Here is a 144,179-nt window from a genome sequence, read left to right as displayed (position 1 = left end):
AAAGCCTGCCATCCATGGATTCTGTCAGTGTTTTGATCTGTTCACCATCAACATTGCGTGCAGCAGCAACCACAGCCTCCCAGACACTGTTCAGAGAGGTGTACTGTTTTCCCTCCTTGTAAATCTCACATTTGATGATGGACCACAGGTTCTCAATGGGGTTCAGATCAGGTGAACAAGGAGGCCATGTCATTAGATTTTCTTCTTTTATACCCTTTCTTGCCAGCCACGCTGTGGAGTACTTGGACGCGTGTGATGGAGCATTGTCCTGCATGAAAATCATGTTTTTCTTGAAGGATGCAGACTTCTTCCTGTACCACTGCTTGAAGAAGGTGTCTTCCAGAAACTGGGAGTTGAGCTTGACTCCATCCTCAACCCGAAAAGGCCCCATAAGCTCATCTTTGATGATACCAGCCCAAACCAGTACTCCACCTCCACCTTGCTGGCGTCTGAGTCGGACTGGAGCTCTCTGCCCTTTACCAATCCATCCATCTGGCCCATCAAGACTCACTCTCATTTCATCAGTCCATAAAACCTTAGAAAAATCAGTCTTGAGATATTTCTTGGCCCAGTCTTGACGTTTCAGCTTGTGTGTCTTGTTCAGTGGTGGTCGTCTTTCAGCCTTTCTTACCTTGGCCATGTCTCTGAGTATTGCACACCTTGTGCTTTCGGGCACTCCAGTGATGTTGCAGCTCTGAAATATGGCCAAACTGGTGGCAAGTGGCATCTTGGCAGCTGCACGCTTGACTTTTCTCAGTTCATGGGCAGTTATTTTGCGCCTTGGTTTCTCCACACGCTTCTTGCGACCCTGTTGACTATTTTGAATGAAACGCTTGATTGTTCGATGATCACGCTTCAGAAGCTTTGCAATTTTAAGAGTGCTGCATCCCTCTGCAAGATATCTCACTATTTTGGACTTTTCTGAGCCTGTCAAGTCCTTCTTTTGACCCATTTTGCCAAAGGAAAGGAAGTTGCCTAATAATTATGGACACCTGATATAGGGTGTTGATGTCATTAGACCACACCCCTTCTCATTACAGAGATGCACATCACCTAATATGCTTAATTGGTAGTAGGCTTTCGAGCCTATACAGCTTGGAGTAAGACAACATGCATAAAGAGGATGATGTGGTCAAAATACTCATTTGCCTAATAATTCTGCACACAGTGTATATAGATAAATACATATAATTACATAAAAGATTACATTAGTATACATGTAGAATTTAAATACCTATAAATGCATATATATTAAAATTCTACGTGTATATTTAAGTAATCTTTTAACATAATTAGGTGATTTGATTAATTAAAATTTGATTGACATACCTGACAACACAGGGAGAAAGTGCTGAGAATTTAATTCGCAAGAACTATATTTGACCCTGTAACTCTCCAAGACAACATAAAACCTGTACATGGGGGGTACTGTTTTACTCGGGAGACTTCGCTGAACTCAAATATTAGTGTTTCAAATTGGTAAATTGTATTACAACGATGATATTTTAAGTAAAAGTGTCGTTTTACAAACAAACTGCACTTTTATGGACAATATTGTTGTTGTAATATGTTTTACTGTTTTAAAACACTAATATTTGTGTTTAGTGAAGTCTCCCAAGAATAACAGTACCCCCCATGTACAGGTTTCATGGTGTTTTGGAAAGTTAGAGAGTCACATATAAGGCTTGCATTTCATTTTTTTGACATTGAAATTTGTCAGATTGGTTATGTTGCCTTTGAGAGCGTATGGTAGCCCAGGAATGAGAATTACCCCCATGATGGCAAACCATTTGCAAAAGTAGACAACCCAATGTATTGCAAGTGGGGTATGTCCAGTCTTTCTTAGTAGCCACTTAGTCACAAACACTAGCCAAATATTCTTTTTTTGCTTTTTTCACACAAAAACAAATATGAATGCTAACTTTGGCCAGTGTTTGTGACTAAGTGGCTACTAAAAAAGACTAAACATACCCCACTTTCAATACCTTGGGTTGTCTACTTTTTCAAATGGTATGCCATTATGGGGGTAATTCTCATTGCTGGGCTACCACACCGTCTCAAAGGTAACATTACCAATCTGGCAAATTTCTATTTGAAAATGGAAAGTTCTATATTTGACCCTGTAACGTTCCAAAACACCATAAAACCTGTTAATGGGGGGTACTGTTGTACTCGTGAGACATCGCTGATTACAAATATGTGCATTTTTGTGCAGTAAAACCTAACAGCATTATGACATTCACAGCTAAAATGTCAGACGGAAATACAAATTTAAAAAAAAATCTTATTTTCTCACATTTTTTTAAATTTTATTCATAATGAATTATGTTCCATATATGAATAGTTAATGATAAATTAAAGCCCTGTTTCTCCTGAACAAAATGATATATAATAAGTGTGGGTGCATATAATTTGAAAGAGGGGAACTACGGGTGAACAGACATATAGCGCAAATTCTAGTTTTTGTTTACGTTTTGTTTTGATCAGAACGTGCACTATTGACTCCGTCCTGAAGGGGTTAAGCAGTCGTGTTAGTGGTTTGCATTCCCTCTTGAGGGTAGCTGATCTGGGAGTGTTGGGCTGCACCGTGGTGTCTCATCTGGGGTCAAGTATGTGGTATAAGTCGCCGCAAATGATTGTGACGCCCCTCTGGACTGGTAGAAGTAGCGTGATTACTTTGTGTCGAAAATTCCTCTGATTTGTGTTTGGAGCGTATATGTTGACTATTGTGTGTTCTAGGTTATTGAATTCACATACTAGTTTAATGTACCCTTCCTCTTTATCTATGGATTCGTATAGCAGTTTAAAGGACACATCTTTGCTAATGAGAATGGAGACCCCCTTGGTTTTGGACGTAGAGGTACTGTGGAACTGTGTTGTGTATTGCGTCTGTGCTATGGTGATTGCTTTCTTGAGGTGGGTTTCCTGCAAACACACCACGTCAGGATGTTCTTTGCGCAGGTCTCTCGTGAGGCAGTACCTTTTCACCGGTGTGTTCAGTCCTTTTACATTATGGCAGTATATTTTCATATTCTATACTGGGGGTTGTTCGAGCTTTAAGACTAGTGTGTCGTTACTGTTATCTCTGGGTCCCGGTTTGTTGCCCACCTGCCCCTTTGCAGTGTGTCCCTTGCATTTGTGAGCTGGATTTCCGCTTAGCGGTACTGGGATGTGTGGTAGATCCCAGTGTGATCTCCCCTGATGATGCGCTACTTCACCCTGACTCCTATGTTGTGGTTTGGTACCTGTCTGGTGGTGTGGGTTAGGGTAAGAGGGTATACGGGTAAAGAAACAGTAATGCAACCATTATGCATAACATTTGAAGTAAACATTGTAACATAAATAACAAACATTAGTTCAATAACACGTATGAACATTTCCCACTGAAGGGTGAGGCACCAGTTATGTGGTGCCGGTGGGTGTGTGGTTTACGCTTAAGATGAAAAAATGAAGTGTTACTAGGTGAGCACGCTATGCCCAGTGCTCGCTATTGTTTAACTTGCGTGCGGCCGCTAGCTGAAGTGCAAGAGATATGGTGAGTGGAGGTTCGTACATGAGTGGAGTGTACAGGATAATCGAGATTTCCCCCCTCTTTCTTTTTTTTTTTTTTTTTTTTATTCTTGTTAGTGTCTCGGTGAGTTCTTTTTAGGGATGCTAGGCATAGCGGTATGCCATTTTAATGGTACAACTATTTGCATTATGAAGTGATTGTGAAACTACATATATGTGTAGCGTGTGTGTGTCGGGTATACTTGCAACTCGGTGTCTGTTCCACTCCATCTAGTGTCACTATTATTCCGCATCTCATGCAGTAAGTCCGCATTTCAGTTCATTTTTTGGGCCTTTTCCACTCCGGAGACAGTCTGTTTTGGACTGCATAGGTCTTCCCCTCTTGGGTTGGTGTCATGCCCCAGCTGCGTAGTAGACTGCGGCCTTCCTCTGGGGTGTTCACCGTAGTCACCGTGCCGTTTCTCCTAATCAGCAGGTGGATCGGGTATCCCCATCAGTACTGGATGTTATTATTGCGTAGGGTTTCCATAGTGTCCTTAAATTCTTTCCTTTTCTGTAGTGTAGCTGCTGTTCCGGAATTTTTGTGGCAGATCCCTGCCCGCTCTTGTGGCCCGCTCCCCAGGCACCTCATGGCAAAGAACCTATTGAGGATCTGAAAAAAAGACAGTTTCTCTACATAAAGATGGCTTAGGCTATAAGAAGATTGCCAAGACCCTAAAAACTGAGCTGCCACCACGGTGGGCAAGACCATACAGCGGTTTCACAGGACAGGTTCCACTCAGAACAGGCCTCGCCATGGTCAACTTTACATTGTAGCATGTCATTTCTTCAGTATTGTCACATGACAGGATATAATAAAATATTTACAAAAATGTGAGGGTTGTACTCACTTTTGTGAGATACTGTATAATTTATTTAATGAATATTTATATTTTTACATACCCACTGCTTGGAAAATAAAAATTCTAATGTTTTACATTTTAATTGAAATGTGTCTGTATTGTGGCTATGCTATCATTTGTATTGGACTTGCTGTTTGCAAAAAAGACTGAGTATTTGCAACAATTAACTTGCGAAGTATGCTGCTATATATAATTAAACAGAGAAGTAACTCATTATACGCTTGAGGGAAAGTCCCGAGAGGTGAGGTGAAACACGTTCTGTCACTGGCCGACCCGGAAAGAAGTATATTGAAGTGGTGTTTGCAGGAAAGATTCCCGAAGGCGGCATGGGCAAACAAGCACCTGTTTAAAGTCAGGGAGATCGTTGTATCCTGGATATCTTCAGGTTTTAAAAATTTTTGAAGTTAATAAAGGTTTTCAAGATCAGGATTTGCTGGTGGTGGTGAGTCCCAATTAAGTGTTTTGGATCCTTCATTTTCAAGGGATTGATCCTCCCTTGGACAAAGAGTAGTGATGTCGCGGACGCAAAATTTTCAGTTCACGAACCGCGAATGCGAATTTCGGCAAATGTTCGCGAACCGGCGAACCGCCATAGACTTCAATGGGCAGGCGAATTTTAAAACCCACATTCTGGCCACAATAGTGATTGAAGGGGGGGGAGACTACTCTCCTCCCCCCCACCCCCCGGCCCCCACCCCTGGGCGGCGGGTGGGGGCCATAAAGATAATGAGGGGGGGACCTACTGTCCTCCCCCCAGGCCCCCATCCCTGTGCGGCGGGTGGGGGCCAAGAAGATAATGAGGGGGGACCTACTGTCCTCCCCTTCTCCGACCCCCACCACTGAGCTGTGGGTGGGGGCCCTTAAAAACCACTAATGGGGGGACCTACTGTCCCCCCACAGCCCCCACCCCTGAGCGGTGGGTGGGGGCCCTAAAAAAACAATAAGGGGGGGACCTACTTACCATTCGATGTTTTCTTTCTTCTAAAATCTTATTTTTGTAGCCCCAAAAAAGGCCATATAAAAAAACCATAACCCCTCTTATTAGTATTTATGGCCCCCACCCACCGTGCAGGGGGTGGGGCCGGGGGGGAGGACAGTAGGTCCCCCCCTCATTATATTTATGGCCCCCACGCACTGCGCAGGGGTGGGGGTGGGCAGGGAGGACAGTAGGTCCCCCCTCATTATTTTTATGGCCCCCACCCACCGCGCAGGGGTGGGGGCGGGGGGAGGAGGACAGTAGGTCCCCCCTCATTATTTTTATGGCCCCCACCCACTGCGCAGGGATGGGGGCCGGGGGGAGGACAGTAGATCCCCCTCATTATTTTTATGGCCCCCACCTACCGCGCAGGGGTGGGGGCGGGGGGGGGAGGACAGTAGGTCCCCCAATTGTGATTTATGGCCCCCACCCACCGCGCAGGGGTGGGGGCCGGGGGGGAGGACAGTAGGTCGTCCCCCTCATTATTTTTATTCCCCTATATAACAATGTTTGGTATTTAGTGAATATTCCCCTGTATAACAATGTTTGGCATTAAGTGAATATCCCCCTATATAACAATGTTTGGCATTTAGTGAATATAGGGGAATATTCACTAAATGCCAAACATTGTTATATAGGGGAATATAACAATGTTTGGCATTTAGTGAATATTGCCGTATATAACAATGTTTGGCATTTAGTGAATATTCCCCTGTATAACAATGTTTGGCATTTAGTGAATATTCCCCTATATAACAATGTTTGGCATTTAGTGAATATAGGGGAATATTCACTAAATAGTGAGGATAGGTGTCAATCCATATCTGCCAAGTGACCCTATGTAGGAGGAACAGTCCCTATTCTGCTCTGTGTCAGTGTGTATCAGGGTCCCTGAGGACAGGTGTCAATCCATATCTGCCAAGTGACTCTTTGTAGGAGGAACAGTCCCTATTCTGCTCTGTGTCAGTGTGTATCAGGGTCCCTGAGGATAGGTGTCAATCGATATCTGCCAAGTGACCCTATGTAGGAGGAACAGTCCCTATTCTGCTCTGTGACAGTGTGTATCAGGGTCCCTGAGGACAGGTGTCAATCCATATCTGCCAAGTGACCCTATGTAGAAGGAACAGTCCCTATTCTGCTCTGTGTCAGTGTGTATCAGGGTCCCTGAGGATAGGTGTCAATCCATATCTGCCAAGTGACCCTATGTAGGAGGAACAGTCCCTATTCTGCTCTGTGTCAGTGTGTATCAGGGTCCCTGAGGATAGGTGTCAATACATTTCTGCCAAGTGACCCTATGTAGGACGAACAGTCCCTATTCTGCTCTGTGTCAGTGTGCATCAGGGTCCCTGAGGACAGGTGTCAATACATATCTGCCAAGTGTAGGGGGAACAGTCCCTATTCTGCTCTGTGTCAGTGTGTATCAGGGTCCCTGAGGACAGGTGTCAATCCATACCTGCCAAGTGACTCTATGTAGAAGGAACAGTACCTATTTTGCTCTGTGTCAGTGTGTATCAGGGTCCCTGAGGACAGGTTGTGGCGGAACCAACATCGCCACTGGCCACTGGAGGAGCCTGGTCGCCCGCCTCCTGCCGCTGGACTATGGCCCCATATTTAACACTGTTCTTTTTCCCTGCAGAAAGGCTGGCTTGTGCCTTTCTGCAGACTGTTAAAGCCATGCTACCCCAGATAGCTATGCCATGGAGCCCAGCCGTATACTGAAAGACTGTATGAAAGACTTTGGCTCCATGGCAATTGAACTGTATGTATGTGATCTGAGCGCTATCCGGTAATAATGTGCGCTCAGATCTAAGCTATCTGGGGATAGGTAGAATGTGTATGTTCTATGTGATAAATGTAACAGTATGTAATTTTATGTCTTTTATTGTCCTTTGTCTGCCATGTGGTTAATAGAGTTTTGCCTCTGTCCTGGGAGATAATTGGATTACTTCCCAATTATCTCCAGGACAGAGAGGAGGGATTGTGATGCATTGTGGGATTGTAAGCTTGTGATTGGTCAATGTCCAATATGTTTCCCATCTGGTCCCCCAGGGGAGTGTCCACCAGGTAGGAGACCTGCATAAAAGCCAGGCAGGTAGCCCCAGTAAATCAATTTCTGCTTAACCCTCAAAACGAAGTGTCGTCTCGTTATTGGGGGAATTGGATTGTATGCTGACTGCCAGGAGTGTAACCCTTTCATATGGTTTTCCTGTTCGGCTGCTTCCTGTGTTTGTGTGTTTCCTATTCGGGAGTTGGTGACTTCGTGCAGGTTGCAGTTCGGGAGATTGGTGATTGCAGTAGCTGCTTGTCTATCTGGAAGGGGATTATCGCCTAGACGGTTTTTAACCTCTGGTGAGCAAAACGGTCCGTTACACAGGTGTCAATCCATACCTGCCAAGTGACTCTATGTAGAAGGAACAGTCCCTATTCTGCTCTGTGTCAGTGTGTATCAGGGAATATTCCCCTATGTAACAATGTTTGGCATTTAGAATTAAAAAAAATAAAATTAAATTAAAAAAAAATGGTTGCAGCTTCCGAATGAATCTAAAATGGATGCTGTCCAGTAGGTGGGAGGGTCTGCTAGGGAGGGTGTGCTCCTGATTGGCTGGAATGTGTCTGCTGACTGTGAGGTACTGGGTCAAAGTTTACTCAATGATAAAGAATAGGGGGCGGACCGAACAGCGCATGTGTTCGCCTGCGGTGGCGAACGCGAACAAACTATGTTCGCCGGGAACTATTTGGCGGCGAACCGTCCGGGACATCACTAACAAAGAGTTTTAAGTGGTACGTTATTCATTCTACCTTTGGGAGTTAATGTCCATTTGTCTTTTCTTTTTTTTTTTCATAAGCTTTACAGTGTTGCACTGTCTGTCTTATATTCTTTATTTATAGGTCATCAATAATTACATTTGTTATACTAAGCAAGTATTGTTTGCACAGCGCACTTTTCCAAAATATTTTTTGATTATTTTGTGGCTACTTTATATAGTTTAAAAATATTTTTGTAGCACTCTTTTGTAATTTACTTTATACAGATTGTTGTCACACATCTTTTTTTGAATTTATGCTTGTGTGCATGATACACACTTTTTTATACATTGTTTTATATATATATTGTAACGGATCGCCTGGCACCCCGACTTGGTACCTCCGTTAATGGATGCTCCTAGCGCTTCCTGAGGACTCCAAGCACTCTGGCAGACACCATAATCACCGAATCCGAGAAACCTTTAAATTCTCCCAAGCGTATGAATGCTGTAGACCATTGAATAGGAACCATACGAATAGGCTTGTACTCCTAGCAGTCAACTGGAACAGCATACATTAAATCCTTCCCCCAATAATGAGACGACACATCACTTTGAGGGTAAAACAGGAACTCTCGACTGGCTCATCCAGCCTGGCTTTTATTTCCAACTCACACATACAGGCCACACCCAGGGGGAGGCATAAAAGAACCAATGACATAGATGTTACCTCCCACACATCCCCTCCCCTTAGTGTGACACATAATCCCATTATGCATACAGTGTAAAATATACTTTTACACAACTTTCATAACTTTAAAACCATACATCACATTCACATAAAAATACATATCCACAATCAATCCATTCAGGGGAACAACATATTAAAAAATGGCATGAATCCGACCAGGGGTTCAAAAGTTACTAAAAGTATCTTTTGTTCCTTTCTAGCTGGCAGAAAAACATCCCCACAATGCACCCTGGTTTCCTCCCTTCTGCTCTGGAGTTAATTGGAGAAGTAATCCAATTACCCAGGACTAAAGGCAGACTCCATTAACCACATGGTTGCAAAACAACATAAAACACTTTAAAATACATAAAGTCACATTTACACATAACACACAGACATTTCACCTATCCCCAGATAGCTGGGATCTGCACGCACAAAACTACCGAATAGCGCGCAGATCCTATTCACACAGTACAATTGCCATGGAGCTAAAGTCTTTCCCATAGTCTTTCATTATATGAATAGGCTCCATGGTATGGCTATCTGGGGTATCACATTCCCATAAAGTCTGGTCCATAGTCCAAAGGCAAGAGGCGGGCAATCAGCCCCCTCCAAGGACACGTGGCGAGGTCGGTTTCGCCACATATATAGGTAGGAATAACACTATTGTTTTATTTGGTACTCCCTTAGATATATATTGAAAGTGTTGTTTTGTGCACCATTTCCTTATAGTTTTTGCTTTATGTGAATTTTTGCCAGTGTTCAGAATGGTTGCTACACTTGTGATATTTTGAAGGAGATCAAATATTACTGTTCTTATAAATATGTATTTATTATGTTATTTATAGTGACACTTGCCCTTTACAACTTTATTTTGCCATTTTTTCACTTACTCATTTCGTTTTAGGTATTCAGTTAAGTTTTGGCTTAATGCTGCTGGTGATTTGGTGGAAGCAAGTGAACCAGCTGAAAGAAGTGTATTGTCTCTAAAATAGTGCTTACCTGTGTGAATATATTTTGCCTCCCACCAAAGATGCTCTGAGCTACTGAGGTGAAAAGAAAAGTATGTGGCCTGCTCCGTGTTTTATGCCTTGCATCTATTGACATGTCAAACTACTGTCCAAAGTGATAGTTTTCTCTGTTACAGGAACATTTTAAATCCCCAACAATCACAAATGTTCAGTCTTCCAACTTGGGTTACCTTGCTCTTCAGTTTAATACTTAAGATGTCATCACCTGTTAGCAGATGTCCAATTGACCACTCGCCTCTCAAATAAAATTTGAAAAAAATAATTAATTACATTTCTCTTAATACTGCTGTTGCCCTTTTATTAAATGACTGTCATGTTTCAGACTTCATACTGCATTTCTGCACATACCCTCAGTACTTTGGAAATAAAAACCTCAGTGATCAGAAACCAACCATGGAGTGCCATTTAGAGAAATCATGTATCTTTCTTAGCTACATGCTATCAGAGAGACTTCAACATCCACACCAGAACCAGTGATATGCTGATGAGACCCACACTGTTCAAAACAGTGTTTATTGCTAAGGGTATCTGCAGAAATGTAGTATAAAGTCTGAAACACAATGTCTGCCTATGCTCCTTTGCATGTCATGCTGGGAATTTTGGGTTTGTTGTGAAAGTATTATTTTTCAAGTTTCTATGCCCAAGAAGGACCCTTTAAAGTCCCGCTTGAGATATGCAGAAAATAGATAACAGCATTTTTTAGGTATTTGCACTGTGGGGAGTTGTATAATTTCAACGCAATCTCTTTGGTACCTAGTTATATATTTAAAAGATATATTTAAACATTTATTTACTACTTTATTTATTTACGGATATTCTTCTTTTTTCCTCTGTTGGTTCATTTTTCTGACTTGAGCTGTGAACAAAATTACAGAAAATTTGGGTCACACAATATATACATATTATTTATATTGTGTGTATTGTTTGCAGTAAACTGGTTGGGCCATTTTCACACCTTTTTCATTTGTCTGATTTGTTTTCCTTAATCTTTATTGGTGGATTAAATTCTGACAAGTGAAACCACCACGTGCACAAAATTCTCAAACATTGTTTTAAGAAGAAGTGGTTCAGCAGAAATTAAATTCTCCACCATTAACAGGTCTACTCATAGTCATCGATACTTTGAATATGAATTAATAAAAATAAAATGTTTCTGTCTCATTGTGCAATCTGCTTGATGGGAAGTGTGAAGGTTCAATTCTATTGATGTGCTACAATCTAAATGTTATCAGTACACAATGTCATTCTTTCAATGTTTCTACTAAACTTTATTACAAACCATCTACAAGGGTAATTACATGAAAACGAACATTTTTACAAAGTGGAGTCATTAGAAAATCACAGTATAAATGTAGACTTGGGCATTCGTATTCGTACGAATGGATTTTCGTACGAAAATATGCATTTTCGGTCATTCTTCCGAATACCGAATTACGAAAGGCTATACAAACTAAAGAACGAACAAACGAATAGCCGTTTGCCGAAAATCTTTCGTTTGTTCGTTCATTCGGCATTTTGAATTATACTCTGGGTGAATTTACATTTTAGCACCTCTGTGTAATGTATTGCAATGCAAACTACCGAACGAGAGCATACTACCGAATTCAAACTACCGAATTCAAACTACCGAATTCAAACTACCGAACGCACAAACCATTCGTGCTTTTTCATTGCTTTACATGGGGATGGTAGAAAAACGAATGAACTAATGAACTAATGAATGAACTGATTTGCCTCAATTCGTGTATTAGTTCATTCGGATGCCTTCTTGTATGAATCAAAAAGGAGGGGTATGGGAGTGAGCTGATTTTCATTTATCTAATCAGCTCACTCCTTTGACATGATGCTGTAGGGGCTTATCCAATGGTGAGTGCTTTATCGTGGATTTAAAAAATAACTAAACAGCAGTATAAAAGCAGGCAGTGGATCTTTCTATGCCCTTCTTTGACTGAGTTTTGTTGTTGACACACTGTGCTTCTGTGCTGTGTTAGCCTCATTGCTTGTCTTAGAGATTTTCTGTGAGTGAGTCTTGGTGTGCCTACCAGTTCTCACTTGTTGAATTTGAGTCTATTGCTGAGAATTTTTTATTTTATTTTAGTGCTTTTTGAGAGCTGTGCTGCTGTCAGTGTGCCACACGGTGCCTGGCTGGCACTGCCAGTGCCTGCCTTCCCCCCCGCTTGCTTACTGCCTACAGCAACCAGGTATTACTTTTTAAATCTTTTTAAATCTGTTTATTTTTATTTAATCAAAATTAATTAGCTTAAATTGATTTAGATTTAGAGTAAAGGTAGAATCAGTCCAGTACTTTAGCGTAGTGGGCCTGAGGGCTTCTGCCCTAGGGGTAGACTAGCTTGTTAGCCTAGAAGAAAAGAAATCTAGTTTATCTGTTAATTATTTTTAGCAGCAAAGTGGATTTTTGTTAAATTGATTTTACAGAGGTGCTGCGTCATTTTGCAGGCAGTCAGTATAAAAGTTAAGTAATATTTTTTTATTCAGTTAATAGAATTAGCTTCAGTTTTAATTAAAACATTTTATTAAGTTGATAGAATTATCTTCAGTTTAGACTATATATTTGTTGTAGTACAGTCTCTTTGTGCTTTGTTAGAACAGAAAACACACTAGTCAATCAAACAGTCTATTTTTGTTTTACATTTTTCACACTTTTAGTGTCATTTTCTTTTTGTGCTCACATCAGCATCAGCAGTGAAGTTAACTGTTCTGACTGCTGTTGTGAAGAAATTCCTTTTTTCATTAACTGATTTTTATTAGTTCAGTTAGTGTGTTTGTTTAACAGCAATCAGTGAAGCTAACTGGTTGCTGTTTTTATTTGGTTCATTTTAGTTTCTGATTGACTGTGTGACTGTCCTAACCTAAGCTTCAAGGTAGCTGTAGTAAACCTTTTATTATTTTATTTTTCTAATATTAGTAAATTTTTTCATACGCTGTTTTTTGCAGTAGTCGAGCAGGGAGCACTTGTTGTTGGCAGACAGTGCAGTTTTGTATAGTTCCTCAGAAAGCACTAGAGTGAAGAAATCTGCCTCAGTACTAGTGTCTCTATTTTTTTTTTTTTTATCTGTGTTGATCTGTATATTAGCATAGCACCAAACTTCAAATAATCCTTTTTAATAAAAATATAAACGTTATTTTAAAAACACCACATAGTACATACATTACATTATCTCTTTCTTTTCTTTTCTTCAACTTCTTTTCTTTTCTTTTCTTACTATTTTAAAATTCTAAATGGATCCTCTTAAACGTTCATCCACTAGTAAAGTGAGGGAGGGTCAGTCAGCCACCACCACCACCAATACCACCGCCACCACCACAAGTAGTGGTAGTTTGAGTACGCAGCCTATGCGTCAGCCTAAGCGGTCAAGGAGTGCTGCTATGTCAGACTCACCACCTAGGAGGCCAAAGTCTGGTCAAGGAAAGGCAGTGGCACCAATAGCAGGCAGCAGTGCAGCAAGGCCCAGAATTGCAAGTCTTTTCTATGGCAAAGGGAAACCAGCAGGGCTTTTAAGGGTGAGCACTATGGCTACTAATACTAAAAACACAACTGGTAGTAGGAGTAGCCCAATAAGTAAGAGGAAGCGTGTTTTTCCCCAAGCATCTTCCAATACCACAAGCAGGCCTGTGAGTCGTGCTGCTAAGAAGCGTCCTTCTTGTACACGGAGGCTGTTTCCTAATCCCCCTCTCAAGACCACCACTTCCACCACCACCAGTGCTGCGCCTGCTTCTACCACTGACAGCGGCACCTCAGCACAGGAGTTGTTGCCATTGCCAATGCTACCCAGTGCTCCTAGTCCTATTATTCCTGGAGGTGATATCAGTCTTACCCCCAACCTTGCAGGAATTGCATTTAGTCTGGCTGATGAAGAGCTTGACTATGAGCCTGAGAATGAGGATGAGATAGTAGAGGAAAGTCAGAATTCTTCAGGGAGCAGTCCAACCTTTTCTCCTGCTACAAGTGCACATTTTTCCCCTTCCTCTCCACTTTCTCCAATAGTAGCACCTGCTACTTCAACCATTAGCAGACCACCACCACCACCACCACCACCACCACCACCACCACCACCACCACCACCCCCACCACCCCCACCACCAATTATTACACCACCATTAGCAGCAGAATCCCGAAGGGCAAGTGCCAATGTTTTGCGCCGCAGCAAAGTTTGGGATCACTTTGAAAGTGTTGGAGATGGGCGCTTTGCAAAGTGCAAACTTTGTGGGAAGGAAGTTAGCAGGGGGAGAGTGTTGGGTCATCTCACCAGTGCAGGGATGAACCATCACCTTCGCAGCCATCACAAGGCTGTGTTATTGAGGGAAGAGGCAGAAAGTACTAGGGCAGGCAGCATAGCTTCTACTATTACAGTGTCCAGTACCATGGCAGCTAGGAGTGACATGGGAGGTGTTGCAGAGCCAAGAGCTACTGGTGCTGCCAGCCAACAACCAAGACTGGTTGGAGCATCACAATGCGTCCAGCCCACCCTGGAACAATTTGGGGGATTCCACTCCAGGGCTATGTCTAAACAGCAGGCCAATAAAATTACGCGACTTATTGGCCAGTTAATTGCTGTTGGGGGTGCTTCATTTTCTATGATAGAAGGGCAGCCTTTCAAACAGTTGATGGAGGCTGTGGCTCCACAATATCATCTTCCCTCACGCTCCACTTTCAGCAGGAGGATAGTCCCTTCACTTTACCGGTCCTGTGTTGGAGTAGTTAAAAGGGAGCTTTCGAAGGCTGCTGGTCAGTCTGTGCATTTTACCACAGATTTGTGGAGTGCACCAAGTGGCCAGCATGCCTTCCTTTCCCTGACAGCACACTGGTGGGAGCCTGGTGTGTCTCAGGAAGCTGCTGCTGCAACTTCAGCAGCAGTGTCTAGCAGAAAGGGAGGTGTATCTGATCAGCTGGGCTATCGCTCTTTCCTTCTCCATGCTGAAGTGATGGATGAAAAACACACTTCAGATAACATTCTGCAGGCAGTAAGGAGGATGGTGTCTCTTTGGGTTGGAGCGGAGGCAGGCACCAATGTAGAAGTGGGCTTTGTGGTTACTGATGGAGCTACAAATATGGTGAAAGCTCTGCGTGATGGCAACCTTGTTGGTGTGCGCTGTGCAGCGCACATTATCCATCTAGTAGTAAAGTCAGCAATCCCAGAAGGTAATAACAGAGTTTCCAGTGTGATTGAAAGGTGCAGGAGGATTGCTGGGCACTTCCACCGCAGTGTGAAGGCTAGCCAACTGTTGAGGCAGGAACAAGAGAAGGCAGGTCTTCCCACACACTGTCTACGACAAGATGTCAGTACACGGTGGAACTCTACTGTAGAGATGCTGGAGAGGATTTTAGAGCAGCAGAGGGCAATCCATAGTCTGTCATCAGACCAGTACATTGGTATTGGTTCTCCACTAGGTAGAGACGATTGGACAGTGATTGCTCAGCTAGTGGCAGTCCTGAAACCCTTCAGGGATGCCACTGAAAATTTAAGCTTGAACACTGCCAATCTGGGACAGGTAATCCCTGTTTTCACCCATCTAGGGAGCAAGATGGGTGTCTTCCTTGAACGCCAAGAGGTTGTTCAAGGTGATCCTTTACATCCTGATGTAGTAACTCTGGTCAGGAGGCTGAAGGATCAGCTTAAAGTTCGCCTACGTGAGCGATTGGATAATTCTCCTGAACTGATGCTAGCTTGCCTGTGTGATCCAAGGATTAAGGGAAAGCTTGCACTCAGATCCAATAACTTAACAAATTGGAGGGAGAAACTGATCCAGAGGGTGTGTGACTGGCAGCAAAAGAGGGGAATGCTGTATGAGGGAGTAGTTCAGCAGGAGGCTGAGATGTCGGCCACTTCTTGCAGAAGCAGTGGCACTACCACCACCACCACACAACTGAGTGGAGCAGCTGCATTTTGGGAAGAGTTGCTTGAGGATATAGTTGGACCCACTGAGAGTGCTAGCAGCAGACAGGAGAGCACTGCCTCAGAAATGGTCAGAGCGTACCTCTCTGAACCTCCTTTGCCCCATAATGTCGACCCTCTTAGCTATTGGGATGAGAAGAAGAGTGTGTGGCCTGCACTCTCATTGGTTGCGCAGGAGCTGCTTTCATGTCCGCCAACCACTGTCCCAAGTGAGCGTGTGTTTTCGGTAACCGGTAATATACTGAATCCACAGCGCTCACAAATGTCACCTCATCTCATGGAGCAGATTGCCTTTCTTAAATTTAATCTGCCTAAATTGGGGTACCCTGCTCTACACTTTGACTGTAATTGAGCTTAGGGTTTCTCAAATTTCTTTCTAGTTATATGGTTGTGTAGTGGATGATGTGTATGGTTGTGTAGTGGATGATGTGTATGGTTGTGTAGTGGATGATGTGTGTGTGGTTGTGTAGTGGATGATGTGTGTGGTTGTGTAGTGGATGATGTGTGTGGTTGTGTAGTGGATGATGTGTATGGTTGTGTAGTGGATGATGTGTGTGGTTGTGTAGTGGATGATGTGTATGGTTGTGTAGTGGATGATGTGTGTGGTTGTGTAGTGGATGATGTGTATGGTTGTGTAGTGGATGATGTGTATGGTTGTTTAGTGGATGATGTGTATGGTTGTGTAGTGGATGATGTGTGTGGTTGTGTAGTGGATGATGTGTGTTGTTGTGTAGTGGATGCTGTTTGTCTGTTTGATGTGTGTGTGTGTGTGTGTGTGTGTGTGTGTGTTGGATGTGTGACAAATGCTGCTGGGATTATTTTTTTTAATGTAGAATTTGTATAATTAAAAAAAAAAAAGTATTTCCCCCTCCTTGCCTCTTAACTGTAGCCTGTAGTTGGGGCAGCAAAGAGGAGCCCAGCAGACTCCCTCCACGTTCTCCCTCCTGCCAGCCACTGCTCTATGCGAGCCCAGCATGCTCTGCGTACTCCCTTAGCTACTGAGCTCTTGTTCCTGATCCTGCTTCCCTCTACAGAAGGAAGAGGTTCACCCACTAGAACCTGGTCATAAGTCCAGGGTGGATAGCAGACAGAGTGATTCCAGCCCAGCAGCGGCGGTTCATGAAGTCAGCGGTACTCATGGTGTCTACGGTGTTGATGGTCCTTTGGTGAGCGCTAGGAGCAACGTTTTTGGGGAGGGGGGCAGTAATGTATTGTGGAGGGGACAGTAATGTATTGGGGAGGGGGGCAGTAATGTATTTGGGGAAGGGGGCAGTAATGTATTGGGGAGGGGAGTAATGTATTTGGGGAGGGGGGCAGTAATGTATTGGGGAGGGTGCAGTTATGTATTGGGGAGGGGGGGCAGTAATGTATTTGGGGAAGGGGGCAGTAATGTATTGGGGAGGGGAGTAATGTATTGGGGAGGGTGCAGTAATGTATTGGGGAGGGGGGGCAGTAATGTATTTGGGGAAGGGGGCAGTAATGTATTGGGGAGGGGAGTAATGTATTTGGGGAGGGGGGCAGTAATGTATTGGGGAGGGGAGTAATGTATTTGGGGAGGGGGGCAGTAATGTATTGGGGAGGGTGCAGTTATGTATTTGGGGAGGGGCAGTAATGTATTGGGGAGGGTGCAGTAATGTATTGGGGAGGGTGCAGTAATGTATTGGGGAGGGGGGGCAGTAATGTATTTGGGGAAGGGGGCAGTAATGTATTGGGGAGGGGAGTAATGTATTTGGGGAGGGGGGCAGTAATGTATTGGGGAGGGGAGTAATGTATTTGGGGAGGGGGGCAGTAATGTATTGGGGAGGGGAGTAATGTATTTTGGGAGGGGGGGCAGTAATGTATTGGGGAGGGGGCAGTAATGTATTGGGGAGGGGGCAGTAATGTATTGGGGAGGGGGGGCAGTAATGTATTTGGGGAAGGGGGCAGTAATGTATTGGGGAGGGGGCAGTAATGTATTGGGGAGGGGGGGCAGTAATGTATTTGGGGAAGGGGGCAGTAATGTATTGGGGAGGGGAGTAATGTATTTGGGGAGGGGGGCAGTAATGTATTGGGGAGGGGAGTAATGTATTTGGGGAGGGGGGCAGTAATGTATTGGGGAGGGGAGTAATGTATTTTGGGAGGGGGGGCAGTAATGTATTGGGGAGGGGGCAGTAATGTATTGGGGAGGGGGCAGTAATGTATTGGGGAGGGGGGGCAGTAATGTATTTGGGGAAGGGGGCAGTAATGTATTGGGGAGGGGGCAGTAATGTATTGGGGAGGGGGGGCAGTAATGTATTTGGGGAAGGGGGCAGTAATGTATTGGGGAGGGGAGTAATGTATTTGGGGAGGGGGGCAGTAATGTATTGGGGAGGGGAGTAATGTATTTGGGGAGGGGGGCAGTAATGTATTGGGGAGGGTGCAGTTATGTATTTGGGGAGGGGCAGTAATGTATTGGGGAGGGTGCAGTAATGTATTGGGGAGGGTGCAGTAATGTATTGGGGAGGGGGGGCAGTAATGTATTTGGGGAAGGGGGCAGTAATGTATTGGGGAGGGGAGTAATGTATTTGGGGAGGGGGGCAGTAATGTATTGGGGAGGGGAGTAATGTATTTGGGGAGGGGGGCAGTAATGTATTGGGGAGGGGAGTAATGTATTTTGGGAGGGGGGGCAGTAATGTATTGGGGAGGGGGCAGTAATGTATTGGGGAGGGGGCAGTAATGTATTGGGGAGGGGGGGCAGTAATGTATTTGGGGAAGGGGGCAGTAATGTATTGGGGAGGGGGCAGTAATGTATTGGGGAGGGGGGGCAGTAATGTATTTGGGGAAGGGGGCAGTAATGTATTGGGGAGGGGAGTAATGTATTTGGGGAGGGGGGCAGTAATGTATTGGGGAGGGGAGTAATGTATTTGGGGAGGGGGGCAGTAATGTATTGGGGAGGGGAGTAATGTATTTTGGGAGGGGGGGCAGTAATGTATTGGGGAGGGGGCAGTAATGTATTGGGGAGGGGGCAGTAATGTATTGGGGAGGGGGGGCAGTAATGTATTTGGGGAAGGGGGCAGTAATGTATTGGGGAGGGGGCAGTAATGTATTGGGGAGGGGGGGCAGTAATGTATTTGGGGAAGGGGGCAGTAATGTATTGGGGAGGGGAGTAATGTATTTGGGGAGGGGGGCAGTAATGTATTGGGGAGGGGAGTAATGTATTTGGGGAGGGGGGCAGTAATGTATTGGGGAGGGGAGTAATGTATTTTGGGAGGGGGGGCAGTAATGTATTGGGGAGGGGGCAGTAATGTATTGGGGAGGGGGCAGTAATGTATTGGGGAGGGGGGGCAGTAATGTATTTGGGGAAGGGGGCAGTAATGTATTGGGGAGGGGGCAGTAATGTATTGGGGAGGGGGGGCAGTAATGTATTTGGGGAAGGGGGCAGTAATGTATTGGGGAGGGGAGTAATGTATTTGGGGAGGGGGGCAGTAATGTATTGGGGAGGGGAGTAATGTATTTGGGGAGGGGGGCAGTAATGTATTGGGGAGGGGAGTAATGTATTTTGGGAGGGGGGGCAGTAATGTATTGGGGAGGGGGCAGTAATGTATTGGGGAGGGGGCAGTAATGTATTGGGGAGGGGGGGCAGTAATGTATTTGGGGAAGGGGGCAGTAATGTATTGGGGAGGGGGCAGTAATGTATTGGGGAGGGGGGGCAGTAATGTATTTGGGGAAGGGGGCAGTAATGTATTGGGGAGGGGAGTAATGTATTTGGGGAGGGGGGCAGTAATGTATTGGGGAGGGGAGTAATGTATTTGGGGAGGGGGGCAGTAATGTATTGGGGAGGGGAGTAATGTATTTTGGGAGGGGGGGCAGTAATGTATTGGGGAGGGGGCAGTAATGTATTGGGGAGGGGGCAGTAATGTATTGGGGAGGGGGGGCAGTAATGTATTTGGGGAAGGGGGCAGTAATGTATTGGGGAGGGGGCAGTAATGTATTGGGGAGGGGGGGCAGTAATGTATTTGGGGAAGGGGGCAGTAATGTATTGGGGAGGGGAGTAATGTATTTGGGGAGGGGGGCAGTAATGTATTGGGGAGGGTGCAGTTATGTATTTGGGGAGGGGCAGTAATGTATTGGGGAGGGTGCAGTAATGTATTGGGGAGGGGAGTAATGTATTGGGGAGGGGGCAGTAATGTATTGGGGAGGGGAGTAATGTATTGGGGAGGGGGCAGTAATGTATTGGGGAGGGGGGGCAGTAATGTATTTGGGGAAGGGGGCAGTAATGTATTGGGGAGGGGAGTAATGTATTTTGGGAGGGGGGGCAGTAATGTATTGGGGAGGGGGGGCAGTAATGTATTGGGGAGGGCAGTAATGTATTTGGTGAGGGGCAGTAATGTATTTGGGGAGGGGGGCAGTAATGTATTGGGGAGGGGGGGCAGTAATGTATTTGGGGAAGGGGGCAGTAATGTATTGGGGAGGGGAGTAATGTATTTGGGGAGGGGGGCAGTAATGTATTGGGGAGGGGAGTAATGTATTTGGGGAGGGGGGCAGTAATGTATTGGGGAGGGTGCAGTTATGTATTTGGGGAGGGGCAGTAATGTATTGGGGAGGGTGCAGTAATGTATTGGGGAGGGTGCAGTAATGTATTGGGGAGGGGGGGCAGTAATGTATTTGGGGAAGGGGGCAGTAATGTATTGGGGAGGGGGCAGTAATGTATTGGGGAGGGGGGGCAGTAATGTATTGGGGAGGGCAGTAATGTATTTGGTGAGGGGCAGTAATGTATTTGGGGAGGGGGGCAGTAATGTATTGGGGAGGGGGCAGTAATGTATTGGGGAGGGTGCAGTTATGTATTTGGGGAGGGGCAGTAATGTATTGGGGAGGGTGCAGTAATGTATTGGGGAGGGGGCAGTAATGTATTGGGGAGGGAGGGCAGTAATATATTGGGGGGCAGTAATGTATTGGGGAGGGGAACAAGGGGGTCAGCAATGTATTAGGGGAGGGGGGTCAGCAGTATATTAGAGCAGGGGGGTGACAGCAGTATATTAGGGGGAGGGGGGCCAGCAGTGTATTGGATAGGGGGAGGGGGGATGAGAAAGATCTGACTTGGGAATTTGAGATGAGGCAATGATTACATTTTTTACATTGATATTTGTGGCCCAATTAATATTTTATATCTATGGGTTAATCTCATAAGAGCAGACATTAGACTGTGAGAGTAGGACCTGCCAAAGATTGGGTACATTGACGTTGTGGCAGGCTTATGCAATGTATGATCATATAATGTAACTAAATCCCCATTATTTTTATTTGCCTAGATTAGGTGTTTTTAAAAAAACTTTTAAAAACTAATAAAATCTGTCAACATTGAAGTTGCTGTTTAGTAGATAGGAGAGTGCGCTGGATCTTGTGTATTGTTTATTGTATAATATGGCCCCCAGCAGCACTCCATTTAAGCATGTTCAGGTGAGTGCAACCGTCCCCCATGTTTCATATATATATATATATATTTGGGAGTCTAGCCAACTCCTTGGTTTTGCACCCCTCCCTGTTACAGGTGCCTCATCTCATGTCCCTATTTAGCCTTGTACTGCAGGGAGTCTCAGATGGAATTTTTTCCCAAGTTAGTTTGTTAATCTCATTAGAGCAGACATTAGACTGTTAGAGTAGGACCTGCCAAAGATGGGGTACATTGACGTTGTGGCAGGCTTATGCAATGTATGATCATATAATGTAACTAAACCACCATTATTTTTATTTGCCTAGATTAGGTGTTTTTAAAAAAAACTTTTACAAACTAATAAAATCTGTCAACATTGAAGTTCCTGTTTAGTGGATAGGAGAGTGCGCTGGATCTTGTGTATTGTTTATTGTATGTATTGTAATGTGCACACTTCCTTTAAGTCCCGCCGGAAACTGGAACCTGAAATTGAAGTTCCAGTACCGCGTTGCGCGCTGAACACCGGCCCGCGCTTCAAGACAGGTAAGTAAATATGGTATATCGGCGTATAACACGCACACATCATTTCCCACCTATATTCAGGGAGAAAAAGTGCGTGTTATATGCCGATAAATACGGTATATTTTTCGTTCAAGTTTGTTTGTGTGTGTGTATATGTAATGTATATGTATATGTATATGTATATATATATATATATATATATATATATATATACACCCACACACACACACCATTAAAGAAAAGAGGAGTCAGAAGTTGTAATCTAATATTTTTTTTTATTAGAAAAGCAAGTGGGAGAAGCAACGAAGCAGAGAAAGCCCAGGTTGTTAGGAGCAGTCCTGGGAGGATATAGTGCAGAGGAGAATAACCAATGTATATTCAGGGGAAGGATAGGGAAAACCAGGAGAAAATTGAGAATATAACAACCTATAATGAACAGCGTCAGTTGTGTTCACATTGTGGATGATAATGAGAAATAAACATCTGAGTGCATTATTCCCGCAGATATCTATTCATCATCATCATCCCTTCTGGGAAGACCCTGCGCACGTTGTTCACGAACTAGGCTATCTACATCAGCAAGGGTTATGCCCAAATTATGGGCAGCTTGCGCGCGCATTAAAATGCACTCTTCCTCCCTCATTTCCATGAAGCGCTGACCATTTTGCTGCAAGCAAACCATTGCTGATGTAAATTGCCTAACGCCCTCATTCAAAATGCTTGACATGGAGCGTACCTCGGTTACCACATTCTGCAAAAGTTCTCGCAGATATTCCCTATCCTGCTGTATGGACGTGTCCGGTTCAGCTTGACGAGCCGGGCTCGTCGCATACAGCGCAGCCATCGTTGGAGGAAGTTGCGGCAACTGTTCTTCGGCCACTGATGTCTCTGAATCAGGATCCACTGCTGTTAGGGTAATGGTACCCTCCTCTTGCAGGGGGAGAGTACCATCAGAACCTATAAGGGAAAACAGAGAAAGAACATTGTTAGCATGTGTCATATGTTGCAATGCTTACTATTATCTGTACAACAATATTATTTAAACTTGGAAATAAGATATATGCAGTCATGCTATTAATTTAATATTATGTCTATGTATAGTTATGCATCTTTGTCCCCCCTAGCCCTTTTTCAGTCTATTTGTGGCCTCTCAACGCATTTCTTTGTGCCCACCTCCCTTTCCTTCGAATCTCACTACATGTATCGTGTCCGAGCGTCCCCAGGTAGAGAATCTCCTGTTTCTTCTGCATGACAGGAAGTTGAGTGCAACAATCAGCTTCCTGTCATGCAAAAGAAACAGGAGATTCTCTACCTGGGGACACTCGGACACGATACATGTAGTGAGATTAGAAGGAAAGGGAGGTGGGCACAAAGAAATGCGTTGAGAGGCCAAGTAGATGGTACAGAAGATCATCCACGTGGTACACTCAGCCACAGTACATAAAGTTAACAGAAGGAGAGGAGCGATGTGCGCCCCCCCACCCCTGCTGGTCACCCAGACATTGAGCCCCCTGGCCAGTGCGCCCTAGGTAGACGGCTAGTTTGCCTAGCGGTCGACCCGGCCCTGATTGTTACATAAACTAGTATGCATGTAAAGAAAATGTGTACAGTTAAAGCATTTTTTACTTACGCTCAGCAGTGGATCCCTGTTCCTGGACACCAGTGGCCGGCTGTTGGAGGGAAACCACACTCATACGTGGTGAAGGAACATCGACAAGTTGCGGATGGTCTGAAATACATGTATGTGATAAATTAACTTCATATACAGTAAAATCATACGTGTGTGTGTATGTTTAAATGCACGCACACACACACACATATATAACATTCATCTTACAATGCTATGCAAATACTTACCAGAGGAAAGTGAAGCCAGGCGCATTTCCAGGGAGACAGGAGGTGAACCTGCTGCCCTGCTCTCCATGGAGACCACATCTCCTGCAGTTCCTGGTGCCTCTTCAGGGGATTGAGGGGCTTGCACTGATGGCATAGAAAACACAAATTGGAGGGTTAACACAAGAAAACTGATATATGTACATTTTGACTGACAAATATGAATTTAAAGGAGCACTATAGGCACCCAGACCACTTCAGCTCAATGAAGTGGTCTGGATGCCAGGTCCCTCTAGTTTAAAGCCTGCAGCTGAAAACATAGCAGTTCTAGAGAAACTGCTGTTTCACTGAGGGTTAATCCAGCCTCTAGTGCCTGTCTCACTGACAGCCACTAGAGGCGTTTCTGCGATTCTCACTGTGAAAATTACAGTGAGAAGATGCTGGAAGTCCATAGGATAGCATTGAGTAATGCTTTCCTGTGGGCGGTTTGAATGCGTGCACGGCTCTTGCTGCGCATTCGGAGCTGACGTCGGCAGAGAGAGGAGTGTTCCCCAGCGCCGAGGGAGCCCGGTGCTGGAGAAAGGTAAGTGGCTGAAGTGGGAAGGGCACCACGAGAGTGGGGGGGACCTAATTACCCTATAGTGCCAGGAAAACGAGTTTCTTTTATTGGCACTATAGTGGTCCTTTAACAACATACCTTCAGATGTTTCAGTGCCAGTTGTCCCCTCAATCCCAAGGATGTTGTCTCTTCCCAGGAACTGCAGGAGCTCCTCTTCATAGGGCAGCAGGTTCGGTTCTTTGTCTTGTGAACCACCTCCTGTCTTCCTGGAGGCGGCTGCTGCCTTCACCTTCCTCTTCACCATCCGCCTGATGTCGTAGTAACTGCAATGACATGTGTGATTGATTAATTACTTTAATATGTTTCTATATATATGTATACCGACATGTTTAAAGGGATACTATAGGCACCCAGAACAATTCTGCACATTGAAGTGGTCTGGGTTCAGTGTCCCAATTATTGCAACTGCAATAATTATCTTTAGGGGTTAACTCCACCTCTTGTGGATGTCTGATGGATGTGTCGCGCGCATGCACAGTACACCCATCCGATTGCTATATCTGAATGGTAGTACTTTGTGTGCTGTCATTCTCATTATCCCTGCACTGACTGAGTACTACCATTTTCATTATCCATGCACTGACTGTCAGTGCAGGGATAATGAGAATGGTAGTACTTGGTCAGTGCAGGGATAATGATAATGGTAGTACTTAGTCAGTGCAGGGATAATGAGAATGTTAGTACTTTGTGTGCTGCAATTCTCATTATCCCTGCACTGACTAAGTACTACCATTCCCATTATCCCTGCACTGACTAAGTACTACCATTCCCATTATCCCTGCACTGACTAAGTACTACCATTCCCATTATCCCTGCACTGACTGAGTGAGTACTACCATTTTCATTATCCCTGCACTGACTGTCAGTACTACCATCCTCATTATCCCTGCACTGACTAAGTACTACCATCCTCATTATCCCTGCACTGACAGTCAGTGCAGGAATAAATGAGAATGACAGAACGCAGTCAGTGCAGGGATAATGGGAATGGTAGTACTTAGTCAGTGCAGGGATAATGAGAATGGCAGCACACAAAGTACTACCATTCTCATTATCCCTACACTGACTGAGTACTACCATTCTCATTATCCCTACACTGACTGAGTACTACCATTCTCATTATCCCTGCACTGACTGAGTACTACCATCCTCATTATCCCTGCACTGACTGAGTACTACCATCCTCATTATCCCTGCACTGACAGTCAGTGCAGGAATAAATGAGAATGACAGAACGCAGTCAGTGCAGGGATAATGAGAATGGTAGTACTTTGTGTGCTGTAATTCTCATTATCCCTGCACTGACTAAGTACTACCATTCCCATTATCCCTGCACTGACTGAGTGAGTACTACCATTTTCATTATCCCTGCACTGACTGTCAGTGCAGGGATAATGAGAATGTTAGTACTTTGTGTGCTGTCATTCTCATTATCCCTGCACTAAGTCATACTGTTACAAATTGCTATTTGTAACTGGCCCTTTAAATGATAAATTGCCCTGCTTCCCTGGATTGTGTAGAAGCCTATTTGCCAGCCTCCTTCCTCATGACTATGGCCCCTGGAAGATTGTGCCCCTGAAAACTTATGGACTTTTATTGGGTGTGTATGGCCCTTTAAGAACCGTCTGGGGGACATATTGTGACTTTGCTGAACAATGTCCCTTTAAGACTATGTCCCCAGACCTGTAAAATAACTTGCCCCTGGCTTTCCCCCACTTGGTTCAGTAAATATGGCTTACTGAACCAAGTATTACACAGGCAGACCACCCAGAAGCTAAAGTGTGCAGGCAATTTACCTCCCAGGCTGTGAGGTTACTGCAGGTTAATTGCACGTGGCGGCGGCCATCTTGGTTTCCTCGAATGCGGTCAGCGGTGTATGCTAAAGATTCTGTGGAACTGAAATCGGCTACACATTTTGCCGAACACCGCTGACCCTTACCTTCTCCCATACTGAACTTGCAGCTCCAGAGACTAAGTCCCGTTCGAAATGGGACTTAGTCGTTTTTTCGCATGAAATTGACCGACCGCACAGCCCAAATCTATGGAACTGTTTTGGGCAGGAAATTGTGCTTGCGGTCGGTCATAAAGGACTTCCAGCTAACTTTTGATCCACTGGGGGGATTTGGCTGATTTTTGGAAGTGTTTATGTTTGATGTATGCTGAGTCTGACTGTCAGTGCAGGGATAATGAGAATGGTAGTACTTTGTGTGCTGTCATTCTCATTATCCCTGCACTGACTTAAGTACTACCATTCCCATTATCCCTGCACTGACTAAGTACTACCATTCCCATTATCCCTGCACTGACTGAGTGAGTACTACCATTTTCATTATCCCTGCACTGACTGTCAGTACTACCATTCTCATTATCCCTGCACTGACTAAGTACTACCATCCTCATTATCCCTGCACTGACTAAGTACTACCATCCTCATTATCCCTGCACTGACAGTCAGTGCAGGAATAAATGAGAATGACAGAACGCAGTCAGTGCAGGGATAATGAGAATGGTAGTACTTAAGTCAGTGCAGGGATAATGAGAATGACAGCACACAAAGTACTACCATTCTCATTATCCCTGCACTGACAGTCAGTGCATGGATAATGAGAATGAAGGAACACAAAGTACTATCATTCTCATTATCCCTGCACTGACAGTCAGTGCATGGATAATGAAAATGGTAGTACTCAGTCAGTGCAGGGATAATGGGAATGGTAGTACTTAGTCAGTGCAGGGATAATGAGAATGGCAGCACACAAAGTACTACCATTCTCATTATCCCTACACTGACTGAGTACTACCATTCTCATTATCCCTACACTGACTGAGTACTACCATTCTCATTATCCCTGCACTGACTGAGTACTACCATCCTCATTATCCCTGCACTGACTGAGTACTACCATCCTCATTATCCCTGCACTGACAGTCAGTGCAGGAATAAATGAGAATGACAGAACGCAGTCAGTGCAGGGATAATGAGAATGGTAGTACTTTGTGTGCTGTAATTCTCATTATCCCTGCACTGACTAAGTACTACCATTCCCATTATCCCTGCACTGACTGAGTGAGTACTACCATTTTCATTATCCCTGCACTGACAGTCAGATAATGAGAATGGTAGTACTTTGTGTGCTGTCATTCTCATTATCCCTGCACTGACTGCGTTCTGTCATTCTCATTTATTCCTGCACTGACTGTCAGTGCAGGGATAATGAGGATGGTAGTACTCAGTCAGTGCAGGGATATTGACGATGGTAGTACTCAGTCAGTGCAGGGATAATGAGAATGTTAGTACTTTGTGTGCTGTCATTCTCATTATCCCTGCACTAAGTCATACTGTTACAAATCGCTATTTGTAACTGGCCCTTTAAATGATAAATTGCCCTGCTTCCCTGGATTGTGTAGAAGCCTATTTGCCAGCCTCCTTCCTCATGACTATGGCCCCTGGAAGATTGTGCCCCTGAAAACTTATGGACTTTTATTGGGTGTGTATGGCCCTTTAAGAACCGTCTGGGGGACATATTGTGACTTTGCTGAACAATGTCCCTTTAAGACTATGTCCCCAGACCTGTAAAATAACTTGCCCCTGGCTTTCTCCCACTTGGTTCAGTAAATAGGGCTTACTGAACCAAGTACCACACAGGCAGACCACCCAGAAGTTAAAGTGTGCAGGCAATTTACCTCCCAGGCTGTGAGGTTACTGCAGGTTAATTGCACGTGGCGGCGGCCATCTTGGTTTCCTCAAATGCGGTCAGCGGTGTATGCTAAAGATTCTGTGGAACTAAAATCGGCTACACATTCTGCCGAACACCGCTGACCCTTACCTTCTCCCATACGGAACTTGCAGCTCCAGAGACTAAGTCCCGTTCGAAATGGGACTTAGTCGTTTTTTCGCATGAAATTGACCGACCGCACAGCCCAAATCTATGGAACTGTTTTGGGCAGGAAATTGTGCTTGCGGTCGGTCATAAAGGACTTCCAGCTAACTTTTGATCCACTGGGGGGATTTGGCTGATTTTTGGAAGGGTTTATGTTTGATGTATGCTGAGTCTGACTGTCAGTGCAGGGATAATGAGAATGGTAGTACTTTGTGTGCTGTCATTCTCATTATCCCTGCACTGACTTAAGTACTACCATTCCCATTATCCCTGCACTGACTAAGTACTACCATTCCCATTATCCCTGCACTGACTGAGTACTAACATTTTCATGTTTTTTTCCCTCTATGTGCTTAAGTGACCCAACCCTCACTTTTAAAAGACTTAAAAGCATAGCTGCCACTGGTGGGGGTGGGGGTGTAGCAAAAGCACATGGAGGAAAAAAAAAGTTTTAAAAAACATGGCACAAAGAAAATTATTTTTTAGGAATATAAGTGCACTTACCGTTTCTTCACCACGTATTCAGTGCGGTTGTTCCCTCCAACAGTGTTCACCGCTGCCGCAATCTTCCTCCACATTTTGTTTTTTCTTGCTCTAGAAGTATTTTTGGCTGCTCCCCCAAATATACATTGGTAGTACTGGCAAAGCTTGTTTACCAGTACTTTATTCTCCTCTGCACCAAAGCTGTGAGCATATTTACTCTTCCTCCCAGGACATGCTACTTTTAAAATTCTTGGCTCTCTCTGCTTCTTCTTGCTTCTCCCACTTGCTTCTCCTTGATCTTGGCCAGAAGGGCCAATGCCCCCCTCCACTATATCCATAGCTGAATCACTAGAGGAGCTGGAGGAGGACATGACCACTTCTGGCAAGGTCCCAATAAAAATGACTAAAATGGCTGACACAGGGTAGTGGGCTGGCTGAGCTCCAAAATGGCTGAATGGCTGGCCTATAGAAAATCTGGATAGATTTTGCATTGAAGTTGATACTTTTATTTTTTACAGTTTTGTCTGGCAGTATGTAAAAGCCCATTTAATTGGCTCCTACTTTCCCACTCTCTGCTAAAATGATACTGTGTTGCCAGTACCACCTGTCAGGGAAGCATGACTCATGTCTGAAGCCAAAAAAAACCTAGACACTAGACAGTACACCCCTATAGTTGAACTAGATGACCTATTGACACAGTAAGATGTAGGTATCCCTATGCTAAGCAATGAAGCATTACTGATGCAGGTTATTAACAATCATTAACAATCAATATTGAAAGAATATAATATAACCAACGACACAGAGTTAGTAGAGCTTAATTCAGTAACTTAACTCAGTATATGCCGTAGTGTTGATGACGGCAAACACCAGAATATCATCCCCGGCCGTTACCGGTCTCTATTTCCTGAACGCATAACGCTTCCAAAAATTTTACTAATCTTCGTCCACCCATCTCACCACCTAACCACATAATCCTCTGATCATCTAAATGTCTATGGTGTCCTCCATGGTATATATATGTAGTCAGTCACTCATGTTGTGTAACTAATCTATAATCTGTAACCATTACAAAGTTGACAGGGTAGGATCTTGTGAACCTAAAGCCGTAAACTTATGTTTTTGTGAATATGTTTCCTTGCGCAATCACACTGGATGTATATGCTGTACTGGATTATATATTTGATGTATGTTCCCCTTTTTTCCTCCTTCTTCCCTTCTGTACCCCCCTACTGAAAATCTAGATAAAATACAAGTTGAAAAAAAAAACTAAGCAAAAGCAAAGCAATGCATTGCATTTGCAATGTCATTCGCCATGCGAATGACTATAGTAAGTGGGGTTCGGTAGTTTACTAATAGAGCCAATTCATTTTCATGCGAATGGCAGCGTTCGTACATTTGAACATTCGGGAGTTTTAGGCGTAAATTAAACGAAATTACGAAATACACTACAGCATTCAATGCCATGTTGTTAGAGAAATGTATGTTCCCCTTTTTTCCTCCTTCTTCCCTTCTGTACCCCCCTACTGAAAATCTCAATAAAATACACGTTGAAAAGAAAAACTAAGCAAAAGCAAAGCAATGCATTGCATTTGCAATGTCATTCGCCATGCGAATGACTATAGTAAGTGGTGTTCGGTAGTTTACTAATAGAGCCAATTCATTTTCATGCGAATGGCAGCGTTCGTACATTTGAACATTCGGGAGTTTTAGGCGTAAATTAAACGAAATAACGAAATACACTACAGCATTCAATGCCATGTTGTTAGAGAAATGTATGTTCCCCTTTTTTCCTCCTTCTTCCCTTCTGTACCCCCCTACTGAAAATCTCAATAAAATACACGTTGAAAAGAAAAACTAAGCAAAAGCAAAGCAATGCATTGCATTTGCAATGTCATTCGCCATGCGAATGACTATAGTAAGTGGTGTTCGGTAGTTTACTAATAGAGCCAATTCATTTTCATGCGAATGGCAGCGTTCGTACATTTGAACATTCGGGAGTTTTAGGCGTAAATTAAACGAAATTACGAAATACAGCATTCAATGCCATGTTGTTAGAGAAATGTTCAACATTTGAAACGAATGGTTTTACTGAGTTCGGTTGAAGCTATTCGGTATTTAGGGATTAGGGAACATAGTGTTATGAATATGAATGAATTCATTTGGTTCAATTAAATGAACAAGCCGAATGAACGAACGAGTTTATCCGAAACGAAAATACTAACGAATATCGTACGAAAACGAATGAAAGAATTGACGAATTTCGGTTCTGACTAAACTACTTTATTTTTCGTACGAATACATTCGTACGAAACGAAAAGTTCTGAAATGCCCAAGTCTATATAAATGATATTTATTAAAACTAATGCATAGTTCTGAAATCATGGAATATGGACATTGACTTAAAATGTGCTTTGTTTATTTACTTGCTGTTACTGTGTAGTCCAAGATGCATTTTTTCCTCTCAATACTAACCATGTCTCTGCATTGTGGTATTAATATTGGTCTTATGCATTTTGTTCATCAGGAAGGCACAAATATAATGTCTTTCCAAGAGACAATCTTACATTGCTCATATTTATGAGCAAATTTGATTTCAAAACTTCTAACTCAAACTATGGCTCTCTAGTAAAAGGATACAGTATTTCACTAGCTAGGGGTCATTATGCTAGCAAGAGGGCTAACTGACTTACCATCTGCCAGTTTACAAGATAAATAAGCATTTTAAAGTCCCATTATGCATCGTTTACTATGTCAATATGACATTTTACTGATCAATGTCCATCACCTGCACAAAAATAAAGGCAACAACAATTTAGTGACCTATCAAAAGTGTCAGGTGATGTACCTTTCCATAATGGAAATACACTACTGTTTTGACAACAGTAGAAACTTTATCATCACCCTGATTACAGGGTGACTAGAAAACATATGCATTAGATTGGTTAGAGCAGCACTGAAACTGGTGTCTTTGCCATAGAATAGGCTCAGAAATAAGCATTTCCTGGGTTCCTCTTGGAACCATCAGGATGTTATTCATGTGTATCTATCTTGCACCATGTTATCAAGAGATAATTTTATGTTAAATATACATCATGCTCCTATGGCACCAGCTATTGGACATTTTTGTATCCCTGAGTATGCAAGGAGACCAGTGAAACAACTTATTAACCATGTGTTTTACATTTTGTTTCCTCAGCATTAGTATCTAACCAAACTGTAACCAGGCGTGTTTCAAACATACAAAGTTCTGCATGTTCTCTAAATGCTTCATACAGTTACGAACATTGAAATATTGGCAACATGTAACCATTATATAAATTTAGTATAAATATATTTTACAATACTGTGGCCTCCTAAAATATTCCTCAACTTTGGCCTTGATATAATAAGCTTTCCAAATTATTCAATACTGTTAGAATTCATTTCCAAATGACTTATTTACATAAGACACCATTAAAGTCTATGGGAATTACTGTAGATACAATTTGGAAAGTTTTCCAACAGTATTGAATCGTTTTAAAAGCGTATTAAATCAAGGCCTTTATGTCATCTATAATACAACTGCATGATTCTCCTCAGAGCCATCTTTAAAGTTAAGCTGTAGTGTCACTTTCGGTGATGCCATTGGGGTGGTTTTTTTCATTGAGTTGAATAGCAGCAGGGTCCTTATTTTGTTTCTCTCCATCTTGAAGGTGGATTAGGCGGCGCCGGTAAAAAAGTAGGTATCCAGGAAGAATAAATCCAGTGAAAGAAAAAATTAGCAAAGTCAAATTCACCTGCAAGATAAATAAAATACCCAATACTTAGTTGACAAGAGCTATACTGTTAATATAAACAAAATACAATGTGAAATAAAACTTATAATACATACAGAAACAATTGCGCAACCATCATTACAATATCTGTCTTAATGCATTTTCCATCATAAACTGCCTATCTTGAAGTTTTCAAAAATGGTAATTGCTATGAGAGCTGTACTTTGTCCAGAAAATCGCATCAAATTATTCACTTCAAAGCGAAAACAACAAAATTATATCTTAACTTTTTAGAGACATAGTAATTTATGTTGAATAAAAGTCTGTCAAGTTTAACCTTTCCCATTCCAGTCACTTTTAAAATGTATTTTAAGGTAAAATATACAACGCAAAATAACTACTTTTTAAACCAGCTATCACATAGCCAGAACTAGTTTTACAGATATATTTTAGTTATTGCATGAAATTTGACCTGTATGAAAAATGCCAAGTTTGGCTGACATATTGTCTGATTGATGGTTTATGTAAAAAGGATTGAAAAATGTAGTAAAAAATGGCAGTGATATACAATATGTATATATACCATATACGGAAAGTAAAAAAATAAGCACACATCTACTATGATTAATCCCTGTAATCCTACAGCATGGTGTATACTGCTATAACCTGAGTTGGAATCCTACAGCATGGTGTATACTGCTATAACCTGAGTTGGTTTTTTGCAGTGAGCAGTGATTTACTTGAGCTGTGCTTTTATGACTTTTTCTTTTTTTTTTTTTATTCTTTATTTTTGTTGTGCAAAGGTGGTTACAGGTATAAAGAAAGTGCCACAACAGCACGCAAAAATTGGGTAACAAGATTATCACAGTGACATTGCATAAAAAGGTGCACTTTTTTTGTTTATGTGTTGAGACAAGCTAGAGATGGCAGTAATTTCAACCAAGTTAGAGATCGTGTGGCATATGCTAGGAAAAACATTATGATAATAACATGTTCTGGGAATATAACTATAACGAAGTGAGAGTTAAGCTGGCATAGCTGATATGGGGGTACCAGTTGTCTGTATGGTCTTAGGTGATCAGGGCTGGGGGTTTAAAGCCGGGTGGTTGTAGTGTATCTTCTTACGCTGGGGCCGAGCTACGTTGGGGTAGTATTTCCCATCCTCCCTGTGTGTAGCGCTAGTGAGTGGTCTGGTGTCCCCATCTACCGTCGTCGAAATGGCCCCTATTACCCTGGGGAGGGGGGGGGGGGGGTCTCAAGGGAGCTATATGTGGGTGGCCATATGGCTAGTGTGTCTATGGCTATGTGTACACGTGTTCAATAGCTAAAAGCTGCAAAGAAATATGCTTAGAACAAAACAAACAATTAACGATTAAAGGTTCAACAGGTGTTCAAGTTCAGCAGATATAGCAATTAGTGTTGCTGAGGTATGTTGGCTGGTAGGCCAGATAATTTTTGGGGTGCCTCAGGTTTTGGCTGCTGCTTTGGTTGCTATCGCGGCTCTTCTGGGTACAAACGGTACCACTGTTGCGGGGTTCCAGGTGGTGCCTTGTGTCTGCGCGGAGCTGGACTCCATGGGGAGATGAGGGATCGGTGGGATTCCCAGTGTCGGCAGCAGTTCATTGGCCTCATGTACGCCTCTGATGGTGTGGGCCTTATTCCCGTGATTGATTAGTAGCGTGCGCGAACCTCTCCAGTGATAGCTGATCTGATGCTGGCGTAGGAGGGTTGTAAAGGGTTGGAGCGTGCGCCGCCATGCCAGAGTGGATCCCGATAGATCCGCGTAGAAAGATAACTGCATGCTTTCAAATGGGTATGTTGAGTGGTTACGTGTGGCCTGCATTATTGCCCTCTTGTCTCCGTGGGTTTGAAAACGCACCAGGAGATCCCGTGGAGCTGTTTGCGGGGCCTTGGCAGCTCGTGGCAGGCGGAACATGTGGTCTATAGGCACCATCTTGGCCTGCTTGGGCGGCAGAAGCGTCTGGATCAGTCTCCGCAGTGTGTGTGGGAGCTCAGACTCTGGTATCTCCTCACTGATACCTCGGATTTTAATGTTTTTACCACGGCTCTGGTCTTCTAGCGTTGCTATGCGTTGTTCAAAGGTAAGGTGCTGGTGTTTGAGGTCCTGGACCGTTTGCTGTAGGCATTGTGTGTGATGCTTGGTGTTCTGGGAGTCTGCCTCCAGTGTGCCCAAGTGGCCCGTCAGGCCCTGCAGGTCCGTTCGCAGTTGGGCCATGTCTGCCTGTATAGATAACCGGAGCTCTGCCAGGAGGTCTTTCATGACCGTTACGGTCACTGGTGAGGAGTCTGGTTTCGGGGGGAACTGGTGGGGCGGCTTCCCCGCTAGTGGATGTTCCATCTCCCCCTCTGTAGTGAAGTAATCGGACACTTCAGAGCTGTAGCCGTCGTAGGTGGCCATGTTTGGGCCTTGGGCGCTGAGCGCTCGCTTCCACATGTCCCCAATGCTTTGGTGTTGCCGTGGGTTGTCCGGCTTTGGCTTTTTGGATTTGCGGCCCATGTCGTTTGCGGGCGTCCGCGGGTCGGTTTGATGCCGGTTTTGTTGGGTTAAGGTTCTGTTAGTGGGCCCAAAAAGTTTGTTCGCTGCGGAGCTCGCTTAACGTGCGGCCATTCAGGTCGGCTGCTTGGCTCCGCCCCTCGCTTTTATGACTTTTTCAAGTCCACTTTTTTTTTTTTTAAAGTGAATCTATTTACTTTTATAAATACCTCCTAACTTCTTCCAAGTGCTGTGTTGAACTCCAGCATTGATTGTATCGGGAGCTCCTTGACAAACCCAGCATTGATGGAGTCAAACACAGTTATCTTATAAACTCACTCAGTGCTTACTGAAGTCTTAAACACTCTTGCTAAGACTGGAACAGGATAATCATGTTCCATGGACTGTCATCGATTTCAAGAGGCCATCATCAAGCACCAGAGGAACCAAAAGGACACTCTAAGCTACAAAGCAACTTTAGCTTAATTAAGTGGTTTTGTAGTCTACTCCTCAGTTCTCAGCCATTTAGAAATTAAATCAATTTGTTTATGCTACCATAGCCACACCTCCCCTGGCTGTGAGTAACCCTTTAAAAGCTAAGTAAGATTGTATTATTATTGTTGCTTGACAAAGACCACTTAGCAGGTAGAAACATTGCTGCTCTTTCACTTTTGAACCTGTGGCTTGAACACCATGAGTGCCTGGAGATTTTCCTTTTTATTGTAGTGATTTCCCATGTAAACTGTAAATCAGGAAAGACTGACCAATGCTCTGTTTGCAGCATTCTTTAAATCTCCATTACTACAATGCGGTGTGAGCAGAGTTAAATCCCTGCTCACACCATTGAGTCCCAGGTATCAATACCTGTTGTTCCCCTCTGTCACCTTTTGCCGTATTTAGTGGAACCGGATTGATTGATGAGCTCCAAGTAGCACTGAAAGTTAGCACTACATATAGCTCTTTAACTCAACAGGAAACACTGGGATGAGTGGGATTAGATTTGGGATTAGGATTTGGTTTAGAACTAGGGTTTGCTTTAGTGATTTAGATTGGGATTAAGATTACTTTGCAAAGGTATACATATGGGGTATTGTACGCAGGAGATGTTTCTGAGTACAATTAAGTAAAAAAAAATGTATTCCTGACACTATATTTTTACATTTATGGGGTAATTTGAACTTTTAAATGGTACAATGCCCCAAAATGCAGAACAGACCCATCAAATTCAACTATCAAAAACTAAGATTGACACAAAAAGTGTCATAATATCCTTAGGTAAATAGTCTGTGATGTTTATTTCATATACACTGATCAGCCACAACATTAAAACCACCTGCCTATTATTGTGTAGGTCCCCCTCGTGCTGCTAAAATAGCTCTGATGCGTCAAAGCACGGACTCCACAAGACATCTGAGCGTGTCCTATGGTATATGGCACCAAGACATTATCAGCAGATCCTGTAAGTCCTGCAAGTTGTGAGGTGGGGCCTCTATAGATCAGATTTGTTGTTCCAGGACATCCCACAGATGCTCGATTGGATTGAGATGCACATCAAACAGGTGCTCAATTTGATTGAGATCAGTGGAAACTGGCGGCCAAGGCAACTCTCTTTGTCATGTTCCTCAAACCATTCCTGAACAATTTTTGCAGCATGGCAGGGTGCATTATCCTGCTGAAATAGGCCACTGCCATCAGCGAACACCATTGCCATGAAATGGTCTATGTGGTCTGCAACAATCTCTAGGTAGGTGGTACATGTAAAGTAGAATGCACATGAATACCAGGACCCAAGGTCTTCCAGCAGAACATTGTCCAGAAAATAACACTGCCTCTGCCAGCCTACCATCTTCCCCTTAATGCATGCTGCTGTCATCTCTTACCCAGGTAAAAGACACACACACACAGTCATCCACTGGATCTAAAAGAAAAAGTGATTCATCAGAACAGGCAACCTTCTTTGTTGCTCCTTGGTCCAGTTCCGATGCTCACGTGCCCATTGAAGGTGCTTTCAGTAATGGACATGAGCACTCAGACATGCAGCTACACAGCCCCATATACAGCAAACTGCGATGCACTGTGTGTTCTGACAGTAGCTCTTATATATGACCAGACCAGACGAGCTGGCCTTTACTCCTCACGTGCATCAATGAGTTTTGGGCACCCATGACCCATGATGCACTGTGTGTTCTGACAGTAGCTCTTATATATGACCAGACCAGACGAGCTGGCCTTTACTCCTCACGTGCATCAATGAGTTTCGGGCACCCATGACCCATGATGCACTGTGTGTTCTGACAGTAGCTCTTATATATGACCAGACCAGACGAGCTGGCCTTTACTCCTCAGGTGCATCAATGAGTTTCGGGCACCCATGACCTTGACTGTGGTTCATTGGTTGACCTTCCTTGCACCACTTTTGGTAGGTGCTAACAACTGCATACCGGGGAAAACCAACATGACATGTTGTTTTGGAGATGCTCTGATCCAGAAGTCTTACCACCATATTTATCAATTCTCAAAGTCACTCAGATATTTTCACTTGCCGATTTTTCCTGCTTCCAACATATGAAATTCAAAAACTGACTGTTTACTTGGTGCCTCATTTATCCCACTAATTGACAGGTGGCATTGTAACAATATAATCAACGTTATTCACTTCACCTGTCAGTGGTTTTAGTGTTGTGGCTGATCAGTGTAAATGTATACTATTGTGTGGCAATGTTGTTTTCTCTGATGGCTAAGCTTACAAGACAAGCATACCAAATTTTAAGCTTGCTCTGCATTGATATTTTATTTTACTCCTTGTAACCTATAACAACTAAAAATCAACTGAATTCATAGACACATTAGGTACTCTGCAAATCAAGACAGATACATTAATATATTTTGAATTACTTTTCTGAAAGGGAAACTAAAGGCCCACTCGCTCGTACCCCCCTCACCCCCTCTTCACACCCGCAGAGCAGAAAGGGTTAAAAATTATTTTGTCACATACCTGAATTTGGCTCTAGGTCAGGCTCCGCTTTTCGCTTTTCCTTCCCCAACATCGGTTGACGTTGGGGGACCTAATGCACATGCATGGTGAGTACCGCAAGCGCATTAGGACTAACCCATAGGAAAGTATTGAATCATTGGGGGTTAAGCTGATGCTAGATGTCCTCATGCAGAGCGTGAGGATATCCAGCGTCAGTTAGGCAACCAAAAGTCGCCTAACAACTTTTAAGCGTCTTTAGTGGGTGTCTGGTCACTAGAAGTGGAGTTAACCCTGCAATGTAATTATTGCAGTTTATCAATAACTGCAATAATTACCATTGCATGGTTAAACTGACAGGGGCACTGCACCCAGACCACTTCAATGAGCTAAAGTGGTCTGGGTGTCTATAGTGTCCCCTTAAGCTGCACCAAGTATGTATGCATTATTATTGCCATAACAGTGAAAAAAATATGCATTTATATATGTATAAGTTGTAGCAGAGTCCTAGTCCTAGCAGGGACTCTTCTCTGATGGATCTACCATAAGATAATTGCGTGAGAAAAACCCTCTAATTTAATTCTCTCTCAGATACAGAAAATCCAACAAAATCCACTAAGATCCGTTCGGTGAAACGGAAATGCCATTGAGCTAAAGTTTTGACCGGCCCGGCACGTGGCGCTAGCCCCAGTGGTGTATTTTGTTTTTTTGCTGCCCTAGGCATGACTAAACACTGACACCTTTAATCTAAATATGGCCAACCCCTTCCTGGCAAGACCGCACCCATTCCTGTTTAAGAACCACCCCTTCTTCTATTGATTTTTACTGCTTCTATCCTGGTTGATTTTTACCGAAGGAGGTGGATCGGCGGCAGAGTCAGCTCCGGCAGCCCGACACGGTGCTGGAATAAAGGTAAGTTTCTTACCTGTTTAAGGGAGGCAAGTGGGGGCCGGCAAACTTTAATAGTGCTTTTAGAACTATAGGGTCAGGAATACATGTTTGTATTACTGACTCTATAGTGTTCTTTTAAATTCCCTATTAAGGGTTAATAATGTATAGGGGTGTAAATAAAAAATACACCTTTCTGTCTCAGTAGAGATTTTTGCCAGAGGCTCAAGGAAGCAAGGTGAATGGTTAGAGTTAGGACCCACCTAGGGGGGTCTGCCTTGACATTGGCAGGTGGGCTTACCCTCTCATGGCCATTGGAGGTAACTAAAAAAACTCAATTTGTTTAAAAATATATAAGGATTAAGGAGAGAGCGCAGGTAACTTCTTTTTCTTTGGTTTTTACTATATATTGGGGCTGATGTGTACTGTAGTCATTTGCAGCCACCCAGTGATGGGAGTGAGCGCAGGACTTATCTTTCTGCATTTGTGTTCTTTTAAATGTTGCAGTGTTACTTTTGTTCTAATAAATGTGCCTGAAGCTACTATTATCTATTATCTACATTTCCATTTGCTGGGATTGTGCTGGCTATGGTCTGGTTTATTACCCTTATCTTTTGTGGATTGAGTGCGGTTCCTACTTGCTACCTTCTAGTTACCTTTTAACAAAGTCTATTTAAGGCAATACTTTAAAATAATTAGATTTCATACCCAGAATGGATTCCCGTCAAGTTGTCCAAGCATTACTCTGTAAAGAGGCTCCTGCAGTAAAGCAAACACTGCACTAAGAAGGGACTGCAGCCCTGTTAACGTGCCAAAATGACCTGATGGGAACCTGTAAGACAATAAATTGAAGAGTCAAAATCACAGATCTGATAAATGATAGGCAATATAGGTGTCTACGCATGTGGATAATAGTTTGGCAAGGTTTTCAAGGTTCTATAGACCACTGGCCCCCAACCCAGTCCTCATGGACCACCAACAGTCCAGGATTTATGTATTTCCCTTTTTTATTCAAATGGAGATACTGACAAAACCTGGGCTGTTGGTAGTCCATGAGGACTGGGTTGAGGACCACTGGTATAGACAAAGGTGAAGGAGAAAATCCTTAAGGTTACATTGAAAGGTACATAATACTCTTATGAGCAGCACTGTAAGGCAGCAACATAGCAATTATTTGCCAAAAAAATCTAGGTAGACTATGTGAAAGAAGTATTGGGAAAGTCGGGAGATGAGACTTATAGAAAGCTGTTTCACAACCCTACAGAAATGTTGAAAATTAGAGTAAGTAAGTCTATACTGGTAAAGGCATGGGAACAGGAAATCATTGACAAAGAACTGATAAAGTTTTTGACAGTGCAAACTCTATCATTTCATTCCTTTACATACTATATATATTCAAATATTCAGAAATAGCAAGTTGTTCCCTGGGTAGGCTATTGTCACCGGGAAAGGTTTTCTACTTCCCCATTAACACAATTTAGTACTTAGATAGGTACTGTCAAAATATCATCCAATTGCCCTGAGCTTTTAAATCTCCCTATAGCTGCGTTAAAAAAAATTGCATGTTTGAAAGATGAAAACAGATATGTCTACTGTTAAAAACCCTCCTATATACAATAGGTCCAGCAAAAAAAAAAATGTTCCCTGTGTCTGTCTGAGCTGTAAATCTATGAACAATGGTAGAAAATACAGCATGAAAGATTACATTACGTGTAACGCGGCTTTTTGTGTATATTTTAAATGCTGATGTGATTTGGTAATTTGTTCATAAATGGCACATGCTCTTTAATGTGGGTGAGACAACGCAGAAAATGAGAGATAGATTCATCAAACATAAGTCAACAATACGCTCGGGATTGACAGATCTCTCCATTCTGGCTCACTTTGTGCATATTTTTAGCACATACCAGAACCCAGATAAGTAGTTGATAGGATCAAAAAACTTAAAGGGACACCATAGTCATCAGAATATACAGCTTAATGTGGTTGTTCTGGTGTCTATAGCCTATCCATTTAGGTTTTTTGCTGCAAACACTGCATTTTCAGAGAACACCTACGAAAATCTCTAGTGGTCACTCCTCAGATGCAAACTCAGGCATCCCAACATGCAAAAACTCATTTCCTAGAGGTGGCTTCACCAGCAACTGTGAATCCCCCCTAATGTTTTGCCTGTGCACACCAATATTTCAGAATAAAACTGATGTATTGCAATATAAAGGTTTCTGTATAATCTCTACAATAGTTGTCCTCCCAATATATCTTGTAATGGTAAACATATGAATGGAAAAATAAAAGTGAGTGGCCATTTGTCCACTTATTACATTTACCGCTTCTCTTGGATACTACACTATAAGATTTTTCTGTGTTGCGTTTATGTCTTTTGGGTTTCACATCCACTCCTGTTCCCTGAAGGACTGCACCTAGGACTGTCAATCTACCATTAAGGTGAGGATCATCCTTTCCTTGATCCTTGATTCGCCTTGATCCTCTACATAGAGACTGTTGTATATTTTTACCACATTTTATTTATTTGCGCAAATACCACACTTTATCTACTGTAGTTATCATAATGTATATATGCAAGTATAATGCATAAGCAAATATAATGCATTTGCATTCTCTCCTCCAAACATGCAGCTGGCCATAGTCAAAGTCACTTAAGATAATTGCTATAGAGCTAACAATTACTATGTGTGTCGTACAAGCACGGTAGTAGATATGCAGAGATCACAAGGACTATTAAACATCATCACATGCATGCACATCTTGACAGTGCTATGTCAAGCATCTATGACAGTGCATACTTACACAGCAGCATATAATCCTCCACAGGCTGAGTGGATAAAACCTCTGACCATTGTATGAAGAACAAATGAAATAAACTGAAAAAGACACAATATAAACAATAAAATAAACTGTTTGTGGTGAGATTATGGCAATACACATGTTGGAGATTAAAGGAACATTTAAAATGCATAAGGGTAGAGTGCTTTACGGCTGAAGAGTGTGTCCTTTTTTTTCATTTCATTTCAATCTGTAGGTTATGTTTTCAAACCCCACATTCCGTGGTGGATGACACCATCCAAGCATTATTTTGCACCTAGGAGCTCGTTTCCAAACTTAGCCTTAAATTAATGTTATCGGATATAGGTTTCAAATGATTTTTTTTTTTTTAATATTATGATTTTAAAAATATATATCTAAAATATATAGCAATGTATAAAAAAAATCACAATATTCAGATATTTTTCAAAATATTAAATAATTTGAAAAGCTTACCCAAAAATATTAGAACAAAGTCTTTGTCAGCAAATAGCTGCCATAAACTATCCCCATTTACAGCCTTTAGCTAGAAGAAGTCATTAATTACTGTTTTTCAATCTTTTTACTATTTGTTATCAGGTTACCAAACAACAAAAAGAATAAATGTGGTCAGATTCAAGAAATCAATTGAAACTAACCGCATCTCTGGAAATTACTATAGCGGTAGTGTCTAAAATTGCAATGCTGGCAGTAGGTAACAGTTGTTACTGTGAACCACTAAGGGTATCACTATAGACCCATGAACAGAAAAAATGCTGTTAAGTATTTTTTACCTTTGCATTTAGCAACATTTTTATGTATATACTTCATTTTGATACTTAACAGCATTTTTTCTGTTCATGGGTCTATAGTGATACCCTTAGTGGTTCACAGTAACAACTGTTACCTACAGCCAGCATTGCAATTTTAGACACTACCGCTATAGTAATTTCCAGAGATGCGGTTAGTTTCAATTGATTTCTTGAATCTGACCACATTTATTCTTTTTGTTGTTTGATTTTGTATATTTGGGGTTATGCCCCTTCTTGAGACATCTGGAGTCTCAAATTGGTACACTAGTCTCTGAGTAGACACTTGGCATCACTTCCTCGGGTTACCCGGGGTTGTCTGCACAGGTGTACATCCAGAGATATTGAACTTTTTGTTCTCTGTCTTTTTTATCAGGTTACCAGCAATACAATCTGCTTGTCAAGATATGTAGATTATCCACTCAATGGTAATGCACAGAGACACACGCTGTACAAGTTGTGATCATGGTATCCACACCTTTCTTGCTCACCCTGAGCATGCATACTTCACCCCGTGATTGACTTTAGCAGGAGATAGTGAAAGTGTATATAATGTATGAAACCGTATGGTATTCCAGATACATATCTATTAACTTGTGAGGTTCATTTCTTTGATATTATTTGTTAATTTAAATGGCACATGCTCTTTACTTACATAAAGAATAATTTAATGATTTATGTGTTTAGCCTTTTATTACATTTTACTGCTGTTTGGCATGGCTTCATATGCTTTGATATATGTTTTATGGTTTCATTGTAATGCCATAAAGTTAAAGGAACACTATCAGTGTACTCACTAAAGTGAGAATGCATACTGAATTCAAAGTGAATGTCAAATTTAAGGTGAAAATAGCTGAACTGGAATAATTCTATGTCGGCATATTTTCAGTTTCGTTGCTCTGTCCTTAAATTTAAAAATATCATTTTGAATTCACTCTGAATTCTCACTTTAGTTAATAACCCTGTATAGATTTAGGAACACAAACCTGTATTCATAACGCTGTAGTGTCAGTGTCCCTTGTAATTTTCAGCGTCCACCCAGTTTGCTATGAAATATTTTTTAAAAGCTTTTTACGTTTTTCCTGACAACTCCACTTCCCGCGATGTCATCGAAGAGGAGTCACTTCCTACATCACTGGTCCAATCCAATGCTTCTCATAGAGGGGACCTGATATACGTGAGTGGTGAATGACATGCACATCCAATGCTTCAACCTCACTTGACTACGTTTTACTTGGTTCTTGCAGTAAAGGGATCTCTCGAGGTTGTCTTGAAGACAACCACCAGAGGTGTATATAACAAACCTGCAGTTCTAGGGTTCAAACTAAAGGACCACTGCACCCAGACCACTTCATTGAGATAAAGTGGATTGGTTGATTTTAGTGCTCCTTTAACATGTATTTTTATTTGTATGGGAAATTAGCATTTTTTAACTTCCATGCAACAGGCATATTAGCAGCATCTGTTAAATAGTAGCGATAGGGTTGTAAACCAAACCAGAATCAAGATGCTAACATAGAATGGTAGATAAGAACAATTCGGGCCATCTAATCTGCCCAATTTTCTAAGCAGCAGTTACAAGCTCCCATAGATAATAATTGAAGTTGCTAGCCATGACTTAGAGACAGTTTTAATTTGCAGCAGCAATAACTCCCAGCTGACTGAAGAAGCTCTATTTTGAGAGTGAAACGCGTATTGGCCATTTTTAAAGGACTTTTATTGAGGACTTTTTATAGACACATTTATTTTATTTATTATATATCAATACATTTGTTACTGTTTTTATCCTATCCAAGTCCTTTTTTGGAGCCTCCAAGGAATCTTCATAGGGGTAGTGCCATCCCCATTTGAATTGGCATTAAACCGATATACCTAGAGCCGGGACTCATAGGCTCAGGACCAGGTGAGCACCACATTTATTAACACATATCTGTGTTCTTCCATTGCCAAAATCTACACATTGGTCCATTCTCTTTTATGTCTTTGAGAATTACTCCAAGCCGAAGTAGAAGGGTGGTGCTACCATAACAAGCACACAAGCCTCAATACGGAGCCAGTGTTTCTATATACAGGCTCCTTGAAATGTGAGTGTACAAGTTCACTACGATATTACTATGATTATTGCACTGCCACTTTATATACCATCTGCACTATATTGTATCTTTTTCTATTTTTTTGACATGTACTTTACACTGCATCATTGAACGGAATAACGTTTGGTAAGCTGTATATGTGTTTGAGCGCTCCACTTATAGGTGTAGGTCTCTGACACTTACACCGCACTATAATCAGCAATAACTCCCTTGCCTGGCAAATAGTGGTTCAATTTTGCAGTCGGTAAACAACAGCTACTCACTAACAGTAGTGACAGGCACTTTAGCGATTAGTAGCTGGCAGGTATAAAGTAGCAAGATTAGAAACAAACCCTAAGAGTGCAACTCCCACTTATCTGAGGCAGATCAGAACTTGTGCCACCATAAGATTACTCTATAACCCCAAAGGGCTATTATTCACCATTGTGTATCATATAGTTTCATAAATAGCCTCAATAATCATGCAAATATAAATCATTGGCATCTCGGTGTTGTAGTTGATGACTCCTTATTGTAAATGAAGGCTAAGGTATGAAGGCATTATTTAGGTACGAGCATGATCCAATACTTAAAAAGAAATGGTTTCAGAATAAAAATAAATGATTATCTCACTCATTCCTGGTGAACAAAACATCTAGAATAATATTGCAAATGAATAATACCTGCACTTGTAGGTTATAAATTAGACAGGTAATTCCAAATCCAATAAGCAAAATGTTGGTAAAAATGAAAGCCCGGGTTGCATTGGTGAGTTTCTGAATGGTTTTAGACCTTAAAAAAAAATTAAAAATACAAATATTATGCTACATAAGCAGTTTAGACTTTTCCTATTAGCCGTGAAAATTAGGTGTGGGTCAAGAGCGAAGCGTACAATGGGACAGTATGTTGTGCTTTTTAAAAAAAAAAAAAAAAAAAGAGGGATAAGCAATGGAAAAAATGAAGAATATCAAAGAAAAAATGGGATATAAACAATGTAACTTTGTAATTGAAACAAAAAATAGTATGAGACTAGAAAATGTTGAACATGAAAATATATAACATAATAATGTATAACAGTAAATGAGCTCACATTTTACTCTATGTTCAAATAGTCAGTATTTGTGGTATAAATAACATTTACATCAGGATTTTAGTCCCTATATTAAAATAGGGGAACCAATAGGTAACACATGCAACTCCCACACAAATTGTGGAAGCATTTCAATTTGTTTGATAATCCAGCCAAATGTGTGTGCTTAGCTATAGAAATTGCCCATCTTTTTGATAAGCAAATGGGTTTAAATTAAACAGACACTATAGGCACCAAACCAACTATAGCTTAATGAAGCAGTTTAGGTGTAAAGCTCAATTCTTCTGCACGTGACTTGCACAGTCTTCCTTAAGACTTCCAGAAAAATAACCTAGACATTTTAGGTTCCTGTATTGCACAGTCTGTTTATGTTATTTTCTTTTTTTTATCTCCTGCTTTGTTAATAGCCTCCTAGACCCCGCATGAGTGTGATTAAAGTTCAGTTTACAGAGCAGGAGATAAAAATGTTTATTGTCACTGTGACAAGACCAATCTCGCCACTGTGCATTAGAGGAGCCTGGTTGCCCACCTGCTGCCTTTAGACTATGGCCCCATGTTGAAACACTTGATTTTTTTCCTCTGCAAAGACATGAAAGCCGGGTCATTCGGTGCTTGCCCTGTTTGAGCAGCGATACCCCAGATAGCTATGCCATGGAGCCCATTCATATAATGAAAGACTATGGGAAAGACTGTGGCTCCATGGCAATTGAACTGTATGTGTGTAGTCTGAGCGCCATTCAGTAATAATGTGTGCTCAGACCTAAGCTTTCTCGGGATATGTTGCATGTCTGTATTTTATGTAATAAATGTAACCTTGTGTATTTTATTGTATTTTACCGTCTTTTTACTGCCATGTGCTTGATGGAGTTTTGCCTCTGTCCTTGGAGATAATTGGATTACTTCTCAATTATCTCCAGGATAGAAGACTCTGTGGAACTGGTTTTGGGCAGAAAGGCCATGCTTCCTTTGGTCACAAAGGACTTCGATCTATCTTGTGAACCAAATACTTTTTAATGTATAAAACCCAGCTGATGAATAAAACGTCAGAGAGGCTTATTTTGAATACCAACAGGTGTCTGGTGTCTAATTCTCGCTTCTCCAAGTGCACTTGTAACAACAATTTGGGCTTCCTCTGAATATAACAAAGATCATTATTTGGATCCACAACACTTTTCACTCTTACCTTTCATCACCTTCTTTCATCTTCCAGTCCATTACAAAGCCAATGAAAGGGCAGGTGAAAAGGCACAGGAGCTGCATCACTCCAAAAACTGAAGAGTATAGTCCAACTGCAAAATAAAGCATTATCAGTATTAGTATTCATAAAGCAATCACATTATGAAATACCTTGACAGGACATGTTTATATTTCTACCCAGTTATCGAATGTCAAAATATGGCTACTTTGAACATAGTATTCGTAATTGCTCCAGGTGCTATACGGAAAGTGTTTTGTAGTTATGCTTATAGTTGGAAAAATTCAGTTGTGTGTACATCCCCCGCCACCCTCCTGTCCCAATGACCTTCCATCAAGTCTTTATGCCATTGTTTTAAGAGAATGTGTTCAGATTGGTTCAAATAAGCTCACAGCCTGAAAATGAACCTGAGAGGAGACTGCATTTTCTGTGCCCTTCTCATTGTGTAAACATTATCATGTACATAAACCATGTGATCCCTCCAATTAATCAGTATATGTTTCACTTCACTAAGCTGTGTATAATGTCAGCTGGATATGGGGAAAACTGCTGCTACTTGTACATAATAATTCCGCTGAAAGTTTGGCTAGAAGCATTGAAGATGTGGCTCCTGGTATTGAGAAGGAACAAACAGCATCTCAAGACACTGTTTGGATCCCAAGCCAGGCACCAACTTTTCTGTTCCTGTTACGTCCTGGTTCTGTTTCACGGACAGACAGGACAGCCAGAACAAAGTGCAAGCAATTAGAGGAGAAGGTAGCAAGACCAGAAACCACTAGACAGAACAAGAACAATCCATTTTAAAGGATTTGGTATAGCAGCAAGAATACAGTCATTAACTAAAAACTGAGGATAAATACATTCAAATGAATATAGTAAGGGGACAAGAGAAATTTGCAGATCTGGTTTGCAGGGAGCTGGTAGCATGGGGTTTCTCTATGATGGCCAAAATCATTCTCAAATATGTTTTTCAAGGAGGAGAGAGAGAGGGAAGGTATATAAAAAAAAAACAGGTAGAGAGAGATCCTCTAACTTTGGGGATTTTGTTTGAAAAATGGGAATCATTTTCTGATGCAGTTATTATGGAAGAAGATGTGAAAGTGTATGTTGTTAAAGTGTAAATAGTTGACCGGGGAAGGGAACATGGAGGTAAATTTTAGTAGGTTATTTTACTGACGCCTAGAAATGTAGAGTATTGATTGAGATAGGGACAGAAAGTTGCTATTGTGGATGGTGATCGAGAGGACTTGTTCACAAAAACATAGCAAGTGACAAAGGCCTCATTTTAGTTCTTACAACTAAAACAGTTACTAAATATTGACTGTTTTTGTTGCTTTGTTTTTTTAAATTCTGGATGGATTGGATCCTAGACAGTTTGGGAGGGGGGTATTCCTCTTGTTCCAAGCCCTATCAGGCAAAGCAGTATGTTCTGGACATAGGTCCTTGGCTTATATGCTTACTGGCCTAATGGAAGCTTCTAGGAGGCTTGCCAAACAAGTCTCTAGGGGAGCTCTAGATTTTTTTATGTTTATGAGTGTTAAGGAGGAAAGGGAATGCAGACAGCTGGATATCCGTAGAAGGTGCACGGAACAAGGGCTATATCTGCTTCAACAAATCGGATATTACAATGAATAAACATAACATTAACCCTCAGTGAACCATACCACACACAATACATAATAACTTTTTATGGGTCATTTAGAGTCATGCAGAGTATACTAAAACAGAAAAGGACATAAAATAAAGTTTCACAAATGGTAAATCACCAGAGTTCTATAGGTGAGTTAACCCATACATGACTAGCTATGTGGGAAAATAAGTCTGTATGATTACAGTTATGGGCACACCAACTAAACAGTTCTTAAACAATCTATTAACATTTTAATTCTGGATAAAAATCTGAGCATGTTAATTGCAGGTACAAAACCTTTGTGTATAATATTAATCCCACTGTTGACCTGTGTTAACCTTTTCATGCTGAGGTGAGGTTACTCCTAGTTAGTTCATATTGCGTAAGTTTGTTCCTTGGGTTGCCAGATGATGTGGCTACATATAATAATTAGGGGTTGGTTGGAGAATAAAGAGATCTGGACTCTAACAGATAAAAGACAGGATAAAAAGCTGATTTGAGTCTAGGAGCAAGATGTATGAAGGGAAATCCCACATTCAAATCCAGACAGACTTGGAGTGATAATAGTTCAGATGGAGTAAGATGGTTATGGTACCTCTTCCTCATAGTAAACACATGCTGTGGAAAACTGTCACAAATTTTTATCATATATCCCTATATATTTGGCACTTAAAGGAACACTCAAAGCACCAAGGTTAATGCCTTTGATGGATTTTGGCCCCGTTTATATACTGTATTTTTTACATGCTCAAACCTTTATAGTAACTCCACACAAGAACTAATAAACCCGAATTCTGCACCATAAGCCTGCCTCCTTGGACACGTCCCTCATGCCAGAAAGATTTCCTTATCAAAAGTATGCACACAGTCGTAGTCCCAATAGCACTTAATGAGCCGCTTTTATTTTCAAAACCAAAAACAATTAAATGCATTAATTGGGAATGAAGAATTTAAACTTTATGCTTTTGAGTAACATTACAAGAATACAATACTAAATGATTAATATAGTTCTCTTACCTGTAGAAGTTATTTCTACCCTTATGTCTTTATCAGCTGTAAAGTAGAAAAAAACCCCACAATATTAATGTTCATTATGACTACTGAGCACAGTTTGCAGATGTCTGCATTTCCTCAAAATCTGCAGACCTAGTACATTTCTTAATCAGTTCTTCAATTATGTAGTGCCCGAATGACTTGACACACTTAGACTATGCCAATGCATAGAGGGCATATGGATGACATAGCTCACAGAATGGTGCTTGGCAGACCCCAGGTAAGATGTCAAACCATTACTAAATGTTTGAAGTACTTACATGAGGGGGTTGCCAGGGCATTCCTGGCATCTTAACCACTAGAGCAGATTGCATTGCATTGACTACACAGATCATGCATTTAACATGTCAGTAACACTCACAAAATATAATGAAAAATGAGCAGGTTCTAATTTTTAGGAAGTTAAAACAATCCGATGTGCTTTTGCAGCAAAATAAACAAAAATTTCTCTCCTCCAAATAAACCCCACTTACAATTGTCTTGATGCTCTGTCACCAAGTACTCAAGCATCTTATTCATAGATGCCATGAAGAAAATAATGCGGAGTTGGGTCATCATCATGGTAATCAGAGAGAACAAAAAGATCGGGGAGCGTACACTTTGCAGGAAAGTAGGTGAAGGAGCTGTGAAATAAAGAAGAGAGATTATTAAACCCTGTTTCATAAGTAAAATAGTAAAGGGAACATCTCACAGGTAATGCAGGTGTTCAGATCATATAAGTAATAGATGTCCTTAATCACTTGAATGCACATTGGGGAATATTGTCCTCACCGTTGCTTTTCTCTGACTTAGTCAGATCTTCACTGGATAAGTGCTCTTGTTCAGATTGTCCTATCCGACTTAACCTTTGACCAACAGAGGTGACATGGGTGTACGCCTGGTCTCCTGTGACTTTGTGGTCTAAAGCGGTAGTATGCACGGTGACCTTCTTCCTGTGAGATACAGATAAATACGTTTATGTTGGAAGCAGGGAATACTTTTGAAACAACTACATTTATATAAAGTTTGGGAGTTTGGTATTTTCGCTCATGTTCAGAAATTTTTTGGCGTAAAGCTACAGCTCACAGCTTACAGCTGTGCATTTTGAAAGATGAATTAACAACCATGAACTATACTAAATTATATCACTAAGGATCAGTAAAGTAAATCAGAATATCAAAATATATGCTTTATTTCAAGTCATGTAAAAATCTATATATTGTTAATTTGATGAGATAATATTCCAAAGCTTTAAAATAATATATATTATATATATATAATAATCTGGTTTATTATCTATTATCTATTTTAAGAGTTACCACCTAAGGTCCCATTTTAGGTCATTTTAGAATTATCTTCTCTTATTTTAGATGCTTCAATTTAGATGGGTACTTGTGTTATTTTATTAAAAAATAGTAACAATTCTTCTGCAATAGGTTACTCACTTATAGGCAGTCTCTTCAGGTGATGGGATGGATTCTTTGGGCCAGTTGATAAGACAGTTGAGAAAAATAAGACAGGCTAAAGCAGACCAGCCTAACATAATTCCCACAAATGAGACACCTGCTTCATATATCAACTGCAGAAACAAACAAAAGGTTTAAAGTTTAATGTAACATTGATGGTACAGTTTCAAGCATAAGTGGGACGGCAGTATAAATGTAATATATACTTTAGATGGAGAAAACACCTTGGCTGATAATTGGCTGATAATTAATATAGACTGCAGGCTGTACATGATACACAAATGTGTTTTTTTTTTTTTTTAAACCCTTAAGGACCAAACTTCGGGAATAACAGGGAATCATGACATGTCACACATGTCATGTGTCCTTAAGGGGTTAAATCAGTAAGCATTTTATATATAAACCAATAAGGGAAAGCAAATATTATAGACCTATTTGTAGAATAAAGAAGTAAGGGTTGTTATAAGTCTGTGAGCATTACCTTGGGATTCAAGTTGTTTATGTATTTAGCACTAGGTATTTTATTTTGTGTAATCATTAGGCCAACTGTGTCTACATCTCTATGACCTATTAAGGATGGAGGCAATTATCAACATTCTGCACTAAAACAAAACTTTGATTTTGTTTCTACACATTTGTGTTTATAATAATTTTAACACATCCAGTGCAATTAATTAAAAAACTAACACTATACCAACCATATCCCTTAACCAATGCTTACAATAATGCTAACCATGTCTATCCAAATCTAACCATTAACCTTACACTATCCCTTACCATACCCAATTTGCATGAAGAGCCTAACCCTAACAGGCGCCTACACTTACCCCTAAATCTGAAACTAATTCTAACATAATTCTAACCCTACCACCAGCCCCAAAACTAATCCTACGGTAATCCAGTGCTAATATCAATTCTGACGTCAGCCGGCGGGGAAGATCTAATGCGCATGTGCGCCAATTCCTTATCTTACCACCAGCTGCTGAACTTTGACATCGGCATATCCCATACCCAAATCTCACCACCCTCAACTCTCCAATCTCGCAGAAACCTCCACAGCCTTGATCTCCAGTATTTCTCCACCAAACTCCAAACTCTCCTTTTACCCAACTCAAATCTCACTTGCCCTAACTCTGCAACCTCACTCTACAACTCCACTCTCTCCTCTCAACTAGACATCATGGCACCTCCTACATTTAAATGCAGCAGGCATTCCCAATTACAACCCCGGCACCAAGCTGACCCGATATCTCCAAAAATGTTCCAGAACTGCTGAACGCTGTTGGAGAAAGTCTCACTCTGCACCTGACTTCATCCACTATAAATTTATGCTGCGCTCCTACACTCTGGCTCTTTCCTCTGCAAAAGTAAATTACTTTAACACCCTCATAAGCACACTGTCCCATCAACCCAAATGCCCATTTCACACTTTTAATGCTCTCCTTCGCCTTGTTGCTCCCCCCTCCTCCTACCACCCTGTCCGCCTCAAACTTTGCAACTCACTTCACTGAGAAGATTTCTACAATCAGGGAAGAGATCTCTAATCTCTCTCCCTCCCCTTCGTATACATCTTCCAATACATCACCCAACCCCACTCACTCCACTGTTCTATGTTCATTTGCACCAACTACAACAGAAGAGGTTTCCGCTCTGCTCCGGTCCTCCCCCTCCACCACCTGTTTCCTCGATCCTATTCCCTCATATCTCTTCCACACTCTGTGTCCCTCTCTTGCTCTTCCTCTCACTAAAGTTTTCAATCTCTCTCTTTCCTCCGGCACATTTTTTTCACTCTTCAAGCATGCAACCATAACGTCAATTCTGAAAAAGCCCAACCCCAACCCCAACTCCTCATCCAACTACTGCCCTATATTGCTACTGCCTCCAAGATTCTTGAGAGAGTTGTGTATGCGAGATTGACAGACTTCCTCGAATCTAACTCTCTGCTTGACCAGCTCCAGTCTGGATTCTGCGCTTGTCACTCTGTTGAAACAGCTGTGACCAAAGTATCCAATGATTTAATTGCTGCTAAATCTCACGGCCATTACTATATCCTAATTCTCCTTGATCTTTCTGCTGCCTTTGACACTGTTGATCTCGGTCTACGTGATACTGCTCTCTCCTGGTGCTCCTCCTACCTCTCCCAGCACTTTTTTAGTGTTTCTTTATCTAGCTCTGCCTCTTTTCCCCAACCCCTCTCTGTTGGTGTCCCCCAAGGTTCAGTCCTTAATCCCCTACTGTTCTCCACCTATACTGCTTCCCTTGGTAAATTCATCCGCTCCTTTGGCTCCCATTATTATTTATATGCAGATGACACGCAAATCTACCTGTCCTCTCCTGATCTCTCTCCGCCCATCTTGACTCGTGTCTCTGACTGCCTCTCTGCGATTACCAATTGGATGGCTGCTCACTTCCTTAAACTCAACTTGTTTCCTCCCTCAAGTGTTGCTTCTCCCGTGTCTGTCTCTCTCCAAGTCTACGGCGGCACCGTCACCTCTACCACGCAGGCTTGCTGCCTAGGTGTTCTCTTTGACTCAGACCTCTCCTTCACCCCTCATGTCCAGTCAGTTGCCAAATCTTGCCGCTTCCGTCTATTTTATTACCCCTACTTATACCCTTTGTGTAACTATACCCCACTCCCTCTAGCATGGGCCCTCAACTACTCTGTTCCTGTGCGTCCATTTGTCTGGTTACAATTACGTGTCTGTTAGTCCATCCATTGTACAGTGCTACGGAACTTTGCTGGCGCTATATAAATAATTAATAATAATAATAATATTTAGACCTCCCCATAGGAAAGCATTGCATCAATGCTTACCTATGGGGAAAAATCTGATGCTGGAAGTCATCATGCAGAGCGTGAGGACGTCCAGCATCATATACCAGACCAAAGGTCTGTTTCAATTCAGTAAGCCCTCTAGTGGCTGTCTAGCAGACAGACAATTTGGGCAGACTTAGAGTGCAAAAGGGACACACCACCCAAACCACTTCAAATAGCTGAAGTGGTCAGGGTGCCTACAGTGTCCCTTTAACACAGTATATAGTGGTCTATGACCACCATCTACTGGCCATTTGTCAAAATTACACTTAGTGTAATTATCAATGAAGCCTGGTTGTCAGCCAATGATACTGAGATCGATGTGGGGCAGCTGTAAAGACCAGCACCAGTCACAGTCGGCTGGGGACAGGCTGGGAGACCCTGCTATGGTCTATTCAGACAATGTAGGGTCTCACTGAGCAGCCTGGAGCCCATAAAAACCTCAGCTGAGCGCAATCACTCAGCCATAGATTTATAAATGCGTTTGAAGTGCTCTGTACAGCTCTGACTTCCGGTGCTGCGCAGAGCTCATTGGTCAGTCTGTGGCCACTAAAAAATTACCAAGGCTTACTAACTGGAGTCCCAGGTATCTATTATCCATTATATAATATCTGTGTTTAGTGGTGTGAACGGGGATTTAACCATGCTCACAACGTAATCGCTACGTAGGCATTCGAATGGCTATTTAAAGAGTTATTTGCAGCTCTGGCAGTCTTTGAGTGCTGCAAACAGCTCATTAGAAAGTCTGGATCCACTAAATATGGTCCCAGCAGATAGAAGGAGCCTGGGGCTCTGTGTTGTGAGCAAATATTTAACATTGCTCACACCAAATCTGCAGGACATGTCATTATGCCCCAAAGGCTTTAAAGTGTAGTATAGCTAGGATGTAATAAAATGTCTTAACGTTGTTAACTGGCTAATCAGGGAAAGTTATGAAATTCACATCCTCACACTAGCAAGAGAGAAAGTGAGAGTAGAATAAATCTGATTTACAGTTTATCTACTGGTGCTGTGGTTTGTCATATATTTATATTGCGAATTCTGACATTGCATGTAAAGGGTTTAAATTATATTTTCTTTTCATCTGGAAAAGCAATTGCAACACAGATTCGTCTTACTGCTCAGTGAGCACAGTTTACTGGGGGCACATTGAGGACAGGGTGGAGGGAGGAGGAAGAGTGTGGCCAGTCTGGCTTCTGGCATCAAACCACGAGTAGGAAGGGAAACAGAAGGATAAATGTGACAGATAGTACTGTTCCTTTTATGCTACTATCTCAAACTCTGCTATGAAGAGAACTTGTTTTACTACTATCATTTTTACTTCTTTAACCCCTTAAGGGGCATGTCATGATTCCCTTTTATTCCAGAATTTTGGTCCTTAAGGAGTTAAAGGGACACTATAGTCACACAGGCCACTTCAGCTCAATGAAGTGGTCTGGGTGCCAGGTCCCTTAGGTTTTAACCCTTCAGATGCAAACATTCAGAGAAACGGGAGGGGGACCCTGAGGGTGGGTGCACCCTCAGGGCACTATAGTGTCAGGAAAACTGTTTTGTTTTCCTGACACTATAGTGATCCTTTAATGTTACAGTTTTATTCTTATGGCTACAATGTTTCCACTACAGTAGATGAACTGAACAGTAATTACATGGACTCATGCATGTTTATTCTTATTTTTAGTTGCACGTTATTTGTTTTGAGATTGTTTTAATATGATGTAATATATATTTCTCTATAGTGCCATCTGCTTGATTCAGCTTTATAGGGGTAGATCTTTTATTGTGAGTTGAGTGGATGTTTTTTTGCCGTTCTTTGCTGTAATTGTCTGACATTATTTAGGTAGTCTTTAACTATAAGTGCAATGGTGAGATTTCTAGCGCTTGTTAGAGCCATGTATGGCAGCTGGTACTTCCCAAACCAAAGTCTCTTCTCTCTGGTAATAACTAGGTATAGGTCAGGAAAGGGTACAGGGAAGCAGCACTTTCTGGGCGTCCTCAAACTTGTATGGTGGTGAGTCAATACGAAAATATGAAGATAGAAAACAGAATATAGTGTAGTATATTCAGGGGTCAAGTCCTGGGTAAAAAAAGTGCAGGAACCCACCCAAGACCCACTCCCCGCCCCCTTCCCCCTGCCCCCCCCTCACACCACAAAAAAATGATACGCTTGTATGCAGGGGCTGAGTAAGGGCACGGGGCTGAGGAGGGGGACAGGAGCTGAGGCAGAGGGACAGGAGCTTAGGAGGGGTGGGGGCATGGGCTGAGGAAGGGGACATGGGCTGAGGGGCTGAGGAAAGGGACAGGAACTGAGGGGCTGAGGAAAGGGACAGGAACTGAGGGGCTGAGGAAAGGGACAGGAACTGAGGGGCTGAGGAGGGGGACAGGGGCTGACGAAGGGGGCAGGGGCTGAGGAGGGGGGCAGGGTCTGAGAAGAGGGAAAGGGGCTGAGGAAGGGGGACAGGGGCTGAGGAAGGGGGACAGGGGCTGAGGAAGGGGGACAGGGGCTGAGGAAGGGGGGCAGGGGCTGAGGAAGGGGGACAGGGGCTGAGGAAGGGGGACAGGGGCTGAGGAAGGGGGAGAGGGGCTGAGGAAAAGGGAGAGGGGCTGAGGAAAAGGGACAGGGGCTGAGGAAAAGGGACAGGGGCTGAGGAAAAGGGACAGGGGCTGAGGAGGGGGGCAGGGGCTGAGGAGGTGGACAGGGGCTGAGGAGGGGGACAGGGGCTGAGGAGGGGGACAGGGGCTGAGGAGGGGGACAGGGGCTGAGGCTCGTATGCAGGGGCTGAGTAAGAGCACTGGGCTGAGTAAGGTGGACAGGGGCTGAGTAAGGTGGACAGGGGCTGAGTAAGGTGGACAGGGGCTGAGGAGGGGGATAGGGGCTAAGGAGGGGGACAGGGGCTAAGTAAGGTGACAGTGCTGTGGAAAAGGGACAGGAGCTTAGGAGGAGGGGGGGCATGGGTTGAAGAAGGGGCCATGGGCTGAGTAAGGTGGCAGGGCTGAGGAAGAGGGACAGGAGCTTAGGAGGAGGGGGCCATGGGCTGAGGAGGGGGACAGAGGCTGAGGAGGGGGACAGAGGCAGAGGAGGGGCGCAGGGGCTGATGAAGGGAGCAGGGGCTGAGTAAGAAGACAGGAACTGAGGAGGGAGACAGGGACTGAGTAAGGGGACAGGGCTTGAGGAGGGGGACAGAGACTGAGGAAAGGGACAGGGACTGAGGAGGGGGGCAAGGACTGAGGAGGGAGGCAGGGCTTGAGGAGGGGGGCAGGGTCTGAGAAGAGGGAAAGGGGCTGAGGAAGGGGGACAGGGGCTGAGGAAGGGGGACAGGGGCTGAGGAAGGGGGACAGGGGCTGAGGAAGGGGGGCAGGGGCTGAGGAAGGGGGACAGGAACTGAGGGGCTGAGGAAAGGGACAGGAACTGAGGGGCTGAGGAGGGGGACAGGGGCTGACGAAGGGGGCAGGGGCTGAGGAGGGGGGCAGGGTCTGAGAAGAGGGAAAGGGGCTGAGGAAGGGGGACAGGGGCTGAGGAAGGGGGACAGGGGCTGAGGAAGGGGGGCAGGGGCTGAGGAAGGGGGACAGGGGCTGAGGAAGGGGGACAGGGGCTGAGGAAGGGGGAGAGGGGCTGAGGAAAAGGGAGAGGGGCTGAGGAAAAGGGACAGGGGCTGAGGAAAAGGGACAGGGGCTGAGGAAAAGGGACAGGGGCTGAGGAGGGGGGCAGGGGCTGAGGAGGTGGACAGGGGCTGAGGAGGGGGACAGGGGCTGAGGAGGGGGACAGGGGCTGAGGAGGGGGACAGGGGCTGAGGCTCGTATGCAGGGGCTGAGTAAGAGCACTGGGCTGAGTAAGGTGGACAGGGGCTGAGTAAGGTGGACAGGGGCTGAGTAAGGTGGACAGGGGCTGAGGAGGGGGATAGGGGCTAAGGAGGGGGACAGGGGCTAAGTAAGGTGACAGTGCTGTGGAAAAGGGACAGGAGCTTAGGAGGAGGGGGGGCATGGGTTGAGGAAGGGGCCATGGGCTGAGTAAGGTGGCAGGGCTGAGGAAGAGGGACAGGAGCTTAGGAGGAGGGGGCCATGGGCTGAGGAGGGGGACAGAGGCTGAGGAGGGGGACAGAGGCAGAGGAGGGGCGCAGGGGCTGATGAAGGGAGCAGGGGCTGAGTAAGAAGACAGGAACTGAGGAGGGAGACAGGGACTGAGTAAGGGGACAGGGCTTGAGGAGGGGGACAGAGACTGAGGAAAGGGACAGGGACTGAGGAGGGGGGCAAGGACTGAGGAGGGAGGCAGGGCTTGAGGAGGGGGGCAGGGACTGAGGAGGGAGACAGGGACTGAGTAAGGGGACAGGGCTTGAGGAGGGGGGCAGGGACTGAGGAGGGGGGCAGGCACTGAGTAAGGGGACATGACTTGAGGAGGGGGGCATGGACTGAGGAAAGGGACAGGGACTGAGGAGGGAGACAGGGACTGAGGAGGGAGACAGGGACTGAGGAGGGAGACAGGGACTGAGGAGGGAGACAGGGACTGAGGAGGGAGACAGGGCCTTAAATAGGGGGACAGGGACTCGAGAAAGGGACTTAGGAGGGGGACAGGGACTGAGGAGGGGGACAGGAACTGAGATGGGGGGACAGGGAATGAGGAGGGGGGACAGGGCCTTAAATATGGGGACAGGGACTGAGGAGGGGGGACAGGGCCTTAAATAGGGGGACAGGGACTGAGGAGGGGGGACAGGGCCTTAAATAGGGGGACAGGGACTGAGGAGGGGGACAGGGACAGGCCTGAGGAAGGGGGACAGGGCCTTAAATAGGGGGACAGGGACTGAGGAGGGGGACAGGGACAGGCCTGAGGAAGGGGGACAGGGCCTTAAATAGGGGGACAGGCCTGAGGAGGGGGACAGGGACTGAGGAGGGGGACAGGGACTGAGGAGGGGGACAGGGACTGGGGAAAGGGACTAAGGAGGGGGGCAGGAACTGAGGAGGGAGACAGGGACTGAGGAGGGGGACAAGGCCTTAAATAGGGAGACAGGGACTGGGGAGGGGGACAGGGACTGAGGAGGAGGACAGGGACTGAGGAGGGAGACAGGGACTGGGGAGGGGGACAGGGACTGAGGAGGGAGGCAGGGACTGAGGAGGGAGGCAGGGACTGGGGAGGGAGACAGGGACTGAGGAGGGGGGGCAGGGACTGAGGAAAGGGATTAAAAAAAAACCTAAAGTGCCTTCCCCCCTCCCTGAGGCTTACCTTGGGCCAGGAGGGGTGGGACAGGACCTGGAACCTGCAGCCTGCAGCCTGTGGAGTAAGCCGGCCTCTCCTGATGATGTCAGGAGTAGGGGGCGTGACTTCCTCTGCTCCCCAGCGGTCCTGTGAGAAGAGCAGAGGAAGCCACGCCCCCTCCTACTGACATCATTAGGAGAGGCCGGACGACTCCACTGACTGCAGGGGGAGAGGTGAGTTTAAAAATCCGAGTCCCCAGTCAGAGGCAGGGGATTCGGATTTGTGCTCCCCCTGCTCTGGCAGCCGCTTGTGTCAGCCCTGGGTCCTGCAGGATTAGTAATGGGAACGGCGTTCCTGCTGTGGAAAAAGTGCAGGAACGCCGTTCCCACGCGTTCCTGCAGGACTCGAGCCCTGAGTATATTCTATAGGTGGTGATGTCAAATCAGAGAAATGCCACTTACAATTTCCTGGAACTTATGTTCAGCTCCAGATATATGCACCTGTGTTTTATTGAAATCAAAGATAATAAAACCAATGACATAAAAACACTAACGCGTTTCACCCAAAGGGTCTAGTGTTAATTGTTACGTTTTAAAATTAACTAGATTTTTTTTACCTTACCTGGACGTTCTCGACTTTTTTCCTGAAGATTTTATTTGGAGGAGCCACACTTTTTACCTCCTTGGTGGGGAGAAAACCACCTATGCTACACAGGATTGAGCAAAAACCTAATTTTGTGCTCTCCTTATGTGAGTAAACCTCTTTTTATTTTACTTCTACACCAGCAAAACAGAGAACACTATTTTTCTGTTTTTATTCTCATTTTATGTAATTGGTGAATATCTGTGACATTGCAATTTGGAGGGAAACACTTCAACCAGCCCTTAACCCTGATCTACCATCTACAAGGAATCAAGCTGAGCAACATAGCCACAGGTGCGTATACTGCCCAGGTGCATATATCTGAAGCTGAACATAAGCTCCAGAAAATTGTATGTGGCATTTCTCTCATTTTACCTTATTGAATATACTACACTATTTCTGTCTTCATATTTTTTATATTGACTCACCACTAGGCATGTGCATGGGAAAAAAAATTTGGTTCGGTTCGGCATTCCGAAATTTGGGATTTTCGCAATTCGGGACTTCGGCAATTCAAGACTTCGGAACTTCGGCACTTCGACACTTCGGAAATTCGGCAACTTCGGAACTTCGGGACTTCAGCACCTCGGGACTTCTCTTGTAGCCGCCAGGTAGATAACTCCCTAATTCCCACGGTATCAGGGAGTTATGTACCAAAAGGCTAATACTAAGTAAAAATTATTTAGTATTAGTAAATTTTGCCCCTACTCGTAGGGGTAGGGGCATGTCTAGTAAACAGTGAGCAGTCTGTGAAAAAAATGCCCCCCCAGGTGACTAGGGGTCCCCAAACCCCTAGTCACCCCCTCCCCCCCAATAAAACGTATCCCCCTACCTACCCCCCTCACCCTAAAAATGAATGAGGGGGGGACCTTTAACTAAGTACCTATAAAAAAAAAAAACTTACCATTCGATGTTTTCATTCTTCTAAAATCTTCTTTTTTTCAGCCCCAAAAAAGGCCAAATAAAAAACCATAATAACCGACGCAATTATATAAAAAAAAAAAAACCAGTGCAAAAAATAATAATCCTTCTTCACCCATGGAGGGCTCCGCGCAGACTGAGCTCTGCAGGGCGGGGCAAGGCTTATAAAGCCTTGCCCCGCCCTGCAATTAGGTTCAGAGCACTCTGATTGGTGGGTTTAAGCCATCCAATCAGAGTGCTCTGACAGGTAAATGAAGAGACTGACAGGTAAGTCTCTAGATTTACCTGTCACAGCACTCTGATTGGTTGGTTTGAAATCCACCAATCAGAGTGCTCTGTGTCATTTTACACAGCGTGGGGAAGTTCTTTGTAATTTTCCCACGCTGTGTAATTTGACTCATATCTCTCTGATTGGTTACTTAATCCAGCAATGCTCACTGTTTAATAGACATGCCCCTACTCGCGGTTTAGCGAGTAGGGGCATAATTTACTAATACTAAGTAATCTTTACTTAGTATTAGTAAATTTGTCTGAAAGACCAATTTAGGTCTTTCAGCCTTTTAGTAGATAGCTCCCTAATACCGTGGGAATTAGGGAGTTATCTACTTATTCATTCCTGTCATTACATTGACTGGCCAAGTAACTTACATTTTATATTAATGCATGTTACTTGATTGTTGTAAGTGTTGCAAATGCTTACAGCTGAATCCTGGCTATGTTTGTATACTTTTTATTTAAAATTGTATACAATGTAACATTCTTCTTCTTTCACTGGATAAGAATATTAGTACTTAGGCAATACTGTGCTTCGGCACTTTGACACTTCGGAACTTCGGAAATTCTACACTTCGGAAATTCGGCAATTCGGCACTTCGGGACCTCGGCAAATCGGACATTCGGAAGTACCCGAATGTCCGAATTGTCAGAAATTCGTCCGAATTCCGATTCGGACCAAAACGAATTGCACATGTCTACTCTTGCAGTACAATTTACATTATTATTGTAAACATCAACATTTTTTTTTTTTACTCTTCTGCTGCTCCCTAAAACGTAAGTACCTTAAAACATCACTACAAGTGTGTGTACACAACCATTGGGTTATTTAACTTTGCATTACAGAAAAAACAGGTTTTATAGTTAGTTATGCCTACTTAATGATATGAAAGAACATGTACCTTCAATGCAGGAAAAGTGATTGCAGAGGAAGCATAGGATCCAATCATTAAGGACATCATGGTGGAACGCAAACTTCCAAACATATTGGGTAGCTGAAAAAATATCAGAAGGAGAAGTTTAGTAAGATAATTTTAACAAACACGTGTGTGGCAGAGTTTATAAGATATTAATAATTCAGGAATATTGTTCAGTTGAGCTAAAAAAAAATAATTTCTTATTAGGGTAATGGCTACAAGCAAAGTATTAATTGTCATGTGCATAAAAACGTATTTATTTTCTTGTATGCGCCTTACCTATTAAATATCACAATCCTGCTTTAGGAATCTTACCTATATTCACAAACAAGCTCTCACTTCCATCTCAATATTATTATACATTCCTTCCAATGTTTATTCTTCTCATACATACACTAAATGTAGTATACACATTATCATCTTATCAATACCATACCAACTAGATAACCCACACTATTAGCCTATGTATCCTTCCCAGAGCATTTTCCTTGCATTCATTTGAAAACCATCCATAATTGTAAATATCTTACAAGTTTTCTCTTTTCCCGAGCTTCTTCCTATATTGTATTTGATTATGCTTAGAGGGATGCTATAGGCACCAAAACAAATTTAGCTTAAAGGACCACTATAGGCACCCAGACCACTTCAGCTCAATGAAGTGGTCTGGGTGCCAGGTCCATCTAGGATTAACCCTGCCTGCTGTAAACATAGCAGTGCCAGGTCCATCAGTGCCAGACCTGCTGTAAACTGCTATGTTTCAGAGAAACTGCTATGTTTACAATAGGGTTAATCCAGCCTCTAGTGGCGGTCTCATTGACAGCCGCTGGACTCGAGCTCTTGTATGTCATGCCTCAGGGTGTTGAACGAGGATTGCCAGCTTATTTTATAATAATAATATTATTGTAAATATATTATATTATAAATAAAAGTATTCCATAATGGCATCTCATTGGATCAACATTTGTTACCAACAGTGTTACCAACTACATTAAAGGTTTTCTCCATCGTACATGACCATTTTTTACTTTTTGAAGTGATCATGGAGGAAAGAACTTGTATGTGCAGCATTTCTGCTTGAAAAGCTGCAAATCCAGAGATAATGACACTTTAGTGCCAGGGGTTTGTTGCATCCTCGGCACACGTGACTTGGGCAGCTCAAAACTTTCTTTCGTCATCACACACAGCTGGGTGAGCCCCTGAAAAGAGAAAAATCTATGTCACCTCCACCTAGCCTACCTCTCTTGTTTTATCCCTCACTCTGTGTCCACCTGCCTATAGTTTAAAACTGATTTTAAAAAAATGTTTTTAACCCCCTCCCTTTGTCCAAACCCACTCCCTCCTTCATTCTTTGGTCCAGCTTTAGAGCATTCACATGTATTCTCTGTGGGAATTTGATTGGACCATGGAGACAAAGGCTTTGACATCAGATAAGGCATGGAATCCAGAAAGGGAAGTTTTGCCCTGTGCTGGATTCCAGGTAAATCATTGATTTAATATTTGTTTAATTGTTGCATTGTAAATTAAAAAAACAACAAACCGAATATGTCTCACCACAAGGGCAGAAAGGGCACCGTAAAAGCGGAGAAGCTCAATTCTTTCGGCCAATAACTCTTTGGCACTGGCCTCACAGGCCAAAATCCAAGATGGTGACGACGGCTCCAAAGCGGGCAGCTCTACGCTGGACATAGACGGCCACTTGGTTACTGAACCAGTGACTCAAGGCTATCTAACACAGGCCCTGGGGGTATTATCCAACAAGCTAATCACAAGCTGGCAATCCTCGTTCAACACCCTGAGGCATGACATACAAGAGCTCGGGTCCAGAACATCCCACATGGAAAGCAAGCTAGACGAATTTGCCACGGCACATAACGATCTAGCGAACCACGTGGAAGACATAGAACAAAAACTATCATGCAATCTAAACTCATGGACAACGAAGACAGAGCCCTCAGGAACAATCTAAGGCTCCGAGGGGTCCCTGAGAACATACAATCTGCTGATCTACCATGTTACAGATCCTGTAACAAGGAAAAAACACCCATGCCTCTAAATATCTGGAAGAAAGAACTGAATATTAATATAGACACTAAAAACTGGGGCTCTTCAATGTTAATGTTAAAAGTTTAAAAAATTACACATTCGTTAAATCGAATCTCACTTTAAAGTAGAACAGATTAATAGCCAATTTTAATGTGCATAGTGTCACTATAGATTTTTATCATATAGTTCATGACTATGAACAAAAGCAAATTTTCTTTTCTCTTTGGCATTTTTTCTTCTTTTTATTACTATTTTTGCATTGTCTCATATTTGAAAGAAAATGTATTGTCTATGTTTGTAAGTACATATGTGAATACAAGATAGCTTATTCCCTCTTCATACTAAAACAACATTTTCGGCATTATTTGGCAGTGTTTTGTCTGTCAAATTCAATTATTCTAATAGCCAATATGGATGTACATAAGGGAAAGCTATTTCTTGTAAATTTGTGTTGTGTCCTTCTTTGTTTTATTGTTAGTAAATCAAAATATTTAATAAAGAATATATAAAAAAAAATATTTTTTTTAAAAAATGGGGGGGGGGGATATCCTGGTCGGAGCATGCGCTTACGACCCCACACACCACAGTCCGTGGAGATTAAACGAGTTTCTCCTGAAACGCCTCATTCGCAAGAGAACCAGAGGCACAGATGAGACTGTTCTTCTCGGAGAATGGCTCTGACAAGACCACCCAGGCGAACCTCTGGCAAACACACAATGAAGTTATCCGAGGCTTATTAATAAGGACTGCTTTATACCTTCGTAAACAATCACAGGCACAACTAGCGGGTTGGCAAAGGGACCTCCAGGAACTAATGAGACAAAACCAAATCTCCCGATCTAAAGCTCTGGCGGCCCAAATCCAAACTATAATTAGACTAATTAACCAACAAGCCCTAGAGAAAACGGGGTATAAACTACATAGACTTAAAGCCTCACGCTACTCACAGGGTAACAAAGCAGGCAAATTGTTAGCAACCAGATTACGGAACCAACAAGCCAACCAAAAAATCGCCCACCTGGTATCCCAAAACGGGAAAATAAAATTATAGCACCAAAAGATATAAACAATGAATTCGCCAGATACTATGCCTCACTGTACAATTAAAAAAATGACACCTCCCTCCACCAACCAACGATCACAGACATAGAACGATATTTAAACCCCCTCCCTTTACCTAAAATAACGGACGAACAAAGTCAATCACTGTCTTCCCCAATATCAGAAACCGAAGTTAGCAAATCAATCCTCGTTCTGCCCAACAACAAGGCCCCAGGCTGAGATGGTTTTGCCAATTGCTATTCAAAAAATTCAGTACCACTGTAGTCCCACATTTGACAGAAACTTTTAACAAAGCCATTGGCCTCCGAAAACACTGCCACGGGAAAACCTGCTAGCACACATGGTGACACTCCTCAAACCTGGCAAACCACCCACTCACCCCCAAAACGTTCCCCCAATCTCACTTCTGAACACAGACATTAAACTATTCGCTAAAGTTCTGGCGGCCAGGATGAGCACAGTCCTCCCAAGCATAATAGACTCAGACCAAGTGGGATTTGTCAAAGGGCGTCAAGACAGCGATAATACGTGCAAGGTCCTAGACATAATCCACGGCTTACAGCACACACAGGAGGGTATTGTCCCTCGACGTGGAAAAGGCCTTTGACTGCCTGCACTGGGATTTTATTGGAGGGGTGATGAACAAATGTAACATTCCCCAGAGATTCATGTCGGTGGTCAAGGCCCTATACTCCAAATCCCTGCAAAGGTGTTAAACGCAGGTTTTTTATCTGACCCTTTCCCCATAACGAACATCTCTAGTCAGGGATGCCCACTTTCTTCACTGCTTTATGTCATGGCTTTAGAGCCACTAGCACTCCAAATCAGACAACACAAACACATACACGGAGTGCAGATAGGACACAAGGAATATACAGCCAATTTATTTGCGGACGATATACTCCTCACCTTGACAGAACTGTGCACGTCATTAACACACCGCCCAGGCCCCCCCAGCTTCAGAGTCTCCTTTAGAGGTGGCCACAGGTGTGTATATTAAGGAGGAGTTTATCATTAGTCTGCATTAGTGAGTATACTCATTTTCAGCACATTATTTAGTTTTAACACTGCTTTTAATTGCTTTCATCACTTTTGTTTGTATACTCACTATGCTCTTACTAGTATTTAACACTATTTTATTTATAACACTATTACTATTTATTTGTCTCCCACATTGTAGTGTAGGACCCACCGATAATGGGGTACTTTGAAAGTAGTGGTGGGCTTAACAACATATGGCCATATGGTGGAACCAAATCCCCATATTTATACTTAGTTAGGCATTTTAATTTTTTTATTTTTTTTATTCTTTATTTATTCCAGTACAAGACATCTCAAGCAATTCACATACATCAACTTTGCGATCAGCATAAACAAGCCCATACACTGAGATTAGAACACTTTACATTTGCAAAATAAATTAACAAAAAAGTTCAGTTATCAGAGATCGCTAAGTATCAGCATGTCCCCGATCTCCAGAGTAAACATCAGTCCAAAGGAGGCTTGGACATCCCGTCTGGGTTTTTTCAATATATAAAACAGTAAACTGATAACAGACATTAACGAAAGATCGTGTTTATAATGCAAAAAGAATATTAGGGACATTACACCCAATCCCCGTGCAGAAAACACAACGTGTCCACGTATCTTTTTCCGGGTGTTCCCTACGTATTAGCCGCATGTGCGATCTTGATCAACCAATAAAGATTGTAGAGGTAAAGAAGAAGGCGCCTCGGAGGATCGAGGACTTAGAGAAAGAGGACATAGGGGTAGGAAAGGGGGGGGGGATGGGGGGGTAGGCCGAGGAATAGGTCCCAGGAATAAGGTGCCTGAAAATTTTCTTTCTTTTTTTTTTTTTATTATTTCTTTTTTTTTCCCGTTTTGTCCCCACTGTCTCCCTCAGTAGGTAACGTGAGCTTTCCCTGTGGCCAGATCAAGGTACTATATTCCACTCCCTTCATTTACTACCCTGCACGCAAGTGGGATCCCTAAGTTTCCCGACCCAACTCAAGCGTTCGCAGTGCTATTTATCCAGGGGTCCCAGATTTGATCAAATTTCCTCTGTGTCCCCCTGACCTGAGCAGTCAGCTTATCCATCAGGAAAGTATCTCTAATTTTTTGTTTGACCATCGCAATAGTAGGCGAACTCTTCTGCAGCTACACCTGCGCCAGCGCTCTCCTAGCAGCTAGGTTTATTTTATGGACATGGTCTTGTTCCGTTTTCGTCCAACCATCTATGGGTCTGGATAGCAGATACACCCATGGATCTAACTTAACCTCCCTTCCACAAACTTCTTGCTGCAGAGTCGCAATCCGACTCCAATAGGCCTGAGCCTCTACGCAGTCCCACCACATGTGAATATAAGTTCCCTTAAGACCGCAGCCCCTCCAGCAAAGGTCCGTTGGGTTTACCCCCATACGGCACAGTTTCACTGGGGTGGTGTACCACCGAAACATCGTCTTGTAAGATTGTTCCTGCAGAGAGACACAAACCGAAGACTTTGCAGCCATCTCCCAAATATCTTGCCATTCTGCACCCTCTAATATCTCATTGAGGTCTGCCTCCCACTGGTCTGTATACACAAGATCCCCCCATTCCAGAGTGCGTGAGCTTAAATGAGAGTATAAACAGGATATGAGGCCTGTTGGGAACTGTTCCCCTTTGCACATCTTTTCAAAGAAAGTCAACGGAGTCAGCGCTGCCGTTTTGATCCGGGGATCACTAGCAAAGTCTCTGAGCTGAAGATACCTAAAATAGTCAAATGGACGCAGCGTAACTCTGCTCCGCAACGCATCGAATGTAATAAAGGATCCATTTTCAAACAATTCACAAAACCTTTGCAACCCCGCGTTCTCAATACCCTTGAAATTTCGGGGATACAATCCTGGCGAAAAAGCCTTGTTTCTCAAGAAAGGGGTCATGGGCGATAGGGCAGAGGTCAGGCCATATTTGACGGCGGCAGAGTCCCAAATCTTAAGGGAGCCGTGTATCGCCGGGCACGCCACTTGATCAATTGGTCTTTGTTCTTTAGGGGTCCACATAAGGAATTGAGGTAGGTCCTGGCCCATCATAGAGGACTCCAAATCTACCCACCTCCTTTCCTCTGGGGGTGAGTGCCACAAAGCTATTTGAGCCAATTGGGCCGCCACGTAATAATAGTAAAGGTTCGGAAGGCCAAGGCCTCCCCTATCCTTTGCTCTATATAGAACGTTGCGAGAGATTCCATGGCGCCTATTTTGCCAAACAAACTTGCCTATGGCCTGTTGAAGCGGCCCCAAGTTAGATTTTGTCACGTGGACCGGAAGAGCCTGGAACAAGAAAAGTATCCGAGGCAGTACATTCATTTTCACTGTGTGTATCCTTCCGATCCACGAGATCGGCTTATCAATCCAATTTTCCATGTCGGTGATCAACTGTCTTATCAGCGGAATATAATTCTGCTGATATAGTTGGGAGGGGTCCGCCGTCAACCAAATGCCTAAGTATTTGATCTGACGTTTCTCCATTCGGATATGGTAAGTCTCCGCTATAAACAAAACCTCGGCTTCTGGCACACCTATAGGAATCGCACTTGATTTTCCCAAATCGACTTTATAGCCAGCAACTTCGCCGTACACCGTTAATATCTCAGTAAGAGCCGCCATGGAAGCTTTCGAGTCAGTGAGCGTCAGCAATACATCGTCCGCGAATCCCGAGACCACATATTGCGAATTCCCTACAGTAACTCCTTTGATACCCGGGGCCCCCCGTATAGCGTGTAAGAGGGGTTCCAGCGAGAAGACAAACAGCAGTGCGAAAGTGGGCATCCCTGTCTCGTGCCGTTGCTCAAGCGAAACGGAGCGACTCGCGCTCCCGAGATCTGTATCTGCGCCTTAACGTTGGAGTACATAGCCTGAACAGCAGTCACAAATCTGCCCGGCAAGCCGAAGTGGTATAATACTTCGAATAAATAATCCCACTTGACCCTGTCGAACGCCTTCTCGGCATCTAGTGACAGCATCAGTGTCGGGGTGCCCCTCGCAACCTGTCTCCCTATTAGGTCAATATTACGCCTCGTGTTTTCAAAAAGCTGTCGACCTGGAACAAAGCCAACCTGGTCCGGATGTATCAGGCCTGTAAGGAGCGGGTTCAATCTGCCTGCCAAAACTTTAGCTAGAATTTTAGAGTCGTGATTTATTAGAGATATCGGGCGAAAATTTTCCGGAGCCGAGTCGTCCTTCCCTGGTTTAGGCAACAGAACAATATTGGCTAAAGACATCTCCCTATCAGGTGTCCCTCCATCCATCAAGTCATTGAGCCAAGTGGGGCAGAAGCTCTTCACGGAAGGTCTTATAGTAGCTGCCATCAAAACCATCAGGACCCGGCGCTTTGTTGCTCTTCAAGGCGGAAATTGCTGCATCAATTTCGTCAGCTGTAATAGGATTCTCCAAGGCCGCCAAGGCGACCATATCCAGCTTTGGAAGGTGTGACCGAGAGAGGAAAGCCCGTATCTTATCCAGGGCCCGACCTGAGTCCGCGCCATCCTCCGCAGAGTGATTATAGAGCTTAGTGAAAAAATCCGTTAACACTTTGGCTATCTCTGTGGGGTTCGTCTGATATTTTCCCGCTGCATTTTTGATCCTCGTGATATGAGTACCCCGTTGCCGTGGACGAAGGGAACTCGCCAACAAAGTATCCATCTTGTTCGCCTTTTCATAGTAGTTGCGTTTGGACCATACGATAGCTCTCGCGGTGTCGTCTAGAAGCAGTTCCCTGATCGAGTGCCGTACGTCTTGTACCAATAATAAGTTAGGAGGCGTAGGGTCCGACTTATGCCGTTGTTCTGCCGTTCTTAAAGTTGCCAGCAAGGACGTTAATAGTTGAGACTTCCGCCTTTTCTTCAGCGTCGCTTCCCTAATTAGAATACCCCTAATAACAGACTTATGAGCCGCCCACACCGTGGTTTTCGAAACCCCCGACTCCGCTTCTCTGGTGAAGTAATCCTTGAGTTCTCTACGGACGCCGTTGACGACTCCTGGGTCCTGAAGTAAGGATCTATTTAGCTTCCAGGACCAAGGGGATGCCACACTCAGTTTATCCAAGGTAAGGGAGACATCAGCATGATCCGACCACGTTATGGAACCCACCGTGGATTCCGAGACCTTGGGAATAGCTAGTGAGTTCACCAAAAAGAGGTCTATCCTAGAATACGTACCGTGAGGTGACGAATAAAACGTATAGTCAATATCGTCAGTATGTTGTGCCCTCCAAATGTCTACCAAACCTGTTTGCTGCATGAACGTGTGCAGTAATTTGTCCTGCCCCCCCCCCTCCTGTGAGACCGCGGAGCTCCCCTACACGGCCCCCTATCCATTGCTGGGGTCGGAGCAGCGTTAAAGTCGCCCCCTACCACAACAATACCGTGTGGCAGCGTGAGCACCATGTGCGTCAGTGCCGCCCAGAAATCACTGGCTGGCTCATTAGGGGCATAGACATTAAGGAAATGTACAGCCTGGGAATGTAAGGACCCCGAGACCAGAACGTAGCGTCCACCCGGGTCCGTACTAACCTTGCTAACCCTGAACGGGCATCTATCATGCACAAGAATGGCGATGCCATTCCTCTTATTAAGGGCTCTGGCTTCGTACGTGGTCCTAAATGTATGGTTCTTAAGGGCAAACTTTGCCAATTTCGGCAAGTGTGTCTCCTGCAGGAAAGCAATGTCGGGGTTCATGCGTTTTAGCTCCCTAAACATAAGTCTTCTTTTATTCGGGGCGTTCAGGCCCTTAACATTGAGGGATATTAGTTTCACAGGCATGAGTTATCCTGCAAGATATCTCTGAATTTAAGCAGTCCGATACGTCTAAACATGGACAAGTAGAACAGGGCAACCATCGACTCCCCCCCCCAGAGGAGACATAAAAGGAAAAAGGGTAATAGGGAATGAAAACAGAGAAAGTAGAAAAGAGAAAAGAAGAAAAGAACCCTATGTACATATATCGCCTGGTCTCACCTATTGCCAGGCGTATTGGGGGTAGATGTCCCAACATCCCCAGAAAGACTAAAGACCACTGGGATGTTAGGGACATGGACCAGCCAATAAAGACACTACTAGAGTGTCATCTTCATCACAATAAAAATATAACATATATATAACCTGTGCTACCATGCAGGGTGAGCAAGGCTGCTATTAAGGGCACAGCAAAGGGCGCAATCTGGAAGGCTAGGGTAGGGCATGAAACACAGTACACTTCATTGCTACAACTAATACTATATTTTCAATTGTATTTTTTTTCCCATTTTTTGTTGTTTCCCTTTTTTTATTGTAATTTATTTTTTTCTATTTTTTTTTTTTTTTTAATATTTTTTTTTTGCTTGCCTGGGGAGGGGGGTCCCAGCGGAAATCAGGGGGGAGGGAGAGGTCTCAGCGCAAAACGCTGTGGCATGAGGGACCTAGAAGAGACACAGCGCTGTAACTCGCCCTAATACAATGCACACAAAAGTGTTGACCGCCGTCCCTTGACGTACAGGGGGGCTCCAGGATCCACTATGGGACAGAGAGCTGGTCACATGAAAGCCAATGGTGAGGAGAAAGCGGGAGTGTGTGACCCCGCCAAACAAGGGACCCCCTGACACATTAAAACAGTTATTCCTCCCCGATGACCCCCACCCGCCGACGGGGGGATGATACAGAAGGAAGCCCCAGTCGTCATGCCCCTCGCCCCCGCCGCCCCCTCCCCCCCCTCCACCACAGCGCCGACCACCAGGGGTTCCGTCGAGGTGCCCCACGACTCACCCCGCCGGCCCAAAGGAAGGATCCCCTCTGGGCCAAGCAGAGCAGGTCCCGCGAGCCTCCCAACGCAAGCCACCGCCCCCAACAGGCGCCCAAACACACCCCAATAAAAGCGATCTCAGGGCCAAGGCATAAGTACATAACATCACACAGTGGAATAGCCAGGTGCCCGCCGCCCCCGCCCCCCGAATAAACACAAGTATGAACATAAGCCAGTCCCCAGGAGGAGTCAATGCCGCGATGTGCGGAAGTTCCATGGCCCACTCCGAGGCAGTGGTAGGGAGGAGTAGTGGAGAATAAAAGCCCATTCACCCCATCTCCCAACAGCCCCTCCGCCCACAAAAAGGAATAACGACCCCACCCTGCTCCGCTGCCTTCAGATAACAGGAGAGGGACAGTGAAAAACAAAACAAAAAAAAACAAAAACAACCCCAGTTCGGCTCGATGAAAAAAGACAAAGAAAAACAACCCTAACCCACCCAACGAGGGGAGGATGCCCCCCAAACACGCCAAATTCCGGCAACAACCCTTGCAGCCCTAACTGCTGCTCCCATTCTGAGCCCCCATGAGGACACCCCGTAACGGGCTAGGCCCCAGGACCCGCCATCCCACACGCATCCTACATACCATCCCCTGGGCTTTCAGCCGGCGCGCTCCCCTTCCAGCCGACTCCCCGAGCATCCGGACCTGCCGAAATCCGTGTGCCTCACTCACCCGCCTCGTACCACTCGCGTGGGAGGGGGCACAGCACCTCCTCAGCCTGAGAGAGCTTCATCAACGGTACAGGATCTCGTATGTCGAGACCCTTCAGGAATTCCACCGGGTCACCATCCGCATGCAGAATTTTAGTGCGACCAACTCGAAAGGCTAGCAGCTGGAACGGGAAGCCCCAGGCATATTTCACACCGTGTTTCTGCAGTAGCCCCGTCACCGGGCGCCATAGCCTTCGCTTTTGGAGGGTAGCCGGAGTCAAATCATGGAACAGGGTAAGTTCCGCCTCACCAAATCGGATAGGGCCTTCCCTCCCACGCAGCATGAGGGCTTCTTTCATCCGGTAAAAGAGGAATTTGATAATCACGTCCCTCGGGCGGGTATCGTTCGCCCGCTTCGCTCTGAGAGCCCTGTGCGCTCTCTCTATGTGCCATTGATGGTCCGGCACGTTGGGCAGCAGAGGCCTTAGGATCTTGGTCACGACATCCATCAGCGGACCTTCCCCCTCCTGTTCAGGGAGGCCCCGAAGCCTGATATTATTTCTCCGGGACCTGTTCCCCAGATCATCCAGGGAAGATTCCACTGCAGTCAATCTAGCGGAGAGCCGGTTAATCTGGGCTGAGGTAGCGTTGTGGGCCACGGCAGTGGACTCCACACGCTGCTCAAGCGTCGCTGTCCTCGCCCCCAAGGCCTGGATCTCGGCTTTAACTTCGTGGGTGTTCCTGGTGATCTCGGCCGCCAGGTAGCCCCGGACCTCTGCCAACTTAGCCAAAATCTGAGCAGCGTTGGCCTCAGAGATACCCAAGGCCGCCGCCGCGCCTGGGCTGGGAGGGGAGCGAGGCGCCATCGGGCTCTCCCGTCCGCCATCTTGAGTGCTTGATCGCATGGCGCGGGAGGCAGCGAACAAGTCGGACACCGTCGCTCCCTGCTCCGCCGGCTTTCTGGGCTGTTTCTTCTGGGCACGTTTGTCCATATCGACTCCCCAACAACGTACCTCGGTTAGGTTAGCCTTTCAGGCTTTTTTTATGCTGTAGTTAGCAATTGGCCTCGTGGTCCTAGCGGAGCTTCACTTGGACACGTCCATCTTGCTCCGGCTTCAGGCCACGCGTAGTTAGGCATTTTAGTAGCCTTCTTTGTTTTTTGTATTGTTTTGTAGTCTGAGTGCGCTGCACTATTTTCTCATTCATGACATTTTGGTCACAGCGGCAGCACCTTTCATGCAAAATTCAGGTCTCGGGAGTGCCCCCTATCCTTTCTCTGTTTATACTATATTTGGAGTCCAGACCAGATTCCTTAGGGGTTAAGCACCCCGCCCAGGCCCCCCCAGTTTCAGAGTCTCCTTTAGAGGTGGCCACAGGTGTGTATATTAAGGAGGAGTTTATCATTAGTCAAGTCACTTTTATTATTTTTTCCAGTGAACAGTCATCTGCATTAGTGAGTATACTCATTTTCAGCACTAACACATTATTTAGTTTTAACACTGCTTTTAATTGCTTTCATCACTTTTGTTTGTATACTCACTATGCTCTTACTAGTATTTAACACTATTTTATTTATAACACTATTACTATTTATTTGTCTCCCACATTGTAGTGTAGGACCCACCGATAATGGGGTACTTTGAAAGTAGTGGTGGGCTTAACAACATATGGCCATATGCAGGGCCAGATTAAGAGCCCAGTGGGCCTGGTGCTGACAATTATGATGGGCCTAATTACAAAATCTTATTGACCAAAAACACTAAAACAGTCCTACCTCCTAAGCGTCATGTATCTGATGGAGATGATGCTGGAGGGAAACTCATAGGATGCAGCTATGAGAAAACACATACTAATCTCATGCTTTCAAGTAAACCCATACCCCCTAACAGCAGTGTCCAGGAAATAAGGAAGTCTATGGATGGGGTAAAAGGCTGCGCAACTTACACAAATCACATAACCAGAACTGCCGAAAGGGATGAACATACACAAAAATGGGGCATTTCTGTGTCCCCATGTCTTCCAGTGTCCCCATGTCTCTAGGACACTAGGGGGCATTGAGAGACATTGGGACACTGGGAGACCTGGGGATACTGAGATACTAGGGAACACTGGGAGACCTGGGAACACTGAGACTCATGAGGACAATAGGAGACCTGGGGACACTGAGATAATAGGGAACACTGGGAGACCTGGGGACACTGAGACTCATGGGGACAATAGGAGACATGGGGACACTGGGTGACTGAGACATGAGAGGACACTGGGAGACATGGGGCACTGAGACAATTTGATACATAGGTGACACTGTGATATATAGGGGACACTGGAGACTTGATAAAGACCTGGGTACAGGTCAAAACTTTGCAGTGTCCAATAAACCAGCTTAAATCTATCACAGTGAGTGCCTGAGATTTTTTTCTTTTATACTAGGGGACACTGAGACACTTGGGGGCACTGTGAGAAATGGGGACACTAGGAGACTAGGGGACACTGAGACACTATGGATACTAAGACACTACGGACACTGAGAGACACCAGGGACACTGGAAGAGATGGGGCACTGAGACACTCTGATACATAGGGGACACTCTGATACATAGGGGGACACTGGAGACTTGATAAAGACCTGGGTACAGGTCAAAACGTTGCGGTGTCCAATAAACCTGCTTAAATCTATCACAGTGAGTGCCTGAGATTCTTTTATACTAGGGGACACTGAGACACTAGGAGACATGGGGACACTGGGAGACATTGAGACACTGAGAGACTAGGAAACACTGAGACACTAGGGACACTGGGACATTAAGAGACACCAGGGACACTGGGAGACATGGGAATACTGAGATACTAGGGACACTGGCTGGGAGACATGGGGACACTGGAAGTGCCCCATGTCTCCCAGGTCTCAAAGTCGCCCAGTGTCCTCATCTCTCCCAGTGTCCCCCAGTGTCACCATGTCTCTTAGTGTCCCCTAGTGTCTCAGTGTCCTCATGTTGCCCAGTGTCCCCTAGTGTTTGTATCCCCATGTCTCCCAGTGTCCCTTAGAGTCTTTGCCCCCATGTCTCCCAGGGTCCCGATGTAACTAGGACACTGGGGGACACTTAGAGACATTGGGACACTGTGAGACATGGGGACACAGATACATGGGGACTTTGGGAGACTAGGGGACTCTGGGAGACTAGGGACACAGACACTAGGGACACTGAGAGATATGGGGACACTGAGAGACACCAGGGACGTTGGGAGACATGAGGACACTGAGACACTAGGGACACTGGCTGGGAGACATGGGGACACTGAGAGAATAGGGGCCACTGGGAGACATGGGGTCACTGTGTCCCTAGTGTCTCAGGGTCCCCATGTTCCCCAGTGTCCCTATGTCTCAGCGTCCCCAAGTCTCTCACCGTCCCTATGTCTCGCAGGCCCGGAGCTGCTGTCTGGCCTCTCTGTGCAGAGCTGCTCCCCCACGGATCAGTGAGTAGAGAGAGGCAGGGAGGGAGATGCTGTAACTTCTTATCCCTGCCTCTCTCCACATAAACAGCGACCCCTACTGGCCGGTGCTGGTATTGCAGAATAATCTCTGTTTATACTCTGTTTATTTCTGCAATACCAGCACCGGCTAGGCAGCCTCAAATACCTGAGAAATATTTCTGGCAATATACCTGGCAACCATAAGAAATACATGAGAAATACCTGGCAACCCTAAGAGTAGTGAGTAAAAAAAAAAAAAAAACGTTTTTTTTTTGTTTTTGTTTTTTTAAATCCATGGGCCTATCCCATGGGCCTGGGCCTGGAGCTGCAGCTCCATCAGCCCCTATGTTAATCCGGCCCTGGCCATATGGTGGAACCAAATCCCATATTTATACTTAGTTAGGCATTTTAGTAGCCTTCTTTGTTTTTTGTATTGTTTTGTAGTCTGAGTGCGCTGCACTATTTTCTCATTCATTAACACACCTGATGACATTAATTGCAACATATGGGAGGCACTCATATTACAAATTAAACATGACGAAAACCCAGGCACTGTATCTAGAGCAAGCACCAGAACAGATGGAGAGGCTGCGGGCGTCCTATACCTTTGATTGGAAGGGGGGACTACCTGAGCTTCCTAGGCATAAAACTAACAAAAAATCCGACCTCGCTATATAAGCTTAACTATAAACTGCTTCTAAACAGCTTCAACTCCACCATGCAGGAATGTGATAAAGTTCCTATCATGGATAGGAAGAATAGCAACAATGCTACATGTCTGGTGGTCCTGCCCGAGCTTTCAAAGCTTCTGGAAAATGGTCACTGCAGAAGTGTCCAACATTACGCAAATAGAGCAAAGATACACAGACTAAACTCACTTTCCAAATCTTGATAGCAGCGAATATACTGCTCGCGAGAGCCTGGAAAACAAGTAAAGTCCCGAGCAAAAGAGTCTTAAGGGAACAAGTAACTCTTAACTGGGACTATGAACAAATGGCAAACTCCTCCATAACATCTAACCCTACCACTGAAGCCAAGAACTGATGCCAAGAATATCTGGGACAACTATGCGCAAACCGCTAGAGGCGCTTCCGCGGTTCTCACTGTGAAAAGACACTCGACATCCATAGAAAAAGCAATGAGTAATGCGCATACGCATTCGGATCTGACGTCGGCAGGGGGAGGAGAGTTCCCCAGCACAGAGGGAGCACGGGAGCACGGCAGCACGGCGCTGGAAAAAGGTAAGTGGCTGAAAGGGTTTTAACCCCTTCAGCACAGCAGGAGGGGGGCACTGAGGGTGGGGGGTACCTAATGATCCTATAGTCCCAGGAAAACCAGTTTGTTTTCCTGGCACTATAGTGGTCCTTTAAGATTGTTACACCCTCCTAGCTGTCAATCAGACAGAAGGACCTGTTTCTTCCTGGTTGTTTAGCTCAGTGAAGCTAAATTCAAGAGGCAGACCATTGTCCAGAGCACCTGCCTTGCAAATACTTCTCACTGAGTTGCATTAAAAAGTCAGTGTTTGCACAGTCAGGAGAGAAAATATTCTCTGGATTAGAAAGAGAAGGCTTGCAAGGGCAGCAGACAAGAGAACTGTAGCTTTTGCAAGTTGTTTTTATCAATTCCCCAAATGAAGAAATGCATAATTAAATCCATGCTTGTTTTCATTTGGTATATATCTACTAAACATATATATTTTTTTTGGGGGGGGGGGGGGGGGTGGAGCCTGAGGAGAGTCCTGTAAAATGTAAGGCAAGCATAGATGAACTGAAAGTTAAAATTTTTCACCTTAAATTTAAATTAATTTTAGTAAATATGCTGTTAGCGTATTCACTCAAATCCCAGCAGGGTCCACTCAGTCCTTCATCCTTTACGAGCCCGATAAAATGAGTACCATCAATTGGGTAATAAAAACATTACTATTCAGCTGCTGATTTGGTTAATTCCAAGAGCATGCGCTGAGTCCCACTGGGAGAAAGGCGCTATAAAAATACTAGTTATTATTATTAGACTGTTAAGTATAAAAGAGATTTTGCCCGGTGGCAACCTATCCATTGCTGTCCATTGAGATAAATAGCGCATACCATAACAACTTTAATGAGCTGAAGTTTTTTTTCAGGGATGGGAATATAATTTCTTTAAAATAAATAACTATCATTAAAATATTTAGTATCTCAATGCAATCTTTCTGTTGTAATATACTACACGTTTTTATAGGTTTTAAAAAAACATTTTTTAAAACAATTATGCTCCTTTTCCTTCTACAGGGCAGAATGATGTCTCTGTCTTTTTCTGTCTCGGTTTTATAAAACTAGAGAGTTTGTGAAGAATTCTGCTGTTACCCAATTCCTATACACACAAACATAGTACAGGGATTCAAAAAAGGACTGTCATGATGGCGTTAAGAGGCTCTGTCAATCATAGCCAGGGGAGGTGTGGCTAGGGCTGCACAAACAGAAACAACGTGATTTAACTCGTAAATGACAGTGAATTGAGCAGTGAAATTGCAGGGGAATGATCTATACACTAAAACTACTTTATTTAGCTAAAGTAATTTAGGTGACCTATAGTGTTCCTTTAATTGCTACACGTATATAAACATTAAACAATAATCGGGGAAGAAAAAGAGAGCAGTAAACACAAAAGTTGTTTTTTTTAAAGACAAACCGCACCTGTTGCTAAACTGGAAAAACCTGTTTTAGTAATCGTAAAAAAAAAAAAGAAAAATGGGGGTGATTCAGAAGCTGAGCAAACAGAGTGACGAAGTTTAAATAAAACAGCAATCCACGTGATGCAGAGAGAGCTGATGGAGTTTAAATAACAGATCAAATGAAATGATGCAATAAATATAACATAAACTGTTGTTAATTTATCATGAAATTCAAAAAGCAATTGCACCATGACTTAAATTACTGCTTCAATGCTTAAATTTGACCATTAAATATTAGGTTTGGAGGCAAAAAAAATGTTAAAAAATAAAACCTGTAATAAGTAGTAAGTTGTGTTAAAATCACTTTTTATTTAATGTTCAAGGTGGTTTGTAGGTTGAGACTATACGCAGGCATAGGCAAACCTCGGCACTGCAGATGTTTTGGACTACACCTCCCATGATGCTTTGCCAGCATTATGGGTGTAAGAGCATTATGGGAGATGAAGTCCACAACATCTGGAGTGCCAAAGGTTGCCTATCACTGAGTTAGTGTATTAGGTTATCTTAGCACCCTTGTGCTTTACTAAGCTAATGTTAGAAATTAATTATTATAAATTAAAGTTTGGTTAAAAACCTCATGATTACATATTGCATTTGCTGGTTTATATCTCATGTGTAACAAGTAAAGGTTTTTTACAGACATCGGCAGCACAGAAAGTGTTAATTAGATTATATCTCATGCTTAAAGGAGGGCAGGTAACTTTTGGCCCAATCACTACTAAGAACAGCTGCACGCCCTTCTAAAAGCTGGCCTCAACTAGCATCAAGGGCGTAAAGAGTCAGTTGTAATGGAATGTGTGTATGGGAACAGGTGTGTCACAAGGACTTGTGTTATGAGGGTCCTTGCGTTGGGGGGTGGGGCTGGGTGACATTTATCCTGTTTTATAAACAGATGACATGTTCTCAACATATGATGGTCACATGGAAAAAATAAAGTAAGCCGTAAAACATTCTTCCTATAACACTCGTGACCCAATCTTTTTTCCCCTCCACTATCCTAACTATGTGTCTTGTGCCATATGACTAGAATAACTTTTATGTTTCAATAAAATTCTACATCAAGAAATAAATTGTGTGTGATAAATGATATAAAAGCAACTATATTGCCTACAAGCAAATGTTAAAGTGGACATCTTATTTCTATCAAATGTACACAAAAGAATAAATCATTGAAAACCTACAACTTGTGTTAATGTTTCATTTTCTTTTTAATTTACGATTTAACAAGCACACAAGCAAATCAAAACATTAATTAAAGGACCACTCTAGGCACCCAGACCACTTCAGCTTAATGAAGTGGTCTGGGTGCCAGGTCCCTCTAGGATTAACCCTTTTTTTTATAAACATAGCAGTTTCAGAGAACCTGCTATGTTTATAAATGGGTTAATCCAGCCTCCAAATCCTCTAGTGGCTGTCTCACTGACAGCCGCTAGAGGCGCTTGCGTGATTCTCACTGTGAAAATCACAGTGAGAGCACGCAAGCGTCCATAGGAAAGCATTGATAATGCTTTCCTATGAGACCGGCTGAATGCGCGCGCAGCTCTTGCCGCGCATGCGCTTGTGCATTCAGCCGAAAGGGAGGATCGGAGGCGGAGAGGAGGAGGAGAGCTCCCCGCCCGGCGCTGGAGAAAGGTAAGTGTTTAACCCCTTCCTCTCCCCAGAGCCCGGCGGGATGGGGTCCCTGAGGGTGGGGGCATTCTCAGTGCACTATAGTGCCAGGAAAACGAGTATGTTTTCCTGGCACTATAGTGGTCCTTTAATTTCTTTTTTTCACTATATTCTGACTGCCAGGAACAAATAATAGAAAAACAATGATTGACATGGAGATAAATGGAAGCACTAAGTTGCAAGATAAAGAGTTGTGGATTTATACATTTAGTTTTATTTTTTTACACCTCACAGTTATAGATTTGTTAAATATAGGGATCAATAGAAAATATCCTGGGAAGTTGCCTTTTACACAATACATAAACTACATGAGTCCTGTAAAAGCAAACAATTGAATATTTAGAAAGTATTAGATTACCACATATTGCTTTATTACTACAAGCTATTAACCGTCTTGTGCACTCAACTTATTTAATTATTTTGTGCACATGAAATAGTTATAGTGTGCGTACAAGGTAACTTACTATCTCGTGAGCACACTGTACTATCTTGTGGGTATGATCTATTAAATTGTGAGCACGAGAAAGTACAATGTGCACATGATGTATAAAATCTATTTAATTTCACTCCTCTCAGGCTTCATATATATGTACCCAGTTTGAATGCTCAAAAGCACAAGCCTTTTCTTCACAATTTTAATTGCACTGTAAATACGTTTACATGTATACAAATCGTGGCTTTTCAAAGGATACACTTCAAGGGCTATAAACGGCTTATTGTACTTGTTGGGGTTCTAGGAAGTTATATTCACTTGAGGACACACTAAATGACAAGACAAGAGAATTGCTGTTCTGCCTTATCGAATTGACTCTGAAACCATCCTGTTTAGTCATCACAGAGACTTTTTCAATTACAATTTGCTTCTCTGCATCTTAAGAAACCAGAGACAAACTTTACTTTTTGTTCATGCCAAGTCTGATCTTGCTCTTTTCACAAGGAAGGGTGTTAAATTTAGCCTATCAAAGCAATTATCCTCAAGCCAACTAACTTTACAGATAGGAACTCACTTAAAGGAATACTCCAGTGTTATTAACTAATACATTTATTTATAACTCTGGAGTTTTGTGGACTTTACCCCTACTTCCTCAGCCTTTCCTGTAAGAATGAAGAGTTAACTTACCTGGAATCCAGCGACAAGAGGGTAGCAGCATCAAGAGAGACGAGAGGGTTGCAACATCTTTTCTCGTCCTCCAAAGGCTCATCAGTAGGACAGAAATCAGTAAACAATACCCCTCCTGGCTCTATAAATAGGGAGTAACTTAGGAGCTTTATAAAATGGTTAGGAATGTTCCTTTAATACAGTGCAATCAAGACCAATATGCTTCATTATGACATAGAAGATGGATGACATTTTCTCTCCTCCATCTCTAAATCAGAAGACACAAGTAATTACCCTACTGCCACTAAGGAAATCTTTGAGCAAACAAAGGTGTTAAAGTTTTAAACTCTGAGGTGTGACATTTAATCTAACCTCTAATAAATCACAGCCAAATGGTGTAGGCCTAGGGGATTAAACTGACAAACTTGAAAGTAAAACAGAATACATCACTAAAAACCCATCAACTTTGTTGACCACCACCAGTCAGTTTACGCAGAGATCTAAATCAGGACAGCTGTGGAGTGAGGGCACCTGTCAGTATTGGTTAACAGAACACCCTACGATACATATTTAGGAATTTAACAGCAAATCTGAACGTGGGGTTAGATGGTAAAACAGGCTTCACGTGAGTTACCTAATTGATGGAAAAGGGTGCCAAACATGAGAAATTACCATATTTATTTGTAGAACTGGACCCCTTGTTGCAATCACTCAAAACAAAGTTATCTAACCTGGTAGGATTTGGGAATTTCCTGAAATAGTCAAACTAGGCAACCTTTCGATTATTTCATGGATCTTTGAAAGCGATTCACTATCCTGAACAAGGCCCATGCCTATTCAGAGAATGTAAAATTCTTCTTCTGTGTATACCTCACCGTGCAAATCTGCACGACCAAAATAACTTTGATTCACAAACAGAAGACCAAAGTATCTACCTCCTCAAGATTGTTGCCTCCATCTTCATCTGAGTCAGTAATAGGGTAAATATATCTGAAAGTTTAACTTGGCTTCTGAGCTTTCTTTACTTATTGCTGATATTACGGTGTTTGGTAATTCATCTTATACCTAACAGTACCATATTGTCACTTATTAATGACCACAGTATTTACTATACTTAATGTGACAGTGTTTCACCTTTACTGTACTATATATTATGGTCTGCTTGCATTACTAGACGTTTTATATAATAATGTATCTTTATAAGCAGATTTGTATTTTAACTTGGCACATGGTGTTTGAAAGGTGGGGCTTCAGTTATTCTGTTATTGGTACATTTTTTTTTTTTGTTTGTTTTTTTTTACTCTTTTTTTTATATATTTTTTATCCCCATGACATGGACAATTATATTTCCTATGTTCCAAACACACCTCCCAGGCTTTGTTCTTGTTATTAGTTCTCCAATGGTTTGTATTCATAATTGGAAGATTGGAAGTAGTTAGGGTGTTTAATATGTGTGGGGACTGGTAGCTTGGAAATGAGGAACGGAGGTTCATAAAGAGGGCCAGATAGATTGGGAAAACTATTTTCCTATTAGGTTATTCAGGGCCAAAAGGGTTGGGCATGCATGGGTTTGAATAGTTTTGCATACCCTTTCCTCTACTATAGTGATTGAGTTTATGTTTACTTTACGAGTTATTTAACTACTTTGTTATGAGGAAGAGTAAAACCTGAATGTATGCATGGAAATGGGTCTACTAACTAAGCTGAGCTATACTGAGAAATCAGCTGTGATAGTGAATATCATGTAGCTTTTAAGTAACCAATTGTAACTCATCCAATTAATTAGCTTTGACTGCACTTTTACTTTTATTAAACTTGGTCAGTAAAAACACTCTTGGCCTGTATGCCTGCTCAGCATCCTAAAATGTGGACAAGATTTAATTGGTTTAGATACGCTTTTCAAATGATCACAATCTGTACAAAACTTTCCATAGATTTTAATAGTGACCTCTGTACATAAATCATTTGAAAAGTTTATCTAACAGATTGTGATCATATGAAAAAGTTATCTAAATAAATGAAATTGAAATCTGTGTTAGAAACAAAGCAGACGAGCGGGTTCTCATTTACATTCTTGGTGGGTTTGCCTTCTCACTAATAAATTCAGTAACAAAAAATAAAAAAAAATATCATAGACAGATCTACCACCTCCATTCCAAATTAAGCTTGCCAATTTGGATTTATACCTAAAGGAATTCTTAGTGGAGGCAGTTAAATAAACACAACATGTATTTCGAGCAGTTAAAGTATACATGCCTAAAAGAGGGAACTCCCCAGGGTCCCCACCCTCTCTGTCAATGAAGACATTCTCACTTTAACCCCTTAAGGACCAAACTTCTGGAATAAAATGGAATCATGACGTGTCACACACGTCATGTGTCCTTAAGGGGTTAAAGAGAGATTCCGGATGTATGACTCATATGATGAATGACTCAATGGCCTCTTTTGACAAATTTGTCTGCCTGAATATCATGAGTACAGTTCAACCCTTAGACTCCACACTAACAATATAACATTTGCAGGACATATTATACTGGGCTTTAGGAATCAAATTGTAATTATTATTATTATTATTATTGCAATTTATATAGCGCCAACAGATTCCGTAGCGCTTTACAATATTATGAGAAGGGATTTAACTATAAATAGGACAATTACAAATAAACTTACAGGAACAATAGGTTGAAGAGGACCCTGCTCGATCGAGCTTACATTCTATAGGGATCTTTAAGGGGTTGCAAATGTGGTCTTTAAGTAGTTAAGCATATACATTGGCAGTAAGATATGATGAATGATAACTGTAACTAACTTAAATATTATTACCATATACCTCTGTTTCTTACCTGAATAATTGAAAACAATGTTTATGTGTATAAGAAGGGTTATTGCCATCAACAGAAAAACTGAGAAGCTAAAACTTGTTATCTCGGCCGTTATCATGAACACAGAAGGATTAATTGATGGTTTTTAAATACGTTAACTAATCTAATGTTTAGGTTTTCAGGTGTATTTAGAAACAGAGGAATAGCTTCATTGTCAAGGTTGCAATGATGTTTGTGGGAGGACAAAGAGACAAAAAGCAGGGTGATGGGGGGGAAATGTGGGGGAGAGGCAGCGGAAACATGTAAATGAGATAAGAGAAACACAGTAAAATGACGAGAAACATGCAGGTGGGATAGGAAATAACATGGGGTTAACAAAGAGAAACACAATTAAACGGGGTGGATTAGAGTAGACAAAAGCATGTTGTGCTTTTATGGATGATAATGTTAACCCTAGCATAGTTAAATGAAGACATGAGTTATTAATTTACTTAGAACATAACAAGTAAATTCAGCAGTAAACATTGAATGTGCTGAATAGAGATTTATTTTGCCCTAATTTCGTTATGAGCATGACTATATGGTTATCACATCACTATTTCAATTAGAAATTCTGATAAAAATAATATTTGACATTTTTTTAAAGTAAAATATGGTCTGAACACTAATCTGTGCATTTCATTCCTAAAAGTATTGTTGTCCATGACCTGCATATCTCAAGTTGGACTTTTGAAAGTTCTCCTTGAGGGACAGAAATTTGAGACATCATGCTTTCACCACCATATAAGAGTTTCCAGCTTTATATGCAAATGAGCACAGCGAGGCATTGTTCAGACTTAAAGGACCACTTTAGGCACCCAGACCACTTCAGCTTAATGAAGTGGTCTGGGTGCCAGGTCCAGCTAGGGTTAACCCATTTTTTTATAAACATAGCAGTTTCAGAGAAACTGCTATGTTTATAAATGGGTTAAGCCTTCCCCCAAAGCCTCTAGCGGCTGTCTCATTGACAGCCGCTAGAGGCACTTGCGTGATTCTCACTGTGAAAATCACAGTGAGAGCACGCAAGCGTCCATAGGAAAGCATTGTAAATGCTTTCCTATGAGACCGGCTGAATGCGCGCGCAGCTCTTGCCGCGCGTGCGCATTCAGCCGACGGGGCGGAACGGAGGAGGATCGGAGGCAGAGATCTCCCAGCCCAGCGCTGGAAAAAGGTAAGTTTTAACCCTTTTCCCCTTTCCAGAGCCGGGCGGGAGGGGGACCCTGAGGGTGGGGGCCCCCTCAGGGGACTATAGTGCCAGGAAAACGAGTATGTTTTCCTGGCACTAGAGTGGTCCTTTAATTCTAGAATTCTGCAGATAGCCTTAGCAAAGGATGCTGTTTTAAACACAGCTTTTTTAAAACAATAGCATGGGATCGGATCCGAAAGGACCTATGACCAGAAAGTAGTCATCTACTGCAGTTTCAACCTTGTGGGTATCATCAGCATGGTTCTGCTGTGGAAGTTGAAGTCTCTCTGAGAGCATATAGCTAGATGCCACAAATATTGGGGGCCAAACACAATACAACTCCCCACAGTGCAATTATTCTTGTGCATCAGCTGCATATCTCTAGTTAGACTTTGGACTGTTTCATTCAATATAACCCTGAACTGTATGCCCCTGTATGCGTCCTTGATTAAAACAGCAATCTGACAGGAAATCAACTTAACATGGGCATAGATCTCTGTAAATAAACAAACATATTTTTTTTTTTTTTTGGAAGAATACAGCGAGTAAGAGAAATCAATGCTACAGTCCTAAAGGCAATAAAAATAAAAATGTATAATATAAAGTTGTGGATATGTGGATATAGTACAAGAGACAACTCCGGGTCAACAAGAAGTGCTTCAGTTCATTAACAACTGTTTTAGGTTTCAGTTTATTTATAGCATTATTAGATGCATTGTTTTAGGATTTGGTGTATTTACAACATAGCAGAATGGATTGTTTTAAGATCCAATTTACAACATCGTTGTGTTCATCGTTTTATGTTTCAGTCTATTTGCAACATAGATGAAAGCATTATTTAAAGCAGCACTGTCACGCCGAACGTACCTTTCTCTGATTGTTTCCTCTTCTCTTCCTCTCTCAGAATCTGTTGTTCTTTTCTTTATTTCTAATCTAGTTTTCTTTAAAACATAAGACAAAGTAGGGACTACTTTGTCTTATATATTTTTCGTGCACTTGACTTTCTTAAACCAAAGGAGCTCCATTTCATGTGTCAGAGAAAATACTCACCCTTCTCCTTGACACAGGAAATGGAGCTGAACTAACTCCTTGTTTGGTCAAAGAAAGTCAAGCGTAGTCCCTACTGTGTCTTATGTTTTAAAGAAAACTAGCACAGATTTTGAGAGAGTACGAAAAGAGGAAACCGTAGGAGAAAGGTAAGTACCGCATGACAGTGCCACTTTAATCTGTAAGCATAGTTGAATGAATTGTATTAGGATTAAGTTAATTAACAACAAAACTGAATTAGTTACTTTTGTTTCAAGTCATCACAAGTGATTGGACACTTTGGTCCATTGTAAAATTTCCTGTAATTATTTTCTGTCTGTCTTATATTCTGTTATATTGTGATTGGATATTCCTAGTGTAACCCTGAGGAACTGAAAATATACCAGTTCACAGAAAGGAAGCAAGTTTTCCCTATTGCCTGTTATACGAGAATATATGAAGATTTAAACCCTAGACAAAGGTGTTGCATCACCTGAAAAACCTATTATTTTACTATCCATAACCTCCCAACTCCGGCATATTCGTAAAGTAAGTTTAGGATCTAATATGCAAAAATAAATGGAGAACGTAAAAAGACTGAATTGTATAGAGAAGATTAAAATAATTTAGATTATTTTTAGTAGCTGAAAAAGTTAGACTGTTGCTTAAAAAAAAAGAAGATGGGCTCTATATGTAGCAAAATATATTGAAATTAAAATATATTGAAATATTTTGATTCTTTAGAAGGAATGTATGCAGCAATAGAATCATTATTAAAATTTGATAATGGTAAAAAGCTTGTTTGCTACAGTTGCTCTTAGAAGCAGTAAATGGTTTGAATTCATTGTTAGAGATTGATAAACGCAAAATGTTACAAAGTAAATCTAAGAAACTATGTCAATTTTACAAGAAACACAATATTTCAGGGGTCCGGAGACTCCTACAGAGGTTGAAGTCTAACATTTCTCATTAAAGGGAAGTAACCTTCAAACAAGCAAACATAATGTTTTATTGTTAAAAAAAAATATATTGCACGCAATTTATTACACAGTCACATTCTTGCAGGACAACTGGGTGAGCTTACACATAAAAACTGCACTACAAACATTACAAACACATGTAAGGGAACCGCACATTAAATTTGAAGGCTTGAAGAAGGGGAAGGACTGTTCCTCAAACCATCAAATACACAATAGAAATACAATTGGATTTATTATAGCAGCCAATCTAGAGTCAGAAACATCAGACCTAGATGACATATATATTGATTCTGATTTGGAACGCAAGTTTAAAAGCAAAGAGATTGCCTCCGTGTACCCACAAATCCCTGGCAAATGTAAAAAAATAACATTTTATCCTATAGGGGACTTACTAACATTTGCCTTCTCAAAATAGCACGAGGCATAAAATAAAGAAATGAATATGCTATAGAAATCGATCAGTTGCTGCATAATACTAAACAATATGTAAAACATTTAGAAAGCAAATACAAACTAATTATTCCTTGTTATACTAATACAACAAATACACAAGAATTAAAGCACATAGACATCACAGACAACACAGACAAACATCACATACTTTGCCTACTGGTTTGAATAGGAGAACTGGATCACACCTACAAATCCAAATCCATAATTGTATCATCCGGAATCCCTATTTTCTTGCCTACATGATACATCAGATACTAATTCAACTGCTATAAGCACACCTTCACGCACAACACAAACACAACCTCGTGTTAGCAACTTACCTATTACAGACGAAACAATATTTTTTTGGAGACACAGGTGTTGCCCCATTACATGATTTTGTTGGTACTTGGTATGGATTAATTATATCCATGTCAACACAATGTTTCCATAATTAGACTCTAATAGTATTCATGCTTGTGTTTGGCTTCCTCGTTGTTTCATATTTCTTTTGTTCTTGATTATAGACATATTTTCTTCTACAAAACTTTCTCACATCAAAAAAAGACTATTCAACTTTGATAACTTTTTATCAATTCAGTTTGCTCAACTACAATCATCCAATGAGCTAATATACAATGTATGTACATAAACATGGATTATTACCTATTTATGTAACATCCCTATTATAAAACGTCTACAAACATATCTCTGCATCTTCACAGTAATGTGCGTATACTATGCTATTCCAGAGACAGTTAGGAACAAGGTTTTATCTGGATTCATGAGGGAAGAAATGTTTTGTATATTTAAAACCATGTATATTGGTTTCTGCTTTCTGATAGCACCACAGGAAACAACTTTTTTTGGGATATATTCACTTACTCTGTCTGATTATGGGATATGGAAATGCATACACAAGGTCCACAAGAAGACAAATCAATATTAACCTTGCCATAGAAGAAAGACCAAATAATGGGGTGTCAAATTAAACAAAATCTCTTTTCTCTCATGGATTTCCTATTGAAGCAGTCATTGATAATCCGGGCCCTGCAATATTAGATGTACAATACAAACGCTTCATCTGTCAATTCCATATATGAGATTGGAAAATGACTTCTATGTACCAGTACTGCAGTGACTTTGTTAAACTTCAGGAATGGAATCTTGATAAATGGTCAATGGGACACGGACATTAAATAAGAACTAAGAGACATACCATGGACACTGTGTTAGGAAGTGTAGCTACTGCAGTATGCATACTCAACATGGCCAATGCTGAAATCACTAGAAGCAAACTATATTCCGTAGTTGTTTTTTTGTTTTGTTTTTTATCAGGTGACCTGAAATTTGCAAAATAAATCAATTCCCAAGCTATTTGAAGCTAACTTGGTTATCATTCCAGTGCTGTCTTATTTGTTTTAGTGCTGTATAGTTTACTTTAAAAATCAATATTATTTTAAATGGTTCATTTTGCAAAGCATGAAGCAAATTTGTGCCGGATGCATAAGCATTTCCCTTTAGAAATAGAAGAATTACTATGCACACTATGCACGCAAGTGTTACACAAGACGCTGCATACAGTAAGGAGAGGAAAACCATTTGGAGGCATTAGGGCACCAGACGTTATTCTCTCTCTATGATTTAGGGCAACCATGAAAAAAGACTAGGCAGTTCTATGAACTTAGAACATTTGGAAACCAAAGAACAAATATTTATTATTAGAGGATTAGGAAACCCCTAATTTATTTTGTTTAAATGTCAATATGGTGGTGAAATGACGACCCCACTTAATTCAACCTAATCCCAATTCCAAGGGTATAGGGTGTTTATGGCTAACCACCCACTCAGTTGTACCTTTACTCACACATTGTGGAAAGTAAAGAGAACAAATAAGATATCCAATTTTTTCAGTGAGGTATTAAAGAGATGTCACACAGGGCTATTCACTAAAGTGGGAATTGCCAGGATTTCAAAGTGAATTTCAAATTTAAGTTTAAAATAGCTGAACTGGAAAAATTCTTATAGTCAGCTTTCCAAAGAGTTTCACTACTTTGGCCTTCAATTTTACATTCCCTTTGAATTCCAAACAATTCTCCGGTTAGTAAATAACCCTGACAATTTAGCTCTCTAATTATTGAATGAGGTCCTGGGATGCACACGATGATTTGCTTCATTTTGTGGGATTGTAGAAGACTGCACAAGATTGTATTTATGGTAGAAGACCGTACAAGATACCATCTCTATTTTGGGGGTGGTCGGGGTTGGGATGAGGTATGTTTTTAAGATTATGCACTCCCCTATAAAGGAACCTAAGTTAATTTAATTTTTAATTTAATTTTTTAATTGACAATTTTGTTTTAGGTGGTATTATTGGATTAGCCATTCTCAAAAACACAATATTACGCATGTATTGTCACTTGTAGCCTAGCATACAGATAGAGAGAAGGAATAACCTTTCATTTTAATTTGTGTTCTAGCCTCAATTATCAATTTCATTAAGAAAAAGAAAATTAAATTACAAAACACTGATTACTATTTCTCAAAGGCAAGAATATAAATGTACTTACCGTCAGAGATGTAAAAGTCAGGCAGATACCTCCAAACCCATTCAGAGACAACGCAAGAAATATCAATGGTGCCAAAACTGTGGAAGAAGGAACTACAGATTTAGAGATCAAATTTTTGGAAGTTTCCAAGTTTATTGACTGAATTAACCCCTTAAGGACCAAACTTCTGGAATAAAAGGGAATCATGACGTGTCACACACGTCATGTGTCCTTAAGGGGTTAATAATATGCAAATTAACAGATGTTGATTAAGAGAAAGACTAACATATGCAATATAATCTGAAAGGTGAGAAGCCATGATATTCACATCATTAAAGAAATGGCAAATATATCAGTGAGCGCCCAATAATGGTTAATATATATTTAAAGAGAAACAATAGTGCCAGGGAAACAAAGTTTGTTTTCCTGGCACTATAGCTCCCTGTAGTGTCCCCTTCCCCCTCGTGCCCCATCCCTTCTATCACATACCTGATTTTAGCGCCGATGTCCCTCGGTGATGGTTCAGGCTCTTCCTCAACTCCTCCCTCGCCGCCTTCAGTCAGTGGGGGTAGAGGGACCTAATGCACATGCGCGACGAGCACTGTGCTCAAAATAGGACTTCCCCCATAGGCTAGCATTGTATAATGTAGAGAAAATGATCAGTGTGGATCAACTGTGACAAACCATACATAGGTAATGTCTCAGTGGTCCAAACTAACAGAGCATCAATGAGAGATTCCAGGGATCTCTCTCAGGGCTTAACCCACTAGTGCCAACGTCACAAAAATAATAAAAGAGGTATGCAAGTACACCAAAGGTGACTATGCCTACCCTACCTGGTCAGTTAAAGATTATATATAGAGGATATATAGCTAAAAAGAAAACAAAGATGATAAGAAAAGGTATATAGCCGGCCGGGGGAGAGGAGGGCCAGCGAGGGAGCTCAGTGTTCCTGCTCCTCACTGCTCCCTCGCGCCGTCTGTAGTGAAGCCAGGCGGCGGAATATGACGTCATATTACGGCACTTGGCATCACTAAACCGTGCAAGTGAGCAGTGAGGAGCAGATAGAAGGACCCCAGGGAGATGCCCACATTGACTCCAAAAGGTAGGGAGCAATAAACAAAAGAATGTGTAAGTGTGTGTCTGTCAGGGTGTGTGAGTCTGGCTGTGTCAGTGTGTGTGTGTGTGTGGGTCTGTGTGTGTCTGTCTGTCAGTGAGTGTGTGTGTGTGTCTGTCTGTCTGTCAGTGAGTACGTGTGTGTGTCTGTCTGTCTGTCAGTGACCGTGTGTGTCTGTCAGCAAGTATGTGTGTGTCTGTCTGTCAGTGAGTATTTGTGTGTGTGTGTGTCTGTCAGTGAGTATGTGTGTTTGTCTGTCAGTGTGTGTGTGTGTGTGTGTGTCAGTGTGTCTCTCAGTGAGTGTGTGTCTGTTAGTGAGTGTGCGTGTCTGTCAGTGAGTATGGGATTTAGTAGAGGGGTGCGCTGTGGTTTAGTAGAGAGGGATGCTGTTTTTTTTTATACCGTACTTTTTAAAATAAACCTACGTTGCTATGAAAATGTAAGTTTTGGGTTTTTTTTGCAGCCCACATAAACTTAAACCTTGTTTATGTGGCCTGTGCCAGACTTTGAGTTTGGCATGCTTGAGCTGAAGGGTTCTGGGTGCCTATATTTCCCTTTACTCAGTGGGTTTTTTTTTTGGGGGGGGGGGAGGGGGGGTAGCAGAAAGCACAAGGCTAACACACACACCCTAGAAGTTAGGTATGACTTGAGTATGCATCATGGAGGGTTATGCAAATTCGGGTACAAATCTACTTCTCATTCTCAACCTACAGCAGTGAAACAATGAACTGTGATATAACAATAACTCATTAAAAAAAAACATACCAGATGATCTAATGATATTGGCATTGTCTCTTAGCAGTACTGATAATTAGCCTTTTATGGTTTAGCACAGGGACCTTGCAATACTAATTAATATTAAACAACATTAATCTCCCAGCTCAAAAAATGTCTCTTTGTAAATGAAAGCCCTCCGTAGATTTTAGGATACCTTATAAAAGTTATTAGAAATTACAGATAAAATGGAAACAAAGCATAGTATATAAACTGAGGCCTTGGTTTTTCCAAGAAAACATACTTACATATCCTACCAATTTTCACTGCCCGTACATGTGAGAACCCACCTTCTATTTCAGGAGAAGCACAGTAGTCTTATAGCTGAATATAGAATTGGCCATGAATATTAGCCATTGGCTAGTGAAAATGTATCCCTTTCGAGAAGAAATTCACCCATGGAGGAAACACTATGACTTGCAATAGTGAGTAACTGGTCAGTAGCATTGCAGTAGCATGGCACTACAAAGTTTAAGCCTTGATCTGAAGGATACAAAAGTCCTATATAACTAAATCTTTTGCATGTTGTACGTACCTGAATGATCATAGCCTGCAAGAGCAATCAGAGCACAAGATAATGCAAAGCAGAAGCTGCAAACAAACAAAAAAATAAAAAAAATTTAGTACACTTCAGCATCCACTCATACCCAGCATATAATGTACACAGTATTAACTGAGGAGGTTAAAATGACATACAGACAGAAAGTGCTATTTAGAAAGGAAAACATTACACCAAAAATGTAAGGGGCAGTTAGAAGGGGCATCCACTGGTATAATAGACTTTCAATGTCTCCTTCCTAAAATACATGAAGTAGCAACCAGGAAACTGTATTACAAAGAAGTGTGTATTACGTAATACAAAAATAATGATGTAGACAGGAAAGAGTATCCCTGTACATACATGAAGCTAGATCAAATGTTTGTGTTATACACATAGGAAATGTCTTCTAGTCATGCTATGCCATCTTTACAGGGAACACACCCTTTCAAAGTTGGCATAAATGACCTTTATGAAGTCAAAAGTAAAAAAAAAAAAAAAAATGCTCACTAGTTTCCCTTTCTCAGGCATACCTCCAGTAAAACCTCTTAAAAAACAATTCACCCACTTTGGCAATTTAAATTGTTTGGAATTATGTTATAGATCACTAAATTCAAATGGCAGAACTTTCTAAGCAGATTCATGGTCATACTTCACCTTCCAACTAATCTCAGCGGACGAGGTCCATACCGATCCATGAGTATTCCCAAAGGAAGGGTTGTTGCACTCAACAAAAATGAGCCAATTGTGAAACCTAAATTCAGCATCTCTTCTTGGGCAGTACATGTTAACCAAGGTTGCGGTGAGGAGGAGTTCGCAGCCTCTGTGCTGTTAGATAATGGTTCATCACTTGATGAGTTTGTTTCTAAAAACGAGAGAGAGAGATGATGTTACAACTCTACTAAACCAGGTAGGAGGGGGAGGATTTATGGTCTGCAAACTTTTCTGTATCAATGAAACTAACTAAAATGTTAGATTGTAAAGAAAAAGCTATCACTATCATAACCAATCAGTAATTAAACAAAAAATAGAAATTGAAAATACACTGTTCTAGTTATGGTGTCAATAATGTCCCGGCACCCCCTCTTTGTAAGTAGTGAAACCATTTTCTATGGATTAGCTTCTTACTTGGGGTCCGAACTCTGTTTGAGTTAAATCCTTTCATGCACAGTATGCATAATTCATTGTTCTTTGTGAAAATAGTGATAATCAATATGTGGATACATGGCTGTATGATGGATGGATAATTTCATGAGACATATTAAGGAACAGCGCTCTTACAACAGACTGATTTAGTTTATTTAGTTCCTGCACTATTTAATTTGACTCCCACATTGGAATTAGTGTAAGACCCATCAATATTGCGGTACTGTGGGATTATCACAATACGGCCATATGGTGGAACTAAATATTTATTTACTGAGATAGGTGATTTTACATAGCCTTAAACCTGTATTTAAACCTGTATTTTTATGTGTGTTCTTCCTTACTCTGCATTTTGCATAGATTTTGGTCTCTACGGCAGCACCGTTGCTAAGAATTGCATGCTCTGGGTCTGCCCTCAATTTCCTTTTTGTCTTTACTAGATAAGCTCATGAGGTTATCCATTTTGAGAGTCAACTGAAATTTGCAGTGGCTTCCATTTTTCTTAATAAAAGCTCTCTCTTGTGAAATAATTACTGGTATTTTGCTGGTACCATAATTATTAGTGTTTTCTGTTAATTTTCACTTTTTCATTTTTAACTATTTGTTAGTGTGAATTGTGAATATGTAATATATTTTGTATTTGTACGCACTATAAGTTTTATTTTATTCATAATAAATAGTCATTTATCCTTATCTGTTATAAGAATCATCTCATAGAAGAGACATAAAATAGTACTGTGGTTTCAGAGATATTTTTTGCTAAACTGTGTTTAGAATAGATTTTTAATCTATTTTGGTTGCGGTGACTAAATATCCTCATTTATAATTGGTCTTGGTGGTGACAGCTTTTATTGTAGAATAGGTGTGAGTGGTGTTAAGAGGAATTTGTTACCATGATTTGGGTCAATGCAGACAAATCGTGAATTTTTTTCTTTTTTTAACCCACTGAAGCAATTAACATGCCAACCTGGAAGAGATAGTGCCCGTGACATTCCCAGTGGTGCAAGACTTAGCCCATTAGCTGAGAGAAATTAGCTGATGCTCTCAGTCAGAGCACTAACAGAAGCTATGGAAGGAAAACACTGGATATCGAGTGACTTTGTTTATTACTTTTTTATTATGGTGTCAATAATGTTGTTTGGGAGTAGGACTGAGACAAATGTACACGATGTGAACAAAACAAAACGTAAACAAAACCTGGCATTTGCGTTATATGTCTGTCCAACCGTAATTCACCTCTTTCATATTAAATGCACCCCTCCCCCCCTTGTTATATATCATTTTATTCAGGGGAAATAGGGCTTCCATTTAATATCAAATATTTAGCTATGAAACATAATTTAATATGAAAAAAATGGGAGAAAATAAGAAATTTTGTTATTTTTTTTAGTTCTACATGACATTTTAACTGTCAATGTCATAATACTGTTTGCTTTTACTGCAATAAAATACACATATTTGTATTCAGCAAAGTCTCACGTGTAAAACAGTACCCCCTATGTAGAGGTTTTATGGTGTTTTGGGAAGATACAGGGTCAAATATAGCATGTTACATTTGAAATTGAAATTCGCCCGATTGGTTACGTTGCCTTTGAGACTATATAGTAGACCAGGAATTAAATTTACACCCATAATGGCATACCATTTGCAATAGTGGACAACCCAAGGTATTGCAAATGGGGTATGTCCAGTCTTTTTTAGTAGCCATTTGGTAACAAACACTGGCCAAATTAGCGTTAGTATTTGTTTGTGTGTAAAAAAAATGCAAAAAACGCCAATTTTGGCCAATGTTTGTGACTAAGTGGCTACTAAAAAAGACTGGACATACCCCATTTGTAATACCTTGGGTTGTCTACTATTGCAAATGGTATGCCATCATAGGGGTAATTTTCATTCTTGGGCTACCATAGGGTCACAAAGGCAACGTAAGCAATCTGGCGAATTTTAATGTGAAAAAAATGAAACACAAGCCTTATATTTGACGCTGTAACTTTTGAAAACACCATAAAACCTGTACATGAGGGGTACTGTTGTACTCGGGGGACTTCGCTGAACACAAATATTTGTGTTTCAAAACAGTAAAAAGTATTGCAGCAATAATATCGTCCATGTAAGTGCTGTTTGTGCGTGAAAAATGCAAAAACCGTCACTTTTACTGGCGATATCATCGTTGTAATACATTTTACTGTTTTGAAACAATAATATTTGTGTTCAGCGAAGTCTCCTGAGTAAAACAGTACCTCCAAGGTTTTACAGGTACAGGTTTTATGGTGTCTTGGAAAGTTATAGGGTTAAATATAGTGCTAGCAAATTAAATTCCCTACTTTCGGCATGGGTTGTCAGGCAGGTCCCGCTAATTGTAATTAATCAGGATACCTAATTATGTAAAAATATTACATAAATATATGTGTAGAATTAATATATGTATATATATATATAAATATGTGTATATATATATATGTATATATATATAATTTTTTTATATTTTTTATTTATATATAGGTATATATATAGTGATATATACGTATATATTTATGTATCTAGATATATATATTATTTCGTTCTACATGTATTTTGATATAAATATATATATATTAATATCACAATACAGTTAGAACGAAATAACACACATCTATATATTTTCTAATTATTTATTTTTAATTATTTTTTTAATTTTATTTCTTTACGTATTTACATTTTTTTTATATTATATATAAATATATATATAACAATAATTATATATATATATTTAATCAGTATCAGTCTACGTGTAATTTGATATTAATATATATATATATAATTATATATATATATATTAATAGTAAAATACACCTAGACAGTGTATGTGTGTGTATGAATATGTGTATATATATATATATATATGTATATATATATATATATGATCTAAGTATATAATTATTTTTTTTTACACTGATTTAACTTTTTTTAAATTTGATTTCAGCCAGCAGGGGGACTAACTGTCATTACAGTCAGTCCCCCTGCTGGCATTGCCTGAGCCAGCTATCCCGGCCATGTGATTGTGAGGTCCTCGCAAGGACCTCACTCTCACATGGCCGGGGGGACTGCTGGAGGGCGGACGTGCTGCGGGGGGCTCCTTGGGAGTCCCCCCAACCGCGATCGCCGGCGTGGGATCGCCGGTGACTGGGTAAGTAAAAAAAACCCGGAGGGCGTACAATTACGCCCGGCGTCGTTTAGAGACGCTTAAAAAAGGACGTAATTGTACGCCCTCCAGTCTTAAAGGGTTAAAATAAAGAGCACAATGTTTTTACACCTTAATTAAACATTTAGGGTGAGTGAGTAGTCCTGCAAAGATAACTATGTAACTCGGTTAACTTTGCAGCACTTCCATGTCCATGGTTATTTAATTGCCCCATCAAACTCTAGGCATCTAAAGAAAAATGTCACCTAAGAGTATGTGTTTGGGCATTGTATTCCTAGTGCCCTATGTGTAAATGAGCATGTATCTCTAGGGGGTGAGTTTAAATAAATTTGCATGATATGCGTTGGCTGATTCAAGGCATGCATTATGAAGTTACATAGTTACATAGTTACATAGCTGAAAAGAGACTTGCGTCCATCAAGTTCAGCCTTCCTCACATATGTTTTTGCTGTTGATCCAAAAGAAGGCAAAACACCTAGTGTGAAGTGCTCCAATTTTGCAACAAACTAGGAAAAAATTCCTTCTGACCCCAAAATAGCATTCAGATGTCTCCTTGGATAAAGCAGCTATTACCCCACTAATTAGAAATTATATCACTGTATGTTGTGTTTTTGCAAGTATTTATCCAATTGCAGTTTAAACATCTGTATAGACTCTGACAAAACCACCTCTTCAGGCAGAGAATGCCATATCCTTATTGCTCTTACTGTAAAAAAAACCTTTTCTTTGCCTTAGATGAAATCTCCTTTCTTCCAGACTAAATGTGTGACCTCATGTCCTATGTATAGCCCTGTTTATGAATAGATTTCCAGATAAAGGTTTGTACTGGCCCCGAATATATTTGTAAAATGTTATCATATCCCCTCTCAGGCGCCGTTTTTCCAAACTAAACAGATTTCAATTTTTTAACCTTTCTTTGTAACTAAAATGCTCCATTCCTTTTATCAATTTTGTAACTCGTCTCTGCACTTTTTCTAGTGCCATGATATCATTCTTTAGAACAGGTGCCCAAAATTGCACAGCATATTCAAGGTGTGGTCTTACCAGCGATTTATAAAGAGGCAAAATTATTTTTCACCCCAGAATTTATGCCCCTATTTATACATCACAAAACCTTACTGGACTTAGCAACTGCAGATTGACATTGCATATTGCTGCCTAATTTGTTGTCTATAACAATTCCCAAATCCTTCTCGTGTGTGGTTATCCCTAATTCACTGCCATTTAGGGTGTAAATTGCTTGTGCATTCTTAATCCCGAAGTGCATAACTTTGCATTTCTCTACGTTAAATTTCATCTGCCATTTTAGTGTCCAGTCCCCCAATCTATCCAAATCCCTCTGAAGCAAAGCAATATCCTGCTCACATTTTATTACTTTACAAAGTTTTGTGTCATCTGCAAACACTGATACATGGCTTTCAATGCCTATTTCAAGATCATTTATAAATATGTTAAATAGAAGCGGTCCCAAAACAGAACCCTGAGGGACACCACTTACCACTTTTGTCCAGCCTGAAAATTTACCATTAATGACAGCTCGTTGTACTCTATCCTTAAGTCAATGTTCTTCCCAACAACAAGAATATTCATCTAGACCAATTTCTTTTAGTTTGAAGACTAACCTATTGTGAGGAACTGTATCAAATGCCGAGGAACCGTGTCAAATGCCTTGGCAAAATCCAAGTAGATCACATCCACTGCAACACCCTAATCTATACTTCTACTTACTTCTTCGTAGAATGCAATTAGGTTAGTTTGACATGACCTATGTTTCATAAAACCATGCTGATTATTGCTAATAACAAAGTTCTTCCCAATGAATTCCTGAATATTATCCCTTAATAGCCCTTCAAATATTTTCCCAGTCACAGAAGTTAAGCTCACAGGTCTATAATTTCCAGGCAAGGATTTTGAACCCTTTTTAAATATAGGAACAACATCTGCCTTCCTCCAATCCTCCGGTACAATACCTGAAACAAAAGAATCTTGAAAAATTAAATACAGAGGTTCACTTATTTCTCCACTTAGCTCCTTAAGTACTCGTGGGTGAATACCATCAGGCCCCGGAGCTTTATTTACATTAATTTTCTTTAATAGCTGTAGCACCTTGTCTTGAGTTATCCAATCACAAGTTATCTGCAAGTTTTTTGCAGCAGTCATTTGCATATCTCTTGCCATAGAATCCTCATTAATATATACTGAAGAAAAATAGTTATTTAAAATGTCTGCTTTTTCCTGGTCTTCATTAGCTAACAAACCCATCTCTGTTTCCAGTGTACCTACACTTTCATTTTTTGTTTTGTTTTTAAATTGATGTACTTGAAAAACTTTTTGGGGTTGGTTTTGCATTCTTTGGCAATCAATTTCTAATTTTCTAGTAAAGCCACTTTAATTGCCTTTGTGCAAGCATTATTGGCTTCCTCATATCTTATATAGGATGCCTCAGATTTTTCCGATTTAAATGCTTTAAATGCCCTTTTCTTATTTTTAATCTCTTGTTTTACTTCTCTACTAAGCCACATTGGTTTCAATGTGTTTCTTTTATATTTATTACCCAATGGTACATACTGAGAAATGTACCTTTCTAATATTTGTTTGAATAGTTCCATTTATCCTCAGTGTTTTATCACTAAGGAGTTTATGCCAGTCGATATGTTGTAGAGCTGCCCTTATCTTATTAAAATTGGCTTTTTTAAAATTATACGTTTTAGTATATCCCACGTGCTTTTGCTTTTTTGAGTTTATTTAAAAAATTACCATATTGTGATCACTATTTCCCAAATGCTCCCCTACTTGAATGTCGGTTAAAAGATCAACATTGTTTGTTATAACGGGATCCAGACAAGCATCCTTTCTAGTTGGTGCTTGTACCAGTTGTGACATAAAGGTGTCATTTAACACATTTAAAAACCTGATTCCTCTTGCTGAAGTACTAGTCCCTCTATCTCAATTTATGTCTGTAAAGTGCTGTGGAATTTGACGGCGCTCTATAAATATCATAATAATAACAATACTAATAATATCTAGGTAATTAAAATCTCCAGTAATTAACGTGTTACCCCGATTTGCAGCTTTCCCAATTTGCTCTAACAGCTGTTCTTCCTCATTTATATTTACATTAGGTGGTTTGTAACATATCCCAACCAATAATCGATTTCCCTTTGTTTGCCCCAAGCAGATATCTACCCATAAAGCTTCCACATTTTCCTCGTCACACTCCACATGTCTAAGATTTGACTTTAACTCTTGGTTGACATACAAAGATACCCCACCACCCTTCTTGTTTTTCCTATCCTTCCTAAATAACGTGTACCCATTTATGTTAACTGCCCAGTCATGTGTCTCATCCAACCATGTTTCTGTTATGCCTATTATATCATATTGTTTAGTGTATGCTATTTCCTCTAGTTCCCCCATTTTGTTATATAGGCTCCTTGCATTAGTAAGCATACATTTAATATTACCATGAGTCATTTGTACTTTTTGTGAATTATCAATATTACATACCTCCTCTGTTCTGAGCTTTCCCCTCCCCCATCTCCACCCCCTTTGTTCTGAGCTAAAGCCCATCTCCTTTCTATCCTATCTCCATTTTCTAGATTGCTTTGACCCTCCCCCCCTACTACTAGTTTAAAATATCCTCCAACCTTCTAGCCATCCTATCCCCCAGCACAGCAGACCCTCTTCCGTTTAGGTGCAATCCATCACGACTATACAGGTTGTACCCAAGCACAAAATCGGCCCAGTGCTCTAAAAACCCAAAACCCTCTTTCCTGCACCAAGACTTAAGCCACGCATTGACCTCTCTAATCTCCCGCTGCCTTTCTGCCGTAGCGCGCGGCACAGGTAATATTTCTTAAAATATTACCTTGGAGGTCATTTTCTTTAGCTTAATTCCTAGTTCCCTGAACTCATTCTTTAGGACCTTCCATTTTCCTCTGACTTTGTCATTGGTACCAATATGGACCATGACAGCTGGGTCATCCCCAGCCCCTCCCAATAATCCCTCCACTCTGTCGGCAACATGCCGGACCCGAGCACCGGGGAGACAGCAAACTGTTCGGTTGAGTCGATCAGAGTGGCAGATTACCCTATCTACTCTCTTAATAATAGAGTCCCCTACCACCACAACCTGTCTAGACCTCCTTACCCTCTCAACCCCACCTGTACTAGAGGGGTTGTTCCCAAGGCTGTTGGAAGAAACAGCTTAAAATAAAGTTTAAAATAAAAATGTTCAGAAATTAAAAGAAATCTATAATTTTAATGCAGAACGTTTTATTAACTAGTCACATTTTGACAGGTTTTCACTTTCAACACAGCAGTCTGTTTTAATTTTGTTAGATGATTAACTATAACATAAATCAAGCACATTTCAATTAAAAATTTCAGGACTTCAAAGGTTAATTTTAATTACAGTGACTTTGCAGCACAAAGATATTCATAGCAAGGATCTGTTTGGTTGTAATAATTACATAAATATGAGACTTTGGATAAGCCTCCGTTAGGTAAACTCTTTCATCATTTAATGCACTCAGGAATTTGAATATCCATGTATAAGGCAATTAACAAGACCACAAGTCACCTTGCTATGTGAAGGGCAATTTCATTAAAGGCATTTAACAGCTTAAAAAGAGTTACATACTATAGAACATACAACACTCTAATTCCAAGTAATATTTAGTGCATCTGAGGGTATTACAGAGCTGTGCAGTAGTACGCCAGGCCTACGACTGTTTTTGAGAACTCTGCAGCAATATGCAGTGCATATAAGTGTAGCACAGAGCTACATAGTAATATGTAGTGTGTTTGATTATTACGGAGCTCCACTATAATGTCCGCCATAATATAATCTGGCTGCGCACCTCATGAGATTGAGTTCCAGATCAGCCCTTGGACAAATATGCCTCAGTTCTTTACTAAATAAAAATGTTGTTGCAAACATTGGCTCTCATCACATAATGAGATCTACAGCATTTTTTTGTGGCATAATTGGAAATGGCTACAATTAAGTTTTTTGCCTTCTTTAAAATGAACTACATAAAAATGGGTTTCAAGGTTGAACTTGCTGGGGTTTTTTTAAATCTAAACTACAATGTTATTATGTAAATATGCTGCAAGTCGGCTAGAATAGCAGGATATTTATTGCAATGCAGTGAGAATGTACAAGAATTATAGGTGTAAACATATGTGGTGGCATACAGAGCAAAGATTATGAAAATGTGCCGCTGCCTAAGTCGTAATTGCTTTCAATAATGACTCCAGGAGTGCATGTTGGAAATGAGCATCAGAATGAACAGCTAAAAAAAGAACAGCTGAAAAATTTGAAATTGTGGCATACCTGTACACAGGTGTGAATAGAATCCTTCTCGCTGTAACATGATGAGCAGAGAGCCCCATCCAAATAGGACCGCAGAAAAGAAAAGATTTTCTAACACCGCGGTGCATGCAATCCACCATCGGCGCCGAAATGCAGTCTGTAGTGAAGGAGCCATAACTGCACAAGATGCAGGGACTGAAGCTGGATCAAGACCACGTTACCAAACAAGTAATTGAAAATAGGTCAGAGGGAAAACATGCAGAGATTTTTTTTGACCTAAAAGAATGAGAAATGAAATTTAGTTTGTAGGAACATACGTGAAAAGTTGCAACACAGATAAAATAATTGTGGATAAACCAAGCAATAATTTGATAAAAGGTTGTAATCTTTCTGCCCTGGAACGTTGGTTAATTCTCTTTTTCTTCCTATAAAACAATCTAAGTTATTCAATACAGATCTAGCATGCAGCAGATGAGAATACCATATTAATATGTGTTATTTTATTGCTCAGTATTGAGCTAAATGTAAAAATAACCCAAAATTATTTTAATAGTTGCATTCTAATAATAGTATAGAAATGTAACCAAACATTTGCAATATATTTAGGCGCTATAAACACACAAAATGAAGCGCTGCTAAGTCCCACCATGAAATCAATCACAAAATGTCACCAACAAAAGATCATTTATACATAAAAGAAGGTGGGCGGGGCACTTATGTGGAAATAAACAGTGGCATAAATATTAACACTGTATAGTGGTCACCATTTATCACTCACTGATACAGTGTTAATACATTTATTTCACTGTTTATTTTGACATAAGAGCACTGTCCACTTTCTTTTATGTATGTTTGATTCGAAAAATCATGTCTAGTAGTCATCATTTGACACAGGTTGAGTTTTTGTAGACCTTTCAACCTTAGGACAGGATGTCCTCAAAATGTCAGGGTCCAGGATTTTTATTACTTCACAAACTGTTTTTCCTGGCTGTTATTGTACCTTTAGCATGATGCCGTATTAATGTCAGTAAAGAAAACATTCCATCCAGTTGGAAGGCAACAAGAGAAAAGTAAAAGAAAACACCCCAGTTTACAAAGACCTTGCCAAAACATACCGTCAAAACAAAAAAATGCTGTGGATTTGTTACCATAATATACTAGCCAGCATGTATGAGGAAAAACAATATGTGCAAGTATCTGATGGTAAACTTCACCAGTCTACTAGGGAACAATATATGTCAAATTGCCAGTGTTGCATTCGTTTAGCATCAAGAGAGGACTATGAATTATCAGTCTTTACCGCCATTTTGAAAAGTGACTTGAAAAAAATGAAAATGTCTCGTTTAGCCATTGTTTTAGTTTAAAAAAAAAAAAGTGGCTTTTCTAATGGAATAGAATTTTGCTTACCAATGCTAAAAATGTGTTATCCTAGGTACTGCGTTAGTTCTATGTTACTGTGTCTGAGTGCCTTGCCTTTCTCCTTGTAAATTCAAACACTGCTAAACTCTCTACCGAAAACACAAATTCAAAATAGCCTACCAAAATTAACCCGTTAAGGATCATGTTACATTTTGCTGTCATTCATATTGTCAGCATGTCAGCATGGAATGTTCTGCTTGTTTAGTGTTCGCAGCTCCATTTAGCCTTCTTTTAAGTGAGTGGGACATTTTATTTTAGAATAAGAGCTTTAAAGAACAGATAGTCATTGGACCTTAACGGGCTAAGATGCAGATGCTCTAGTCATGTTCTCCAATAACATGCTATATTGATGGGACTTGGACACAATACACTATTGCTCTTTGTAGTAGTAGGACCAGACCAAACACCTTTAAGCTGGGCATTTAAAAAAACAAACAAAAAACAATTAGTAAGCAGTGACATTATCAAAACACCGTAGTATTTATCATAGCCACCTCTACCCTAAAAAGGGACATCTCATTAATTTGAATCCAACAAAGCAACCTTTAGCATACTGACAATCAATCGCCATCGCATTATTGTTGTATGACTTCTGAAGTCTACAACGAAAATAAAAACCAAAATGAAAAAACTTAACAGATGTTTAATTAAAAAAGAATAATAATAAAAACATTGGAAACCTATACGTTTCCTTGTCTCCAATCCTTCACTCACACAAAATCTCTCATTCACAAAGCCATATTAGTGTACTTTGAAAACTCTCATAAATAACCCTGAAGTTTCGCACATTGTAAGTACTCACTCAAGTTTTAGCTGTTGACAGTAATGTTAATCTGGATAATCTCTTCTGAAACGTGAAACTCCAAGGAAGTGGGTACAATGGCCACAATTTACAACTCAGTGAATACAATTCTATGTATATTCTGACTTAACCAATATTTTGATATAGTTAAAACAAGTCTGCATAACTGTAATATTAGCACAGGTATTTAGCAGTGATAGGTTGAGAAAAAGACACAAGGCCATCAAGTTCCACTTCCTATAAATCTGTTTCTGCTGTCGATAAAAAAAGAGAAGCAATTTCTAAATTTGCAACAAGAATATTGATATCAAGAAGAGCACTCTGCACTACCTTTCAGCCGTGACAGTGGCTTAGAACTATAGCAATTTGCAGAATAGCAATGCAGGTCTAAGCCTGCCCCCCAGAAAGGTCAGTTAAGCAACCCAAGTCCCAAGAAAAAAAATCCAGGCACTCCAAATGCTCTAAGGCACATTTATTGGAACAAGGTGAACACCGCAACATTTCTTTGTCAAGCTAATTCACAACCACTGTTTGCAAATAATTTATAGGCAGCGAGATAAAAGTGTACAATAAAGCAATCAGGGAAGAAATTGATTGGACAATGAATTAAACAGTTTAGTACTTTAGGATTGTTTGTTAGTGCTGTGTGTTAATTTGTTCCACGTGTGCTAGTTCAAAGAGCAGTATGGTCGTTGGCTAGGACAAAATAAATATAATAATGCACAATAATGAAAAAATTAAAAAAACGCCCATATTTCATGTTCTTTTGCTATCCTCAAAGAGGCACGATGTCCTGGGCACGTCCTCGGTGCATTCACACCTGACATCGATACACAATTAACGCCAGTGTACATATATGCAATGCGCATGACATCATCATGCAAACGATAAGTTAAGGGACCTGTTTTTTATCACCTACATAGTGGTAAAAAATATTTTAGCAGACAGTCGGTTAACACAACTCATGTCATCTTAAATGTCCCTGTGGCTTGTTGTATGTGAGTCAATCAAGCCAAAAAATGAAGGACAGATTTTCAACAATTAGAACTGGATTGGTGAAGTTACCCTTAATAGCTCACTTTGCAGAAGCTCGTCACAGTGTGCCTCAATTAAAATTTCAAATGATAGAACATGTGACCAAGAGCATTAGGAGAGGAGACAGGATCAAGACGTTGCTTTTACATGAGGGATTTTGGATACGCGAATTTGATACTTTATATCTTAAGGGTCTTAATCACAAATCTGACTTAATTTCGTTATTCTGGGTATTTGATTTTACTCTAATACTGGAAGCGAATTAGGGATAACAACACACAAGAAGGACTTGGGAATTGAATTGTTATAGACAACAAACTATGCAACAATGTGCAATGTCAATCAGCAAGTGGCTAAGGCCAGTAAGGTATTGTCATGCATCAAAAGGGGTATTCATTCTCGGGATGAGAATATCATTTTGCCTCTTTATAAATCACTGGTAAGACCACATATTGAATATGCTGTGCAGAGAAACTGCTATGTTTACATTGCAGGGTTAATCCAGCCTCTAGTGGCTGTCTTCCTGACAGCTGCTAGAGGCGCTTCTGCGACGCTGGATGCGAAATTCGCATCCAGTGTGCAGAGCGTCCATAGGAAAGCATTGAGAAATGCTTTCCTATGGGCGTTTTTAATGCGCACTTCGCTCCACTTGGGAGCTGATGTTGGAGGGGGAGGAGAGGTCACCAGCGCCGAGGAAACCCGGCACTGGATTAAAGTAAGTAGCTGAAGGTGTTTTAACCCCTTCAACCCAGCGGGAAGGGGGGACCTCAGGGTTATATAGTGTCAGGAAAACGAGTTTGTTTTCCTGACACTCTAGTGATCCTTTAATATCAAGTAACACTTAAGTAATCTATTCTTTTTTGAATGTTTGGCATCTCGTATCCCTGTTGTTGTTTTTTTGCACATATAGTCACAATAATTTTTATCATTGTTTTCGGTTGCACTGTCAATTTTATTAATCATGCCAATTGAATTATCTTTATTGCACTAAAATCGTAATATGTTTAACATTTGCTTACATACAGCACTTTAGCTTATATTACATCCATTATCTTAGGACTCAATTGCACTTTCTATATTATGTTTAGCACTTTTGTGAAGTGCTTTCACTTTATTATAAGACTTTTTACATAAAACATATTTTATTATTAAATATGAATATGGTGATCTTTTGACATATTTTTAATATGAATTTTCTCTATTTTCAGCAAGTATGTATTTTATATTTGCTTTATAACATCCATAAAATAATTTTGTATACACTTGGAAACAAAAAAGTGTGTTGCTTATACAAATCTGTTACCATCTGCCTATTTGATGGTTATATTTTTTACCTCTTTTTTTCCTTTGGTAAGTGGTTGGCAAAATCATTTTCAATTACTTGGTTAATGGAATTGGTTGGCAATATGTAAATCAACATTTGCCTTTTATTCCACCCCTTGTAGGCATTTTCTTTGTTAGTGCCTGTCTGGATCTGAAGGCGTATTTGCCTCTCTGCCTCTGTTGCTCCCCCTCCTGTTTACACTATGATGTCACACGCATTGCATATTTGCGCAATGATGTCATTTGCACATTAACGTAAGATGCTGGACACATCGAGGACGTGCCCTGGATGTCTTCCCTCTTTGGGGATAGCAACAGAACACGAAATATGGGGATTCTTTTTCATTTTTGTGCATTATTATTTTTATTTTGCCCCAGTCAATGACCATACTGCTTTTTTGAACTAGCACACATGGAACAAATTAACACACATTAAGTACTATACTGTTTAATGAATTGTTCAATGGATTTCTTCACTGATTGTGTTATTGTTTTATTGTACACTTTTATCTTGCTGCCTATAAATTGTTTGCAAACTGTGGTGTAAATTAGCTTGAGAAAGAAGCAGTTGTGGGTCAAAACGCTGTGGTATACCTTGTTCCAATAAATGTGCCTATAGAGCATTGGAGGGCCTGAACCGTTTTTGTTCAATTGTTATTTATATGTAAACTGACAACAGCTGCAGTGTGGCAGCCATCAGCTTACAAATTAAGACACACGTGGAACTCCTATTGGGAAAGACCACTTACCTCATGAACTTTTGATGTGCTAATATCATAAGAGTTTCTTTCTAACCAGGGGGAGTGCATCAAAAGACACTTTGGAGGTGACGTTTTTATTGTTTGTATTTAATTTAAATTTTTAAAGCATGTTTTTTTTTTTGCATTTGTCATTTTATTGAGGAGATGGCATACGAGAAACACTAATGACATGGAGTATGAAGTCCCATATAAATAAGAATGTAAACCCATTGGTATATCAAAATTGAGAACATTTGAGGAGAAAAAACGTGTCAAATCTCCAAACACGTTTTTATTTTTTAAATCGGTGTAAGGAAGGGATTTAAAGAAAGGAAAGGGTAATAGGAGAAAAGAGAAAGGAAGAAAATAAAAATTGAGAGGAAAAAAAAAGGAATGTGGGAATAGGATAATGCTTTTTTTTTTTTTTTTAAATCTTTTGTTTCGAAAGAGTGTTTGATATGTAAGGGAAAGAGTCAAATTTCATATACGAGTAAATTCCAGAGATACGGCATAGCTCAGGAAGAGGAGGAGTATTTGTGACTTGTTATTGTGGAGGAGAGTTTGAGGTCAAAAGCGCAGAAAAGCATAAAACATAAAATGGATTTACATTGTGGATAACTTTGTAAGTCAGACAGTAATTAAAATGTATCCACAATTAGATTGTGAGTCAGTGAAAGGGGTTGTAGTGTTCAGAAGCAGAAGAGGAACCACGGCTGAGAAACATGAGTTGGAATGCAGCATTTTGTATAGACTGAAGCTCAGTCAGTTGTTTGTTAGGGAAGAGAATGTTGCAGCAATGAAAGGAACACTTCACTGCCCCCAAAAAAGATATATGTTTTTAAATCACTATTTAGTAGATATACTCCCACTGAAAAGCATGCATGCATTTTTCTTGGTTTTTCATACATTTTTCATTGGAGGTATATCTAAAAATTACTTGTAGAAGCTGCAGATCTCTTGCCTTCAGCCTTTGCAAGTACTCTCCCTTTAATCCCATAAGGACACATGACATGAATGACATGTCATAATTCCCTTTTAATCCAGAAGTTTGGTCCTTAAGGGGTTAAACTTGGCACTCCATGGTAACATGCACTTTGACATTTACACACACACACACACAAACATTCTATATTGTGTTTATACAGGCATTTTTTATCATATTTAAACGGTAAGGTTTTTTTTATTATTAGTTTGGAGGTGGGGGGGTTTAAAGATCATGCATCTTTTTGAGAAAACTGTCTCTTTCAAAGGCTTTGCTTGAGCACATCGCATACATACTAAAGCATGTGGTACCAGTGAGTTGCTGCATTGTCCATGTACTGAACCACATGGTATTGTGATGTAATTCCAGTAAAATACAAGTTTAGCAGGCTAAGATTGCCACAAGGCATATGTATGTATATGTGTTTGTAGTATCAGTTAGTTAATTACACGTAGCTAAGATACTGTTATCACTGTACTGACCAGGTGCAGGAATGTAAGAACTGGAATTACGCGTCCCTCTCCTTTGTATCAGATGAGCCACGTGGTTAGACCGGATGGATGAGTTTAGACTCTATTTATTAAATAGGTTAAGGGTATGTGTGGGTGTAGTTAATTGTGGGAGGAGCTACAGTGCTATATAAGGAATGTACTCTATGTATTCAGTACTCAGACTTTGCTGTATTTTGGTGACGCTAGTCCCTCTGAGTCCCGATCGGTGATCCAATAAAGAATCTCTTCCTTCCTGAAGAAACCTGTGTCCATCTCTCTGTGCTTGGCTTCCGTCAGTTTCTCCGGTATCATTTGGTGCATTGGCCGGGAAGCTCATCGTTCAACGGTAGCTGAGAGGCAGAGGCGTGAGACGGTCTATCTTTGCCCACGTTCTCTACGGCTGCACCCCTGAACTTCTGCGTGGACCTCCCTTCGTCTCGGCGCCACTGGTCTGTTGTCCAGGAGATCATCGGCCTCTACGTGAGAAGTGCTGGGGTGTCCCCGTCGATGAGTGTGAACTCAGGTTCAGGAACGAGGAGGTAAGACAACTGCTGTTTTAGACGGCAGGACCCACTAGGGGTATACCGATTGTGCGGTAGGCCCAAAGGGGTTTTGAATCTGTGTATCTGCCCCCTCTGTCGGAGGGAAGGAGCGAAGGCGCACCGCTCGATCGAACGCTCTTTAGTCAGACCGTTTGATTTGGTTAGTCAGGCGGGGTCCTGGTGTAAATAGCCCTAGCCGGACACCGGTGTCTTGTCTAGACTAGCGTTCTAGGGTGTATATTACGTTCGCTAGGTCGGAGGGACCGGGAGACTAAGCGGCGCCTGTGTAAATTCGGTTCGCTAGTTCTCATCCTATCTGGGCTAAGTGGGAAGGCGTGTAAATTTGGAACCCACTAGACTTTTGATAGTGCGACTAAGAGGCGCCTGTGTAAATTCGGTTCTCTAGCTCGCTATATATGTGGTGATTGGGCAGTGTGGCTAACCAAAACGGGTGTATATAGTTTTAGGTAGTCCATTCAAGGTACTGGCCAATAGTTTAGTTGGGAATTGTAAATGTGTTAACGATTGTTTTAGTAAAGTGTATATCTTGTTAGATAGCGCGAGCTCAGCCGTCTAGCGAGAGTGTTAATAGTGTGTTGCTGTATTATAGTGCACGGTACCATAACCCTGTATATTTACTGACATTATATAATAAGTACTAATCATTGTCGTCCATTGCATGTTTAACACCATAACCACTAATAATTGTATTGTGACCTTAACTTGTGCTTTGACCTATGCTAACCGTACTGTAACCGCTATTTGTAAAAGACGATGTTACTGGGGTGTGTTATAGACGGGTAATTCGTATATAGAGAATTATAGCGTGGGTGACTGTATAGTTACGCCAAAGGGCATAATATTGATTATATAGTGACTGGTGTAACAGCTGTGTGTGTACGGGAATTCCCTGAGTGTTTATTGTTATTGTGTACGTTTCACTTGGTAACCGTACCACGTGGTGCTGTTGCCAGAGGAAACGGGTGTGACTGTTGAATAGTACGCGTGTATAGTATTCGTTGTCGACGACGTTCCATTGTTAAGTATGGGTGCGTCGCAGTCAACGATTCCGGATCCCTTAGGATGTATGGTTAAGAATTTTAAAAAGGGATTCAAAGTTTGTGATTTTGGGGTAAAGATGTCTCCTGTACGTTTGGTCACTTTGTGTACTAGGGAGTGGCCTACTTTGGTTGCGGCATGGCCGCCACGTGGCAGTTTGGATCCAACTCTGGTACAGCGCTTACACGTGGCTGTATCGGGTAGGCCTGAACTTTACGGCCAGTTTCCTTATATTGACTGTTGGAGACAGGCCGTAAATGACTCGCCAAAATGGCTCCAGACATGCCACGAGGAGCAGTGTCGCCTCATGGTAGCTAGGACTTGCTCGTCCACTAGGACTGGTGTTAGGCCCATTTTGGACACGCCCCCTGAGTCCGAGATCCCTTTGCCGCCCCCTTACTTTCCGTTAAGAAGAAGTGACGCAAACGCAGGAAGTCCTGCACCCCTCCCCTCATTACCCTCATCCACTTCCGCTTCCTCCTCCAGTACAGGATCCACCCCCCCTCGTACTAAATCTCCCCTTCCGGAACCAGAATCCACCCCCATTAGAAACGAATATCCTGATTTGGCGCCACTTCAGACTTCCGGTCAAGCTTCATCTAGCTCGGCTCGAAGTGTTTTATTTACGACCTTTTCCCAAAACCGACCTCCCACATCCCCATACCCTATCTCTCCCCGACCGGAACCCATGACTGACGCCTCTCTACGTAGCCCCATCCAAACCCGACAGTTGACTGGTGCCCAACAATTAAAGCACTATCAGATGCCTCTTCGTCTGAATCCCGGGTCAGCTTATATCGATGCCGCAGGTCAAATGGCACACGCTGACCCAGTCTTCGTATATGTCCCATTTACCACAACCGATCTTTTAAACTGGAAGACCCATAATTCCTCGTATACTGAGAAACCACAAGCTATGACTGATCTGTTCACCTCAATAGTACAGACGCATAATCCGACATGGGCTGATTGCCAGCAGTTACTAATGACTTTATTTAACAATGAGGAAAGGACAAGAATAAATCAAGCAGCCATTAAAGCATTAGAGGATAGAGCCCGTGCTTTGAACCAAGCCAATCCAGCAGCATGGGCCGCGACACACTATCCCAACACCGATCCCGATTGGAACGTAAATGGTGCTGATATGGTTCAACTCAGAGCCTATAGAGACGCTATAATTGCTGGCATGAAAGCCGGAGGAAAGAAAGCCATTAACATGTCGAAGACAGTTGAGGTGATCCAGAAAAGCGATGAAGCGCCCAGTGTCTTTTATGACCGATTATTGGAGGCATACCGCTTGTATACCCCCTTTAATCCGGAAGACGCAGACAATTCCCGAATGGTTAACTCCGCCTTTGTCAGCCAAGCATACGGAGATATTAAGCGCAAGCTACAAAAGTTAGAAGGGTTTGCAGGTATGTCCATCACCCAACTAATGGAGGTAGCAAATAAGGTCTATATGAACAGGGATACAGAAAGTAAGAAAGAGGAAGAGCGCAAGATGCGTAAAAAGGCTGATATGCTAGCGGTAGCGATCGCAGGCGTAGATAAACGGGGCCCAGATAGAGGCAATAATAGATGGAGTAGGGAGCCTTTGAGTAGGGATCAATGCGCGTATTGCAAGGAAGAAGGGCATTGGAGGAACGAATGTCCGCAAAGAGAGCAGTACGAGAGAGACCAACCCAGGGCAGGCTACGGAAACTTTAGAGGTAGAGCGAGAGGTAGAGGAGGCCCCGGAGGGAGTAATGGTTATAGAGGGAGTAATGGGAACAGAGGAAGTGTTAGGGAAGACAGGTATATTCCAGCAGCGCAAAGGTCCCGCGATAGAGAAGGTAGGGACTTTGTAGGATTGGCTGACACTGTCATGGAGGACTATTGATACCGACCGGGCTCCATCCCCCTTGGTCGAGCGGAGCCTATGGTCGATGTATCAATAGGGGGGAAAAGGAGTGCGTTCATGATCGACACTGGTGCTGAACATTCAGTGGTGACTAATCTAGTTGCTCCTCCATCTGGAAGGACTATTACTGTGATAGGAGCAACTGGAAGAAGTGCTGAAAAACCGGTTCTTAAAAGTCGACTCTGTACATTGGGAGGCCACGTAGTAAAACACCAATTCCTTTATATGCCTGAATGTCCAGTCCAATTGCTGGGACGTGATATGCTATCAAAATTACAAGCGCAGATTACGTTCCTACCAAATGGAACAACATCCTTAAAGTTTAATGGACCTTCAGGTATTATGACTTTATCCGTACCAAAGGAAGAAGAGTGGCGACTTTATACAGTGTTGACTAGCCAAAACCCTAGGAGTGATGAGACATTGTTTAACATACCAGGAGTTTGGGCAGAGAACAACCCACCAGGACTGGCCCGCAATATTCCACCAATAAAAATTGAACTGAAACATGGGGTTTATCCAGTGAGCCTAAGACAATATCACATTCCGCAGAAGGCTAAGAAGAACATCCAATCCTATCTGGATAAGTTCATACGGTATGGTATCCTAAAATTCTGTACTTCCCCCTGGAACACCCCATTGCTGCCTGTTCAAAAGCCCGGTACAGATGAGTATCGACCTGTACAGGACTTAAGAGCAGTCAATGATGCGGTTGTTAGCATACATCCAGTTGTACCCAATCCATATAACCTGCTTGCTTTAATTCCGGGCGGGGCTACTTACTTCACAGTCTTAGATCTCAAAGATGCCTTCTTTTGCCTCCGAATTGCCGCAGAAAGACAATGTATTTTCGCTTTCCAATGGGAGAACGCTGTAACGGGCTCAAAACGCCAAATGACTTGGACAAGACTGCCCCAAGGGTTTAAAAATTCACCTACCCTATTTGGTTCAGCTCTAAGTCAAGATCTACTGGATTTCGAGTCTATCCCAGGAGAATGTGTATTGTTACAATATGTAGATGACTTGTTGATAGCAGCAGTTACAAAAGAAAAATGTCAGCAAGCAACGCACGATCTACTACATATTCTCTGGAAGGCAGGATACAAGGTGTCCAGGAAGAAGGCTCAGTTGTGTTTGCCAACTGTCAAGTATCTGGGATTCCATATCTCTGAAGGTCAAAGGATTATGGGGCCAGAGAGAAAAGAAGCTGTCTGCCAAATACCAATACCCAAGAATAGAAGACAAGTGCGAGAATTCTTGGGGGCAGCAGGCTTCTGTAGGATATGGATTCCCAGCTATGCGATACTGGCAAAACCTCTGTACGCAGCCATCAAAGGTACAGAGCACGACCCCTTCTTATGGACCCAAGAACAGCAAACGGCATTTGAAGATGTGAAGAAGGCTTTGATGAGTGCCCCAGCATTAGGTCTACCTGATCACACACGACCATTCTACTTATATGTACACGAGCAAAGAAGAATGGCTGTGGGAGTATTGACACAGTACTTGGGATCATGGCAAAGACCTGTTGCCTACATGTCTAAGCAACTGGATGCAGTGGCCAGCGGACTTCCACCTTGTCTAAGAGCCGTAGCTGCAGCCGCCCTGCTAGTAGCTGAAGCCGATAAACTCACTCTGGGTCAAGAACTTTATGTACGAGTCCCACATGCAGTACAGACGTTGTTGGATTACAAAGGAAATCATTGGTTTAGTAACAGCCGTATGACCAAGTATCAAGCAATGTTGTGTGAAAACCCAAGAGTGCATTTAGAGACTGTAAACACCTTAAATCCAGCTACCCTTTTGCCGCAACCTACTGAAAGTCAACATGATTGTTTGGAAGTAATGGATGAAGTATTTTCAAGTAGACCAGATCTTCGTGATTTTCCCATCCAGAACCCCGATGTTCAATATTACACCGACGGCAGTAGTTATGTGAAAGAAGGGATCCGCTATGCAGGATATGCAGTGACAACAATAGACAAGGTGATAGAAGCTCGGCCACTGGCGAAAGGAACATCAGCACAAAAGGCAGAATTAATAGCACTAACACGAGCGTTACAATTGGCTGAAGGTTTAAGAGTAAATATCTATACGGACTCTAAGTATGCGTTTTTAACCACTCATGCCCACGGAGCTTTGTATAAAGAAAGAGGACTACTGAATTCAGAAGGCAAAGAAATCAAGTACGCAGCTGAAATCCTACAACTATTGGAAGCAGTGTGGGAGCCGAAAGAAGTCGGTATCATACATTGTCGAGCGCATCTGAGAGGAGATGGTGATGTAACCAAGGGAAATCGGATGGCAGATAGTGCAGCTAAGCGTGCTGCTGAATCAGGAAGACAGGAGTATGTGGGGCATATAGCTGCTCTTATACCAACTCCACTGTCCCAATGGACTCCAGTTTATACAGCTCAAGAAGAGGAGTGGTTAAAGACTGAACCGGGAAAGTATTTGGAGAACAAGTGGTATCAGCTAGAAGATGGAAGAATAGTCATACCAGCATCACTAGCGGTAGAAATTGTCCAAAATTATCACAACGGGACACATTCTGGGAGAGACAGTACTGAAGAATCTCTCAGGAAACATTTCTACATACCAAGATTGTCCAACTTGACTCAGGCCATTGTACGCAGATGTGTAACGTGTGCTAAGAATAATGCAAGACAAGGACCAGTAAAGCCACCAGGAGTCCAGTTTATGGGGGGACTCCCCATGTCCGATCTACAAATAGACTTTACAGTAATGCCTAAATCGGGTGGACATCGTTACCTGTTGGTAATTGTGTGCACCTATTCAGGCTGGGTAGAAGCATGTCCTACTCGTACAGAGAAAGCAGGAGAAGTTGTAAGATTTCTGCTACGAGAAATAATACCCCGATATGGACTACCCTGTTCTATAGGATCGGACAATGGTCCAGCTTTTGTTCATCAGTGCCTACAACAACTGACTCATATGCTTGGTATAAAGTGGAGGCTTCATACTGCATATAGACCCCAGAGTTCTGGTAAGGTAGAGAGAATGAATAGAACTATAAAGAACCAGTTGGCTAAAATGTGTCAGGAAACCCAACTTAAGTGGAACGTTCTCTTACCCATAGCTTTATTGCGAATCCGCAGTACCCCTACCAGAAGGATGGGCCTCTCTCCTTTTGAAATCATGTATGGGCGACCACCTCCCGTACTTGGTAACTTAAGGGGGGACTTGAGTCAGTTGGGAGAAGGAATTACCCGGCAGCAGGTTGTAGAGTTGGGTAAGACTATGGAGGAGGTACAGAAATGGGTACAAGATAGATTACCTGTGAATATTTATCCCCCTGTTCATAGTTATCATCCAGGAGACCAAGTGTGGATTAAAGAGTGGAATAATGTACCGTTAGGGCCCAAGTGGAGAGGTCCTTATGTTGTTCTTTTGTCTACCCCTACAGCGATAAAAGTAGCCGAAGTAACTCCGTGGATACATCACTCCAGGGTTAAACCAGCAGCAGTCGATTCTTGGCAAATTACAGCAGATCCAGAGAATCCCTGCAAGATCCGGTTGAAACGCACTACTCAGTCGGAGTAACGAGGAATTATTGTGGATTACAAATTTTATTGTTACAGGTGTGAGTGAGAAGGCCATAATAAAGCCTGTCCGCTTACCAACACATAGTGTATAAGCCAGGAAAGTCTCGAAGGGACACCTGTGAAGACGAGCAGAACTCCATTCCCTGCAGCCCTCACATCCTGGAAGCTGAGGTTCCATCGCACGGACGAAGACTGAGGATGACGGCGAAAGATGTGCTTTTGATTGTGTTTATTTATATGTGTTTTTATATTCAGGAAGGTAGAGGTACCGACACTCCTAGCTGTGAGGTATGCATTAAGACTACGAGAACAGGTAACCATATTTCCCAAACCCTAATTTGGCATTCACAATACGAATGTAAAGGAGAGGTATCAAGATGTAGATACCTAAATATAGACTATAGTGTGTGCCATTTAGGAGTAGGAGAACCTAAGTGCTTCAGTCCAGAGTATCAACCTCGTACAATTTGGTTGACTCTCAGGAATGGAGATCCTCAGGGGACCCTAATTAATAAGACGGTGTTAGAATCCGTACATTCTTCGGGTGTTCTGCTATTTGATGCATGTAAGGCGATATCAAGTGGTAGAAAACCGTGGAATGTATGTGGGGATCTTAGATGGGAGAGGACGTATGGGTCTAATGATAAATATATTTGTCCCAGTAGTAAAAATAAATATGTGAGTCCTAGATGCCCAAATAAAGACTATAACTTTTGTCCATATTGGTCTTGTGTGGGGTGGGCGACTTGGGGACAGACAGTAGATAAAGACATGATAGTGACTAAGTTGCCGACTAGCCCTTATTGTAAGTCTATGGAATGCAACCCAGTCCATATACTTATTAATAACCCCGACAAGTTCCTAGATAAGTATGGAAATTTATTTGGGTTTCAGATATACGGGACGGGTTTAGATCCTGGGACATTATTGTTTATAGGAATAGAGACTGATACGGTATCCTCCCAGACTCATCAAGTATACCATTCCTTTTATGAAGAGATGAGTATAGATAATAAGATCCCCCATAACGCTAAAAACCTGTTCATTGACCTAGCTGAAAGTATTGCCGGTAGTCTTAATGTTACCAACTGCTATGTGTGTGGAGGTACTAACATGGGAGACCAATGGCCTTGGGAAGCAAAGGAGGTAATGTCCGGTTCTGAGGCAGTTGACCAACTAATATCTACACAAGCCGATTATCATTTGAGTGTTAGAGGTAAATCTGAGTGGAGATTAAAGACCTCCATCATAGGTTATGTTTGCATAGCAAGGAAAGGAATAATGTATAATACTTCTGTAGGAGAATTAACTTGTCTAGGGCAAAAAGCTTATGATGATGATACTAAAAATACAACTTGGTGGTCGGCTTCAAATGTCTCAGAACCATCTAACCCGTTTGCTAGATATGCCAGTTTAAAGGATGTGTGGTTTGATTTATCCATCACATCTACCTGGAGAGCCCCAGCAAATTTGTACTGGATCTGTGGTAAGAAAGCCTATTCGGAGTTGCCACAGGACTGGGAAGGGGCATGTGTGTTGGGTATGCTCAAACCATCCTTCTTCTTGTTACCGATTGAAACAGGTGAGACTTTAGGTGTTAAAGTGTATGATGTGAATCATAGGAAGAAAAGGGGACCCTTAGAGATAGGCACCTGGGAAGATAATGAATGGCCTCCCCAGCGTATCATAGATTATTATGGGCCAGCCACGTGGGCAGAAGATGGTACCTTTGGTTATAGAACCCCAATTTATATGCTCAACCGTATTATAAGATTACAGGCGGTGGTTGAGATTATTACTAATGAGACCTCACAAGCACTCAATCTTCTAGCGAAGCATAATACCAGGATGAGGACAGCAGTGTACCAAAATAGATTAGCCTTGGATTACCTTTTGGCAGTAGAGGGAGGTGTATGTGGGAAGTTTAACCTGAGCAATTGCTGTCTTCAAATAGATGACGAAGGGCAAGCAATAGTTGAGCTTACTAGCCATATGGTTAAACTAGTGCATGTGCCTACTCAGGTATGGAAAGGGTACAATCCAAGTAGTTGGTTTGGTAGCTGGTATGAGTGGTTTGGAGGGCTTAAGGCAGTGGTAGGTGGAGTCCTACTGATTTTACTGTTGTGTCTACTCCTACCGTGTCTTATACCCTTAGTAGTTAGGTCTGTGCAAAGCCTGATAGGAAGTATAGCAGAGAGGAAGGCTGCTGCACAGATAATGGCGATATATAAGTATAAGGCTCTAGATCAAGGAGAACCAATGCAGGAAGATGAGTGTTAAAAGATTCACATCATAAGATAAGTCTGGTCTGGTTCATGGTAACCTGAGGTATATGCAAACCAAGGTTAAGTGATGCCTCAAGTAATTGTGAAATATCAGAGGCATCAAAGGGGGGAATGTGATGTAATTCCAGTAAAATACAAGTTTAGCAGGCTAAGATTGCCACAAGGCATATGTATGTATATGTGTTTGTAGTATCAGTTAGTTAATTACACGTAGCTAAGATACTGTTATCACTGTACTGACCAGGTGCAGGAATGTAAGAACTGGAATTACGCGTCCCTCTCCTTTGTATCAGATGAGCCACGTGGTTAGACCGGATGGATGAGTTTAGACTCTATTTATTAAATAGGTTAAGGGTATGTGTGGGTGTAGTTAATTGTGGGAGGAGCTACAGTGCTATATAAGGAATGTACTCTATGTATTCAGTACTCAGACTTTGCTGTATTTTGGTGACGCTAGTCCCTCTGAGTCCCGATCGGTGATCCAATAAAGAATCTCTTCCTTCCTGAAGAAACCTGTGTCCATCTCTCTGTGCTTGGCTTCCGTCAGTTTCTCCGGTATCAGTATCAATCTGTGCAAAATTCTACATAAACTATATTATTGAAATTATATTGCAGAGTGTCCAAATACTTTTACCTTCATGAGTTAAACCTTTTCAAGCAGTTTAACACTGAAGTGAAGTCTGGTGGGAGGTTTGTATAGGGGGTGGGTCCCATCATTGGCTCTGCTTAAAAAAGGGCAGGTCTAGTCAAATTACTGCAGGGTCCTAGTGCCCTGAACATAGTCAAAACACGTTTAAAGATGTGCTCATGATATGCTTCTTGGGCGTAGTCAAATGTCGGACACTAGGGAATTAAGTTGGGACAAAACCCTAAAATCAGGGATCTCCCGCCTAAAAATGAACAGTAGGGAGGCATGAAATAGCTTGACAAAATATAGGGTAATGGTACCCAAAGATTCATTACCTAGAGGTTTTGTCAATCAATTTTTTTATTAAGGTATGATCACAACAATAAGAAAATTCCATACATGACATTAATTAGATAGGGTTATGAGTCACAGGCAATCGCACTACATATGAGGACAGAGTGGTTTGAGTCACTGTGTTTGGTTGTAGACCGTTATTACACAAATAGATAAGCCTAGTGAGTGATTACTCACGGTAATTTAAAAAAAAAATACATTAAACTTTGAAAGATTCTGTGGGACACTCTAGGATTCTATATTGTGATAGTATAAGATCTGACATGTAATTACTCTTTTATATTATACATAATATACAAATTAAGGTAAATAAAGCCTTGCTGAGAAAACCCTCATAAGAAAATAACCTGCACTCGCTCCATAGTTTAGAGAGCCAGTTGTATATCAGTGACCATTGGGGTGAAACACAAGAAAGATTGTTTTGATCCCAAGCGGGATATCATTAACTCTTGCAGGCTCAATTAGTCAAGAGAGCCCATAACTACGGGGAATCACAGAGGGGCAAGAGAGGGGAGTGTATACCACTAAGCCTTTTAATAGATTATGCAGATCCAGAAATTATCTAGGAGCATGGAATAAACATTAAAACATAAATGAGAATAACTGGAACAAAATAAAATGTTACATATAGAGCGCGAGCCTATATGTAAATAAAGCCTGCTGCCATTATCCAATATCCTGTCCCAGTGTCGGGACAAAGGGAACCACATTTTGAGCATCCCGGGAGCAGAATGGCTCAGTTGAGATCGGAGGAGTTCCTATGTCAGTCATCATAACGAGAACTGGTGTACCTTCTGCTACAGAATTAAATCTATGAAGTGCCCCATTCTTTTGGACAGGCAGTGCTCTTGGAGCAGACCAGTGATATGGCAGAACAGTGGTACATAGTTGTAAAGTAGCTGGGCTCAAAGGTAAACAGAGTTTTCCCCTAACGGGCAGACATTAGGCAACCTTTGTTTAGAATAGAGTGGCAACAGATGTAGGGCCCATTGTTGATTTACTTGTTCTATATGCACCATCAAAGGTCAACGTTTTAGCTTGCTTAGGTGGTAAGATGAAGGCGAGCAGTCTCCTTAAAAAAAAAAAAAAAGAGGGAGCTACTCAGTCACTACCATGTCGGAAAAAACTTCTATCTTAATAATGTGCCTTCTGTATTTGTCATCCAGAGTCTAATCTAAGGGTCAGCTCCAATTGCTAAGTTTGCACTTGGGAATGTGATTCTTATAGCTAGGTATCCTTTTGGTGCAGTACCAGTATGTCTTCCTTAATTGACTTGAATTCTGTCAGTAACCGCTTGAACCTCTGTTAAAATCACTGTAAAGCAAATAGTGATTTTATTTTGGACAGCAAGCCTTAAATAACCCCTTTGCTGCAGGTGTGTCGCTTTCTGGACGAGCCAGGGAGGTAAGTGTTGGAGATTCTGTGTGAAGGGAGCCATCCTCCAGGGTAGAGAGAGGAGATTCCTCAACAGGGGACACAGACTGTTTAGGCTGTGGCTGTCGCTGAAGTAGAGTCCCAATGTCACAGTAGTCTGTCGGCGGAACTACTGCGGATTTCTGAGAGCGCCAAACAGGGCCAGATTAAGAGCCCAGAGGGCCTGGAGCTGACAATTATGATGGGCCTAATTACAGAATATTATGGACAAAAACACTAAAACATACCTCCCAAGCGTCATGTATCTGATGGAGATGGCGTTGGAGGGAAACTCAAAGTATGCAGCTATATGAAAACACATACTCTATGCTAATCTCTCTCTAATTTATGCTTTCATCTTTCAAGTAAATCCAGAACCCCTAACAGCAGTGTACAGTGAAGCAGGAAGTCAAAGGGAAGGGTAAAAGGGTGTACCACTGACGCAAATCACGTGACCAGACCTGCCAAAAAGGGCTGTACATGCCGAAAAAGGGGGCATGTCTGTCCAAAGAATTGGAAGGCCAGCCTGGCATGAATGCTGTCCAACTAAGGGCATACTATGCAGGCAGCACCCAGAGCTTGACATAAATGCATCAAATGATGCGCCTACTCCACGCTTTCTAAGGACTGTCCCCTAGCACTCACATGTCCACTTGTCTCCTTATCATCTTACTAGCAGGCAGACGTTCCTGGTATATAGTCTGGGACAGAGTAAAGGTGTATATAGTGAGTGTAGAAGAAAGAGGACATGTCACAGTGTTAGAGAAACCAGTCTGCATTACCTAATTACCTAATTTTATTGTCAGCCAGTCCACACAAGTGGATCATCCCTCTTAAACAAACTTAAAGGGACACTATAGTCACCAGCACAACTACAGATTATTGTATTTGTTCTGGTAAGTAGAATCATTCCCTTTAGGCTTTTTGCAGTAAACAATGTCTTTTCAGAGAAAATAACTCCACTGGCCACTCCTTAGATGGCGGCTAGAGGTGCTTCCTGGGGCAGTACTGCCTAGTGTGCAGCACTGCCATTCAGTGTCTCCACCCTCTGCATGCAGACACTGAACTTTCCTCATAGAGATGCATTGATTAAATTTATCTTTATGAGGAGATGCTGATTGGCCAGGGCTATGTTTGACTTTTGCTGGCTCTTCCCCTGATCTGCCTAGTTGACAGTCTCAGCCAATCCTATAGGGAAGCATTGCAATTTGCTCAGACCACCACTTCTGATGATGTCAGCAGACAGAGTCAGTTCAGAGGCAGAGCCAGCAGCTGCAGACTACAGAATACAAGTACGATTTTACTATATTTAGGGAGGCAAGAAGGGGCCAGGGGGGCTAGATGGTGGTTTTTACATTATAGGGTCAGAAATACATGATTGTGTTCCTGACCCTATAGTGTTCCTTTAAGCAAGAGTATGTGAAGAGTAGTTAGGGTTTTCACCTTTCTTGGAAAAAAAATACTAGCCTTAATCATTTGTATAATTAATTAGTTATGCGTGACATCACATGATGTAAATCACAAGGAGTGACATAAGAGAAAATTCTATAAAATCACCAACAAACTACTCACAGTTTGATTCTGCTGTATAGAGGAATTGCTCCCAGTGTCTCCTGTCTCCCAGTCTCGCAAGTCACCCAGTGTCTCAGTGTCCCTATGTATCACAGTGTCAGTGTCCCCATGTAGCCCAGTCCCCTAGTCGCCCAGTGTCTGTGTCCCCATTTCTCCAATTTTCCCCATGTCTCAGTGTGTCACTAGGATACTAGGGGACACAGTGAGACATGGGGACACAGTCACCTGGGGACACAGAGACCTGGGGACACATGGGGGCACATGTGAATACAGACATGGGGACAGATGCATCTTGGACGTAAAAACCCAAGGGCAGAGTACAGAATATTTGATAGAGTCCTAACCTCAACATCTGAGGAAAGGGATTTAGGGGTGATTATTTCGGAGGACTTAAAGTTAGGCAGACAATGTATTAGAGCAGCAGGAAATGCTAGCAGAATGCTTGGTTGTATAGGGAGAGGTATTAGCAGTAGAAAGAGGGAAGTGCTCATGCCATTGTACAGAACACTGGTGAGACCTCACTTGGAGTACTGTACACAGTACTGGAGACCATATCTTCAGAAGGATATTGATACCTTAGAGAGAGTTCAAAGAAGGGCTACTAAACTGGTTCATGGATTGCAGGATAAAACTTACCAGGAAAGGTTAAGGGATCTTAACATGTATAGCTTGGTGGAAAGACGAGACAGGGGGGATATGATAGAAACATTTAAATACATAAAGGGAATCAACACAGTAAAGGAGGAGACTATATTTAAAAGAAGAAAAACTACCACAACAAGAGGACATTGTCTTAAATTAGAGGGACAAAGGTTTAAAAATAATATCAGGAAGTATTACTTTACTGAGAGGGTAGTGGATGCATGGAATAGCCTTCCAGCTGAAGTGGTAGAGGTTAACACAGTAAAGGAGTTTAAGCATGCGTGGGATAGGCATAAGGCTATCCTAACTATAAGATAATGCCAGGGACTAATGAAAGTATTTAGAAAACTGGGCAGACTAGATGGGCCGAATGGTTCTTATCTGCCGTCACATTCTATGTTTCTATGTTTCTATGACAGAGACATGGGGACACTGAAACATTTGGGGAAATTAAGACACTAGGGACACTGAGAGACATGGGACCACAGACAGTGGGAGACTAGGGGACAATGGGAGACTAGGGGATACTGAGACACTATGGACACTGGCTGGGAGACAGACACTTGGGGACACTAGGAGACATGGGGACACTTGTGGACATAGACATGGGAGACATGGGGACACTGGAAGACATGTGGACACTGAGAGACATGGGGACACAGACACTGGTAGACTTGTGGACACTGGGAGACATGGGGACACTGAGGACACTGGCTGGGAGACATGGGGACACTGGGAGACATAGGGACTCTGAGTCAATAGGGACACAGAGATATGGGGACACAGACACTGGGAGACTAGGGGAAACTGAGAGCCATGGGGACACTGTGTCCCTAGAATCTCTGTGTCCCAATGTCTCAGCTTCTCCCAATGTCCCTATGTCTCACACTGTCCCCATGTGTCTCAGCGTCCCCATGTCTGACAGTTCCCCCTAGTGTCTCAGTGTCACCATGTTTTCCAGTGTCCCCAAGTATCTCAGTGTCCCCGGGTCTCCCAGTGTCCCCTAGTGTCTCAGTGTCCCCATGTGTCTCAGCGTCCCCATGTCTGACAGTTCCCCCTAGTGTCTCAGTGTCACCATGTTTTCCAGTGTCCCCAAGTATCTCAGTGTCCCCGGGTCTCCCAGTGTCCCCTAGTGTCCTCTAGTGTCTCAGTGTCCCCATGTCTCCCTGCAGCCTTTCACCCTATCCCTCACTTACCTGAGCTGTAGAGCTGCTGTCTGGACTCTCTGTGCTGTGTAGCTGCTCCCCCACGGATCAGTGAGTCGTAGAGAGAGGCAGGGATATGCTGTAACTTCCTATCCCTGCCTCTCTCCACACACAGTGACCCCTACTGGCCGGTGCTGGTATTGCAGAGTAATGTCCGTTTATACTAAGAAAATGACCTGCATTTGTATTGCTGGTATTACTGCAATACCGGCTGTGCCAGGCAGCCTCAAATACCGGCTGTGCCATTAAAATACCAGCCAAGTGGCAAACCTAAAAGTAGTGTGTAAAAAAAAAAAAAAAGTAAACATTTTTTTTTTTTAAATGGGCCTATTCCATGGGCCTGGGCCTGGAGCTGCAGCTCCATCAGCCCCTATGTTAATCCGGCCCTGGCGCCAAACCATGATCAGTGTGGCTGGTAAGATATTAAGCCCCAATGGGGGTGAAGTAATCATTGAGAAAGTCTGCACACTCCTCTAGTGAGATGCTTGCTGCACGTGGTTTCATACTACTAGACCTCTGTACGGCTGGTGGATATAAAAATGGCTTCATTCGGCAGCTTAAGCCATTCAGTTGCAGGTTTTGACAAGTAAGAATAAAAATAAAATAAAACGCCACTATTCGTCCATTTTCTGAAAAAAAATAAGCATATGGCATCGGAGCTACACAAGATGGCTTCTGCTCAGCACAGCTGTCAAGCTCTGCCCCCCGCAAGTGCCCTTTCATCTTACATAAATCGAATTATACAGTCTTTTTCCTCCAAAACAAACAAAATAATTCTCACAGTGGGGAATAATCTTTTGCAGTGTTTTAACATAAACTAAACAAAGAAAGCTCACCGGTAACATGTTTCTTACTAATGTCGGTCAGACATCCTATAAAAATAAATAAACTCACAGTTATTGTGATCCCCTACAGCGTCAATTGAACTTTTCTGTTTGTGGTTGGTTTAATTCTGAGATGTAGGTTGCCTGTATATGTGGTGTATATAGAGCAATCAAATTAGTATAAAACAGAGCTGAATTAGTGGCTTCAAGGGCTGAAGCTAAAGATTCCATTAGGCCTTGTTTTGAAATCTGATTTTACCTTTTTGGTCTCATCCACTTAGAAGAGCATGTGTATAACCTCTGTCTGCAGCTAGGCATTGTAGACATGTATTGAACGGCTCCATTCAAAGTCCTCCCAATCACCCAACAGCCCAGTTCTGCAACCTTGTACCTTGTACAGAAGGGAAAGTGTATCGCAAGCACGTATTTAACCAATTAAATAGCACTTGGAGTATGGGCAGCCATGTTTGGATAAGTGTATGAGCAGCCTCTCTGTAGCGTGCCTGCTTTATGGATAAGGATGATGTCATGTGGCAGGCCGGCCATATGCATTTACAAACTTGAAAACTCATGCATAATCACAAGCAAGATGAAGCACAGAGAAATACACTGGGAGAGCAAGGTGTTACTACCTGAATTATAGGGCAGCAGACTGCAAAAAAAAAAAGATACAAAATAAATCAGCAGACAGGGCCTATTGCAATGTGTGAGCATGGGACTTTAGCTTCAATAGCTCCTGTGTTCCTGTGGATATTTACCATAAAAATATAAGTCTTCAGACATAAAAAAAAAACGTGTAGTGTCGAGATCATGAGACAGCTTAAAATCTTTCAGTCAGTCTCACCAATCCGATAGTGTGTAAAAAAGAACAGTTTTAGCACTGTCTGGCTATAAAACACATGGCTAAAATGACCCTGTCCCTGCAATAAATAAATATATATATATCTGTATATTTAAGGAATGGTTTTGGAGACCATGATTCCACAGTTCCGGCATAACGTATTTTACATCTGATCTATAGCTGCTAAGTACCTAGACATTCATGTCCTTCCTAGTCAGTGCAAGCAGCGTCAGCTTGGGAGTAAACCATAGCAACCTCAGTTCATGCGCTGTGTTTGCTATGCTTGGAGCAGAAGGGACTGCTCTCCCTGTCGGTCAGTTTTTCAGCACAGGAGTCTATGCGAAGAGATGATTGATAGGTGAGAAAAAGACCAGTTTTTAAAGGAGCACTCTAGGCACCAGAGCCGTTACAGATTAATGGAGTGGTTCTGGAACAAACAGATTGTCCCTGTAAGCTCAGCAGTGTAAAAACGCTATCTTTTCTGAGAAAATGCTGTGTTTACTTTGTTACCTAATGCCACTTATACAGGGGCTTCATGGTTGCAGTCCTGCAATGATTGCAATGAATGCTCCACAGAGAGATGCAGAGAGAGTCAACGCGTCTCTATGAGGAGATGTTGATTGGCGCAGCGAGGCAATTGCTGAACATGCATACTAGCCTTCCTCTGCTTCCATATGGGAAAGCATTGGATTGGCTGAGATTATCAGTACTAATGTTCTCAGCCAGTGGAGGCAAAGAAACTGCAAGGAGACCAGAGCTTTTTTTTTTCAACTTAATTAAGGGTGGCCCGATAATCTAAATTGTTGGTATAATACATGTATCGTAAAATACGTTTCTGTTTCTCATGCTAGAGTGATCCTTGAAAAGAGTTTTTGTACAAATCTATGCATTTGCTAGCAATTCAGCAAGCACAACGTAGAGATAAAATGTTATACTCTAAAAATATCAGAAATTGCGTGTAGCATCCAAAATAAAGTATTTTTTAATGTAGTCTTTCTTTTCTGTCTTACCTTCCAGATTGGAGTACTTTTGTGCAGTTTAAAAAGCAGACATTGGTTTATATTAACCTTGCAGCTGCCAGAACATATAAAAAAAAAAAAAAAAAAGGATTATTGTTCCACCCCTTCTCTGCCATGCAGCGTTTTTTTGTTGTTGTTTTTTTCTATATAGAATATTTAGAGTGACAATTAGTCATGACATAGGTAATTGGCCTGGTCCATAAGGGGTTAAACATTTTTCCAGCAGATTTTGCTGATTCTACAACAAATACAATAGAGGCAGCAATATAAGCTTGTTAAAGGCTCAGCTAAAAATCAACTCAAGATCAGAAAAAACATTTATTGTAGAGAAGTAATAAGTAAATAGCAAAGTCTAGGTCAAAATAGTGAAACTGAAAATGTTTCCAATTTGTTTAGCTAAAACATAACAGTTATATTGTCGTTTTCATTTTTAGTGAATAAACTCCTCAGTCTTGCAACCTACATATAATACGATATGCTTACTACACCGTCAATATGCTTACACTTTCTTCAGACCTTGTTAGAGTCTAAGCTCATGCTTAGTTTTGTTTTTTTATTGCAATTAAAAAAGATATGTGATTTAGGATCTGGCAATAGCAAGACCTAATTTTGATCCTGTCTTTTTTTTTTTTTTTTTTTTTTTATCTGGCATGCTGCATTGGAGAGTGTCATTAAATGCACTTCTACTCTGCAAAGCAGAATTTAAATGAGCTTCTGCACCTGGAGAGTTTAATATATCTGACATTATCACATCTGTCATGTGCATTCCACAGGCACATCCCATTCTAGCCCAGTCTCCTCAAAGTCCAGGAAGCATAAGGAGAAGCACAAATTATCAATTTTGCTTTTTAATTAATCAAGTTACATAGAGGATTGATTTCAAGACCACAAAGCATCACAATAATCATCACAGTAACTTAACAGGATGGATATTTCGAGATTATCTTAAGTGCTGTGGGTGTAAATATATTATAATTATACAACTCAGTGGTCACTGTAGGTTCTATCCCAAAGAGATGAGATAGGGGAGCTAGAAATCAGATAAGTAAAATGTATATGTGAGGGCTGCAGCGTAGTGGGACCCACCAGCGACAAAAAGGGGGCAGACATGACCAAATTAGTGCCAGTTCAGCCGGGTGTGTATACAAGCCAGGCTGACTGCCAATTAAGCAGGTCAGATCACTGAGGGCAGGCCATGCAGGGAGCACTGTTTCACTGCTCTCTGCAGAGTCCTAATGATGTCCATCACAATTTGAAATTAACCTGGTGTCCCCAAAAGTGGGATACTGGGGTGAAAAAGTCAAAAAAGTGGAAAAGGACCTGGAAATTGGGACTGTCCCAACAATATTAGGATGGTTTAGAGACATGAAAAGATAGGGGGTTAAATAAGTTAGAGTGAAGCTGGTTACTTGAAATGAAGGGCTCTAGAAATCAGGTAGAGTGACCACCTTTGCTAGCTTTACCAAATCTTAAATTCTAGAAACCTCTGTATACAGTGCTCTCTTTACAGACCTCAGGAGGAATAAAGGCTGGGTTGACCCTGCTCTAAAATAAACTTGTAACTCTGAGGTTTAAACATATAACTGGAGGAATACTCACCTAACTTGTCTCATTGACTTAAAAGATTATGGCAGGGTTCTATTTCTCAGAGAAAAGAAAATCACGAAATGTTTTATATGAGGGAAGTTAGTTCAAAACAGATAAATTACTGTTAATCTTCTCTAACAAATATAAGGATAAGGTAGCAATTAACCAAGACATGTAAAGCTAAAGTATAATTAGGTACATTATTATTTCTCAATTGTATTCAATGTAATGGTGTAATTTGAGACAATTTACAAGATCTCTAAATGAAAAGGAATTATAGCATTAGTGGGTTTGACTTGTGTGCCTACACCTATATAGCACATTTTACTTCTGCAATATCCCAGAATTCTAGAATATGATAGGAACACAGAGTGTAAAAAGAACACCAACCACGCATCTACCTATAATAGGAATAGCAATTAGAATTTAACCAGCGAATAGTCTGAAATATGTACACTGTTTACAGACATACATGGGCAATAAAATGTTTCAAAGGCAAATTTAACCAAATTATTAGGAAACATAACATTTACAAATATGATCTATCCCCATTATCATTAACAAACAGAACCTGAGATAATGGTAACTGCATTGATATGTTTGGCAGCTTCTTGGGATGCAATTTCCCCTTGCATTTCTTACATCCTGTTGCAGGATCTAATTTTACAATGGAATGGAAAGAAACAAATTTTCCCCAAAAAGCAATGCTCTTTTTAGATATATAAGTCTTGCCATAAGGAAAATACCCTTCACTCTTTTAATTTTGATCTGCCCAATAATAATAATTACAACACTATGGCCTCAATGTAATTATATCTGTCCATAACAGTCAATTATTTTTGTTGAAGGTACACTCTGTTCCCATAATGCACTTGAGTGCTGGAATGCTTTATGTAAGTAGTGTCTTCTGTTTCATTTTAATAAAGTTAAACTCAAGAGGCAGAGAACTGCTCAGAGCAACTGCCTTGCAAATACTTTTCATTGAGCAGCATTGGGAAGATTGTGATTGGACAGTCACAGAATGTCTGGGCGGGTTTAGAAGGGAAGGGCTTCCAAAGGCAGTAAACAAGAAAACTGCAGCTTTTACAATCTATTTTTAGCTATACCAGCAATTACAAATACATAAATAAATGCATGCTTTCATTTGAGGTATATCTACTAAAAAAAAAAAAAAGTAATACTTCCTGATATTATTGTTAAACCTTTGCCCCTCTAATTTAAGACTATGTCCTCTATGGCAACATTATATACCATCTAAGAGCGTAAACAAACCGAATCAGCTATTAGACAATCATCTTCATTTACAGATGGTCTAAAATATTATTGGGATATATGGAAAGAAGAGATTGTAAAAATATTTTCTCTGTAAAATATACCCTCTAAGAAGTAATTTCTAATTTTATAGCCATTTCAGAGATATTATACAACTATTAGACAATTCAAATATGACTACGGTATATTATTCTGTATGGGTTATTTATTTTATTTTTTTGGTCTAAGATTCGACCTCCCCTTCCAAAAAGATAAAATCTGTATGCAATACTGGTATCGTCTGTGTTAGAATTTCACTGAAATTCCAACGCAGTCAAGAGATACGCTAAGACAAAATATAGACGTAGTACTTTTTCTCTATTTGACAAAAGGCCTTTGTCAGGTTTTGTCATTTCCACCAACTGTCCCTGGTGATGGCTGCAGGCAGGCGAAAGGCACTGTCTATGGAGGATCTCACGATTTCGCAGTATGCTCCATAGACCTCAGTGTTGTACAACACAAATAATTTCACCTGGCAGTAAGACCATGGAGGTGGCTCTGAGCAACAGGTTCAAGTAAATATAACTCACCTTCCCCTGCAATTCACCACCACCACACACCCAACAGAGCAGTCATTGCCAGGGGTCTTTGCAAATTATGCAGTTACAGAGCCCACATTAAAATTACTTTTGAATTTAATTTTTATTCCCCACAATTCATATTTTGAATATTTATGACATTGAATGAGCACTATATATGAAATGTAAAATAAATATTTCTCATATGCTCAAGGGATTGAAAGTGAATAATTGGCTGAGAACTCTATCATGACTATTTCTACATGCACATTTAACTAAATAGATTTTAAATAATTCTTGAGCAGATATGGAGTCCTTTGGTCAGCCACAATAATATAGCCTATTCTTGATTTAACCACAATTCGGTGACCCACTTTCAAACATAATTTTACTCCCTCTTTAACCTCCAAAACTGCATCTTACTTGGGATAGCGTATAACGGTCAACATGTCTGTCAATTGTATTTACAATGTTTTGTTTTCTTTTAACGGTTTATCTAATTCTGTATATGACCTCATTCTATTTTTGTCAATATCTCACAAAAGATTGATGAAAACAAAAGAAAGTAATTTGCAATATAAATGTAAAAAAAAAAAAAAAAAAACACAAACCTTGTGTAATATTTTAGGAAATGCTAATGTGTACATTTTAATGATTTTCTTTATATGTAGGTTTTGGATGTATTTTGTTTTTCAAGAAAAAAAAACAAAAAACTTGTGATTTCACAAATTTATGGCATGAAGCAATTTGGCTGCACAATAATTTATAAACAAATGAGTACTTTTTTAGATTACATTTTAAAATGAAACTCCTCACGTGTTACACTCGTTATTGTTGAACTATTTTAAGTATGTTTTAATGTTTGTAGATACACCGTTAGGCTAGGTAGTTATGTTTATACCCAACAACATATTGAAAGAAAGAGGTTGGCATTGAGTTTCAATAAACACAAACATAGAAAAACACAATTTGAATCTCCAAGTTATATCTACTTTTTACAATTTTTTCTTAGTGTGCTGCCAGGTTCACGCTGGGGATTACACTGTGTTCCAGCAACTGATCATTGTGTGTCTAAACATGAACTTATGTTTAAGTCACATGTATAACAAAAGCACATGTTGTATGGCTCTATTTCACCAACGGTCACTTGTCAGACATAGTGAAAATCTATGTTAAGAGCCTGATGAAGATTGTTCACATGACGGCCCAGAAGACTCTCTTTCTGTGCCTGTAAAAGTGTAACAGATGGACATGGTTGCACTATCCCCATGTGGCTTGTAACTGGATCTTTAACTCCCTGCATTCTTCAAGTTGCTGCGACTAACACACTGATTTTAATGAAGAAAGTCTCTGCCAAAATATATAGAGACAAAGAAGCACACTACATGCTTGCATACTTAAGCATGATCAGTAATCTGTATGTACGACTTTCATAACTCAATATAAGTAAATTCCTAAATTAACACTACAATAAATCTTAACATGCTGCAGTGAAAAAGTAGATGTGCATATGTTTCTGTGTGTACAATATATTACTATTTACATACATAGCTATGTAAAATAAGATAGTTTTGAAAAGTAAACATGTGCCATAGTTGTGTTTTGGACTGCCAAATCATGTTACTCATTTACAACGTACCGATATAACACAGGCATGCTGAAAGACACGTGTAATGAACAAAAATTATTACATCAGAAAGTCTTACTCACACACACTTCTGACATACCTTATACTTCTAACACAAAGTGAACAGCCCAAGGACTGTTCTTTCTAACACAATCTCTTCTTTCAGTATTTTACTTTCAGCACATGGACATATGGCCCTAAAGAGCTGCAGTTCCTGCTTTCTGAACAGAGAAATAAACGCCACGTGTAGAGTGAAAAATTAGAGTTGCATAGACAGAAAAAAAAAGACAAAAAAAAAAAAAGAAAGACAAAACCCAAGAGAAACAAACACGAAATAGGAGTATCTGCACGCCATGTGTATACCTACCTTGTGTAGAGTGCACTCACTGCTGACTTAAAAACTCACCACCCAAATGTCTCCTTCAAGAGAAAGGGAGAGAAAGGGAGGGGGGACAGCTACAGGAAACACTACTACTTTATAAGGTATTACACAGGGGGTGGGAATGCTAGGGAGGGAGGGGGAGGGATAAACAAAATTTCACTGTGCTGACCAGTATCAGCACAGAGGAAGCACAGTATGAGAATGAAAAAGCCTGAAGTGTATCAAAATATAAATTTAAACTGGCACATATAATAACCAACCATATCATTTCCAATTAAAGAGCGAAAAAGAATGAGAATGAAAAGCCAGAAGTCTTCACTTTACTAAACACCAAACTTAGTGGAATAAACACCAAACTTCTAAATTTAGGCTAAAGTAGTCAAGCAGTAACTATACACGATTTTGTCCAAATCAGCATTTTTATGGCTGAATTTTGTAATTCTGTTTTCTATTCACTAGTGTTTCATGAATAAACTCCATGGGTTTATTTGCTAAAATGAAAGTTAATAAGAATTCAATGTGATTGTCACATTTATGCACATTAGCTGAAACCAAACATGTTTGTAGTTTGAAGTTCAAATTCTATGTAAAAATAGTAGAATTCATTGCTATAATCGTAAATAAACTTAAACCACAATGGTCTCCTCAACACTATTTTAATATATTGAGCGTTTTATCAAGCATTGAAACGAAATAGATTCTTTGTTAAATATATGAAGAAGAAAAAAAAAAAAACGAGAAAAAAAAATCATCCCTACCTTTACTATAGGACAGGATTCTCCAGCCATATGCATACACCTTGCATCAGTCAGTGCTTGAATTGACAGTTAGTATGATAATGTTACTGCACTGTACAGGGTGTGAAGTCGAAAAAGACCATAAACACTGTCGGATTTCATATACTGTCTGACCCAAGGTGCATCTATATGGCTGGAAGACGCCATCATATACTAAACGTAGGAATGAGTGTGTCTCCATTTTTACATTTACTTAATTCAACAAAACTTATTTCCTTTCAAAGTTTGATGAAAGGATAATTATATTACAAAAAAGTGTTGATGTGACATTTGTTTGACATTGCTTACTAGTGGGGCTGTTTAAATGACTGCAACAACATAAACAAAAGGATAAATTGCTGTTTTATTACTTATTAGCATCCCAAATGTAAAATTATGGGGGGGGGGGGGGGGGGGGGGCACTGATATTAGGGTTGTTTTTCACAGTGAAGGACAGTGTTTTCTACTTGAGAAATGTAATTTTAAAAGGAAAAATGAATGTCTATTGTTTAAAATAAAATCTATTACCTATATATTGTGTATTACTTCGTGATGCATTCATATAATTAAATAACTATTTTTTCAGTGCGTCTCATGGCTTAAGCTTGCTCTATGGGAGCAGTCATGTTTAAAAACCTCTGATCAGAAGCACAGCTTATCTGACCTTAAACCATGCAGGTAATCCAGAACTAGTGTGTGCTTACAAATCCTGATATTAATCACAAGCAACACGGATATAAAAATGCATTCTGATACAGTTCAGACCTTCCAATTGCTCTTAGTAGATAAGTGGTTCTTCTGACCAAAGAGAACTAAAGATGACCAATCCAATGTGGCAAGGACAAGTCAGGTTGCTTCCCTGAAAATACCTAACTTTACATGTACAACACACATCAGGAATATATTACATGGAATTATTTTGTGTAATAAAAAAAAATTATGTTTTTGACTGATACATTTGTCTATATTGTAGAAATGTACATTAAAGTGACACAAAGCACCAAAATCACTTCATCTTAATTAAGGGATTTTGGAGCACATATGCACATCCGGCAGGCTTGCAAAAGAAAACTAACTTTTCTGAGAAACAGCATTGTTAACATTTTACAATTCCCATGCCTCTACTGACCACTAAAGGATATATATATATATAAAAAAGGATTCTGCAATTTACACCAGGCATCAGCATGTATACTATGCTAACTCTCCACATTTAAGTACTAGATTGGAATCAATGTACAGTGACATTAAAGTGACACAAAGCACCAAAATCACTTCATCTTAATTAAGGGATTTTGGAGCACATATGCACATCCGGCAGGCTTGCAAAAGAAAACTAACTTTTCTGAGAAACAGCATTGTTAACATTTTACAATTCCCATGCCTCTACTGACCACTAAAGGATATATATATATATAAAAAAGGATTCTGCAATTTACACCAGGCATCAGCATGTATACTATGCTAACTCTCCACATTTAAGTACTAGATTGGAATCAATGTACAGTGACATTAAAGTGACACAAAGCACCAAAATCACTTCATCTTAATTAAGGGATTTTGGAGCACATATGCACATCCGGCAGGCTTGCAAAAGAAAACTAACTTTTCTGAGAAACAGCATTGTTAACATTTTACAATTCCCATGCCTCTACTGACCACTAAAGGATATATATATACCGGTATATAAAAAAGGATTCTGCAATTTACACCAGGCATCAGCATGTATACTATGCTAACTCTCCACATTTAAGTACTAGATTGGAATCAATGACTGAGCAAGCACACTATAAAGTTTTCTATGAGAAACTTTTCATTGGACACAGCCATCATTGGACACGGACCAGTCTGCAGAGAAGTATCTGTCAAGGACATTTTTAATATGGGCTGTTTAGTTTGTTTTTTAAGTGGCCTCTCAAACTAAACGTTTAAAACGAATATGTCCAAACACAAAAAAATAGTTTATAAATATATGCATATATAGTGTAAGCAAACAGGGGACAAAAGTATTATTGCACACGTGCGAGATTAGCCTCTTCAAAACCACCAGGGCAAGGCCCTCACCTCATCCTGCAGGCATATTTTTCAGATATCCCAGGCTTAGAACTAAGGTAGCCATTGATATGTCCACTATAATGCCAGTATAATTGCTACAATTTACACAGCTTTCTCTGGGAAAACATCCCCAGCCCCACTGTTAGACAATGTTTGTTTTGTTTTTTGGTTCATGCAACATAGGCAATGCTTTTCTGAGATTTGAATAAGATGTTTTATTCTATTATTATAACATGGTTTCAGTCCATTCATATTTTACTAAAACATGTTTAAATAAACCACAAAATATATAAAACTGATATATAGATGTATATATTCACACAGAAAGACAATGTCAAAAACAGGTGCACAAGCTGCTTGTAGGTTCTTGTTCTACATGCCTAGATTTAAGCAGGTCTTGCACCAGCAAGCTGCATCACCAGAGGAAATACTGCCATGAGACACCACTGTCAAGCACCATTATGCAAGTCTGTTCCATGAAAGAATCTGGTTCACAATCCCACTTTATGTGACATCACTGAGCAGGCCCAACACCTTGTTGCATCTTTCGCATAAGCTCTTCGTCTTGCATAGATAATTCAGTCAGTTTTTTGCCCATACGTTCATGAATATCCAGGTATTTAGAAACACAACGGTCTAGGCAGACACTTTCGCCTTTAGATAACTCAGCTTCCTTGTAGTGAGGTGGGACACATTTTTTGTGACAAGCGCCTGTCATCCTGAGGGATATCAGAGTCAAAGATGTTTTTTTTAGGTAGACAGGAACAAAGACAGGAGTTGACTGACAAAACTTACATTGTGGGACAAACAAATAACATAATAATAATCAATATGGAATTTTGGCTGTTATAGCCTATTGAAAGTTATAGGAGAGAGAAAAAACAAGAAACCCACAAAAAAAACCCACCAGCATAACATAACTAATCTGGAGAGGCAAAAGGATTAAATAAACGGTTTCAAATTCAATATTAATATTTATTAAGACAACAGGATCTGGTTGAGGAAAATAAAATGTCCCTGAAAAATATTGCTTTGTAAAAGACAAGAGAGTGCTACAATTCCTCTTAGAAGCAAGAGGAAGATGTGTTATAACTAATAAAAAAAAGTTATAAAACGATGGCTCGTAGAAAATAGAAAAAAAAGCATTGGAGAAAGAAAGGCTGATTAATGAAAACAAATGAGAAAAAGAAAACACAAACATGTTTTACCTGTTATACATATCTGCCATCATTTCCACTTCAAGTTCTGCTGCCAGCTGCTGGGCTCTAAATGGATCCATTTTGATAAAGCTGTCCAATAGAAAAACCTTTGGGCATGTGCACACAGACAGGTATGAAAGCTGAAAGAAAAAGAGACAACTAAAAACTCTAAATTAATGTTGTGCATTAAACAAAGTCTTAGAGCAATAAACATTTAAACCAGAGCTCGACAAAGCTGTGATTTCCCTGCTCTGCTGCCCCGCAGCATGTATTCCGGGACCGGTCTCACTAAGCGTGGAGGGGGAGCAGAGCAGGAACATCACAGTTCCCTCGCCCACTGGCAGCAACATGAGCAGCTAGCTGCCCACCTCCATGACCCCCCAGGATGCCTCCCGCCTCCAAATTCCCCTAACTTGCCACCCACCTGCACGATCCCCCAGCCAGTCGCCAACTGGACCCCACAGGTATTGTCTGTCTGTCATAGTGTGAGTGTATGTGTGTGTGACTGTCATGGTAGATGTGTGTGTGTGACTGTCATGGTAGATGTGTGTGTGTGACTGTCATGGTAGATGTGTCTCATGATGTGTGTGTTTAGGTTAACAGACCCCTTCTGTTTGCAATGGAATGGTGTTTTTACTCACCTTTTTTCCCTATGCTATGCTGGTCTCCCCTTGACTGGCCGTGCCTCTATGGCTGAGATCATCAAGCTTGATGATCTCAGCCAATCCAATGTTTTCCCATAGAATTGGCTGCAAAACGCGGCACATTCAGCACCTCCATGCAGAGTGTGGAGACGCTGAATGTAGGTGCTGCAGACTGTGCAGCACTGAAACAGGAAGCACCTCTAGTGACCATTTGAGTGCCAGTCACTAGTGGTGTCACTAGAAAGCATTTTTAACACTGCCTTTTCTCTGAAAAGTCAGTGTTTACATTGAAAAGCCTGCAGGGACATGCTATAGATACCAGAACCACTACATTAAGCTGTAGTGGTCCTGGTGACTATCGTGTCCCTTTTAAAATTGTATTTTTGTTGTTGAATATAAAGCTATGGAAGTTTTAAAAAAATCTGGCTCCTAACTTTTTTAGCTGGCTCCTAGAATGAAAGCAAGTTTGTCAAGCCCTGATTTAAATTGTCCCCAAGGACCCTTTCTTCAAGGATATCAAAATGTTTGATTACATAAAGCTAACCATACATTTTAAAGGAGCACAAAGCACCACAACCAAGCTTTTGTAAAGCTAGAAAGAGCATTCAAGGTCCTTTTCCTGTCTCTTGTCCTCTAAAGCAGAAGTGAACCGAGTGCTGTGTAGGACCCCAGGTAACTGCTCATTTCATTCCAAAACAGTTTGACAGAGAACTCTGAAAAGAGTGCACTCCTGAACCCTTAATCTCTAAAAGAGGGCTGCAGTGTAGATGGTGCTTATGGAGCTTTTTAAGGCAAACTTCCATTACAAATGAAATTGTGTATTAAAATGGAATAGAAAAATAATGCTTCTTCTAAACATAAACAACCTTTCCAACACTTTTAATATTGCTAGTCAAAAAAATAAATAAAATAACACATTTTTATTTTTATACAAACCTGCAGCACAGACCAGGGAGTAACTATCAGCAAATTATGGTATTACCATTGTTCTTAATAGGAGCTGTATGTGCATCCTAAAAATACAGGGCTTAATAAACTTTCCTTAGAATTGAGCAGTTTGGGTGTCAGATTGGAAATATTTCAAGGGAAATTTTGGCAGTAGTATATTTGTCCCAACCAAACCCAACAGGCTACAAAATGTGTCATTGCAAGACTGGGGGTTGTCAGTGCATAGTTCCAAACACATATGTAAAAGGCAATCGCTGCAGTTCATCCTATGTGATGAATGGAAATACTGCAGAGTATTGAACACCATAATCCACAAACATCGCATCTTAGGACTCGACAAATCCCAGGTGCCAGGTTGCCATGGTGACAAGGAATTTAGCCCTGGCATCTGAGATTTGTGAGCCTGTTCTCTCCGAGGCAGACGGCCTGCACGTTCTGTAGGCCAACAGTGAGGGAGCTGTGATCTCCCTGCTCTGCTCCCTCATGCTGCGCTTAGTGAAGCCAGAGCCGGGATATGACGTCACTCCGGCTCAATGCTTAGGAATGGGGTTTTAGATGATGCTGAATGTCCTCATGCAAAGTGTGAGGACGTCCAGTGTCAGTTAAAGGACCACTATAGTGCCAGGAAAACATACTTGTTTTCCTGGCACTAGAGTGCCCCCACCATCAGGGCCACCCTCTCGCCGGGTTCTAGGGGGTGGAAGGGGTTAAACTTACCTCTTTCTCCAGCGCCGGGCGGGGGACTCTCCTCCTCCTCTCAATGCTTTCCTATGGACGCTGGCGTCTTCTCACTGTGAAAATCACAGAGACAAGCGCGGAAGCGCCTCTAGCGGCTGGCAATGAGACAGCCACTAGAGGCTGGATTAACCCTATTATAAACATAGCAGTTTAAATCTAGCTGGACCTGGCACCCAGACCACTTCATTAAGCACTCTAGGCACCCAGACCACTTCAGCTTAATGAAGTGGTCTGGGTGCCAGGTCCAGCTAGGGTTAACCCATTTTTTTTTATAAACATAGCAGTTTCAGAGAAACTGCTATGTTTATAAATGGGTTAATCCAGCCCTCAAATCCTCTAGTGGCTGTCTCACTGACAGCCGCTAGAAGCGCTTGCGTGATTCTCACTGTGAAAATCACAGTGAGAGCACGCAAGCGTCCATAGGAAAGCATTGATAATGCTTTCCTATGAGACCGGCTGAATGCGCGCGCAGCTCTTGCCGCGCGTGCGCAGCTCTTGCCGCGCGTGCGCATTTAGCCGAATGGGAGGAGAGGAGGAGGATCGGAGGAGGATAGCTCCCCGCCCGGCGCTGGAGAAAGGTACGTTTTAACCCCTTTCCTCTCCCCAGAGCCAGGCGGGAGGGGGACCCTGAGGGTGGGGGCACCCTCAGGGCACTATAGTGGTCCTTTAAGCAAAAGTGCCTCCAGTGACTATTTGGTGCACAACCACTAGAGGTAGTGTTAACCCTGCAAGGTAATTATTGCAGTTAAAGGGACACTATAGTCACCTGAACAACTTCAGCTTAATGAGGTTGTTCAGGTGAGAACTATAGCTCCCTGCAGCCTCACATGTAAACACTGTATTTTCTGAGAAAATACAGTGTTTACATTGAAAGCTAGAAACACCTCCAGTTGCAGTCACTCAGAGTGAACCAGAGGGACTTTGGAGTTGATGGAGGCATAATATGCCTCCATCCACTCAGATCTGCTATCAGTAGAGCACAGGGCAGCACTGTGCACAGCATCCTGTGATTCAGTATATCCTCCCTCTGCATGCAGACACTGAACTTTCCTCATAGAGATTAATTGATTCAATTCATCTCTATGAGGAGATGCTGATTGGCCAGGGCTATATTTGAATCATGCTGGCTCTGCCTCTTTGTCAGTCTCGGCCAATCCTATGGAGAAGCACTGTGATTGTATCAAGCTACCACATGTCAGCAGACTGCTTGTTTTTCTGAGTCTAACAGCATGCAGATTTACATCTTCAGGCTTGAATACAGTAAGATTTTTACTATATTTATGGAGGCATGAGGTGCCCAGGGGGGCTAGATGGTGGTGTTAACACTATATGGGCAGGAATACATGTTTGTGTTCCTGACCCTATAGTGATCCTTTAATCAATCACTGCAATAATTACAATTGCAGAGTTAAGGAGACAGGGACAGTGCACCCGGACCACTTAAATGAGCTGAAGTGGTCTGGATGCCTATAGTGTCCCTTTAATTAGGGTCACCCTGAATAGCAGAGTCACTCCCTGGTCTGGACAGAAACCCACACAAGCGCTAGAAAGCCAGCAAATGCAGGAACAGAGTAATTTTTATTTATTTATTTTATTTAATTTAATTGGTTTTAATGATTTAACTCAAATATGTATTAAAGGGTTACTCCAAGCACAATGATTACTTCAGGGATTTGAAGTGGTCATGGTGCCTGGAATCTGTATGTGCAGCAATTTGCTTTGAAATGCTGTACATACAGAGATTAAAAGGGACACTCCAGTGCCAGGAAAACAAACAGTTTTCCTGGCACTGCAGGTCCCCTCTCCCTCCCACGTTGCTGAAGGGGTTAAAACCCCTTCAGTGACTTACTTGTATCTAGCGCCGATGTCCCTCGGCGCTGGTTCAGGGTCTGCCAACGCTCCTCCCCCACAGGGGAGACCAAACGTGCATGTGCTGCAATGACTAGTAGACAGCCACTAGAGGAGGAGTTAATCCTGCAAGGTAAATATTGCAGTTCATGAAAACTGCAATAATTACACCTGCATGGTTTAGGGTAGTGGGAGTTGACACCCAGACCACTCCAATGGGCAGAAGTGGTCTGGGTGGAGTGTCCCTCTAACCATTTTGCTGCAAATGATGCAACTCCACCTCCGGCAGCGTCATCTAATGTAAATTCTGTGCAAAACAGAAAAGGTAATTAGAAATCAAAAAAGTGTTTTTTTTTTTTTTTTTTTTTTTTTAAAGGCATTTGTTTTGTTGGATTAACCCTTTGAAATATGTGGTTCACTCTCAACCTGAAGTATTCCTGTAACAGGTAAAGCAAAGTATAAATTAAAGCTACCATGTGGGTACCATGGATGTTTGACCCCCTTAGGGGTCATAAACACAGCACCACATAGTCAGATCCTACCTTCATAAATTGGATGGAGGGGGAGAAATAAAATCTGTAAATCTGTTTGTGTGTTTAATCCATGTTTAAAATAAATGAAATAAACACACACCAGCGCCACAACCAGAAGCCATGTGCCTACACATGGAGCCATTAATTAGGTGAGATGCTGCATGCATTGGGAGGTCATTGCAGATGGCATGCATCATATAATAATTGAAACGTGAAGATATGATAATAAGTCTTACAATCCTTCCTCAATTCAGAAGTACCGGTATTTCGATGTGAACTCACCTACTGTCCCCAATCCGGAAACACGAGAAGCAGAAAATGAAAAAGAAAAAAAAAAGGTCTTCCGGGGGCGATAGAGTCCAAGGGCAGAAGTACACACTCACCATAGAGTTGGGGAGGGCGCTCATCCGCTACGGAAGCTGAGCTGGCCATGTTTGTGTGATCGCAAACTACAGCTTGCTTGATCTAGCTGGATATTGTTTATTACCGTGAACCTTCTGTTTTCTTATGACGATTACAAAAAGTCGCGGTTGTCTTGTAAACACGATAATACTCTAATTATTGTTTATTGATCATAATTAATCATGAGTGTACTTCCCAAAACGTGAGGATGATGATGATAGTTTTTCACATACTTTTTTTTTTTTAGTACCTTATGGGTAATTACCCAAAAAGAAAAACTGACTGAAAGGGTTTTGCGTTTTTTTAAATCAAATAGCAAATCAAAAATCTTAGGTCAGATTGATCAGAGAGAATGCTCTGATCACAGATACAGTAAATTGAGCAGACACAGCAGGAAAGTGTTACACATTTAAAATTGACTAAAACTGTTAAAAAAAAAAAAAAAGGGCCAACAGCAATCCTTTAGTCATGTATTATTCACGTACTTCTGGAGTCCTTCCAAATACCACAGAATGGATGGAGCCACAGCACAGACACAGAGTTGCAAGTTATCATCCCTTGTTGCATCGAGGTCTTCCTCTCCTTTTCATCCCACAGGCACAAAATGTCAGGCTCTCTTTAAAAAGAAGAAAACTCATACAATAACACACAGGGACAATATATATTGCACCCAAATGGATAAGCGGCACACGCAGTTAAAGGGACACTCCAGGCACCCAGACCACTTCTGCCCATTGGAGTGGTTTGGGTGCCAACTACCACTACCCTTAACCCTGCAAGTGTAATTATTGCAGTTTTTTTTAAACTGCAATAATTACCTTGCAGGGTTAAGTCCTCCCCTAGTGGCTGTCTATTAGACAGCCACTAGAGGGAACTTCCTGGTCCCTAGTGTGGTGGAATCTCGGTAAAAATAAATTTAGTAGGCCGAGATTACCACGTGGCATGTGTACGTGCATATGCTGACGTATCGATCAGTTGGTTGCACGAGGCAAGATACGATCAGTAGTGTACGGAGCATGTGCAAGAATACAGGATATAGTATTCCCCTCCTCCATTGTGCTGGACAGGCCATGCGGTCAAACAGGAAGTTAATTCTTATTTGTGTTGATTGGTTAAGAGAATGTGCGGGTGGAGCTTAATATGGGAGGAGTTATATGCCTATATAAGGAGCCTGCACTATTGTCCGGGGCTCAGAACTTGTGGTATTTTGGTGACGCTAGTCCCTCTGAGTCCCGATCGGTGATCCAATAAAGAATCTCTTCCTTCCTGAAGAAACCTGTGTCCATCTCTCTGTGCTTGGCTTCCGTCAGTTTCTCCGGTATCATTTGGTGCATTGGCCGGGAAGCTCATCGTTCAACGGTAGCTGAGAGGCAGAGGCGTGAGACGGTCTATCTTTGCCCACGTTCTCTACGGCTGCACCCCTGAACTTCTGCGTGGACCTCCCTTCGTCTCGGCGCCACTGGGCCGTTGTCCAGGAGATCATCGGCCTCTACGTGAGAAGTGCTGGGGTGTCCCCGTCGATGAGTGTGAACTCAGGTTCAGGAACGAGGAGGTAAGACAACTGCTGTTTTAGACGGCAGGACCCACTAGGGGTATACCGATTGTGCGGTAGGCCCAAAGGGGTTTTTGAATCTGTGTATCTGCCCCCTCTGTCGGAGGGAAGGAGCGAAGGCGCACCGCTCGATCGAACGCTCTTTAGTCAGACCGTTTGATTCTGTTAGTCAGGCGGGGCTCTGGTGTAAATAGCCCTAGCCGGACACCGGTGTCTTGTCTAGACTAGCGTTCTAGGGTGTACATTTTGTTCGCTAGGTCGGAGGGACCGGGAGACTAAGCGGCGTCTGTGTAAATTCGGTTCGCTAGTTCTCATCCTATCTGGGCTAAGTGGGAAGGCGTGTAAATTTGGAACCCACTAGACTTTTGATAGTGCGACTAAGAGGCGTCTGTGTAAATTCGGTCCTCTAGCTCGCTATATATGTGGTGATTGGGCAGTGTGGCTAACCAAAACGTATGTAGATTGTTTTTAGGTAGTCCATTCAAGGTACTGGCCAAATAGTTTAGTTGGGAATTGTAAATGTGTTAAAGATTGTTAGTAAAGTGTATATCTTGTTAGATAGCGCGAGCTCAGCCGTCTAGCGAGAGTGTTAATAGTGTGTTGCTGTATTATAGTGCACGGTACCATAACTCTGTATATTTACTGACACTGTATATAAGTACTAATCATTGTCGTCAATTGCATGTTTTAACACCATAACCACTAATAATTGTATTGTGACCTTAACTTGTGCTTTGACCTATGCTAACCGTACTGTAACCGCTATTTGTAAAAGACGATGTTACTGGGGTGTGTTATAGACGGGTAATTCGTATATAGAGAATTATAGCGTGGGTGACTGTATAGTTACGCCAAAGGGCATAATATTGATTATATAGTGACTGGTGTAACAGCTGTGTGTGTACGGGAATTCCCTGAGTGTTTATTGTTATTGTATACGTTTCACTTGGTAACTGTACCACGTGGTGCTGTTGCCAGAGGAAACGGGTGTGACTGTTGAATAGTACGTGTGTATAGTATTCGTTGTCGACGACGTTCCATTGTTAAGTATGGGTGCGTCGCAGTCAACGATTCCGGATCCCTTAGGTTGTATGGTGAAGAATTTTAAAAAGGGATTCAAAACTTGTGATTTTGGGGTTAAGATGTCTCCTGTACGTTTGGTTACTTTGTGCACTAGGGAGTGGCCTACTTTGGTTGCGGCATGGCCGCCACGTGGCAGTTTGGATCCAACTCTGGTACAGTGCTTACACGTGGCTGTATCAGGTAGGCCTGAACTTTACGGCCAGTTTCCTTATAT

The 144,179-nt window shown here is 41.8% G+C and overlaps 2 protein-coding genes across 3 annotated transcripts; both read right to left on the bottom strand.

The window, feature by feature from the left end:
• Positions 1–31,586: 31,586 nt before the first annotated feature.
• Positions 31,587–132,266, bottom strand: SLC43A1 (solute carrier family 43 member 1). The gene is made up of 15 exons (XM_063434827.1): positions 132,173–132,266; positions 102,142–102,396; positions 93,134–93,341; positions 92,474–92,529; positions 90,069–90,145; positions 61,481–61,573; positions 50,722–50,855; positions 50,069–50,229; positions 49,771–49,920; positions 49,262–49,297; positions 46,603–46,708; positions 45,013–45,121; positions 41,455–41,528; positions 39,355–39,478; positions 31,587–32,314 (listed from the first exon to the last, which is right to left on the bottom strand). Exons 2-15 carry the CDS (start codon positions 102,293–102,295, stop codon positions 32,132–32,134), a joined length of 1,665 nt encoding a protein of 554 aa, XP_063290897.1. The 5' UTR covers positions 102,296–102,396; positions 132,173–132,266; the 3' UTR covers positions 31,587–32,131.
• Positions 132,267–135,210: 2,944 nt separating this feature from the next.
• On the bottom strand, positions 135,211–141,282 carry TIMM10 (translocase of inner mitochondrial membrane 10). Of its 2 annotated transcripts, none has more exons than XM_063434826.1 (3): positions 141,165–141,216; positions 136,227–136,357; positions 135,211–135,737 (listed from the first exon to the last, which is right to left on the bottom strand). In XM_063434826.1, exons 2-3 carry the CDS (start codon positions 136,295–136,297, stop codon positions 135,533–135,535), a joined length of 276 nt encoding a protein of 91 aa, XP_063290896.1. In that variant the 5' UTR covers positions 136,298–136,357; positions 141,165–141,216; the 3' UTR covers positions 135,211–135,532. The 2 variants fall into 2 exon arrangements, with proteins under 2 accessions (XP_063290896.1, XP_063290895.1); XM_063434825.1 differs by having other exon boundaries at positions 135,212–135,737; positions 141,211–141,282.
• Positions 141,283–144,179: the final 2,897 nt, after the last annotated feature.

This window comes from Pelobates fuscus, chromosome 10 (genome assembly GCF_036172605.1).
Source record: "Pelobates fuscus isolate aPelFus1 chromosome 10, aPelFus1.pri, whole genome shotgun sequence".
NCBI lineage: Eukaryota > Metazoa > Chordata > Amphibia > Anura > Pelobatidae > Pelobates > Pelobates fuscus.
The sequence above is the reverse complement of the archived record's forward strand: the minus strand, read 5'-3'. Positions and strand labels throughout refer to the sequence as shown.

Excerpts from the sequence above, each read along its gene's own strand:
- TIMM10 (XM_063434825.1), bottom strand. The coding sequence starts at position 136,297 with ATGGATCCATTTAGAGCCCAGCAGCTGGCAGCAGAACTTGAAGTGGAA. Across the intron at positions 135,738-136,226 it reads ATGGCAGATATGTATAACAG|GATGACAGGCGCTTGTCACA; the intron begins GTAAAACATGTT and ends GATATCCCTCAG.
- SLC43A1 (XM_063434827.1), bottom strand. The coding sequence starts at position 102,295 with ATGGCTCCTTCACTACAGACTGCATTTCGGCGCCGATGGTGGATTGCA. Across the intron at positions 93,342-102,141 it reads CTATTCACACCTGTGTACAG|AAACAAACTCATCAAGTGAT; the intron begins GTATGCCACAAT and ends TCTCGTTTTTAG. Across the intron at positions 49,921-50,068 it reads TAAGTCAGAGAAAAGCAACG|CTCCTTCACCTACTTTCCTG; the intron begins GTGAGGACAATA and ends TTTATTTCACAG.